A 118,381-nucleotide genomic window follows, 5' to 3' on the forward strand; every position below is an offset into this window, starting at 1 on the left:
GAAGCCTGCAGGTTCTGACATGCTCAGTGGGTCATGTTATGCAACTAGAGAGAGCCTGTGGTACCAAGGATTCGCAGGACATTTTGGAGAAATGCTTAACACACTCTTGCTGCTGCCTCCTTGTTCTTCCTTTACATTCCCAAGCATGATCAGCACACTCACATACTGAAATCAGAGTTAGGCAACCTATTTGTGTTGACCATTCCTACATTTTAAGGCCTTCCCCACGTCCCGGTTACCCTGGCATGGTGGTTTTAAGCAAGCAGGCACATAATCAGCAGATACAGAAGAAACAAATTCCTCTCATCCCTAAGTAGTGCTTAGGAACAAAACAGACAGGACAGGGTTTTCAGAGAAACTCAGGAGCTGACCTCCTAAGTCTCATTAAAATTGTCCAAGTGACTTCATCTTTTTTAAAAATACTAGCTGTAATTATTTAAAGAATGCACCAGTTAATATATTTGGATGTCATGACACTGGTTTATAAAAATAGGAGCCTCAACCAGGCTCCTAGACCCATACTGAGGCACTGAGGTAAGCATCCTGGTTTGCTGAAGTGCTGAATACCAGCCACTCCCACTGACTCATAGCATGTGCTCAGCACCTTGCTAGAAAAGCAGGCTCAAATTAGAGCAGTGAGATGAAACTATTAATCAGCAGAGCCTCAAACCAAAAACAGTTCATCAGGGAAAGCAATGAACAGAGAAACATTAAGACAACAGGGAAGAGTAGAAAGATTGCTTTGCAAAGACAGCTTTGGTTTGCTTCAGGAGACTTTCCTTCAGAAGTTTGACATCATTAGCATATGTAACATAAAACAGTTTCACAAAAAAGCAGCCCTTTGCTTGAGTCTGCTAGGACAACAGTAACACCAGTTTCACATAATGCACAAGGCATCCCCAGAGACTAAATCATGCACTAAATCACGTTGACAAGAAAATCAAGACAGAAACCATGCAGGAGAGCTTTGGGAAATAAATCAAAAAGACTAGGTTGATTCTGCAATGCAGATCAGTGGTTATATAAACCAGTTTCCTCCAAAGTCATTTCAGATTGCTGCTATGGCATGTAAAAATGTAGAAAGGAAGGACAGAGGCAACGTGTCATATATGGCTATGAAAAATAAATAATCCTTGCTTAACAGCTTGGCAATTCTGTCCTGACTATGTCACCCCACTACTATTGCTTCAGCAATGGGTGCCTGTTGAATATAGCATGTTTTTCAAAAATGTTTGAACTACCACATGCATTCCTAGCTTGCCTTTATATAGCTTATAAAAGGGTGAATGCTTGGCCTCTTTACAGAGACACATGGTAGCCATAAAGGTTTTCCAACTAGTTTCATGAGAATTCTCCAAGTCAGACGAGGCACAGGACAGGTCTACCAGAAACATCTGTTACCCAAGCCCCGTTTTCTGCCACTGTGCTGGGGGTTGAGCCACACGTCCCAAAAAGCTCTGCTCAGCCCTGGGAGCCAACTGCACCCTGAGAGCAATGAAAAGCAAGAAAATACATCAAAGCCACAAGGCTACCCTCAGTCAGGTGGAGGTTTGTCAAGCTTTGATGGTACAAGAGGCCTCCATGATCCTTCCAGTCTTTAGCATGATCAGCGATTCTGGCCTACATAGCTTGGTAGATTTGTTCTCCTCTATAATTATATTTGATACAATCTTGTTTTGACAAGTATCTACTCCAAACATACTATTATTTCTCAATATATTTTTCACAAAGCCCTACTTCATCTATTTTGCACCTCATATTCATTGCTTTAGGCAGTTCCCACCCCATTGTCCTTGCACTCCGTGTTCCCAAGACAAGACATTCAGGGAGTAAGGGAAAAATGCGTGAAAAAGGTGGCATGAATAACAACAAAGATGGGTGTGCTTCCATAAATCAGTAGTCACTATGGTCACAGATGGCCTCCAGCTTCAAGACTATCAGGTGACAGTGATTTGTGGGCAGTGCAGCAGAGAAGAGCCTTGGGGAGGCTTGAAGGACAGCTGGGGGTGGCTGAAGTGCAGCAGCATTACAATAGAAGGTGCCTGAGTGGAAAAAAGCAATCAAACAAGGAGATACTTATTGATGGTACAAAGCAGAGGCATGGAAAATTGGGGGCAATTGCTTAAAGAAATAAAAATAAAATAAGGGTGAGGCCTTAGCTATTGAAAAAGAAACTGCTTCTATAGCTTTGCTTATGCACCAAAGCTGATATTCTTCTAGTGAAATAAGATTTTTGGCTTGGTTTTGGATATCTAGCTTAACTAATGTCAACAAAATTTTTCTTTTCTTTCATAGAGAAATGAACATCCACATTCTGAAAACCATAACTTTCACCAGGACAGCAGAGAGCTGAGTATATTAGTATATTAAGAAACAAGGTACACAAGAAATTAATCTGGTTCAATATGATTTAATAATTGGTATCCTTACTTAAACATAGCATCTTTCACTATTACCATGTTTTGGTTTTGGTAGTTCTTACTGAATCCCAGCTGACAGTTGTGCTACTAGCAAAATACTTTGGAGCAAGCTTTGTAGACAAAGATAGCATCTCTTCCTAAATCAAGTAATACAATTGACAAAAAACAGACACATTTCTGGTGATGTCTGCTTCCTAAGTCTTTGAAAGAAACACTCCATCATTCCCAGTGCATTTACTCTCTCTGACCCTTTGACACAAACCTGTGACTATGCCATTCAGCTTGCTGGTAATACAACTACAGAGAATAATGACATCCTGGATGAGACACAGGCATGTACAGACTTCTTAGGCTATGTTGTCTGCTTATGTGACTGCTTACCTCTATAACAAAGATGTTCTTTGAAGAAGTTTGTTCCAAAGGACCTACCATCTAAGAAGCCAATATCTGATGTTTCCAATAAGCACTGTTCTTGGGTGAATCTCCAAGCCCGAGCCCCAGCACACTCAAGGCCTGCCAGAGACATTTCAGTTGCCTCTGGGAGTGATCAAGAGAAGGGAGCCCCATTCAACTATCACTGAAGAGCTAGCAAACTGTTACCTAGCTTTTCTCTGCATCCACAAACAAAGAAGTGGCAAAATCCTGTTTGCTGATTACCTTGCATTTCTAGGAAGATGGAGAGTAATTTCACACCTTTCTTACTACCAGGTACTGAGGATAAGCATTAAAGCATAAGATGCTATGGCTTTAGGAGGCACACACTGGCTCACCTCTGCATTACGCTCACCTACAGCACCTGCTCTGTTTTTCCAAGACCAAAATTCTGCTTCTGGGCATGTACCAGAAAGTGACAGCCCAAGTGGAGTGCTGCTGTTCAAAGAGAAACTTCAAACGAGCTTACTGTACTTGAAATACAGACACTGCACACCGTTACCTTGAAAAATAAAAAAGAAAGGAGAGAAGGAGCACCTCGTTGTTACTGACGTGGTGGGACAGTCTCTTCCAGCAGCAGGTATCTGCTATTGTTACTTAATGACCAACTCTGACTTTAGCACTTGTAATGAGGAGGTAAGTGGGAGGCAGCAGGAGGCTTTCCCAAACCAAAAGTTTTTGTGTGCAAACAAGCTGGAACAAGGCCAGAACTGGTAATGCAATCTACGCACACATGAATAAATCTAAATGCTAGCTGCTATTTTCCCTCCCTCAGCTATTTTGAGTTTGTGTCACAGGGGAGTTCGTACATGGCTCATACTTTTTCCAGTTGTAGACTACAAAGTGCTGCAAAATCCAGGAATCATTTGAGGACAAATTTCTCCGGTGTCAAAAAGCAACTACAGTTGCAAGTCACAGGGCCTACAAAATCCCAATCCAAATCCAACATCCAAGTGCTGCTTTCTTGCTCTACATCTGAGAGAAGAGAGGAAACCAAAGGCACCCAAAGCAACATTAAGTCTTAGTAAGCCAGTCAGTCCGGTCAACCTGTGAAAAGGTGATCTAAGGGAATACTGAGATTCTTTTGGGACCCCATCTAGTAATCAGAACAACCAATGTCTCTTTGGAGCCACAAGTGCAAGTTGTTGGAGCACACATGATGTGCATACATTATATTTTCCCTTCCTGTTCCACAGAGAGAAGATCTTGGTGCCTAAAAGTACAAGTTTCTTTATTTTCCCTGCCCTGTTTGTCAGCACTCATGATATTCGTGAACCTATGTAATACAACCTCACAAATCCCAAGAGAAAAGTTCTAGCAGCAGCAGCAAGTGCTTACCTCCTTACAGGAGAAATGGATGTAGAATTGTCAAGTAACTGATAGGGTCTTAATTGCTTTTATATAAATGCCATATTCTGCCTGTTTTCTTTCCCCTTTCTTTTTTTTTTCCTAGTTTCTTTCTGTACTACAAGGTATGTTTGCTCTCCTTCACTGTTTGACTTCCTTAAATTTCTTTTTCACATAGCTTCTCTACACAACCAAACTCCCTTTATTCTGACAGAAAGTATTTTCTATCCACCTGCAAACTCTCCTAAATGAAACAGCCTTGCTCTTTGCCCTATGTGATTATCATTCCCATAAAAATGAGTAATATTTTGTACATACTCTTCCTATTTTATCCAGACACCTGCAAAGCACTCAGCACAGAGGGGTGGTTTTGCCTTTTCTACAGCAACAAACAGCCTTTCCGCTTTAGAAGCAGCAGGTAATAGGTTTCACACAGTGCAGGGTCAAACACATGAGGTGTGAGTGATCTATCACACATAGGCTTCTTTTTATGCTCTGTTATCAGATGTACCTCTTTCAGAAGATGTCTGTGTAGATCCCTATTATTCAAATATAAACACAGAAGCACTTCGTTCTGAACCTCAAGACTCAAAGTTCCTACAATATTCCAATTTCCAAATGACTTCATCTAGTCCCAGGTAACCTAAGAATCTATTAATTATTCCTGTTGACAAATGAGGAAGCCCTTGAAGAGACAGGCGAAACCTGCCCAAGGCCAGCTAGCACACAGCAGAGCTACAACCATTATTTTTTTTCACCTCATCAGGAGTCTCAAACCATGCAGGCATTTGTGAGCCTGAACAAAAGCTCAGCATATGCAGGCAGAGGGCAAACTATAACCAAACATAATTAGTTTTATTTTGCAAAAAGCATTGCACTTAGTGGGCTCTTTTTCTACTGCTGGGTATCAGGATAATTCAATGGTCACAGTTCCCAAAAACAGTGCTGGTGCAAGTTGTAACACTCACAGCCTTCTACAAAGTACCAAAATCAGAAATGTTTATTTAAAACTGACACTCCAAATGCACAAATCACATATCTCAGCGATATAATCAAATAAATTAAGTGTGGTGAGAGAGAAAAATGTTTTTTTTTAATTATTATTATTTTATTTTATTTGCATGGCATTAGGAATGCAGTAGCACAGAGCTAAGAACACAGCCGCACTGGGGAAGGAGAAGAAATAAAAGAACAACAGCAACTGCAAAGAATAAAAACTGAGTGTTTGCGATTGCAGATGCCTAACGTGAATATTCTTGAGCCTACGTGACTTTTCTCACAAGTACTGAGTGCCCACAATATATAGAATTTTTGAAAATGGCTCTTAAATGTACATGGATATCAATTTCAATACATCAGGGGTGACAATTTGTCCAAAAGTTGCTTCCCCCCATCCCATTCAACTCTAGCATCAGTGGCATCAGCAATTTCTCTTTTTTGCTTAGTTTCCCCAACGAAAAGGAATGACTTTCCTGTATCTTAACATTTTGGCCTCCCTGGTTGTGTAACAAGAGAGATTTAAAACAAGCCAAGGATGGGCCCTGTGTAGGTACCATGGAATGGGAAAATGAAGTCAATCTACCACTGCCTTTTTGATGACAAAGGAAAAGGGCCTTCTCTGACTCTACTTCCCCCTTTGCATAATGCTGGAAAGATTTACCCCTCCACTGTAATATTGGGGGCGATGCTTTTTCTTCCTTCCCCTCACTTCTCCACAGATAGAAGCAGATCTCATACAGATTCTTCTTTTTAAAATTGCTGCTAGAAAGCGCTTCAGAAAATAATTTGTTTCTTAGCACTTCTGCTGAAGGCAGCACCAAGAGCCCAGGCTGGTGGTTCCAGGGAGCAGGGTCTCCTTACCACAGCTTTCAGGTCACATCACACAAAGCTGGAGCACAAGGAGAACACTGAAGCTTCCCCAGGGACATTATCTGATGGGAAAGCAGAGTGTATGCCTCTCAATGCCATATCTCAATTTATGGCCAGAACTGAGGAAGAGCTATAGAGCTCCAGTACAAACTTGTTTCCACTTTGTGTTCTAAATTAAACTTAAGTTAAATATCAAAGTCCCCCAGCAACCTATCACCACGCACCCCACCTCCCACATGCACACCCTGTTTTCTTTAAGATAATTTAATTCCTACATAAAGACTGCAAGTCTTTCAAATATAATGGGAATAGGAAGGGTAAATATAGTCTTGTTTCAGAGGAAGAGGGTTGTTAAGTACATGCTTTTATATTCCACCTAAAGATTGGACCATACAGATTAAAGTTTATGCTCTGTCATATCTCAAACATGGCTTTTCAAAATAAGCACAAGCCTTTTAAAGCAACAGCAATAAAGAGCAGATCAAGTATCAATCTGTTTGCTCCCTGCTAATCCATACTTAGTACAGTACCTAGTACAGAAACCTTGTTCTCCAGCCGCTGGTTGCACATTGCAAATTTGCATTTGTTACCACTTTCTGCAAGTTTCACAAACTGAATGAGTGCAACAGTATTTGAATGTGCACTGGCACAAGAAAGGAACTTCATCACTGAAGTGGTGCTCCAGCCTCAGCTTTTGAGGGGGGTGTGAAGGTCATAGTGGTCAGTACTGGTCTGGCAAATACAGGGCTTCTCCTCAGCAAGAGCTTCTTACAGCTATGCAAGGGACTTTCTAGGACTTTCACTGACTCCAGCCAATGCAGCTGCCACAGAGACTTTTTTTTTTTTTTTTTGACAGAAGCTTCACAGCCCACAGTCTTCCAGACAAAAGATACCAAAGCCTCAGGGACTGTAAGCCAGCTCTAGCCAATTGACAGCTGTGCTATTTATCAACCCCTCTGAGAATCTGTCCCCGCATGAGCTATGACTGTCATTTCAGCTGAAGTTGCATAGATGGCATGAACTTTGCTGCTACATACTGCTATATCTTCTATAACTTTGCCAATGAGCATATCCAATCTCAGTTTAAATTCATTGGAGGTTTTCAATGCAGTAAATCACTGCAGCATGAGACCGCTAGCTCTGACAAAGAGGCATCAGCCTAGTTTCTTCTATGGGAGTTCCAGAGATCAAATCTCTTCCTCCTGCAGCACATCCCAAGAGGCCTCAGTGAATGGCTTTCCCCAGAAGAGATGACCCTGGATCTGCTCAACAGTGATAAGAGTTCACTCAGGGACAGCCTTTCCCTTGTTGTCCTAAGCAACGCTGATATCAAAATCAGGCTTGATACCATAAGAACACCTGGAATCCTAGATAGGCTGTTTTAAAAGAGGAACATGCCTTTGTTTCATTAGCACTGATACAGCCCCAAAAAATTCTTCAACAACAACCTGCCTTCTTTCAAATGGTTTGTGCTGGCAGCTTGTTCCTATGCACCTCTGCAGCTCTATAAGCCAAATGTTACCTCATTCTGTGCCTGTCGCTCTCTGGTTTGGGCAACGGGGCAGGAATTGTTTTGAAGCAATCCCTCCTGCTCCCTTCCCCCTTCCAGTAATGAAGGGTCTCAGAGATAAGGTAGGAGGAGATGTGATACACTGCAATCCTCCCACCACCATGTATTATAGCTCCCTGTAAGTTACACACTGGCAGTTCAGCTCAGGGCAAGTCCCTTTGACCCATGCCCATTTCTCTTGCAGTTCACAGAACAAAAGGTGGGATGACACTTACTGGCCTGAAGATCCTGGAGTTGGACCAGACATGGCACACCATCTCTCCAATGAAGTCACTAGAAATACTGCCCACCACAGTTCCCACTAATGCCCGGTGCAGCTGTCAGCTCCATGCACTGTGGGCTTTACATAACCACACATATTGTCACAGCATTAAGCCTGTTTGGAAACCTCTGATCTGGCATGTGTTGATTTACATTATAAAGCATTTAATATCAGAAGTCTACAGGAATTAAATCCTAGAAAATGTGGGCATCATACTGCTGTTTGCTACCACAGTAATTACGTGGCTTGCACTGTGGTTTTACAGCTGCCTTCCAAACAAACAATCAGGAAACATGAAGGAATTTTCTACGCTTAAATACTGTTCATGGAACAAGATCACCTCTAGCAGTAGTGGGAACTACTGCGGTTCTAGCTGGAATAAATGCCACAGTATTTTTTTTTTTTTTTAAAGAGGAACAGAAACGGGTTGATAAAAATTCTAATCCACATGATCTGCATTCAAGGACTCCGTAAAAGACTCACTGTTCAAAACATGACAAAATTACAATACTTAGTCATGCCATTTCCATTGTTCTCACCACTCTTCTGGAATCTGCAGATGTTCAAACATTTTGCAATACAGACAAACCCTCCCATCACTGTAGTTTACTCATCATACTATCAAGCCATCGCTAAGCTTTTCTGATCCCAAAGATTCATATCCAAGGAGCAAGAATGTAGAGGCACTGCTGGGGGCTCCTCATGTCCCAGAAGCCAGAAGGACCACTTGAACAAACAGTAACTGTTTCTGCCAGTAATCTCTCCAATTCTTTGTGAAAACAACTCAGTCAATGTTGTTCATTTTTACTAAAGAAGAGATCACTGGGACTGATGGAAGAAGAATCTAAGGTGAAATTCTCAAGTGATACATTTGGTTAGCTACCAATGACACTGCTAGGAATAAGATGGCCATAGAAGATGTGAGGAGGCAAAGACAGTACATAAGTTATGAAAAGGGACTGTTTAGTTAGATAAGAAGCTTGAAAAAGGATAAAAAAGGATACAGTTTCATATCATACTCCCAATCAGAAAGACAAATCCTTTTTTTTTTTTTTTTTTTTTGAGGACAGCAGAGCATTACTGTGAAGAGATAGTACTGATCATAAGGCCCTGAAACCTTTATAGATTAACTGTGCTAATTATAGTCAATTGCAAGCCACATACTTAAGTCCCAATGGGATGCACAGGGACTATATGCTGAAATCTACAGAAGAGGAATATCCATAAAGGTATTCTAACACCACTTCTCAGAAAACAGCTGTTTTATACCTTCTTTGGAAGATCCAATTCTGAAGCTATTAGGTCTGCTTGACATCTGATGCTCAGTTCTCAGCAGATTTAAAAGTCCACTCAGCCTGGGAGTTCTCCCCTGAAAGGGAATCCTCCTGAATCCTTCTTTCTTCTCCAGCTCTTCCAGCAGGAAGCACAGCTGGGAAAGCTAGCAAAGACATAACAGCTCCTCTGTTCCCAGCTTTGGAAATAATGGGTCAGCAACACTCTATAGAATTCTCTGAGAAAGGTGCTCCAATACATTTTTTTCCGGGACAACTTCAGCACAGTTTGCCACAAAGCTGGGAACCACTGTGTTCCCTGCAATCCCATCTTTCTTCTCAGCCCTAGTCCCATCTGCATTCAGCATTTAATTACATTTGAGAACAGTCTCACGGGATACGGGTCTTTAAGGGTGCTGGTGTTTCCAATTAATTCAGAATCCCACTAGATAACATCTGCTCACAGACACACAGTGGCTGGTACAGAGCACGAGGCTCGACTATCATTTCATACACACATGCCAAGACCTCCTGCAGATGGAAAGCAGAACTTTGTTAAAACTTATGAAGTTCTTCCCCATAATTTAAAGATCTATTTTGAACACTGTAGCCAAACATTTGTAGATATACCTATACAAAGAGAAGCCCTCTTAGTTTACACTGGATGACAATCACTCCAAATAAAAAGGGCTGCCCTATTTTTATTGATTGCTCAAAGTGATTAATTGGGAATTTTGGTAATATTTTCAGAGATGCTTTTCTAGTAATAGGAAAGCCTATTACTAGATAGTCTAGAGAGTCTATTTTAGACTCTGCACTGCGTCCTCCTTATCTTCTGCCCATCACTCCATTCTAAGTATTCAACACTCTCCCTTAGCCAGGGCATGCTGTGAGGCTTTGCTCAACTTGAGTTTACTTATCTCTCTTAGCTTGGATCCAATTTTTGGGAAAGTCTTAGGAAAAAGGCACTCAAACCCTGTTGAAAGTCTGTAGAAGTAGGCATCTGGGCTGTTGCAGCCTTCCTCACCAGCATTCATTCAAGGAACTATAGGAGCAAGGCATTAGGTATAGCAGAGTTTCTGGTCCAGCCTAGAGCTGAGCTCCTGAAGCAAACAACTGGGATTCAAGCAAAATAATAGATCTCAGACAGCTAAATTAGATTATTCTGAACTACATGACTGCAAATTAGGGTTGCTGGTACCCAATCTAGCTTAGATAGGTCTCCTTAGTAGTAATTTTCTCTCTACCTTCCTCTTGGTCATTGCCAGCACTGCAAAAAAAGAAAGAAAAGGGCAAGCGCAGGATTCTGACAAGAGCACAAACAAAACATGGGGCAAGAGACATAAGAACAAGAAAATTCAAGCACTTTATTTTCTTTTGAGAAAGTGCTTTCAGCTACAGCATCAATCCCTTCTTCCCTGGCTACAGTAGTCACGTACCAGCAAATATAAGGGAATGCAATGGGGAAAAAAGAGAGGACAAATCCACTTGTAAGGGAACTCCACTAGCCCATGGTATTTGAGGTGTGAATTAGCCTAAGTAGTTTATCCCCAAGTCATTTCCATTTTCAAACTCCTATGCTAGCTAATTCTTTTCCAGAGGCAGAAAGCCAATCGCCAAATCTTATCTTAGTAGTTAGTTAAGCACAATGCTACACCTTGAAAACACATTTTGGGTGAAGAATTGGGCTTAGAAAGTGATAAACAGGATAGGAGAGTTCAATGCTATGTAACCACTCCTCAAGCTCCTTACAAAAATAAACCACTACACCCCTAAAGCAAAACCTTGACCATGCAAGATACCAGAGCTCTTAGCTTGAGCACTCTTTATACACAGCAGGAGGAGATGTTATCAGGAGCAGGTCAGCCAACAGAAACAGCTGCTAACACAAAACACTTTTGTGTCTGATCCATTGTTTCTGAACACCCAGTGAGAACCAGAGGGTGTCCCTCACTGGAACAGAACGACCCCATGTAACAGCAAGAAGCTTTGCAAATATCATTAACTACTATTGAAATCAGCAAGACAGTGAAAAAACAATGTGAAAGCATACGTATGCTTTATCACAGCTCTGCCACTGCTCCTCCCTACAGGCAAGCACTGTCCCAAACAATAAGAGGGAAGGAAGCTGCTGTCCAGTGCACTGCAAACTGATGCAAAATGCACAGCAGGAGCCTGCATCAGACTGAGGTGCTAGACACAGCAAGATCTGGTGAACAAGGGTACATGGGGACAGGTATCATGCCTCACACAGACAATCCACATTTGGAGTAACACTGTTTCCATACACACCCTGACAAGCTGTGGCCCACACAGGTGGGTTTCTGTAGTGTGGAAAGTCACCTATGCCAATGGAAGATGACTAAGTGTTTCATCAGAATAAGATAAAAAGATATCAGATTTGGTGATGGCCTTCGGCACACCAAGAGCCATGCAAGAGCCTGCAGAAAAGTCACCCAGAGGACAAGAAGGAATTATGTTGCTGTAGGTCATGTGGCCAGAATAAGTAGAGGTATAAAATAGGGAAAGTAGATCGTAGAGGAGAATGTAAGAAGATATGAGATGGAGCGGTCCCACCCAAGGATGTGCTGCCAATATTTTAAAATAACATCTCCCAGAAGCACCACCTTGTCACGTGAGGGAGCCCACGCAGCAGGAGCGGCTGTGCTGCAGAGAAGCACTGGGTGGGTTGAGGAATGTTTGCTCTTCCCTTGTTTTTTCCCCATTTAAACAGCATTTTCATGAACACTACCAAGGAGGGAGGTGACTCCTCTTGGCAGACAGGTTCCTCCTAGTTAAATTGGCTGGGAGCATGTATTCTCTGCTCCTGAAAGCCAGAGTGAGAATGCTTGATTGCCGTGTGCAGTGCTCAGCAGGCACAACCCAAAGAAGCGCTGGAGCTCTATGCAGGAAGAGTGTGATCCTTCCCCTGCAGTTCTCCTTCCCCTCCCCAGTTACCTGCTCTTCCAGGGTAAAGAGATGCATTTTAAAAGCAACATAGTTTTACATTACAAAATTCTGTGCATAAACCTCAGATAACTGAGCAATAACCAGAAAATGCAGCGTGGCCTCTCTGACCTTTGCTGGTTCCTGACATTTCAGGGACTACCCTGCTAAGGCACCATTGCCCCCAAACTCACAGATTGACACAGACTTACAGGGTGCAATAAGAAGGCCTGAGACTTGCCCCACAGCCCCATAGCCCCTCCTGTTGGGCTTTCAGTTGTTTCTTGAACTCCGTAAGTCTTCAGAAACAGAAGAGATCCTAATCATTGGTCCCAGACCAGGTTCTGGGAAAAAAAAAAGAAATAAATCAGGACTCATCAGCTCATTTTATGCTTGGTAAGAAGGGGATAGATTAATCTATCTGGTATCCTTCTGCCTTTCATAATTCATAGCCAGGTGCTGAGTTGTCCTCTAGGGAAGGATCCTTCAGGGCTGAGATACTGAGGTATTACAAAGCAGCTTATGTTGAGGCTTCTTGTGATTTATGCGCTGTATGATCAGTCAGAATCAGTCTCTAGGGTTAAGCTTGAAGATACTAGTTTGCCATAGACAGAAATAGTAAGTGATCTAAGCAAGTATTTTGCTGTTTAATATATAACCTAATTAAGAGATTATAATGTATTTAGGAAGCAACATCCATGCCCTGTAAGACATTTCTTCTAATAAGGAAAAATCACTTTTGTATAGGTTTAGAATGATTAATGAAAGGAAACCAGCGTTAGAAAAATAAATAAGAACCAAAACATGCAGGAATTTTGGCAAAGAAATAAAGAGACCCATTAGCAAATGAAAACAGCACTGTGATCTGGGCTGAAAATAGTTCCTCAAGGAAATGTATCATCTTTGGTATATTAGTAAATCCATGTGCACAGCATTTGGGAAATGTCACACAGTGCTGAAGATGCTGAAAGAACTGATAAGGGAAAGTCAGTGTTACCATCAGGTATTCAAAAGGGTCAGGTTCTTCACCCTGGAGTGAAACAAAGGTAATCTTATTTCAAAGAAAGCATGATGAGAAGAGATTTGTGCTGACTGCAGTGTAGGACTGCTCTTTGTGGCACAGAAAATAGTGACAGCAGGCAAAGCCTGGCAGCTTAAACATAATCTGCACTAATAGGCTGAACTTGTCTAAAGGGCCTGAGGGAGGGGTCAGAGCCAGAACCCACAGTCCGAAAGGGCTAAAAGTCAGCTTTGGCATCCTTATCAGAATCCAACCAGATCCCATCAGAGCCAGGAAGAGGAAACCTATCTGTAACAAACTGCTTTCTATCCAGAACACACACAAGCTGAGCTGCTTTGCCTAGCCAGCTTCCCCAGCAGACAACAGCATTCCTTGCTTCATGATGCTGAACACCCTACTCTGCATTTTGGAAGCAAATCATTATTGGTAACTGGAAGCCAAGACTTCTAGCATGCAAATAAATCATACCAAAGCACTAGGCAGTCAAAAAGCTGTATTGAGTTTCTACTCTTCCAACTGCAGAGCATTTGTTTCTATAGGCGGCAGGCTAGATGGCAAAGGACAAAGCACAAAGCAGAATAACACTAATATGCAGTTTCCCATGGCTTGCATCAAGTTCAGCAATGAGCTATGCCACTGCTGCCTTGAGCCAACCCTGATGCATCACTCAGCTCTCCAGAGCCACCTTCCTCTTAACCCTGCTAACAACAGCACCTGCCAGGGGTCATGCTCTGCAACTGCAACTCAAGAAAGCCACACACCTTCAGTTCAGGAGGAGGAAGACACCAACCCTGACAGCTGAGGACTTCAGAGGGAGAGTTTGTTTTGATATAAAAGCATGAGATAAAGCTCACTTCGTTCACTTCTTGCAGTTGTTCATTTAACCACAGTATTTATAGTTCATACATCATTTCCAGTTTAAATGTGCTGACTTCTGCTTGCCACTGCCGTTTTTGAACAGCAGTTACTAGGATCCTCAACAGATAGCTGAAGAGCAACTTGTTTTTTTTTTCCCCCCTCCTCTCATCAAGAAGGAAATCTGGCTGCATGAACCAGACAGAAGGCAGGTTCTGGCCTATTTCAGAGGCTCCACCTCAAGAACTCCCCTGCAGGATGAGGCCTGGCTGCTGACAGGATTGAGTCTGTGTCTGATAACAGCACTGGATTAGAAAACACTGACTGTGTATCCACATGCATAAAGCAGTATTGCAGTTGTAAGGCCTTTTTTTGTTTAAGTACAGCAACCTTGTCTAGTTATCACCCACCTTTCAAACTTTCTCCTTAAGCTTTTCAGTCTCAACTGCTTCTTCATCACACCAGGAGGAGGTTTTTCCATTAGCTTGCATTGTATTCTCTTTTTTTTAAATTCAGTTTGTCACTACAGCCAGCTTAGAAGCTTTATCTTAAGTGTACTTTAACACAATTTCACATCAGCTGCCAGGTCTTACTAACACAAAGAGGGCAAAACATTTAATACAATTTTGTTCCTGCGACACAGCTCTATACTATGTGACAGTTATCACAGCTTGCCAGCATAAAGCAACCTGATGATCTCAGGTGCTTCCTCAGATTTTGAGTCATTTGTTCAATGTTTCAAGTTAGTGGGCAAAGGAATTGCTACATGAAGGATTTCAGAAGAGAAAAAAAATTCAGCCATTACGCGGCATAATTGAATATTCACATCAAAGGCAGTGATCAAACACCTTTTGCAAGGAGGGTAACATGAAATGACCAATATTTTACTTTACACAGATAGTGATGCAGTGAATGTCACTGCTGAGCCCATTTAAGCAGCATATTGTAGATAACAAGGCCAACCTCACTGTTTCCTCACATCAGAAGTGAGGAGTTGATAAGCATATTGATGTAGTCATTTTTAAAACATACATTTTAAGTGTTCCCTGAGTCTAGCAAGCCTTAAGGAAGCAATCCCTATAGAGAAAATTCAAATAGTTATTTTGTGCAGTGTTACTAGGCAACATTTGGATCATCTTAAGCAGCTGCCCACACTTCCACAGGATCAAGCAAAGGACAACAGCACACAGCTATGGGCAAAGCTGGACCCCCACAGTGCAGACAACAGAGAAGGCAGCAACATAACTGTAGGAGTGTTGCATAACTCCCACTTTGTGCAGATTAGGTGGTACTATAGGAAGCCTATGGTCTTTTAAGTCTCCAATATGCTTTTCATCTCACAAAGTTTTGTCCTACTTGTACAAGAAAGTGACTGATTTCTCATTGGTTATCTCTCATGAAATCATTTTCATGTCTCCAACTGAGGACAATATAGCTATCTATTTAGGTTTCCTCTCCAGATCTGCAAAAAGATGTGAGCTAGTCAGACTCTGGTAATCTCAATGAATCAGTAACGATTTTTTCCTAGAGCTTTTGCATCATTCTTGGGCGCAGACATTTTATGACCAGGTAAAGTAAGAGGTCCATCTTCCTTCAGATTTAGCTTTGGAAAAAATGTAAGCTCAGTTCTTAAAGTCAGGAAGCAGTGGAAGATGACAGAGTACCAGCAGGTTTGTCATGTTACTGTTACAAGTGCTCTATGGAAGGAGTATGAACAGCACAAAAATATTTTATAGCAAATAGGTGTAGGAGGATCCAATTAGCAAACCCATATCCCTTTATTTTGCAAAACACAACTGATTGACACATCTACAACTACCTTACTAAAGTCTCTACATGACACTGTACTTACTCTGTATTTGATTCTGTTTAATTCAATGGAACTATTCCTGAAAAGTTGTCAACTGCATTGGGAAGTATATAGAATATAAATGGATTCACAAAAGTTGTTGTGGTTCAGATTTGAGTGTGCTCAAAGTCATGGTTCTAATTAATTTCGCAAAATATGCTTGAAATCTCACACTAAAAATTGCTTGTGACAACAGAATTCCTCAGTGATCTTTTTTTTCCTAGAATTTCTGCTTAAAAGATATACTAGACTTTGAATTTAGAAGTGAGCTTTTCCACTATTTGAACTTCTGGAAGCGTGAGTTAATTGACAATTTTAAGGCAGCCAATTCAGTCATCAACCACTTCATGTCCATCCTCCCAACCTATACAGTATCCACCTGTGGCTCACTGCACGGTTTGAATCACACATGAGTACACAAAATAATGTGCAAGTACTCATGCAAACAATTTACAGAGATTTCAGTCTTCTCTTCCCAGAAATATTCCTGTAAGAAGAAAGCTGCATGGTTAAATACTAATAAATGGCAAGTAAGATTCAAGGATTGTTTGCTTTGCAGGTTGGTTTGGGTTTTTTGTGCCATCTTTTATTCTTGCAGAAAAGAAACTGGGGCACGTTCTTATTTCTACCATGCACAAATCCAATACAGCTGAGCTGTTACCAGCTTATGGCCTGAAACCGTGGCAGCTCTTTTGACCCAGGTACTGGGATGACTAACACCAACCAGGGATCCAACCCTTTACACTCTGTCAAAAGGGGAAGATTGTGAAAAGTGATTCCCACGTTACCAGGTTGTGTACTTTTCTTTCTATTCTTTGTCCACATTTTTCTATTGGTCTACTTCATAATTTAGTAATTGGAGTGACATTTTACATTTGTTTCTACTGTTATGCAAGTCCCCAACACCTCCCCCCAAATTTCTTTAGATTCAAGTTTAGAAACAGTACTCTGCCTACTAGACTCCACAGAATCATACCACCTTCTGTGGCATAGTAACTGATGAGGTTGTCATCTGAACAGATCAGGGGAAAAAAATAAACAAGAGAAAACCAACTCAGACAAATAAAAGGCTCCAAATCTTTGCCTCCTGTTAACACATAGCTGTCTCAACAGAAGGCTTGCTGGATCCAATAGCACTGGATGCATAATACCCACTCTAACTGCTGTGATTATCAGTTTCATGAAAACAGTAGGATGCAATATACTGAATGAATATCTGTATTTGTCACAATCATTTAATACAATAAAAAGTCAACATTCCTATCCTGCAAACTGCAGGTTGTCTGCAGGCCACCATGAAGAATCAAAGACTCAATTGCATCAATTGTTTCTATAGTAGAATCTACTATTTTCTTGAGTCCATGTTCAAGGTGGAGCAATGGCCTCATAAAATACCACTACTCTTACCATATCCATTAATTACAGTTTTAATGATTTGTTATTACTTAAAAAAAAAAAAACAAAAAAAAAAAACAAGGTTATTAAAGGCTGTTGCTATAGCTTTATTCAGTCTGCTTGCACAGCTCCCAGACAGGTGACTCTTTATAATGTAGTATTTTGCATTTACCATAAAAAACAATCCTAAACTCACAGATGTCTGTTCAGGAAGTGCCTAAAAGAGGACATAATCTTCAGCTGAGATTTCTGAACTAATCTGAGCCACAAACACATCCACAACCCTAGCTAAGGTACCACATATTAAAGTTTCACTTCCTGAATGAGAGTCCTTAGCATTTGACCCCCTCACGCAAGCTATTTTTCAAATCTTCTGACCTAGCCTGCCAACTCTTTTAATCCACCAGCCTTAGAGAAACAAAGGAAATACAACTCACAGAGTCAAGACAGGGAGTCCCACATGATAACCTGAAGGGCTACAAAACAAAATTCTAGATCAACGAGAACTGGCAATGACTTCATGCCAAATATTTCACTAGCATAAACAGATGCAGTTTCCAAAGCTATGCCAAGTTGTGGCCACTTAACTGAGAACATGACCTTTTTCACTCCAGCTATTCCTACTCCCCCCCTGCCCACAGTCTCTTCTTTGTTTTGGCACACAACCCAGGAGCACATGAACCAGTTATGGTGTTATAATACTCCAGTCTTAGTTTCCTGTAACTGGTAAAAAAAAAAAAAGTCAAAAGACACATCATGGAGGCCTTATAAAGAGTTAAAATCTAAACAGCACTCCTAGAAAAAGAACAGGTTGAAAATAGCAGCAAGGGGCTAGATCTTACAAGACATAAAATGCTGAAAACTGAGGATTCAAGCTCAGTTTGACTGTAGAAACAGTACAGGAGACAGTACAGTTTCAAACATGCTTCAGCACTGAACAACAGTAACGAGTTCAAAACCGCATTACATTTTGGTCAAGCACAAAGTGCTCAGCACGCAGGGATGTTTGTTAGACATCAGACTAAAGCTTAAAAAGGGATTCAGTTAACTGTTGCTACACAGGGACTTTGTTAATCCAAGGATGCCTCATCCAAATATCCACATACTCAAGGACTTTAAGTCTAAACAAGCCAATAGGTCAGAAATGTAGGCTTTTCTCTTAATCTAATAGGGGGGGTTAAATGTTATCTAGATTAGTCACCATTTAAGGATTTTGCTGTCTCTTTTCAGGCCGTGTCTTCGATTTCTCCAGGAAAACACTTAAAATAGCAACTTTGAACAAACTTTGAATAAAGCATCCTTACAGCTAAGACTATTCCTTGACTTGCAAGTCCATTTATGGTCTGAATCAAGACTCCTGTCTTACATCCCTCTTCCAGTTGAACAAGGATTTGACAGTCTCTCTTGCAGAATGTCACTTGATTTTAGTTTTACAACCCAGCAGTTCAAAAAGATCTTAATGTCAAGCTGCATTAGTACAAGACTTATTGGATTAACAGCTCTGACAATAGACCCAGCCACAGAGAGCACCCCACAGAGCAGTAGCAGAGCAAACTTCCACTCCCCTAGCCAGGACCCAGCTGGCAGGTATAAGTATGCTTCAACAACACATCTCTCTGCATACTATAACAGCTATCTCTCTAGAAAGCTGCAGATATGGGATTTATGCACACAGAGCCAAACAAACATAGAGATAACAGCAATAAGACACCAAGATATAAAAGCAGTCCTCAAAATGAGAGGTCCACATGTTGGCGTCCACCACTGAATCAGCTATTTTTCCACTGCACAGAAGGTCACTCTGCTAAGTTGCAGAGCTGGTAAATTCAGTTATACGTAGCTTTTAAAGAGTAAATAATACATGTATAACTAGGTATATGTGCATTCTTGAAGCTGGCTTGTGACTGCCAAGGCCATTTGGATGAAAATGCTAACTTCATAATGGCAGTCTGTTGTTCTCTACATCATACCTGCAATATCAGGCCTGTAGAACAGAGGAACCCTGAGCAGCTTGAACACTGGCAGAATTAACCATAAATAACATTTCCAATGGAAATGGAAGTTAGATAATCAAAGAAAACTCACATCACAAATTTATTACAAACAGCTACCATACACATATGAAGGCTTAGGGCTAACAAGACATCATGGGCTGTGTTTTGTTGGTTTCAGATCTAAATTCAGAATAAGTTTCTATGGCAACAGGATTGCTAACCCATGTGAGTTCTATTCCAATTCATGCTGAAGATCACATTTGGCAAACCTAATACGCTATCAGTTTACGTGCAGTTGTTTCTCCATTGGAGGATATAAGTACCTTTCACATGGGTTGCAGGGATTACATGGCTTTTACCTTTCCACATGCTGCTTCTTTTAATTATAAAGATCTAAAGCCAAATATTTAAAAAAAAATTAGTGGGGCATTAAAATTCAATTTAAAAAAAGTAAAGGAGGTTAGTAGTTGCGCTATTCAGTGGCTACAGAGTCCCTTCTGTTATTACTCTTCCTACTCATATCTTCTCAAACTGGCACGCAGAGGAATGAAGTATCTTCACTTTCCAGCTGCTGGAGCTCTGGTGTAGAGGAAAATGTTCACAGTGCTCCCAAAACCTGGCTCCGTAGAGGGCAGCACTGGTCACCAGCACCTCTTCTAAATCAGAATTATTTCTTCACAGTTAAAAAAAAAAAAAAGTTAGCAATCCTCTTTTAAAAGGGATATTTTACAGCAAGCACACTCCCCTTAAGGAATGATGGCTGTTTTCAAGAGTTTTACTGGCTTCAAATTATGAATTATTTTAAACTATTAAAACTTGGCAGTTGTATTCCAAATGCAATCAATTTTATAAGGCTGCTTAAATTAAAAAATGAAGTTAAAACTGGAAAAACAAACAAAAAATATTTAGCAGTCCTAAAATGGGAACTTTACATCTTTCCAAAAATCACTAGTTGTAGCATAATTAAAACTTGCCTACCATTTCAGTAATCCTTTGAAGAAAACTTAAGTGAAGATAGAGAGCCCTTATCTGACACACAAGGATGTTTCTGACTGAGGAAAACACTCTAAGTCCCTTCAGTCTCAGAGTTTAGCACTAGATGCTGGAAGAGCAGGGATGATGAAGACACTTCCAAGTATTTAAAGCTTGCAAAGTGAAATATAATTTGAGCTCGTAGTCAGATGTTGTCAGAGAGGCTCTATCATTCAGAAGCTATTTGAGTCAGTAAACAGTCAGTACATTCATCACTGCAAAACTTCTATGAATTCTGACTGTTCTCAAAGCCTCTCAGGAAGGGATTCTATGTTCCAAGTTCTATCACTTCATGCCTAAGCTCATCCTCAGGCTGCTCACCATCAGCCAGTCCCCAAGAGGTAAAGGTTCCAGGACCCAGAGGCCCCCATTGAAACCCTGGCCCAGTCTGAGGAGTTCTTGCAAAACCATTTCTCCACCAAGCCCTGCCCTGGACATGGTATCAGCAGAGCAATTTAAGACAAATCATTGTCCACCTGCTGTTTACATATTAAAGAGTCTTTTCAGATGTTTGTACATGATATGCCGTTTCCTTATCTGGGTTGTAAGTACAAAACATGTTACTCTGGCCTTTTAATTTCAGCAGAGAATTCTCAGACATTTGTGATTCATTATTCCCCACCCTAATTTCTACTGCTTTTAAGTGTTGTCTTCAGACAACATAAGATGACACTAAGTTGGTATTATATATTAGTTTTAATACCACAGTTATTTTTTCTTCAGGCTGATATCCCCACTGAGAAGAGGTTGTATTCAGTAGCTGTATTTCTCAGTATTTTTCTGCCCAAGTTTGAGTGACTGAACAGCTAACTCATTTAGCACATGAATAAGATTATTTTATATATATATATATATATTTAAAATACAAGGCTTTGCACACAAGCCAATTTGAAGCTGTAGGGATCCATCATGAAGTCTGTTCAGAACAGTAGTTTCTGAGACAACTTTATTTTCACAGAGTGGAAACTCCAGTAATAAATCCAAGGTTCAGTAATTTTCTTCCTTTACTGTCTGCTGTGCCTCTTTTAGTTCAGTGACTCTCCACTTTCAACTACACAGCCTTCCAAAAGCAACACTTTCCTCCTCAGATTATTAGCATGTGGCATCTCTCCCTTAAATACAAAAAAAAAAAAAAAACAACCTTAAATCACACTGCAAGATGGAAAAAAAAAGTACCACAGAACTTGGGGGAGGGGAAGATTCTTCATAAAGCTTTTCAGCAGAGCTATGCAATTTGCAAATCAGTTTTGTTGTGCCAACCACTAATTTGTGCTTTCATACTGTGATATTATTCTGCAGTTGCCAGTGTATTTAGCAAGACAATGCTTTAACCACATGATCAATTGCTTTAGAAAGATAATAGCATTGATCTTTTTAAAGACAGATTATGTAGATTAGTCTTCATATGATTTTGGATGTTTAATACAACACAAACATTTTCAGCTGACATTGCCCTACATCCCATCTTTCACTTCCTTTTCTACATACAGCTACAAACACTTGAGTCTTGAATGAAAAAAAAAAAAAGTCGGCAGTTTAGGGCAAAAAACCTGCAAAAAGATATTTGAGAGCCTGGTAACAGTACAAACAGAAATCATCTCTCTGCTATGGAAGAACCAAGCAATTTCACCCTTGCAAAAAGTCAGAATTCATGCTCTGTGATGACCTGGCAAGTGTCATTCCTGGGAACAGGAGGTGGTTTTGGATATTGGTAACCAGCTGGAGAAAGCATTCTTGGTAGATCCAGCTACTTTTTCCTTCTGAAAATAGGAAGGAGGGACCAAAAAAATTCCAACAAGTAGTACAAATTCTTCTAACAGAATTCAACACATTTGCAGGAAAGCATTAAACAAAAATAAACAAAACAAGAAAAAACAGGATTCTTTTAGCTCATAAGAACAGTTGTGACTCTATGGGAGTTTCCTTAAACTGCAGCACATGGATAATGGTGCATTATGCATTACGTATCACATTACGTAAAGCATGACACTGAAAAGCAGCACAAAGCACAGCAGCTCCCCATACTGCACATTATGTTATGCAAGCATAGATAACAGCATGGTGATGCTATTCAGCATTCAGTGCTTAGCCTTCAGTTTTGTGTTTTTTTCCCCATTCCTTTCCAGCTTTCACCTTGCAATAACGCTGGTGAGGAATCTTAAGAATGAAGAAAATCATAAGAATGAACAAGAACAAAATACAACTTAGGCTACTTCTCAAATATGTCTTTTGACAAGTTTGCTCAATTTGGGCAAATCAAGATCCCTCTTAACTCATGCCGCTATCAATTAACCCACATATAACCACCTCCTTCCCACTGCTTCTACAGAAGGGCAGATAAGATATGTATTGTTGCCAGCCTGGCTACAAGCTCATTTCAGGCAGCATATACACTGGATCAGCCTCCAGGAAGGCGTTCAAACATCTGCCAACAACTTAGTATCTTCACTACACGTGGTACTGCTCTAAGTTTGCTGTGATGCATCCTGAAGTCTCTTGCAAAAGCCTTTACCCTCAGCACTTCCATAAAGAAAGCTCTCTCCAACATACACATACAGCTTCTTCCAGAAGAGGTTGAAGTCTTATCCTCTGCAATGGTGCTACATTACAGCTCCATAGTGGGGACACAGATCCCACCCCCTACAGCTTAAAAAAAAAAAAAAAAAAAACAACCCAGCAATTGCCTTTAATACACCACCGGGGCTTCTTTGCAGTCCCAGGAAAACCCAGTCAAGCAGCTTGGCCAGAGCCAACACTAGCACTAGCTGATACAACTAGCCAAACCACAACATTCACAGAGCATTCTCTCAACTGCCTGCAGGGTTATATCTTCTGGCAGAATGCAAATGAGCTAACAGTCTAGAAAAGAACAAATCAAACAGTGTAAATTTCATAGCATGGGCTATCAGGTTTCCAGGAGGCAGCAAGAAACCTATGGTTTTGTACCCTGCAAACCACTGTGCTACCAGAACAAACCAGTTACTGAACAAGAAAAGCAAAACAACATAGATGGAACCATGTGACAAAACCACATCTTTCACTTCCATTCAGCCTGGGCGGTTTCCTATACTGCCCCCTGCATAATGTGAATGACAGAGTGACACCAACACTGCCTTCACTACTGAGAAATATTTGTTGTAAATGGTGAAGTGATCCTGGGACTTCAAACTTGTTCGTTTTTATTGATTTGTTAAGTGCTTGTTTGGGAAAAATCTTTGGTATTTAATTCACAGAACTTGTTTGAGGTTACATAGCACACCCACCACTCTTCTGACATTAAGTAGTTGTCAGTTTATACAGCAAGCATGGATTGTGTCAGCCAAGCCAGAACGATTCTCCATTTACACGTGGTAGGAACTTCTGGAGCCAGTTAGTTTTTTTGTAAATAGGTGAATATTATTGCCATCATTTAATATTACTTACCAGCTATCAAGAGAAAGGATATATTTACAAATTGGCTATAACCTACATTACATGGTAGTTAATGGGCACCAGATATACAAGATACAAAGCAAGGAAGTATGCATTTGAATCAATACCTATGTCATGCCGAGTCTCACATGTCCCATAGGTGCAAGACCAAATTGACAAGGACTAACAAGCAGGACACAGAAATAAACTGAATGTAGCTAACTGGAGAATCCTCTTATCTGTTGTCTTCTACCAACAGCAAAGCTTCCCTTGTTTTCTGAAAGTCACCACTCCCTGTTCCCTTGAGCGTATGATTTAAAAGACTAAAACATGTAAACCATCTTCTTCCTGCTTGTAGGCCATCTCTAACAAAGTAATATATATGTAAAAGACAAAAGAAATAGAATTACTTTCTCATCAGTTTAATTCTCTAAAGAATGAGATTATTCTCTTCAAGAAAGAATAAGGAGTTGCATCTCAAAGCAACTTAAAACTAGATACTTTAAATCTGAACCCTTACTAAGCATGGAGTCAACTCAGAAAGTTCTTGAGTAGGAATTCACTGGCTTCTGCCTACTTCAGAAAATGTTCCCCACTGCAAAAGGAAAATGTTAATCCCCAGAGCCCACAAACTGCATTATACTATTAAATAGTAATATCTCTCACATGCCTATCGCAAACCACCTTCTCTATTATTCAGATGACCTCTGTTTGCTGATCAAATATTTGAGTATTTTAACAAATTTAGGACTCATGACTTTATCTGAATTTTGCTAGTGCTCACCCTGACGGAAGATTAAATGAAGAATAAAGGGAAGGACTAGATGCTAAGTTCAGGTACTTCCATGTCTTCTATAGCATTCTTATTTAGTAATTTCTCACTTGGTGGCTATTGCTTTGATTTTCTGAAGAACTTGATGCTCAGCAGAACAAGCCTGTGTAGTTCCTGTCAGCACTCCCAACCAGCTTTGCAGTGACTTCTGCTGTTCATACCAAAGATCTCATATTGTATTAGAACTGATTCAGATCTCTTCAGGAGGTATCATGGTGAAAGGGAACTATATAAATACACATACATACAGTTTCTCTCCAGCCAGTTGTTTAACAATTGCCAGAAAGCCCAGACACACAAGAGTCTAATACTGAATCTCCAATGTAGAGCTTTATTGTTTATATTCTATTAATATCTGATTATTTTGCAAATATGATGCTGAACTGCTTCTTGGAGAACTCCTATGAATAAATTTTGAACCAGCAGACACTGAGAACCAACAAGCCAAACTGCTTTCTCAATCATGTTTTAAACTCTAACAGGATCCAAAACTCCAAACTAGACTCCAACTTTAAAAAACAACTTGGTCCAAAAGACAAATCCAAACGTCAAGAGCTATTCTGTTAAAACTTTTTTCAGCTGGGGATGGTGTTGAACTGCTTTAATTATATCTTTTAGATATATCTTTTAGATAAGTGCTAGATATACGCAATGTCAAAACAGAACTGTATATTCCATGTAATCTTTAGTTATTTTTTTGGAAGCTCTCAGTCCATGCCAGTAGAAACCGCACTTCCAGGACAGTAAACTTAAACTGGACAGAAGAGGATGATTACTTTTTTCCCCTCACTTGCTAATGCAACAGAGTGCACAATGAAGAAATACACATTAGAGAAAACAAGCTTTTCCCCACCCTCCAAAATATGTCTGGCTGCAAAAAAAGAAAAACAAAAACACCCCACAACAACAAACCAATGTAATAGCATTTAGCTGATGTCACAAAAAGAAAGAGTGCTTTGCTTTACACAGTTCAATTAGGATACACTCCCTGCAAGTGTTGAATCTGACTGTGCTCCACAGCTTGAATATTGAGCCAATGGCCAAAATCTTTAGATCATTTAATTGGTGACAACATTAATACTGTGCTTAAGGGTCACAAGAGCCCTCTTAGCCTTATGAACCAAAACATCACTATCCTAAAGAGTTTGTAACTGCATGTAAGACAGAAGAAAAAAAGTATTTATCATACCTATAGATAGGAAAATAGACACATAGAAAATACAGACAATATTTAGAACACGATTAAAAGTAGTTTGATGTTAGACCCAGGTATTTAAACCACCACAATTGTTCACTTGATTTTGCCAGACCCTTCCCTTCTTCAGTGTAACAGAAACTGAGCATCCTGTCTAGAGAATAAAAAGCAAAATCAACAGGAACAAGTAGTAGACAAAGCCAGCTTCTACAACCATGATTTGGAGGACTGGGAAGGTTACAAGCCTTTTTCTTGCAAGCCTAACATTAAAACTAAAGGAAATCAGGGACTGGTTTACAAGTCAGCAGGTAAGCCAAGGTAATTCTTTGCAGAACTGTAAACACAATGCTTTCCTGAACATAGGTAGTTTCATAGAGCTTTTTTGAGAAGCAGCAGGAATTCAGTAGAGGAATTAGCAAGTAGATATGCTAAAGACCAACTCCATATTTCTAGCTCTGTCAAGGATTCTAGCACACTGTCTTGTAGTTTTGTATGTTCCTTCTTCACAAATCCTCTCTCTTACTGTTAAAAAGATTCCTAGCAGCAATGGAAACCTGACCTTGCTGCTCATCCAGAGTCTCAGAGACACAAGCAGTACTGGTTGTTCTTTCTTCTTTTCCTTGACTCCTGAATCTCTACTAGAACCAAGACAAAAGCTTTCTCACCCGATATACACAATTTTTTTTTATAGACAAATCCCCAGAATGCTTCAGCTTTGATGTCTTCACATTAGTAGCACCATCATTAAATCATTACCCATTAGACCGGATATATGAAATCAAATTCCAGGTTTGTTCTGAGGCTCTCAAGGAAACACTTTAGTCCTACTTCATCTCAAGAGGAGGGACAACCTACTACAGAATAAAACTACAGTACATATCTTCACATATATAGTAACATACATGCAGAATTTACAGACCACAAAATGCTACCTTCCTACAGTCACGTTTTCCACTTAAATACCCTCAAGTATTGATTTTCTTTAGTATCGAATACCATCCCAACTAAACTGAGAACCTCTGAGCTAGCTGCTGGCATCAAATATCTGGTGACATTTTGAAGATTTATCCTAAAAACCAATATGTGCATAAACAACAGTCTTGCATACAGAAAGCACAGCTCAGGATGCTCTACAAACATTGCAGACTCTCAGCAACTCTGGCTCGCTATTTTGTTTGCCGGCCCTGCCTTATGGCTATTTCCTGCAAGCATCCCTTCTTGTGGGATCTCAACAGTGCCACCCACCATGGTGTCCCATATAGCTTTGCACAATCATTTAGATGGCACTCCTCTTGACCTCTCCAAAATGTAGATGAGGCAGCCAGAGTTCAGAGTAGAGGAAAAGGTTGGTCTCCTGAGCAAGCTGGAAACATCAAGATCACCTATGGGAAATGTTTTGAATGCCTGGATGATCAAGTTGCATAACAAGTTGGGGAGTGCCCTCCTGGAATTGGTTCCCTCCCACTGAGCCACCCAGAGATGTTTGGATTGAGGGTGGATCTATCAATTTTTGAGATGTTCACAAGGCCAGTCATTAAGCTGCATTTCTTCATTTGAAATGGCAACAGACATTGCCATTGGATGACACACAAAGGAACTTGTACACCAAAACTAATATGAAATAACTTTTTTATCCTTTTAGGAGAAGAACTTCATGGCATAGAATATCTTATAATTTCTTCTAGGCCATTGCAAAGAATGGTATGTATTAATACAGGCAAGGGTGCTGGCCTGGAAACCCAAACTGACTGAATGTGGTAGTTCCTATTCACTTGCTATACATTTACAGCTGTAGAGACAAGACAGACCTACAAAGAAGGTCACTTCCCCAAATAAAATCTTCAGAATACAATATAAAGCCATCAACTTCGATCTATTCAGACTTTGTCATATGAACAGGCAACTGGAGAACTGATATACAGCAATCTTTTGTCTCCTCCTGCAACTCAACTGCGACCTCAGGTCCAATCACTTAAGCATATTTGCTTACACCATGAAGACGTATCAACTCATCAAGTTATCCACATGGTACAGAAATACCACTGAGTCCATCAGCAAAACTTAAAGCAGAAAGTGTCAGACAAAATGGAAGATGCAACATGAACAATCCTATTAAAAAAAGACAAAACCTTCAAGTTCATTCTAATTAAGAAAAAGCTTTTGAATTCAATACTGACTTACCCTCATGTTGTATTCTGATAGCCAGGTGGAGTTATGATAGCTCTCACAATTTTTCTAGAGAGAACACTTGTACATTTCTCACTAAATTAGCACTTAAGTAACATGTAGAGCAGCCTGATCAATGCTTTAGAAGACTCAGAAGAGCAAGTACAAGATGAAAAAAATCTTACATGCAACAGGATACTTCAGAAATAATGTTCTGGAGACCTCCAAATGCAACTGATTTAATTAATAGAGAAAGTCTTGGATCAAATCAAGAATATCTGAAATTCCATTATTAGCTGGATCAAGATCAGCTGCCAGAGCACTAAGGCCTTCATTAACCTAAAATGCATCCTATTCATAAAGAAATTTCCAAGTTATATATATATATCTATAATCTCTTATATCCACTTACAGACAAATTATATAAAGATGGTCAAGAAAAAGGTCCATTTGTTATTATCTTCTTTAATTGAAGAAGAAATTACTTTCATTTGTGTCCTACTAGATTTTTGTAAGCATACTCTGATTTGCCAGGAGAAGCAAGAGCAAAGCAATCCTTATGCTTCTTACTGTGTCTTCACTCTCCTCATTCCCAACCCACACAACAGTAACAGAGCACAGGAGAGGATCACAGATCTCTAATATAAGAACACATCTCAGTGATGTTACTGCTATGTGTGTAGCATCTCTAGTTGCCAGTGCATTTACTTGTGCTGAAGTTTGAACTGATTTCAGGATGGAGAAAACTGAGAGACCCAAGAACATCTTCAGGTAAGATCATATTCTTGGCATAGAAAACACTGTTAGAGCTGGAGTACAGGCATGATTTAAGCAACAACAAGCAAGCTCCAAAGGGTTGACATCTATGGATTTAGCAGAGAAAAGACACAAGATTTTATATTTTATCTTTGGACAACACAACACACCTCATAGTTCTATGAATGTATAATACTTCTGTTTGGTCAGTTGCTAGAACATCACACTGCAGACAGAACCTCTCTCATAGATGTGGTCAAAAATTAAAAAAAATTTTTTTTCCTCATGCTCTGTCTACATGCTGTTTCTTTGTCTCACCTGACTAGCATAGTAGTCTGGCCACACACTCACCAGGACTAGAGAAAGCAAAAGCTTTTTGGCTTCCTTTCCAAGGGAACATGGAACCCAAAGAACTCAAGACAAACTACAAACTCTCTAGGTTCCTAACATCCCTCCTCCAAAAGCAGAAGGACTTGGCTAGAGATTTCAGAGCATTGTATCCTGTTCAGCTGTTCTGTGTTGCTCAATACCTCATTGTGTAATGTGCAAACAGGTGATTTCAATCAGTAACTGCAATTTCCAAGGGGGGGGGTATGTAAAACTTTCTGATTTACAGATTACTGCCAGCAGTGGTTCTATTCTGAGCTTGCATACAAATGAACTAAGATTTCCTATGTGCCAGGAATGCTGCAAGTTCACAGTGCTCAAGAATAAATAGTGCTTGTATACTGGTTTTGTACAGTATCAGTAAATGCTTTGAATCTTGCAAATGTCAAATTAATGGTAGCCCTCAAAAAAACCCTAAAAGCCACCAAAGAAGTTATCCTCAGCAATTTAGGTTTTGTTGAATTGAGATGTTTCACAAGGTAAGAAATGGAGAGGAAAAAATGGTGCTAAATGGCAGCAGTGTCATTTGAAACACAGTGCCCTGAGCTTATAGATCACCAGTTACAATAACACAAGGAAGAATAAAGTCTGAGGTCAAACCTCAGACTAAGAAAAAAAATTATCCCCTCACAGAAAATAATATGCCTACTCCTTTAACTATCATTTTCTTTTCAGTGCATTTCCTATCAATAAGCAGCATTTCTTTCTTGTTGCCTAAGCTTACAGAGATGGCTGGTCTCATATTAATGCTTAGTCTTTTTCCAAAGGCAAAGTCCCCTCAGAGGAACCACATCTAGCTTCTGCTAGATGAAAGCTTGATGGCTTATTTATGTCCAAGACTTCTTGCTGTTAAGTGCAGAGCCTCAGCCCAACTTAAAATCAAGTATCATTTTTATTCTTCCTTCCATAGAAGCTAAACAGTTGTTACATGTAGCCTATGCATTGCTGCATCCTGTGACACGTTGCTATGGTTTCATTAACTCAAAGCTGAAACCAATACACAAGCTTTTACCACAAACCACTACAGCTTTTTTTTTAAATGACAAAAAGCCTCTTCTTCTACCAGACCCCACAAGTTCTAGAGCAAATCAAACATCCCCCAACAGCATCTGTAGCCAAGCCACACAAACCAAGCAGTTTGCAGTGCAACAATCTTGTTCAGCATGGGCCCAAAGCAACTCCCAGGAAAGAGTGGGAATGAGGTTTTTCTGGCAGTGTACTTTCCTGAGCACACTCTTGAAACCTAACACTGCTACATATTTAGTACAGTCAGATTTCTAGGGAGTACCAGATGCTCTTAAACTGAGCTTTTCAATGTTTTCCCCTGAATCCCACCTTCCCAAGAACTTCTCTTGCTACCGCCATGTCTACACTAACCTCATTAGAATTACATCAGGATAATAATTCAACAGAATAACTATAAACCCAACCCAGTGTTTCTGAAACCTGAAGTTCAGATAGTAGAAATAACAGTTACGGAATGAGATTACCTGTTACTTGGATTCAGAGATGCTGGAGATATACAAAGGAGCATGAATCACACTGCGCTATTTCTGTGGGCACAGGCTATGCAGGAGCAAATAAAGCAAAGCTCCTTCTGAATTTTGCCTGAAGAAGAGGCTCAGTGTCAAAGCTAGTCTAAATAAATAGAGCCACACATACAAACACTTGCTTCGTCAAATTAAGAGATTTTTAACATCACCACTTGCTCTTCTTTCCTCACCATTCCTCTCCCCCTCAAACTAGAACATTTTATTTCATAAGACAGCCTGGTATCTGTTATACCAGACAGAAGGCCTCTTCCAGGCATGCACCAAAGTTACTGAGATAAGAATCTGCTCCAGCCTCTCTTGCAGCAAAAGAACCACTAGAATATATTTAGCTTTTGCCTTGAGCACTGACACTTGGTATTTCTTAACTTGAACAAAGCTATCTAGACTGACTGCCTGTTTCCAGAAGAGCAGCAGTTGCTGTCTATGTTCTGGTAAGATCTGTGATGAGAGTCTGACTTAAAAACACAGGCCTTCAGTTCTGGTTACAGGACAAGCATGTCTGTACCCCAAGAAAGCTTTCTAGATTATCTGTCCTCACCTCCCCTCACTGTCAGGATATGAAAAAATGAGAAGTACTTAAGCCATAGTTTCACAGAAATTGTCCTAGAACAGCACAGTCAGGTGCTTTCACAACAGCCAGAACTGCCCAGCACTGCAGTCCAGCTCTGCCTTTGCCTCAGAGTCCCAGACCTCATGTCTACATCAGCAGAAAACGCACCAAGAAGTCTATTCGGTCTCTCACCAGATCCGAGATTAACAACAGCCCTGTATGAGGACAAAGTAGGCCAGAACTGGCAAGGTGGAAGGAAGGAGAACTTTAGCCAATTAATCTCAGTCAGAGGAGCACAGCTTTCACAGTTCTTAAATCTTACTAGCATCTGATTATTATTTTTTATTTTTTTCAAGCTGCAATACTAGATGTGCTATGGAAAGTGTGATTGGACCAACACAACAAAGCTTCTTGATCAAAAGGATTTCCACTATTCACATTAAATAGAATCCTTTATGAGAGGATGGCATTCAGCTCCACACCTGTTCTGAAGAGGTCTATTGCTGACAACAGCAGTACATACAGCGAGAACTGAATTAACTCTGGAAGGTGAGGTAGTAGACTGTCTGCTGGGACTTCTAGCTGGCAGAGCAATAGGACAGAAGGCATGCAGCTTATCCACCCAACAAATCAGAGCTAGTGAGCTGCCCATCCCATTCTTTCAACAGTGTTATTAGCCATGCTGTCTAGTGCTTTCTAGGCTAAGCATCTGCTGGAGCTTATTTTGGCTCAGCTTCAGGTCTCAGCCTTGTTCTTTGGAAAGTATTTTGCCAAATGAAACAGCAACCTTTTGGCTCCAGAGCTTGTGAGCAGATATTTAAAATATTGTTTTTGTCAAGGACAACTTCTTTTGATGGGCTGCAAAAGAGCCAAATTCAACTCAAGACCTTATTACAATCCCTGGAAACCTCAGTTTGATTTTGATTAAAGGACAGTGGAAAACAAATATTTCACCCTAAATGGAATTGTCTTGAGCCTCTTCAAAAGTTCTACCCCAACCCTAGACAATCATCTCCTGCGGTAACAGCATCTGGACGTACTGCCCAAAACAATTAAGTGCCATGTTCTGTTTGCATAGCATGAGTCTTGTTCTGTGCGTTTGTTTTGTCAGCTGAAGGCAAATTACAACAATTAAGGATGCACTCAAATCAGTGGTGTTATAAACCTGTGAACAGAATTATGTTTTCAAAAACTTTTACGCAGGAAATACAGTTGCCGTTCCCATGCTGAACAAAGATGATAAAGACTGAAAAACAACACCTTAAGTAAACCCTGTTGAAAACTGGACTGCACTATGAGTCACTGCAGGCGGTCATATTTGCTCTGAGTTACCTCAGATGCAACAGTTCTCAGTGGAAGGGATATTTTTCAACACTGGCACAAAATATAACAGGCAGTTTCTATGAGCAAGCAGACTGAAAAAGGCACATCAAAACTTGTGTTTTGAAGGAAAAGGCAAAGAGTCAACAAGGACTTCTGCAGTGCTCTGGCTAGCATGTAGTCTCACCCAATTTGAAGAGTTCTGTCCTAGGATTCACAGGCACCCAAGGCTAACAGGTGCGTCAGGGGAAAGCTATAGCACCTTATAGAGACAGAAATACGTAAGTTGTTGGTAAGTGAGAACTAACATACCTGCAAAAAAGTACAGAAATGAGAGTGCTCCATGCAGCACCTTTTCACCCACAGACCCAGACTCACTGTGGGTAGTGGTGGGACTGATCACTTGACTACCATCTGCCCAAATCTGCTTTTTGGGACACATCCATCCACCCTCCCCTAAATCTAATAAGCCAGATCTACACTACAACTATTCAGAATGAACACTCTGTCTATTGACATTATCACATGCTATTCCCTTGAAAATAGAAATTTTCAAGGGAGTAGCACACTAATCAGAACCTGGGATTCTCTGCTGTTTATTGGTTCCCAGGTGCTTGCCCTTTCGTGCAGTTACATGCCAGCACTACAAACACTGCCGTCCAGCAGTAGTTATGCTGTCTGACTAAGTTAGCTTGGGCATAGTAAATGACAAAGCTGCCTGAGCACAGAAATTAAGTGGCCCCAGTGAGAATTATGCATTAGTCCAGAGAAGCTGCTGTACTAACATGGCCTCAGGGCTTCTTGCACTTCTACGTATTAGCCACTGTAGTGGTCTTACCATGTGTGTATGTTTACATGTTAATTGTCATTTTCCTCTTGACAGCAGTGTTTGATTGCCATCAGCTTTCAACACTCAAACATCCTAACTATAACTCTCAAAAATGTGCAAGGGATTTTAAAATTCAAAAGGAGAATTGAGTGAATGCATATTGACTGTATTACAGAGAAGAGTATTACACTGTATCAAATATTAATAATTAAAAGCATTTTAAAACTCAAAGCTAATACCATCACTTACCTCAGGACTCCAGCAGCATTTAAAAAAAGAAAGCAACAAACAAACTCAAAACCCAAAAACAGAAAAACAGCAAATAAGGCAAGCCTCACAACAAAGCCACATGTTTGACATCACAGTTCTGGTGGCAATACTGTAGAAACAAAGAGTTTAGGCTTGAGAACACCCAAGGCCAAAGCTGCTCACACTTCAGCAGTTTTCATTCCCAGAGCTTGCTACAAACTGCATTTAGGAATCCCCTCCTGAAAGCCCAAAGGCACAAATGCACCCAACCAAACCACTGATTATTCCCAATTCATATCTGGACTGTAAATCCTTTGGAGCTGTATGTCCTTTGGTGGGCTATTGAATGATTAAGCTTCCACAACACAATTCTGTTTGCACAAGTTTCTTGCAAACTTCCTCTAGACTCATAAACACTGTTCTGTTTCTATTTAAAGATGTTTTCTGCATTAGAAGTATAATCCTTTGATAACTCTAGGAATATTTGGAAGAGATTAGAAAAAAAGATTAAAATAGTCAAGAAAGCAGTTGGGCATCCCTGAAGTTGATTGTTTAGATGAAAAAAATGTGGAACAAATAAAAGGCCAGAGTGACCGTGGTAATAACTCCCAATGTTGATTCAAATAAATTAAAAGCAGTCCAGGAAGCTTAAAAATCTAAATGTGTTTTCAATTGATCTTTGTTCTTTACTGTGTTTAATGGTCAGCTGTTTGAGAAACCCTCTGGGGGTTGATTTCAAACTGAGAAATGGCAATGTACTGGAGAGAGAGATGCTTTTCTTTTCAAGAGAATGAATTTAAATCTGCTGAAAGGCTGCAGACTGCCAGTCTCCAAAACGCTTTACAGAAGAAATGTGCAGAAGTTTTTTCTCCAATCCCTCAATTTATCTGCAGTACTCATACATCTCCCAGGACTGAATATTTAAGCATCTAACAAACTAACAATTATTTCCATAATTCTCCTGCAAAGGAAGGTGCTACTAGCATCCATATCTTTTGCTCCTGCAAGACTATATTCCCGTGACCAGTACTTCATTCGGTCCTCTGAGCTTCCAGGAACTAGAGGTGTGATGACCGAGGCAAAAATCTGACTTAGTTTCACTGGGCATTACTATTATATATCCAATATCCACTGTGATGTTTCTTAGTCCAATGTTCTAGACTTTCATTTTGCTTCAAAGATGCTGTGCTATCCCCCAAACTTCTCTGTAGCTCCTGTTCTTCCATTTCTAAACACTTATTCAGCTGTTGAAAATATATATTTTTAAAGTAGATAACTTTTTTGTGCTATACGGAAAACATATTTGAAACTGCAGGAACAGGCATGCTAAGAACAACACAGAGCCCATGAATGAACTGGAACATGGTGATCAGAGTACAGAAGCAAGAACAGAAAGGCAAGCTGTCAGCACAACTCCCCACACATTCCCAAATACTCAGAATACAGCTGCCCTGCTGCTGGTCAGCACTGTCACACCTTCACCTCCCAGTCCTTTGCTTTGTGCTGCATCCCTGTTTTCACAGGTTAGAGGTGCACTCTGATGGTTTGTATTAAGCAGGTCAATTGAATGCTTACATTGGACATCAACACTCAGCAAACTCTTCTTGCAATCAATAAGGAAAAAAACTCTGCAGAAGACAATTAAGGGCATCTACATTGCACTGCATAGTGGTGCCAGAATTGCCTTCTGCAGGCATTTACTTTAGCACCAACCACAGAGCAAGCATCCAGAGTCCAGGCTCCAGGCACAGATCCAAGACAGAAGATAAAGTACAGAAATATTCCAACTCCATTTTCCTTAGCCTAACATTATTAGAAAAGCATCGCCCAATGACTTTTCAGCTACCTAATTTTTAAAGTGTCAAGTGAGATATAAGAAAAACAAATTCAAAGTAGTATTTATCAAGGCTGCAAAACTCATACCTTTGACAGATATCTTGAGGAACTTCTCACAAGAAAGTCAAAACAAAGGCTTTTTCCAGGTAAGCATCTCCTACCATTCAAAAATATTTCGTTTCAGAAAAGAAGGGATTTATTTCTCATATTTGCTAAAAAGGGTCAACCAACAGTAAGAAACCAAGTGCAGAAATGCAAAAGATAGTGATTTTTTTCTGTCTTTAAGATAACATGTACTTAATAACCCTGACCTGTCTGTTGAAAGGCTCTGCATAATATTACAAGACATATACAGCTGAAAAGTATGACACTGGCACCTATGTTTTAAAATAAGGCAATTTATTCATATTTGGCATAGGAAATTGCTAACATTGGGAGAGGAATTTTACAGTATTTTCAGAGAGACAGATGATTGTAGACTTGAGAGGGTGCAGAATGAAAGACAAATTTCTAGACAGTGCTGGCTGAGAGATGACTGGGCCTGGTGAAGGATGTGTCACAAATTCTGGCTCTGGCAGAAGGCAGCCTTGCTGGCAACTATGGAAACAAATGACCGGGATGGTATTTCAGTGATGGATCAGCTCTCATTATTTGTTCCAGTGCAAAAAAAGATATGCAAAGGGTTGTCATCCAGAATAGTACGTGGCAAATTCCCAGTGTTTGAGAGAATTAGGACAGAAAATCCCCAGAACATCTAAAATCCACTCTGGAAATGTTGAACTTCTCAGGTCAAATTACACTGGGCATAAGAAATCACTTGGGAAGTCGCATCTGTAAACAAAGTTCAGCTTTCCATAATGGGACTGAAATTCTTACCAGAACAGCCTAAGTACTGTTTGTGTAGTCCCCTATCTGACACAGTAACTAATGCTGAACAGAGCAGTAGAGGCTTGCAATTCTGCTGGAGCGCTGGGCAGCTTAGAACTGTGCAGATCAGTCAGACCAGTCTCCAGCAGATCACTCAGCCGACAATGATCAAGGCAGACCGATTTGGCAAACATATAGAAGGTGAATCTATATGTCAGTGCTTGGGGTATTTCAAATCTAGAGACAGACTGACTAAGACAGCATTTAGCAAAAAGCACCCCTTGCAAATACTATAGCACAGTCCTAGCTTTTCTGATATAAACTGATAAAACGCAATCATATTTTGCTGCTATGTCTCAGGTCTCAGCAGCATGAACTCACCTCAGCTAAAGAATTATTTATGCTTATTATGAGAAAACACTACAGATAGCTACGTTCTCCCTCCTAAGTAGTCTAAAATTCAGTCTGTAGGTCAGGAAATGCACTCTCCAGATTCCTCTCAAAGCTGTTTCCTTAAAGAGCAAAGACTTTCCTGTCTTCCCTTACCAGATTGTCTGTGGATGTCCTATACACAAACCTAGCCAATCAAACAGCAGTCAGATCTGACACCTGTGGAAAACTGAAATACAAATGTTAAATGACTTCCCAAAGTCAGTGGCAGAGATAGAGTGAAATAACATTATCTAATTGCTATGAAACACTACATTGGAAAAGCAAAGATACTACCCAAAGCATGTCTCTGCTACTTGCTCAGTTATACAAATGACTTGTCCAACATAACCCAAGATGCTAGCAACAAAAGCATAGTGGGCACTCAGGTCTTCCAAGCCCCAGTACAGAAACCATCCCTTAAGTTTTGTTACTCAAGTTCCTCTTCAGCTCCCATTACTGCAAACAAATGAAAATCTTTACTTTCTCCCTCACTGTCCTTATATTCATCACAATGTAGCTGCTAGAAAAAAAATGGAACGCAGAGCTGTGAACAGTCAACGCTATCTGACTCTAATGGCATCAAAAATGACATCAGCATTCACAAATAAACACCCTGGAGTCCACAAAATAGCAACATTTTTGCCATTCTCTCTCTAGGCAGCTTCCCTACACTACTTAGATGAAATATGTACTTCCCGATCTAGTCACTTCCCTTCTGCATGCAGGTCCCATCTCAAGACACAGCAAAAGCAAATGTTTGTGCCGGCAGACTCAGCTAACAGCTCCAGTCCTAAAGGTCTGCTAGGGTTGGATGTAATTCTGGTCTAGGCTCCAGTGGATGGGAAGTGCTGATGTTGACCCAAGAAACACTGAGGAAAGGACACACTCATCCACGAGAAGCAAAGCTGGAAGATTATTTTGTAAAAACAAAGGGCTGGGACAAATGGCACATTAGCTGTTACACATGTTGCAGCTTTTTAATATTCGAAATCTGCCTACACAACGTCTTCCGCTTTTATCTGCAATCAGTGACATTAAGCTTCATTTTATTCAGATGCCAGTGGGTTTGCAAGGACACAGCACCGCCACATTACAAGTGCTCCCACATCGAGCGCAGCAACAGCCAGGTACGGCCAGAAAAAAAAAAAATAATAATGAAAGAAAAGCCAGGAGGCATAGCTAAGCCGCCCTTGCTTTGCACGGCCGAACGGCACTCCGCACAGCCCACCGCCTGCACTCAGGGCCGCCTCCATCCCGGCTCGCACCGACCGCCGGGAGCCGCAGCCGCGCCCCGCAGCGCCCAGCCCTGCGCGGGGCCGCGCCGCCACCTGGTGGGGACGTGCGGGGCTGCCTCTGCAAGCACGGCGGGGGGCGAGGGAACGGAGAAACGCCGCCCAGGGGGAGTTTGAGTTTTAGTACGAGATGCAGCACAGTCATTCAAGACAGACTGTACCTGATGAAGTTCGAGAGCTCTTCTCTAAGCCTTTCGAAGAATACATTTGATTGTGTAAAGTTACAAAGTAGAGATACAGTTAACAGTATGAAAGCATTACATACAGTTCTAAAAGATAAAAAACGAGGCAGAATCCCCCAAAACCTTTAAAACCTCACATCAGATCTACTGGGCAAGCGATTGTCTTGAGACAAAAAAAAAAGCTCATGGTTTACATTTTCCATTTAACAACTTTTCCCTCATTGAATCATGCAATCATGGAGGTGGGAAAGCGCAATAAGATTATTCAGTCCAACCATCAACCCATGCGACCATTTCAGATCATGCCACTCAGTACCACATCCACCTTTTTCTTCAATACCCCCAGGGGCAATGGTTTCACCAATTCAGCAGTCTGCTCCAGCGCATTACCACTCTTTTTGTGAATAGGTTTTTCTAATAGCCAACTTGAATCTCCCCCAGTGCAACTTGAGGACATTCCCTCTCTTCCACAATTTAAGAATTTCCACATCAGTCTGAGCCAATTATATTGTACAGTTGGGAGTTTTCCTACAGTGTTTTTTACCTGTATCTGGCCTTTGTTCAGTAGATATCTCTGTCATACTATAATGTGATGGAAAGTACAGCAGTAATAGCAGATGGGAACAATTCCACCTGCAGCAAATGAGAACAAGCCCAAATGCTACAGGCATGGATGCAAAAACAAAGGAAGAAAAACTGCTTACCTTTGGAAAGTCTCCATTAGATAGAGATCTCTAGAGATATACCTTCACCTCCTCTGCCAACCCTTAGATAAGGTCTGTAAGGGGTGGATCATAGTTCCACCCCTTCCCATCACTCAGATGCACTGCATGCACCTGAGCTCCCCTAGGCTGGTCCTGCCTTCCACCAGGTGCTCAATCACCACTTCAGGCCACGACTCAGCATTTCTACTACACTCTATTTTCTCATCTTCAGTGATTTCAAAGTCCTGGCACTGAAGTCTCTGTGTACATTTCTCTATATTAAGTTTTTACTATAAGTTTTTCTGCGAAGTTACTTGTTTTCAAGCTTGGATTTCTGTATTTCTACATAGCAGCTAACAAGCACAGAATAGTCACCGCCATGCAGTTCTCTGAACACCTGATGAAAACTTTCATTACAAGTAACTTTAGAGAAAGTAAGTATATGCAACTAGCACCATACCTTGTCATTTTTCTGTAGTACTGTGATTTCCATACTAGCATCAACCTCAGTAGTTCCTCACATCAGTACAGGCTCTCTGATAATTAAAGTAGCCCCATAAAACATTACAGAAAAGCAAAATAAGGTTTGAATTCCTTTTGCTAATATGAAGGCAAAAAACACACTAGAAATTAGGCTGCCAACAGTAGCCTTTAATCTACTGGCAATCACAAATACACAGGAAGCAGAGGAGTATCTAAGACACTCCCCTAAGGCTGAATAAGAAACTACTAATTTTTTTACTTAAAATCAAGCAAACTAACTAGATTAAAAACAAACAAGAAATAACAGAAGACACTATCCGTAACTACTTCACACTAGAGCCCCTGGAGAAAAGGTAGACCACACAAATCCTTGTAGAAATTAGACAGACCAATATATTGGGAAAGGCAATACAACAGAAATGCAATGATGGAAGGACCAGCACAACGTAAAGGCACTATAAAGGAAGGGAAGACAATTACTCACCTGTAACAGAGGATTCCAGGTTCAGATTCCAGGTTCATAGGAGAAAGCTTCACCAAGAAGAGATCTCCAGAAAGAGATCCTTCCCCCTGGCAATCACCCTTAAATGGGGGGGGTCTAAGAGAGGTGCAGCCAGGCTCCACCCCTTCTGGTCACACAACTGAATTGCCTTCACCTGTGCTCCCAGGGCTGACCCAGTCCTTTCCCCAGGTGCTCAATCAGTGGTTCAGGCCATGACCCAACAGTTACCATACAGTCCTGAAAAACACAGATAACCAACAGACAACTAAAGTGCTGGCAACATGACCATGAGAAATGGCAAAGGAGGGGTTCAATGAACACAGTGAAAGCTGGAGACACAGACCTGATGTTCCAAGCAGGAAAAGAGACTTCCATCCTTTGATCCCAAGAGATTCAGAAAATCAGTCTTGCTATTCTCTTTTTCCTAATTAAGATTGACTACATGAAACGCACATCAAATTCAGTGACTGACTTTTCCCTTGGTAAAAATAAATGAAAGGCTGTCCTAATTTCTTAGGCTCAACAGAAAAATATTCTTTCAATAATGGAAGAAAAAAAAATCAGTTCTAATTCCATGAAAGAAATCAGATAAAATTATATCCTGAAATGAGAAATCAAATAAATTCTAAATATTTTATTTAACCTGTAATGCAATGCAAGATTTTTAATGCAATGGAAGTTTTTTTTTGCCTTTCAACAAGAAATGATGTTTTTTTCCAGTAACACAACCAAGATGAGATGATAGCTACTGATATAGAAATATATATCACTGTGAAAATGCAGCTGACATAACAGCACATGCAAAAATAATGATTCAGTCACATGTAAGAACTGTAAAGAGAAATCATACAGAAGCAGGGCTAGAAGGTCAATTACATTGATTGTCAAAATCAGATATGGGGAAGCCAAGCAAGAGAAAGTGGAAAATCAGAAGGTATCACATTGATCCACATTCAAGTGACATTGCATCCTTTGTTTCTTCTGCAGGCAGGCAGATCTCACTGTGATGGGGTGATACACAAACATCTTATGGCTGTGCAGAGATGAACACCAAGTTTTCAGCAACGGGCACTTTCAGTATGTGCCACCGATAACCATTCTCCCCTAACAGTAAACTAATCGTTTGTGAAAGAATATTAATTATGAAGATCACTACTTTTCAGTAGTCACAGCAAGGAAAAAGAAGAAAAAGTAGCTTGGACACCTTTGCGCGATGCCCAATGGATTTTTTTTACTCCTCAGATGACAAGATTTACACAGTTTTTGCATCAGGAGGTCTCTGCACTGATCTCTGACTCCTGAGGTAGAGCCATCCTGCCTCATGACGTGCACTCACCAGCATGGTGCTCAGCAGCCTGTTATCAGTTTATTAAAAGAAGGGTGTCATAGCTGCCAGTTTCAGAGCACAACTGCAGCTCCATATTAAGCTGCCCAGTTTTACAGGTGGAAACGCAAACAAATGCCTTGCTCAGTGTGCAGCTGACCATGCCACGTCAAGCAGCAAAGCTACTTGATGCAAACAAAAGTAAGATGGAGCGTCTACTTTCTAACAAGCACTCCTCACACATTAGACTTCACAATGACACATCAAAGCTCCAGGAGCAGAAACATCCTAAAGCCTTATGCAGTTTAACCCAGACACACCCCTAGGAAAGGAAGGAGGGATGGTGAAAGCCTACAAGCAGGAGAGCCGGTTTTTACTGGTAAGCACACCAGGAAATGCTTTTATGAACAGATAAAGCCAGCCCATGTTGCTATGCACTCTCCAGTGTAGCTCTGACACGTTCCCCAGTTAGATAAGAAAGGAAATGGGGCACATGGGGAGAGAGCATTTTTGTTTTATTGTGCTGCTCCCAATAGGCTCAAGAGCTGATTGCCAGAGATTGACCTGGAAGTCCTTCCCTGACTGATGACATTAACCCATCAGCTAATGAAGTGGACAGGACTCTAAAGCCCTGCAAACTTTTGTGTTGTATAGCACAGGGCTTAGCTGCTGTAAAAGAGCCGGAAACCAAAAGGCAAACACTTCAAAGACGCTTGAAGCTCTCACTGTTTATCGGACATTAAAAACTGCAGTGAAAAAGTTCTGAACGGAGACAGTCACACATTTGTTATTTGTGATACAAGGGCGGAGGCAAGATAAGGGGAGTGCCAGAGCAGCCCCAACTCCCGACCGCATGCCGAGTACGAGCGCGCAAGGCAGACCCCGCCCAAACGGCGCAGCCCCGAGGCCGCCTCCCACCACACCGCCCGCCAGCACGGCTCTCGTTCTGACAGACAGGAGTTAAGAGCGGCGCCAGCCAATGAGAGAGCGGACGGGCACGGAGGCGGAGCGTGCGAGGACCCAATGGAAGAACTGTCCGGCCCCGAGAGGGTGGGAACAAAGTTAAGCTGCAGTCACCGGCGGCGTGCTCTACCCCAATCGGAGCGTCGGCCCAGATCGCTCTGTCCGGATTGGTCAACGGATGGCAGGCGGGCCTTAGCGCCTTCTTTTCCCCAATAGGAAGGCGGCGGAGCGTGACAGGCGTACCGATTAGCCAATTGTCGTGGGCTAGATCTCGTACCCCTTTCTCTTCGCAAAATGGCGGCTCCGGCTCCGGCTGTGGCCGCGGCCCCTCCCGCGGCCGCCCCGGCTCCCAGCCCGACCGCCGCTCCCTCTACACCGACGACGGGCGCGCCCCCCTCTGCCGCGCCCCCTCCGCCCGCCGCCCCAGCGGCACCGCCACCCTCCGCGCCGCTGTCCGCCGCGCTCTCGGGTCCCTTCCCCGGCGGCCGCGTGGTGCGGCTGCACCCGGTCGTGCTCGCCTCCATCGTAGACAGCTTCGAGCGGCGCAACGAGGGCGCGGCGCGGGTCATCGGGACGCTGTTGGGTAAGAGCCGCGGAGCCGGGAGCGAGCAGCACGCCGCCCCCACGCCGCCCCGCTAACCGCTGTCGTCCCCGCAGGCACTGTGGACAAGCACTCGGTGGAGGTCACTAACTGCTTCTCTGTCCCGCACAACGAGTCCGAGGATGAGGTACGGCCACGCGGCTCGGCGAGGTGGGGGCCGGGGCTCTGGAGGAGGCTGTCCCGGCGGGGCTTCGTCCTGCGTTGCCCTCCGCCCGGGTGTCGGCGCTCCTGCACCCTCTGACTCTGCTCTATCCCCTTTCCCAGGTGGCTGTTGATATGGAGTTTGCCAAAAACATGTACGAGTTGCACAAAAAGGTGTCTCCCAGCGAGATCATCTTGGGCTGGTAAGTTCTCCATCTACAAAAAAGTTCGGGCAGTCGTGTAGGTCCCTCAATATACCTGAGCTACATGGCTGTTGTCACAGGCTGAGAAATGGAATCAGCAGTGAGGTCTTGCAGCTCTTGTTACAGTTCTAAAAGTGCTGTCATTCAGGATAGGAAGAGATGCTACTGCAGATTTAAGAGCAGTTTTGGTTTTCTAGAAGAGCTATCACAGACAACAGGGTTAGGGAATGCTTACACGGATCTGTTTGAATGTAGCTTGTTTGAATGTTTCAATCTGTTTGAATGTATTTTACAATCTGTAAAGTAACTGACCTAAGGGAGAAGACAAAAGTACCAAAGGCCTGGTGGGAAATCAGTCATGTTAGCCTGAGCACGCAGGTATTCTCTGAGGAAAGATGGAAGACTTGTGCTGGGGTATTATAGGAAAAGAACTCATCTGTGCATGGATAGCTGGCTTTGTATGTCTTTTGGCATCCTCTCCAACCCTTTTCTGTGGAACAAAATCCTGCAAGCACAGAACTCTTTGCTTCCTTGACAGACTCTAATGGCATAGCAAAGTGCAGTTCTCATGACAGTCACTTTCCTATGCATGCAGGAAGTTAATTGCAGAGCAATTGAAGGAGCTAGATGAACAAGCCCTGCTTCCTGCACAGAGGTGTTTCATTTGTTTCTATTTGTTTTCTACATCTACTTTGCTGGTCCAAATTTGGTTGGCATGCTTTTATTTACAAGGAAATAAAGATTTGGTCCAGATCATAGTGACAAAAAAACTGACTGTTGGGTGTCTGATGGCAACTGTCCTTTGTGACTGTAGTATAACACTGGCCCTATGCATGTTTTGGACATGTGTGTTCTCAGCCTATGATTTTAGGAGAGCCATAAGACTACGTATGCCCTAGTCAAAATACTAGTCTTTACTATGCATCTGCAGCTCAGTGCTTAGACATTAGGGTTTTAGAATACAAACCTGTATCAACAAATGCTGGGCATTTGAACATTAGAAGAATGCTCTTTCAACATTTGCTTTATTCAAGGTATGCAACAGGTCACGACATCACAGAACATTCTGTCCTGATCCACGAGTATTACAGCCGGGAAGCCCACAATCCAATCCACCTCACTGTGGACACAAGTCTCCAGAATTCACGCATGAGCATTAAAGCCTACGTCAGGTACTCTGGGACAGGGACTGTCTGAATTACTAACAGACATCGTATTAGGATAACAAGGAACATAGCAGACTGTAGTTTTGGACAGTATTGTGCAATAGCTGAACCACAACTGTGAGCCAGAGATCAGAGCATTCTTCCTACCAGAATGTCTTGACCATTGCACATAAGTTGAAAGCCTTAACCTTTCATAAGTTGGTTTCTCACTGGGAGTGAGGAACTGGCTTAGTTAACCTCAGCAGTGTTCAGAACATCTTTGCAATGCTTCATGGGAATAGCATAACTAGCATCAGTGTTATATTAACTTCCATTATACTGTCTGAATGCTAGTCTTTACTCACTGCATCTTAGTGCTCAGCAATTTACTTAATCAAGTCGTACTATTAGCACACTCAGAACTTAATTGAAAGAGTGTCTTCTTGGTCAGTCTTTCTTCCCCTCCTCCACTTCCATTTTTATTAATTGATAATGGCGATAAAATGTAGAGAAATGAAACTACTCTGCTTCACCTCACTGTTCTTCCCAGTGGTTGCTGAATAGTTCTCCTCCTTCCAGGATAAAGCCCCAGTCTTTGTAGCAGAAATCATGCTGCTTTCTGACCGTGCATCTTCAAAATGGAAGCTGTTCTGTGACATCTTGTATGCTGAAAGCATAAATGAACTTCAGATAGAATCATTTGATTTACAGAGGACCTCAAGGTCCTCTTGGATGACCTCCTCAGGTCATCAAGTCCAGCTCCCTGGTAATGAACGGTGGCACATACAGCTTGACCGTGCTGCTCAGAGCCCTATCCAGCCTGACCTTGGATGTCCCCAGAGGTGGGGCATCCACCACGTCTCTGGGCAGTCTGCACCAGTGCCTCACCACCCTTATTTTAAAAAATGTCATCTTTTTGGCCAATCTAAATCTCCCCTCCTTTAGTTTGAAACCATTTCCCCTGCTCCTATCACAACAGATTCTACTAAAGAATCTGCCCCCTTTCCTCATATAGCTCTCCTTTACATATTGAAAGGCTGCTTTCAGGTCTCCCCAGAGCCTTCCCTTCTTCAGGCTGAACAACTGCAGCTCTCTCAGCCTGTCCTCATAGGAAAAGTGTTTCATCCCTTGGATCATTTTTGTGGCCCTGCTCTGGATGCATTCTAATAGGTCCATGTCTATCCTGTGCTGAGGACTCCAGGTTTGGATGCAGACTCCAGGTGAGGCCTCACCTGAGCAGAGGGGCAGGATCACTTCCCTCTCCCTGCTGGCCACACTTCTTTTGATGCAGCCCAGGATACGGTTGGCTCTCTGGACAGTGAGGCACATTGCCTGCTTGTGTCCAGCTTACCATCCACCAGTTCCTCCAGATCATTTTTGGCAGGACTGTGCTCCATCCTTACATCTCCCAGATTATAGTGATAGCAGGGGTTGTCACGACCTGGGTGTAAGACTTTACACTTGGATTTATTAAACCTCATGAAGTTTACCTGGGCCCACTGCTTGAGCCTGTCTAGGTCTCTATGAATGGCATTCCATCTCTCAGGCATGTCAGCCACACCAAGAAGACATTACTCAACTCATCATGCACTCATGCTGATAAATGTCAGACCAGCTAGGAATACTTCTGGATGAAAATTTGCAGTTAATAATATGCCTGTATTGATTTCCTATCCTTGGTTATACATGGTCTTAATATTGCTGATTTTAGTGAGAATGAGTAACCTACTCATGTTCACACTCTCATGCTAATAGAGATCATTGAGATGGAAAGAAATTATTTATTTCATTTCAGATATGTCCATGCTGAATTTATGTATTGTTTTCCTAGTGCCCCAATGGGAGTCCCTGGTAAAACTATGGGCGTGATGTTCACACCACTGACAGTGAAGTACGTTTATTACGACACAGAGCGGATAGGAGGTGAATGCTTTCTTCCTATTATGGTTCTAACTATTGTGACGCTGTTCAAATGCTGTTGTTTATTAATCCTGGTAAAATTACCACTTTGTGGGTGTCTCTCTGTCTCACTGAAACTAATGCTATCCTAAAAAGGCTTCAAGAAGTTGAAGTTTTAAGCTGCTTTCTGTGTCAGTCAGATTTCTCAGTGATCCTTGTTTTGCTTTCAGTGGATCTTATAATGAAGACCTGCTTTAGCCCTAATCGAGTGATTGGCTTGTCCAGTGACTTACAGCAGGTGGGGTCAGCCTCAGCCAGGATTCAGGACACCCTGGGTATGGTGCTACAGTATGCAGAGGATGTATTGGTACGGCAAACTTTTTATGAGACTGAAGTTTGATATAAGATTATGCATCTTGTTGTTACGGGGTTTTTTTTGCTGAGTTTTACTCATGCTGAAGTGTGTTTCTTGTGCATAGTCTGGCAAAGTGGCTGCTGACAACACCGTGGGGCGTTTTCTGATGGATCTTATTAACCAGGTGCCAAAGATTTCACCAGAGGACTTTGAGACCATGTTGAACAGCAATATTAATGTAAGTTAATTGTCTTCTTTCTAAGTGTATTACCAGCAGTTTTGAAAATGTCATACAGACACAATTTTGTTTACGAAAAAAACTACCTTTTCATACCAACACGGTCATAAAAAACACAGCCCATTCCTGTCTCTTGTTTTGTGTTTTAAGAGCTGAGGGTGGGTAAGAGAGCTCACCATAATTAAAAACAATGGAAAATAAGAGAATTACTTTAAAAGCACATACGAATTTTGCAAGTAATCTGAAAGGCAGCACAGATTCTTCTTTTAGAGTGCTGGGAAAATATGAATTACCACACTTCATGCAGTATAGGTTTTGATGATAACTAGTGACTTTCCCTGCTTTCTTTGCCTGACATGAAGTTCTGTCTCATGGCAAAATACATAAGAGCACGAGCAAGGTTTCATTGTGCTACCTTATTTCTGTAACAAATTTTTCGAGAGCTAGTTTTCTGAACCTGTTATTTGCCCATAGTCTGCAGGACCACAACTAATTTTTAATTTTGCTTACACCCTTTGACTCTCCTGGTTAATCCTGGTGGACTCGAAGTTAAAATTTCACAAGTGCTGTTTCATGTTCCAGGAATACCAACGTTTTCCCCTGTGAGGGAAGCATTCCTCAGGGTAGGACTTTCAGGACTAGCAATAGTTCCGGTAGCTGATTGTAAAATGCTTCACAGGCGTTAAAAATTCACATCTCCACAACAGGCTGTCATCTTTGGTAATATTTCTGATGACTGTTCTTTTTCTTTTTTTCTCTCAGGACCTTCTGATGGTAACCTACTTGGCAAACCTCACGCAGTCACAGATTGCTCTCAATGAAAAACTTCTGAGTTTGTAAAGAAACTTCTGCCACCTTACACTTCAAAGAGCCTCAAGAGTGAGCAGATACACACTTTTCATGGTGATGTTACAAATTCCCTTGGACCTTAACTTAATTACCTAAACAATTTGGTTTACATCTTCATTTCTGCAAAGAGCCTCAAGAGTGAGCAGATACACACTTTTCATGGTGATGTTACAAATTCCCTTGGACCTTAACTTAATTACCTAAACAATTTGGTTTACATCTTCATTTCTGCTTTCCTGGAAAATCCCTGACGTGGTTTAGGAAATGAATAGGAACTCCTGCAGTTTGGATGAGCCCGGTATTTTAAAATGGAATAAGTGAATCTTTTGTCTTCTGGATTTATCTGTTTGTGTAACAAAATACAGCTTTAATGTAAGAAATTATTTGAAATAAAGTTCAATTGTATTGGCAAGAATACCTTCTGTCCAGAAGAAGACTGTTCTTACTTATTGTATAAGGAATCCTCCTTTGAAAGAATCAGGAAAGAAAACTAGAGTGGATGCAAATAATCTCAAATTTGGCAGCTTTCTCTGCATTTTTCCCAAAAGTTTTAAAGCACACAGTTTGTGGCACCTTGCATTGCACATAGTACACTTTTCCATGGGGAACTACAGAATGGCCACTGGCCTATAACTGGTGCTGTGTATATGGCCTTCTCCGATGAGGTATGAGGCAGCAAATTCCATTTACACTGCGGTATTTGTTCTATGCATATCTGATCCTTTGGGAAAGGAAATAGAATGGAATTCCACCATTGTGAAGAGGGGGTTCAGAGTATTAAACTAGCAGCTAAATGTTCAGAGTATTAAACTAGCAGTTAAATGCGTGGTTGAAAGGGCTTGAAAAGCATTCCTCCTGAAGTTTTCATGTTTGCAAAAGAAGAAAAATTTCAGTGAATTTTTGAGATTAAAATTTAGATATTATCAAATAGGGATTTTCTGTTTCATAATGACTTTCAGCTGAAGGAAAGCCAGTTCAAATTGCAACTTTGTACAGTCTCAGCTAGTAATATTACCTTTGGAAGTCTGTTCAGCTGTAGTAAAGTTTTCCCTAATGCTAGCAGTATCACTCCTGCATCATTCATTCTTATGTTCTAATGACCATTTCTGACACTTTCACACACATCTGTTTCAGTAAATGAACTGAAAATGTCACAGAGAAGCCAGCAAAGTCAGCATTCCTCCTAAATACCTTTGTGCAAAATTTGCCAGATAATCCAAGAACGAGACACAGCTCACATCTCTTTAAATCCTGTCCTCGGGTTGCAATGCAGGGAATTCCATGAACCGTTCAGCGCTAAATTCTGAGTTCTGATCACAAGGGCAAGGTGCATAAAAACTGAAGGCACAGCAAAGACTTCATTTCTGAAAGCTATCTGTGAGCATTAAACATGTTTATGCTCAGCTCCTTTGTACTTCTCTAATGCTTTGTTTCCCCTTCTTTAAACTCAGTATTTGAGCTTTAGCTGGTTAACTTACATTTTCAGGTCACATTCTTTTTAAAATAAGCCTTGAAATAGGTGGAGGAAAAGAGTGAGCAGCAAAGCTAGATGAGCCTTTCTTAACCACTGCAATAAGCAGAGGGAAGAAAAGCTTTATATTCTTCCCCTCATTTCTTCATTTTGTAATAAATCCTTGCTAATCTCAGGAAATTAATATGTGAGAAGAAAGATCTGATGTAGAAAGATTAAAAGTTAAATAGTCTAGGAAGCTGCTTTGCACAAAATGCAGTGTTTGAGAACATCAATTTGTGATAATGATTACAAAAAATGTATTGTGCAGTTAATCAGTCCTGATAAATACTGAAGACTAACGATGAAGCACTAATGGAGGTTATGTCTTCCTGAGCAGAAAGATGTACTGCAAAGTAGAGGTATCAGAAAAGCCCACAGTCAATAGGCTGACTTGTATGGTAGACAGTACAGTAACAAACAGAACAAATTGGAGTAGAAAAATAAAGGCTGCCCTCAAAAACTGTGTTTGATTCCATCCATGCTGGCATTGGGTGAATGGTACATTGTAAACATTGGTCTGACACAAGAATTTTCAAGTTCCCATGACCACCCTTGTGAAGGACAATGTTGCAAGCAAATTGTAGCATAATGTATCATTTTGATTGGCTAAAAAGTAAAGCCTAGGCTGCATCATTATCAGGAGGCTGAAGAAAGAGGCATTTGGAGTTTGAAAATCTAGACAGGAAATCCTGAAGGCCTTCTATCTCTCCATTTCATTGGATCTCATATCTAAAAACTTGAAATTGCTTAGGAAATCTGTTGGGGAAAGCTTGGGAGTTGAGAAACATCACCAAGGATTTCAAGCTCTGATTTGCTGTTATTTGTACATCACTGAGGTCTTGGATCTATTAGGGGACTTTTTCCTTTTTTGTTTGTTTGTTTAGGGTTCAATACTCCAAACAGCTTTGACAAAGTTTAACTTTTAAGAGTCTGACTTAATCATTTTTCAAATAGTCCAGATAGTTCTCCAGGTATGCTTCTATATACAGCATGTATTGTATTTAATTATGTTAATGCCCTCATAGCTTAGACAGAGCTGGTCCTGAATTGTTACCTGAGCAGGAAGTTCTCCCTGAAAACATGTTTTCCTCAATATATATAACATTCAGAGCAGAGTTTACAGTTACAACCGATTCCCTTGTTCTCTTTGGGTATACTGTGTGCTTAGAAAAGTTAGAGAAATACATAAAATCAGCCCACCTTGCTGTGTCAGGCCTTCTCAGAGACAGAATCCAAGTCAGCTGCAACATAGGGATGGAGTTTCTCCAAAGCGTCTCTCGGCAGTATGATGAAGCAAGGCAACCTTGTGTTCACCTCATTTCTGATGAGCATGGATGGTAACCTGTGGCAACCTGCAGTTTAACAAGCACAATGACATTATGCTTTGCTCTGGCTGATTCCTAGTGTAATAAAACTGCTTGTTTGCCTCTTTGAGCAAGAGAGTATTAGCTCCACAAGCACATGAGAGTACTCTGTGTTGCTAATCAAAACCAGTACTTGCAGCATGAACTTCGTTAAATAGAAATACCTTCCTAAAAATTGAAGGAACATTTCTTCACTGATTACACTTTCAACAATAGGACCTCAGGCTGTGTACCACAATGAAAATTGGAGGTATGTGACTAATTAGCTTCCTTGTGTGCTCTGTTGTGCTGTAAAGCTTGCAAACAACATGAAGGTGATTCTTCAGGAGAAGCTTTTGGATAGGCGGTGTGCAACAGCCAGGTTTCTTATGACTCTGTAAAGTGCTTGGGACTGATGATGCACAACAGAACAATTCTGGTAATGATGGTGACTGTAGGATTAGATTAAGGTCCAAAGAGAGCCCTTGCAGACTGCATTGTGCTAGTGTTAATTCGCTGGCTAAGCTAAAAAGCAATTAAAATTAGACATTTTAAATTCATGTGACTGAACAAAACAGTTAATACTATGTGGTGTTTCTCTGGGTACTGAAAGAAGTTTGTCTTTCTTGTTTGGGTACACTTAACAGCCACTGTGTTGTTGCCATCTTCTCTGGTTCCCTGTATCCACTAACTTTACCTTAGGAGGAGCTTCCTGAAACACAATTCCAATTCTTTCCTATCTTGACAAACCACATCTTAAAATCTTTTTAAATACACCTAAATATATCTCCTTTGTCCTTACTGAAGTTTGTTTCATGTTCTTCCTGGTATTTATACACTGTTACAGATAGCATCATACAACAGCCTTCATTTTGCTACGCTAAACATAACACGCTATATCTTCTGCTGTGATCTATGATCACCTAGCTGCCCATTTTTAACTTAATTTCAGTCTTTCTACTTGATACAGACTTGTATCAGTGTGTAGATGAATGGATATAAGAATGCACTAATGCTTTTCCATTATAAATTCCTTGTTTGCCTCTTGGTGTCTGTCACTTACTGTGACTGAGCACTGTCCTAATCACCACTGTTGTCATTTGAACTCTTAAGTTACTACTGAAATGGTTAATTTCAATGCATGACCTGGTATTGCGACAGCTTTTAATTAGAAAATCTAGATGTTATGATCATCTCCCTGTTTCTCCTGGTTTGGATTGCTCTCAGTGCTGGTGACACTTCAGTTTCATCAGCAGGTATCATTAGCTTGTTCCCAACTTTCGTGCCATTCACAGTTAAGAAGAAATTTGGAACTAATCCAGGCCAACTTAGGTGAATTCTACAAACACCCTTTTCAACAAAGCTTTTGTGTTTACTTTCAAGTTCTTTAGCCTTGGCCATGCTAGTTTGCGTCTTCTCTATTTTAACCGTGGTTCTTGTCACATTCTCTGTGAATATCCAAGTGTCATCCTGATCCACTGTGTCCTGAAATTCACCTTTGACATGAGCAACATCTTTTTGTTTGGCTTAAGCCTTGGAAAATGGAAATAAGACTAAATTTTCAGTGTTGCTGAAAATGACAAAAAACATTTGCTGTTTGCAATTGGATACTTAAAATCCTTGCTGCTAGAATTACAATTTCATTCGCTGATTATTTCAGAATGCTGGGATGAAGGTCACTAAGTCTGCACTGTCAGCTGAGTCAATTAAGTTTCTTGGCAGAACACTTAAGTCTGCTGCAAAGAGGAAGTAATGTTTTAGTGTATGATTTTGTGAACATGCCATCTATTAGTAACAAATCTGGAATGGGCAGTTTTAATCTTCAGGATTTAAATGTCAGTGAAGAAAACTGTTGAAACTGCTCTTTCAAGTACTCCAGCAGAACAACCTGCTGCTCTCCTTGTGCACTCTGAGTAAGGATGAAGTGTATTTTTAGTGAGGTTCCACCCAGCAGAACAACAGACTCTGATGGCAGTCCTGAGGTTTGTGTGAAACCCTCACGACTGCACTACAGCGGGTGGAGTCCTAACATGACTCATGGGTTAGTAACTCTCATTTGAGCAGCTAACCAAACACATCTCTTTGTGAAGTGAACTGTGCTTGCTCTGCTCTCTGTTCTTAGGGAAGGTTTACTCAACAGCTAACTTTGACTATCTGCATTTCAATTAGTGCAGTCACAAGGCAGTGTAACAGGGCAAATATTGTTAGTCCCTAACAGACTTGGATCACTGCAGTATCCTGCTGGTTTGTTATACTTTGACCCACGGTTAAAAGCTGACCAGGTCTTGCTGCTTACTGAAAACTGTGGGAAAGTTGTGTTTTTTGTTGTTATTAGTTTTAAATTCTACTGACTGAAATACAAAATCCAAAGCAATGTTTCATATCATTTGTGACGCAGTATGCCAAGCAGGACATATAGCACAGACAAGCAGCAATGCGTTTAGTGTCCTACATCACCAATAATAAATTACCCAAGGAAGTTTTAGCTGCACTGACAGCACCCAGTATGATGAGGTAGGTGAGAGAAAGTCCCTCTGGAGCAGAATTCTGTCCAGAATCATGTCTGAGAAGATACAAAGATATTACAAAAAGAGGAGCATGAGTTTGTCTCCTATTTCACTGACCTTGAATTTACTAACAGTGGGAGGTTGTCTTGACTCTTTGGGATTTAACACACTTTCCTAAATGCACTAGTAGCTGTAGTAACAAACCAAGAAGATTCTTTGAATACAGGGAGTGAAGCTAGATGACAACAGTGGTTCCATTCCATTCTTTAGAAAAAGTCATTCCAGACAGTCTTGTTAACAAATATACATGCAACGCATTTAACATTGGTATGGATTCTTCAGATGTATGCCTTTTTAGGACTTTTCTCTTGTGTTTTTTTTTTTTTCTTTCCGTTTGGTTATGAATATAGATGATTCCTTTCCTAAATAGTTCAATCCCAAACAATCCACTAAAAGGAAGAGGAAGAATTCTGTTTTATACATGTATTTGGTTCCCATGGAAGCAGGAGTTTTAATATGTACCTGTCCTGAAAGAAATAAGCTTAACAGAGGTGAAGTATACTAGAGATACACTGAAAATATCTCTCGAAAAATGCTGTGAGGATTAAATTCTTAAAGCTGTTCCTGACAAGTTCTGGGCAAACAAGGCAGATATAAGCCCAATATTGCTGAAGATAGGTCATTTATTAGAATTTTTATACATTTCAGATGCTTTCCATTTGAAGTGGACTAGCATAGTAAATTATTACCGACCTATTTTCTGCTGCCTGCACTTACTGCTCTTTTACAGACACAGAGAGCAGTGGTTTTACTTGGCAATTGGCACTCAAGTGCCACAGCAGGTTACAGCAGAAGACTGCTTGCATTTGAGTGGTGTCTGAACCGCTAATGCATGCATTTCATAGCAAAGTATGCAGAAGTTTTGAATAAATGCAATTAACCACTGCATAATATCAGGGATGGATCCTTCAGGAAGTGTATCATGCTGGTTAGAACCTCTTACAAACACTTAGCTCTGGGGTAAAGAAAGAAATAAGTGTATCTGGTGTCTGTTCCAAATAGAATATGAATAAACATTACAGTAGATGTAAAAATAGAAACAAAACACCCAGTGTGCTTCCCAGAGCAGTTAGTTGCCATAATTTTTATTTCTTTCTAGGGAGAGGAGCGTGGTAGCCAGGACAGCCCTACCTTCATGCCCTCTGGGGACCTAGATCTTGTTCTCAAGTCAACCGATGCCTTTGATACACTTGGCCACTGCACTGGTCTGGTGGTCCAGACGACACGGCTCATCGCCTGCCAGCTCCTGGACTCCATCTAAAGCTTCATGCGCTTCTGAAAAATAGGTCTGACCTAAATCCACACGTGTTTGGGTTAATTTAATTGCACCGATGCCAAAGGGAAGCCGCGATGCGGACTTTCTACTTCACGGGCCCGGTGCCCTCCGTGTGGGATGGCGCCCCGAGGCAGGGCTGCGGGACTGCGCGCTGCCGTCCCTGAACGCAGCTCCTCGCCGTTCCGAGGCAGCGCAGGGAACATCGCGGCCCTCAGCGAACCGGGGCGGGCCGGACGGCTGGCAGAAGGGGCGCCGCGTTAGCGGGGCCGCCGCCGGCCCGGTCGACTCTCGGGCGCGGCGGTGGTGCCCGCGGGGAGCGGGGCCGGGCCGGGGCGGACCCGGGGGCGGGGCGGGTCCCTCCCGGCCACACGGCCTCCATTTTGCGGTGTAGCTGCTGCAGAGAGGCCGGAGGCTCCGTGCTTTTCCCTCAGGTGAGGCGCCTAGGGGCGGGCAGGGGGAAGAAAGGCGATCAGCCCGGCGCCGCGCGCGCGTCCCCCGCCCCGGGCCCGGCCGCTCCCCGCGGGAGGCTGCGATGGGGCACGGCGGGACTCGGCGGCCGGCAGGTGCCCCGCCGGGGGAGGGCGCGGTCCGCTGGGGAGCGGGAACCAGGTCCCTCGCCACCTCAGGGCAAGTACCGAGAGCGGTACCGCCTCCGCGCGGACGGCCGGCCAACAGAGCCACGGCCCTGCGGCGAGAGCCCGCGGCGCTGCGTGACCGCACCGAGACGGGCGGCGGCTCCGGCCGCGGGCGGGGTCCTCCAGCCGCCGCAGGGCGGGATGCTGCCCGCGCCGAACCCCGCGTTACATCGCCGGAGTCGATCCCGTCCCGAGTCCCCGAAGCAAATAAAAACCGTCCGAACCTGCGATTCCGTCGAGAAAGGCCTGCGAAGCCTCGGGATGGTGGCTCCCATTGCCCTCCGCTGGGGGACGCCGAGGGAGGGCCGGTATCGGTGCCGGGCAGAGCCCGCCCTCCTGTCGGCCGTACGGGCGGCTGCGGCCTCTGCCCCGCTCCGCGGCCCTCGGGCTGAGCTCGGAGCGGGAGCAGGCGGTCCGAAATCAGGTACTGCTGTTGTGAATACTTGTATCTGTAAGACGGGATATGAGGAGAGCTGCTTCGGTACGCGCTGCTGTCCGGTCGGTGCGTTCTGAAGGGACTTCGGGTCCTGCTGTCGGAGAAGCCCGTATCGCCATACGGCACTGTGCAGCCGGCTGCGGAGCGCCTGCAGGGACCGGGGCTGAAGTCCTTACCTGACCCCTTCACCACAGTACGTCTGACCAAGAAAACGCTGTCACTTTTCTGAGTTACAAACACAAGAAATAGGAACTGGGGTCTTGACAGAGCTGGTGATCACACGAAACGCTGCCAATCCCGGTGCCGGCCCCAAAACGCACCAGCAGTTACCCACGTCCCAGAAATGGAACCCACGCGGTGCCAGTAAGGAAAGAGTTAAGCACTGCAACAGTCCGTGTACGTCACAGGTGTGCACGGGTGGGTGATCTGCTCATCACAAATACCGCCTTCCTTGCAAAGGAGGTTTGGAAACCAGAATCCTAAAAAGCTTTTGTGTCAGAATTTGTTTGACAGCGAATGGGGAACATGGCTGAAAAAACTGACTTCATTCTACATTAAGTATCTCATCAATCAATTTAAACACTGGTATGTTTCAGTACAGATAAAATACTGCTGGGTCCCACTTGTATACTAATTACACTTTGTACAGCTGTTGGAACAGGTGACCTGCAGCCACCGGCTGCTTGCTGCCTTACAAAAAGCAGTGTGAGCACAGGAGATGTGATACTGTGCACACCTGCCCGTTTTACAGGCTTCACCTTATTGCCTGCTTAACAGCATGACTTTGATTGAATTACACGGAGCATGAGGCTGCAATAGAGTGGAGGTTTTTAACGGCCAGTTTTGCTGACACTCTGTTTTCCCACTGAGTGGAAAGAGTGACACTGAAACCCAAAGGAAGTGTTGGCAGTTGTCTTCTTCCTGAAGGGAGCTGCAGCCCATGGTTAAGTAACAGAAGTGGAAGAAATGTGTGGAAAGCCAGAATGAAAAGTCAATGCACATAGCTGTCAGTAGTAGATAATGCACAGGTATTGCCCGTGTGCTTCTTCTGAGGGAAACATATGGCAATTAGCAGTGTTTATGATTAAAGTGTTTACAGTTATGATTTCCAAGTACACCTCACACAGTTCGTCTCCCTTTCTTACAAAGAAAGCCCCCTGAAGCAGTTCTCCTGCTTTATCACTGTGAGACCACATAGCTGTACTTATCTACAAGATTGCTTTGGCTCTCATTTGAACTAACCTGCTCTAAGTTTTAATGTTTTTCACAGTAAGTCAGAGGCATTTAAGGCAGCATTTGTGGAATTAGTGGTACAACACAGCAAGAAGATGGCTTTCGTCCATTTGTTTGCCTGTGGAATACCTAGGAATGTGAATAGTCAGTAACTGTATTACAATTCATTTTTGTATTTCCCATTTTCTTTGATTTGTGGCAGCTAGGACACTGCCTCATAAACATGCAATGAGTAACTCCCAGTGCCTGTCTTCTTCTGTTTCTAATCCCCCAGTCCTTCTATTAAAAAAAGGATTGAAATAGTTATTAGCAGGAAACAGAAATCTCCTGCACAAATGAAGTAATGCAGGAGGAGTACAGTAAGATGTGGGGTACTGGGGAAGTAGCTGGGAGCTGAACTCCTGCCTGGATGCTTCCTCATTTTGGTGTTTTGTTTGAGCGTGAGGGCAGTAGTATTTTGAAATAACAGAAATAATTCCATTGGCATAAAGTATTTGTAGGGAGGCTAAGATTGCTCTTTCTGCTCACAAATTTTGAAACAGCAGTTTCACTTATTTTTAAAGGATTTAAAAAATGAAACAGATCCCCTCCCTTTCCAGCCAGCAGCTCTTGCACAAGAAACAACACGCCTGGAGCTGCTGTGGAGGTCGGTTCTGTGTGAGGCCCCCACCCAGCAGCTCCTCCACCTCTTTCCCTCTTCAGTTATGCAAGACAGGAATGCCTCACGGAGGCATTTTTTGGCAGAACAGTCACTTGAAGACTGAAAGGCCTGCAGGCTCAGAAAACAAGCACTTGCAAAACTTTTCTATGCCCTTTTCTTCAATTTATTGTATGTCACGTGTAAGTTTGTATTGTGCTAATATAAACCTTCATCTATAGTGTTATCTTCTTATGCTTAAATAAGCTCTTTGGATTAAAATTCAGATCTTTGCAAATCTTTTTCATGGTGCACTGACCAGCACTGGGCGCAGTTTAATTCTGCAGGATGCACCATGTTATTACCATCAGGAAAAGAAACACTGAGTCATTTCTTATGTTTTGGAGACAGACAAATGTGGGATCTTAATAGGGACTCAAAGGTCAAAGTAATAGACGTGTGGCTACTGAACCACCCTGGTCCTCCCACACTTGAGCTGTCCTGCTTACTTGTCATACTTGTTACAGCTAGCATCAATTCTGGCTTGTGTTATTCAAGAAGTTAGAACTTCTTAGTTTAAACCCCATTATTTGATCTTTGAAATCATTTTGGTGCATGCATCTATTTCATAAGAACAGCCAAAAGCAGGCAAAAGATACATTTCTATTAGATGGTTCTCTGTGGGATAGATCAAGTACTATTCTCCTCTCAGGAGCTATTCCTGTGAGTGAAGGGGTGCAGGCTGACAGGATACAAGCATGGAATTGAGCCTAACTCTTCTGTCTCTGTTCTGACACAGGCTCAGCCCCTTCCTGCTGAGACTTCAAGCTCTGTAGCCTGTATTCCAGAATTACTTTTGGAGGTTCAGCACTCTTACTGTGCTTCAACATCTATCTGACCTAATTAAGGTAGCAAGTAATTACAAAGTTGATGATGCTTCTCTTCTGAATTCTGCTTGCTGTACTGTGTAAAAAAATAAAAAATTAAAAAAAAAAAAAAGGAAAAGGTTTGTGGTTTTGTAGCTGATGAGTACTTTTAGCAACACTGAATGAATTAACTGAGTTGCTCAAGTAACGTCACAGTTACTAAACCAACAAGTGGCAGCTACACACTCATGTAGTGACTGACAGGGAATTTTTTTTTTTCTTCCAGAATGTCATACCCAGGTTATCCCCCTTCTGGCTACCCTGCTTTCCCTGGCTACCCTGTAAGTATGGCTTTTACCTGTGTTGCATTCCCAGTGTATTTAGAGCCAACATCCCTTCTCACTGTGTGCACGTAAATAGCAGCTGTTTTTATCTACATATCCATCTCTGAGTGTGACTTTGCATTTATCTCAAATGAACTCCAAGAAGGAAGTCCGATACATATTTTATAATATCACCCATTGTTCCAGAGGGTGGGTGGCTGCTTCTTGTTTAGGTTGTTACCTTGATGTTTTTAGTCTTTTTCATTCTGTTTTGTTTTCTCATGCATACAGCTAACTACCTCAGCAAAATGGTGCTTTATTTATTGATTTATTTTTAAAGCATTGGTAATTGTTAACAAATATGAGGATCTTTAGGAACAGGGTATTGTCTGAACCAGTGTCTCCCAAACCACCTGTATGCCCACATCCTGGCCATTTCGTTCAGGAGTAAAGCTGCTGAGCAATCCAAGCTCAAGAACCCAGCTTTCCCACAACACTGAGTAAATATTTTTCTGAGGATATTGGACACTTTAACTTGACTTTGACCCCCAGTCCTTCAGCCACAGTACTTTATTCCACCTTCAGTTCATGACTGAATGGACTGAAAACTCCAGTGAAACTGGAAGGCCTGGAATGTATCAGGCATGGTTGATGTTGCAGTGTTTTGTTTTGTTTTTTCAAAGCTCGACACAATTTCGTGCTTTAATTGGTAAGGCACCGAACATAACGTAATTGTGGCAATTCTATTTATGTAGTACTTGACTTAAAATGGAGCTCAGCCTATGTCCCATAAAATAGTGAAAAACTCAAAGTATATGCAGTAAATTCTTCAGTTATTTTGCTTTACAATTTACCCAGACTCCCTCTGAAACACCAAAGTCAGTCAGACTAAAGAGATAACTGTGTCAGAAGCCAGACTTTCTTAACTTTGGGATTTCTTTACCCTATTCAACGTTCTGCTGAACCCTCACAATTGTCTCTGTTCATTGCAAGGGAGTTGGACTACATGACATCTAAGTTCCCTTCTAACTCAAATGATACTATGATTATTTTTTAAGCTGGCATCTAAAATCTAGCAGCTTCGGTTCACAAATTTAAAAGACCATGTAGATGCCAGAGTAGCCATGCTAGGTTTTCTAGTCTGCAATAGTGCAAAAAGTCAATGTGAAATTATTTTCGGTAATATTGATAGTCATCCTAGCAGGCCTATGGGATCCAAACCTTGGATTTGCAAATCTAAATCCTATTAAAATCTTTTTGTTGAGTCTGGCTGAACAAAAGGAAGGGGATCTTCCTGGGCACAATGGTGTGGTGGTGGGCCTTTGAGCTAGATTTTACTGCTAGGGAGATGCATCAGAGGACCCAGCCAGAAGGCCCGTGTCTAGGTTTAGGGAATGCTGCTGCTGCTCCTAAGAGCTAAACCTAATCACATTATTACACATATATGGACATTTTAGTAGCTTGAGTTTTCACTCTGTAATAGAGTACAGACATCTCGTGGGTTCTTTGTATTTCAGCCCACAGGACAGGAGTCTGTCTATCCGCCCGCTGGGCAGTACACCTACCCTGCTGCTCCTGGAGGATATCCTCCAGCAGGAGGAGGGAGCTTTCCTGCAGCACCACCCAGTGCTGGGTATCCAGAGGCAGGAGGATATCCTGCCCCAGGGGGCTTCCCTGGAGCTCCCCAGGCTGGAGGAATGCCATCTTATCCTGGAGGTAAGATCCAGCCCTTGGGAGTTATTTCTGTTGTAACCAAGTCTTTGTGCTCGGGAAAGTAGTAAAGAAAAGCAAGCGATTGTTCAGTGATCAATTTAGGCAGCAGGGTCTAGACAGCCAGATTGCTACCTACCAATAAGTACCTGCATGCTAATAGCAGAGTTTTGATGGCTTTGGGTTGTGAGCCACTGCATAGATAGAGAGAAAAGAAACAATCTCTTGTGCAGCTCAATGCTGTGGCTCATGTTGTGCCAGAAACCAGAAATGCTGTGTGCTAAAATCTGTTATCTGCTCCTAACTCCCACAGGCCCTGGGTTTGGCGTGCCTCCCTCTGGCCCTGGCTTTGGTGGCTATCCCCAGCCTCCTGCCCAAAGCTATGGTGGAGGTGGACCAGCACAAATTCCTGGTATGTGGATGCTTCCGTGCCATATGTATGCTACATCAAGAATCCAAGGCTAAACCAAGAGATCCCAAGATAGATAGTAAGAAAAAAAAAATAGGCCCTTACCTTTGTTACTGTTAGCCATTGAGGTCTGAATGCTGTGCGTGTCCTTTCACCTTTCCTGACAAGTGAAGAGCAGGTGAGAATCACCTTTATGTGCTGCATTCAAAAGGGATGGCTGTCAGTGCTTAACGATCATTGGTTAGGTGCTTATCCTTCTTCAAACTGCACTTATCTGACCAGAAATGTTAAATTGGGAATCCACACTCAACAGATATCTGGTAGTTCTGCTCATCTCAGAGACATGGATATATTTTTCAGGAACCTGAGCAGATATGTGTTCACAGTGATCCCAGGAATTACGAGGGAGTGGAAAGGAGAATGCACACCGTTGCTTAAACCCAGTGCATTGTTCTTCATGCTTTGAGTAGTCAGTTACCATCAAAAACATTTTTGTCCTGGGATGTCAGTTGCGTCTGCAAGAAATTCAGAGCAGCAAACTTTCTTTTAATGATTGTTTCACTGACTTTAATAATTAAGCTGCCATTAAAACAACATTAACTGTGCATATGCACTATAGATAAAAATAAAATATCAGTTTTAAAAAGTGGTTGCATCTTTTGTATTCACAATGATTTTGAACATGAAATGAGATTTCTTCAGTTCTTGCACCAGTGAATTCTCAGCATTTGTTGTTAATATGTTGTAGACATTTTAACATAAATAAAATGACTCTGCCAGAGAGCATGGGACGTGCATTCCTCATTTGCATGGATCATCTTGGCTTTCATCAACGGCAGCCATATTTAATAAGGAGAGATTCTTCCAGCTCTCACAGCACCAGTAAATTTAGCATTTTTATTAGTGCCTCACTAAAGTATCTACCAGAATGCTTCGTGATTGCTTCTTCCCACTGTTCTCAATGGCAAGAGCTTCAGTTATAGGTATTGTTACTTAGCACATAGGTTATTGCTGTGGTAGACCTGTAACTTACCATGTCTATAAATGGTTTTACTTTCAGCTTAATTAGCATTTATATAATAAGAAGAAACATAATTAATCTGTTTATTTTGTTATTTCATTCATTTTCAGTAGGCTATCCTGGTGGACAAGCACCATCACCAACACCTGGTCCGGTATGTGCTGTGTGCTTTTTTTATCTTAATATAATAAGATCTTAATGTTGCTTCTCTATTTTTTTCACCTTGCTGTTAGTGGGAGATTGGGTGTATGGCAAATATTAGGGAGGAGGCCTGGATACGAGCTGGGGATGCGTCACAGACAAACAGGCACTGATGGCTGAAAATGTATTCTGATATTATTAATAAAGGTTGTTTAATAACAGTCCCTTATTTTGTCCCCAGTGCAAGGAAGAATTGCTATTAGAGGCAGTTCTGGGCAAAGGGGAACTCAGGTAATACAACCCTGAACGTCACTGCATCACTGCAGCACTCAGGTTGTCTATCATAGAATTTCAGAGGGGCTTTCTGCTAAAGGGAAAAAAGGAAAAAAACCCAAACAGAGTATGCATCTTGCCATGCAGAAAAGTAATTGATTTGTTGACATTGCTTTCAATAGGATCAACAGGATTCCGATTTACTCTATAATTTGAATAATTAATTGAAAGTAATAAAATTTAAGCTGTCATGTATTTGCCTACAGGCATTTTAATACAGCGTTTCTCAATGAGTTTGATATGAAAGGATATGAATTGGTCCTACATTATCAACTGTTTAACACTGACAAACTTTCCTTTGGTGTAAAAGCAGCAATGACGTCATTGCAGAGTTCCTGGCCACACTCAGAATACACCCCAAACAAAACCATCAGTCAGTATCTCTGTATGCTCACCATGCAGGCCTGCATAAAGGCATTGCTCTGGCAGTGGTGGTCGACCAAAGCTGTTCAACACAACTGTCACCCTGATTTTGTGTCAGAGAAAAATGGTGAGCCAGCAGAACAAGTGGAACAAACCATTCTGTGGCTCCTCCCTCTGAAGTACTCACTGCTAAGCAGTTATTTAAAGTTGAATTAGTATTGTGCAGGATTGCTAGTTATACATCGCTTTTGTTTTCAGCCTGCAGCAATGGCTCAGTATACTCAGGGCACAATTCAAGCTGCTCCAAACTTTGATGCTGGAAGGGATGCAGAAATTCTGCGCAAAGCTATGAAAGGTTTTGGTAAGTAAGCAACAGGCATTACATTTGTAACGTGTCAATGCCATTTGGTGCTTCAGTTTGTATCTAACCATAAAGGTATTCATTTTTCCAAAAGCTTATCAGAAGTCACACCAAAAGAGATTTAGTAGACTCTAAGTTACAAAGAAAATTTGGTAAACACACTTAAATGATATTCATGCACTTATTATATAACTATGCAAAAATGTGAGATTAAAAAATGCACTGCCTTAGATGGATTATTACAAGTTCTCCCATTGCTGTTCTGTTTCCAAGGGACTGATGAGAAGGCTATCATTGATGTTGTATCTAACCGCTCCAATGACCAAAGGCAAAAAATCAAGGCAGCTTTCAAGACGATGTATGGCAAGGTACGTTCAGTAAACAAAACCCATCATTTCAGCTGATGTGTAACTGCCTAATTGCATTTTAGTCCTGGAGAGTGGTTTGGGGCATTTATTAAATGCACCTCTTTGGGTTATATTTTTCACTGCATACCATGTAGACACCTGGTATTCAAGCGTTCTGATACCTGGTAGAAGTGAAGGCATACGGCAGTCTGGCAAGGTCCCTCAGCAAAGCAGAAACTTTTCTGAGTTGACAGTACTTAGAAGACAGAAATTAATTGAGATTAAACTGTCTTATTGTATGATGTTCCTGAGGTTTTGTGCACAAATATTAGTGCTGAAATAACTTTTTTTTTTCCCACTAAAAAGCCAACTGATAAATTGGTTGAGGATCACTGCTAAGGCACAGCACGCTGGAGTAACTCAGCTCCATGCCATTATTGCTGTAACTCTGCTCACCTGAAAATTGCAGACCGTCTACTCCTGTTGCCCCCTTTATGATACATAATGGAAGGTTCTTTTCCAAAGGAGTCTGTCTTGCAGACACCTGCTTTCAAATCATTTCTTTTCTGTGCTTTTTGCTGTGGTGAAATCTTACATTTTTATCTGCTTAGTAGCACTACTCTGAAAGAATCACAGAATCCTTAAAAGTTAGAAAAGACCTTGAAAATCAAGTCCAACCGTCAACACGTCACCACTGTGCCCACTGATCACATCCCTCAGTGCCACATCCCCACATCTCCTGCAGGGACAGCGACTCCACCACCTCCCTGGGCAGTCCATTCCTGTGCACTGCTGCTCCTTCAGAGAAGAAATTTTTTATAATATCCAACTTGAATCTCCCTGAAAAAATCAGCTCTTTCCCCACCGGGCTGAACTTGTTGGTTCGTATCTAAAATACGATAAGTAATTCTGCAAGTAACTGGAGTTGTAGGGTTGGAAATACTTGATGCAGGAAGGAACTGAACTCAGCACTCCTTCCTCAGTGAGCACTCCAGTCACTACAGAGTTATGGATGTGTGCTGCTATCTGTTTTACCAGTATTCTCAAAGAGGGGAGCGATGGCCGTGCTCTTGGTGGATATTAGGGATTCTCAGGAGATGGATAACAATGTAATGTACTGTAGCAAACAAAAGCAGAAGCTCATCAGCTGCTCTAATCTGGGCGTGTGTGTGAAAATTTGTGCCACTTGAACAATGTGTTAAGAGTAATTTGTAGCTCACATATTATATAACAATGGCCTTTTTGTGCTTCTAATTGGACAGGATTTAATTAAAGACCTGAAGTCTGAATTAAGTGGAAATGTGGAAGAACTGATCCTGGCACTCTTCATGCCTAGAACTTACTATGATGCCTGGAGTTTACGTCATGCAATGAAGGTATGGTTCTCCTGTGAACAAAATAATTCAAAACCATCTAAAAATGCTCATTCAAGAAAACAAAATACCTGATCTCTGCACTGTTGAAAAATCTTGCGGAAAACAAATTTAGGGACTGTTGAGGTTAGAATTCTTCTCTGCTGCATGTGCCAGTACTGCAGGATTGGTCAGTTTGCAGCAGCTGTCCAGCAGGGAATGAATGCTGCACGATTGAATTTTATTCTCTGCCCCTCTCTTGGTCATTCTTTTTGCTAGAACCTAATGAGAGCCAGAGTTCTTTTAACCAATAAGCACTGTTTACACTGAAGTTGCATACCTCTCCCTGCTGGAAACAAGCCATAGCTACTAACTGATAGTTTTAGATAACCTAATTTTTTTTTAACAGGACAAAAATGAAGGAGTATTTTCTTAAGGTCAGGGGATGCAAGTATCTCTTTGGGTGTTAAATCCACATTAGGGGTTAGGTGAGCAAGCTGATTTAACCTTCTAACTCAGGTAAACTGGTATGTCCAACTTACCTGAATTCCTTGCTCGAGTGGCAGCAGCTAGCAGGTGGCTGACTACTGGAAACAAGTCACTTAAATCAGATAGCAATGCAGATCTCTAAAGAATATGGAGCACAAATGAAGATCTAGCTTTAGTGGGGGCAAGACCTACACAACCATTTAAAAAAATTAACCATGTTACAGTACTACTCAGAAGGTTCATATAGATTTAAGCCTACGCAATCCTTGCCCGAATAGTGATGGTCATGCCAGCGGATGTGTCTGTACTCAGAACCCCCAGTTAAATTCTATCCTGAGCAGAGGAAACCAGCTATGAAAAGTTTCTGCTGGTCCTCCATGCAGAGGAACCAGTCACCTTTGGAATAAGAAACTCACCTTCAGAGTATTTATATGCATATGTCTGACTTTAAGGGCTATCAGAAGGCTCTGCCTTCCTCCAATATGTTCCCAGAATAAGGTTGCCAAATCATTTTTTCATTTTCTTCTTAAACCTACACTCTGTTACCTATGGCTGACATTGCCATAGTAGACAGGGTATTATTTTAAGCCAGTGCAGAACTGAGCATTTCAGAAATCTTCATTCCACGTTCAGCATTTGGTGAACTTGGTGCTTTCACACCAACTAGAACACTGTTCTTACAATAGGAATCGTATTCTCTTTTAAAATAACAGCTGGTTGCTTATTTTTACAGTCGAACAAAATGAAGTAGGTAGTGCTCTGTAGTTACGCCTTCTTTTGCTTTGCCTACAGGGAGCAGGCACGCAGGAGAGAGTGCTGATAGAGATCCTTTGCACAAGGACAAACCAGGAAATACGAGAAATAGTGAACTGCTATAAATCAGAATTTGGAAGGGACATCGAACAAGACATCAGAGCAGACACTTCTGGACACTTTGAACGGTTACTTGTATCTATGTGCCAAGTGAGACAATTTTTACTTTTAAGACATGCACGTGCATTCCTTGCATATATCCATAATTGTTCCATTAATGAATTGCCTGTGCCTGCTTAGCCAGAGACTGAAGCCAGCCCTAGACTAATTTCCTTTCTAACAAGATACAACACCTCAACTCCTCCTCAAGGAAGAATTCCTTCTTATCTATATGACATATTGAGCGACTTAATCGAGCACTCTGTATTCCCCACAGAAGATCTGTGTAAATACTTTGAGCAGATGCTCAAATAGCACATGCTACAAGCAGTGCTCCACGCTGCTGTTAAAGCCAGGTGCTTCTTTTTTTTTTGCGTAACATTATTTGGGTAATTTTGTTAGGATGACCTTTATAGCACGTAAAATATCTGTGAGAGTTCCCTCAAACAAAACATCACCTTCCAAATCACATTGTAACCCTCCCTTCAGATAACCAGCAGTACACGTGTGCTACCACTACACTCCTGTGAACACTGAAGGCTGCTTATCTCATGTTATTTACTGGGGCTCTTTTTGTACTGAAGAACAGTAACTTGCTGTTATCCATGTTTAGAAAGAAATACACAGCACGTGCAACTTCCCACATTTTTCTGATACACCTGCCTTGAATTTCTACGACTCTTCTCTACTCTGTTTGCTTCTACCTTTATGAGAGTTCAGCTATTCACCAGGCATTTGAGTTACAAAATCAAAGTCCACAAGAAAGCAAAGCTTGAAGCTCATGCTAATTTTTATTTTGATAAATCCAGTACAGTAACTGACAACCACATACTTTAAATATTATATTAACAGCTACAGACACAATAGTATTTAAGAGTGTGTATTTAGCCTACTCAGCCAATACATTTAGCAGCATCCATCCATGCACTGTGCAGCAAGAATGCAAATCCCAAAGCGCATAAAATGTCACATAAGCCCTACTTGACATATTACAACTATAATAAATATTTTCTGGATACATTCATAGTTGAAATTAGCAATTCTAAATATAATATAGGACCTGAGATATTTCAGGTGTGCATATTCAGAAAGGTAATTCATTAGTTCATTTAGGAAGATTCATTGCAACTTGAAGCCTAGAAACAAATCAAGAGAAAGCTTTCATTATTAAATAAAATAGAGAATTGAGTGCAGTTCCTGAAAAAGACCAGATGAAAATGTATTCATAGGTGAAGCAACATATGAGTGTGTATGTATATATATACAAATACACACGCAGTATATCCACAGTTTAAACCAAACCCTACTGACAAAGTTTTGGGCCACAATTATATTTTTTCTAAGAAATATTAATCCAAATAATAGTTTTAAAGCAATGTAATGTATTTCTCACTGGTATCACTCATCCTACTTCAAGCTTCGGAGATACACGCTTGGGGTCTGTACTCCAAGCAGTGAAAGCACAGCTTCTCTGTGCTACTTCATTTGACTTCTGCTAACCTTGCTTTTAGGGTAACCGGGATGAGAATCAAACCGTGGATTATCAAAAAGCTCAAGAAGATGCTCAGCGTCTTTACCAAGCAGGTGAAGGAAAACTCGGGACGGATGAATCTTGCTTTAATATGGTGCTGGCAAGCAGAAGTTTTCCCCAGTTGAGAGCAACAGCTGAGGCGTATTCCAGGGTAGGAATTCTTCACTGACTTCAAATGAGTTTGGTCAGCATATTTTGAACTAAGGTTCCAAATGTTGCTGCATTTCGTGATCCACAAGTTGATCTCATTTATTTGTAGATTGCTAATCGTGACTTAGCAAGCAGCATTGATCGAGAATTTTCTGGAAATGTGGAACGTGGCTTGAAGGCTATTTGTAAGTGATACTTTCTTCCTTACTCTTATCCCCTAAGAATTTAATTTTCTAAAAGTAATTGAGGAAGAATCCAATTCAGCACTGGCCATATGGCAAATGAATATACAATCTGAGACTCTATTACTACAAAAGTAACTTTAATTATTCAGATTACTCACTTTGCACTTGGAGGAAACAGACATCTAGCTGGTGGTTTGAAGCCAGAGAAGGTTACACAGAAACTACTTGTCTAGAAAGACATGTGACTACACAGAAGCAAGGGACACTGCTTAGCACTGGTGGTTCTGTGTTTCAGAGCCCTGCAAAATGAAGCCAGTGCCACTAACAGAGGCAGAGATAGCTGAACCACCCCACATGTGATCTCAGACCCACCATGAAGCTACTTTTAGGCATGGTTCACTCTACAATCCTCTGCCACCACCTACCCCTCAAAAGCTCAACATTTCTGAGGAAAGCATTACCAGAAGAGAAGACCTGTTCTGATTTCACTAATCCCTGCCAACTTCTAGAAAAGCATTTCAAATTTGTTATGACTTCTGACAGGATCAGTATGAGTTACTGAAGTGAAACCAGTACTCTGCACACCAGCTCTACCACTGTTTACCAAACTGACAGCATGTCTGCAACCATAGTGATTAAAAGCTATCATACTAAATAAGTTCTTCCCAGACTATATTCTACTCAAGTTCTGCAGGAAAAAATGATCCCTGAGGATCACATAGAAGAAAAAAACAGTAAAAAAAAAATCTAACAGATTTAGCAGATTCTGTAGCTATTTGTGAATGAAAACTATTTACTTTTGTACTTTTGTTACTGGGGCCTAGCAATGGAACACCAGTAAAAGTGCTCATATCCTGGTACCAGCTATGTAAGGAAAAGAACTGGAAACAACCTGTTTGAGAATTAAGGTTTCAGTCACCTGTAAAAAGCACTTTCAGAAAAATTAACTGGTAATATCTACAACTTTTCTTGTGAAGTAATAACTCATTTGTTCAGCTTCAAAATAAACCCACTTTAGCAAAACAGTTACTGTAATCCAGAATAACAGAATCTGTATTGACAGCTACCTGCAGCTGACTACAACATAAATCCTGAACTGATCCTGCCAGTATCACTGTACAATACTGGAACTAATCCTAAGAATATACCTTATTGCAGTGCAATGCGCCTTCGATCGCCCAGCCTTTTTTGCAGAAAGGCTTTATCATTCTATGAAAGGAGCTGGCACAGATGATTCTACCCTCATCAGAATTGTAGTCACTCGCAGTGAGGTAAGAAACCTTCTCCTCTGTAGCTTTCCACTCCTTGTGAGGTCTATCTTCTCTAACCACCTTTTTATGCAGTCCTTCTTTCACAGCTGTAGCAATCATGCATTGCAGTAAAGCTTCTATCCATTTCAGATTTAAATGAACAAAGTTTTGAAGTCAAGTTTCATAGAATAATTTAAGTCTCTGGCTAAATAGCAATGCTGCTTGTCTTCCTTTCTCATTGTGGTTGTTTGCCCATGTAGCAGAAAAGCATCTCAACTTCAACTCTATGAAGTCAGGATACTACCGTGCTACCAAAGCAAGGAACAAGCCAGCCTCTGCTTTGGGAGCAGCTGTAGAGGGACCAGTTGGCTTGTACAAATTACAGAACTGATCAGTTGCACACTGCACCCTTGACTTGTGTTCAGTGTGAGGAAAGAGATGCACAGTTATATCTAGGAGTTAGAATTATACTTTGTATTTAAGTCTCACACTTTCTTTTATCTTCTTTGCACAGATTGATCTGGTGCAAATTAAACAGAAGTTCACAGAAATGTATCAGAAGACTCTGGCTACAATGATAGCAAGTGATACAAGCGGCGATTACAGGCGTTTGCTACTGGCAATTGTTGGTCAATAGAAGACAGTTACCTGGCTGTTTGTTTTCTTTTTTAAAACAAACCGAAGGACATGTAACATGCTTCATGCAGACACCGACTACTCTTGTGCGTAAAAGAATAACATATAATCAAACACGCCTTCTTGGTGATTCATTAAGCTTTTTGCACTTACACTTGCCTTAATTTACAGCACCTATTACTCTTTATTGTATAATAAAAGATATATCTTGTCTACTAGCCCTAAGCCTTAGGTTTGTTTGTTTTACCCAGACAAAACCACCTCCCCTCTTACAAACTCCTGCATAATTACTTCCTTGAAATCTCTAAACTTAACTACAGAGCTAACTGCAGATGACAAAAAAAAAAAAAAATGTTCTCTAATAAGAATTATTTTCTGTCTTCCCCTCCTAACGTTGAAAAAAGCAGCAAGTGCTCAGTTTAAGTCACACTGTACAGTTTAAGCACCTTGGCAGAAGATGACTATGCCTTCTCTATGTAAGTTCTTTAATTAGTTATGATTAGGAGGTAGTTAGCATTGTGCTTAAGGCAGCAATAGAAAGGAGAAGCAATTTCAAATCTAATTTTGAAGTACTGCCTTGTAAAAAAGTGGGTTATATTGTTCTTTCATTGTTCCGTAATTTGCTGTAAGCAAATACTAACACTACAGAACATGTGTTAATCCAAGTTGAAAGTGACAGCGACACACAATACAAATGATGCAGCAATGGTTTCAGAGGATTAAGGAAAACAGAAAACCAGCTTTGAGTAGTGCATTTGTTTTTATAGAAAACCACGCTGTATCTGTCCCCAGCCATAAATTTAATGGAAGCATGAAGTCCAGCAGCTAACAATGAGTTTCCTAACATTTCTAAGCAATGCTTTAACTAGTGAATATCGTATATAGGCCTCACATACAAAACGCAAAGCTCTTTTTTTCTTACCCCTCTAACAAAACCAGTAGCAGCTGGTAGAATCCATTCTTATATGGCAAATCTTTCATTGTACACACGTAATAAAAGTATTTGTAAAACAGTAACAGATAAAAAAATCCACTATACAAAAATCTCTTCTATTAAACATTCAGCATTATGTCTGCCACTGAACTAAATGTGAGCAGACATTGTGAACTGGGCTGCCTTCCTGGCTCAGCTCAGCAGGTGGCAGCAAGTGTCTCAGCAGCACAAAGCTCTATTGAACAGGAGGCCAAAAAACCATCCTCAAACACGTTCTGTACTTTCAGGCCTGCTTTTCAGATTCGCTAAAATGCATTCACATTTCTCAGAACACCCAGAACACTTCCCCACCCCCACCACCTCCCAACCCTTCTCCCTGCAGACAGCAGCACTGCAGAAACCACAGCTCTTTGCTTTGCTGTTGCATCCGTGGGCTGGCAGAGCTATTGCCAAGCATTTCCCCCTCCCCACTGAGAACAGACTAACGCTAACGATATGCAGAACCTTCCTCCCACTTAAAATCCTGGAAGCGGAAAACAAAGCGAAACAACTTACAGTTTTCTGAGAGGCAGGATACCTTTTTTTCCTCTTCAACAATGCAAGAATTAGAGACAGCTCCAGACCTTTCAGAAACAGCAGCAAACAAGGAGGGATTACTTTCTAAACAGAAAAAGCTCACAGGCACAATTCTTTTACCTGATTACTTGCTTAAAGGCTGACAGAATGTACACTGTATGACAAACAGCTTGACAATAACTTGACTATAACATTTACTTCACCTCTACCCTCATATCTGGCAAACACTGCTATTGACAACAGCTGGAAGGGGATTCTCAGGGAGGTGAGCAGAGCTGTTGCACAGCAATGCCTGCCAGATGAGAGCCAGTTCTCTGTCACACAGCAAGGCCTTTTCTCACAAAGATTTGTATTTTCTCTGCGCATACAATTTGAGCTAACCAGAACACTGAGAATGAAGACTGCAGTATCAAACCGTGAATATGCGGTCTTGGGAAATGCTGTTGGTGCTTAGGAGGAAGGTCCCATCACAATGCTCACTATGTAAAACCTGGGCTGTACTGCACCACCAGCTGGCTGTTCTGCTCTGACACACTGCACACAGACTGCACAGCTCACGGCTGTGGGTTTCAGAAAAAAACCAACTTACCATTTGTTAACTTGAACTTCTGCGCACAGACTTTGAGAACAGTTCCCAGTTACAACGCATCTGCAATAAAGTAAAAGCAAACGTTAAAACTCCATTAGTGTCACATCAGTTGTGTTCTCATCTCGCTCAGCAGCTTGTCCTACTTACAGAGAACACACGAAAAGCCCTAAATCAGGTATCTGCCTCGACTGTCGAAACAGCCCCATCCCACCCCCAGTGCGCCCAAGGCTCCACCAGCACCATAGCCCTCAGCTCAAAGTGACACACGTGGGACATGGCCGTCCTCATGGCTGCACTACCCAGCAATGGAGACTGGCAGACAGAAGATGCTCAGATATTCAATACATGAGAAATAACGATTAAAAAAAATGAAATAGAATAGTATTTACGTTAAATGATTTCTCCGCAAGCTAAATCTCACCTCGTTGGCTATTCCTTCAATAGCTTAGATTTGGAAGAGCATTTCTAACCAATTTTCAGGGTCAGATGAGACCCCAGTATGCCAAATAAAACCAATACACAGGGATAGGAGCCGCAGCCCATGCACAAAATTTATTGTGTGCTACTGTTTATAAAATACTTGAATAGTTCAGAACATGCATAAAATTCCAACTCAGACGGGGTATGTACAGATCGTACTTCATGGCAAACAAAAAAAGGAGATGAACTCTAGTGACATAAGTTTCAAGTTGTGTTCCAGGGGATGAGAAGGACACGTAGCAAATGTCAAAATATTAACAAAGTACAGTGGCAATCAGTACAGTCCATTATTTGTGAACAAATTAGCACAGGGCTTCAATTTTTATTTTAACCAAGCAGTCCTGTAGATATCAAAATACATGCAGTCTCAAGTTTACACTTTCACTAATGCCTTAGCAGTTGAACAGAGCAATTGATTACGCGCTGCTTCGCCTAGAACAAAACCTATGTCCGATACAGTTTCAGTTTCCTTTACAGCTTAAAAAATAATGACAAGCTTGCAGCTATTCAGCCCAGTGATTACTAGCTACTTATGCAACCGCAGTACTCACGATAAACTAAAAGTACCCATAACATCTACGTAACCTATAGATGTACAGCATAGGTCTATATATTAAGTATTTGCAAAATGAAAACATGCATACACAAAATACAATGCCAAGCTTTACAGACTTGATATGAATCAAAATTTACTTAAACAATGTACAAAGTTCAATTAAAAGTACCTTAAAATTAACACTCCCATATTTTTCTTACTTTTAAAATTAGTATATATAATTTTTTTTTTCTTTTTTTTAAAGTTCAAGGTGGGGGAGAGTCTTGAAAAAGCTGGGCAAAAATGTTTCTAAATTAAATATTTTTTAAAATCTGTGTTCAAGTAATAAACATTCCTACATAGAAATCTTCCAATAAGCTGTAACTAAAAAATACAGTGAATACAATATAGAATCAGCAACATCTAAGGAGTAAACCTGAGGTCAGCTTTTTACAGAATGACCAACTGAGATTTTTTTTGGCATTTTTTTCTATTTAAAATACAGTTTTTTTTTTTGCAGCCTCAGAAATTTTAAGACCATTCTAATCTATTGTTTTAAAGACAATTCATGAAACCGATGTCCATTAATAAATAGTTAGCTCTTAGGGTCGTATCTGAAAGTCTGATTTAAAAAACAAACAAACAAACAAACAAGCTACCTCTACTGAAAGAAAAATCCCATTTGTAAACGTAAAGTGTTGACAACAACAAGCATAAGACGCTAGTCTAGGGGTGCTTTAGTGATAACAGCCCGCTGCCTTCCTCCCAGCTCTTCTGCAGACGCAGCAGCCTGAATACACAAAGGATGCTCCCAGGAGATCGGTCACCACGTGAAGAGAGGGGCTGTTGTCTCAAAGCACGATGCTGTTCTTCAGCAGGGTCAGGCAGATGGTGCTCCACCTCCTGGTAAGTAGTCACCTCGCTGACCCCCCTGGCTACTTCGTCTGTTGTCACATCAAAAAGCAGTAATCTAGGAATTCTCAGGCAAGACATAAGTGAGTAAACCAGAAGTTGACGTGGTCACTGTGCATTGTTGTTGCCAGTTCCATTGTTTCCATTGGCATTTGTTGTGTTTATAGTATTAATACCATCTTGCTGAAGAGCATCTTTTCTTGGTGGCATTCTCTCATTGATCCTATCCAAACCTTTTGCTTCTTCAAAACTGCAGATTTTATGTTGCGGAGAGAATCCTCGTATTGCTTAACAAAATGCAAATTTGATATGTCAGTAATGGAAAAAGAAGTCGAAAGCATATACTTTTTCTAATAAATGATGCTTAAACACAGGTAGGAAATCAGCCACGTAAATGTATGGCTCTGTATCTGTACTAGTAAAAGCTGCTCTAAGTTGCTCTCCTGATACACTCAATGGCTCTCGTGACCTGAGTTTATAACAAAAGGCACAGAGTATGGCAAATATTCAGCAAGGAGGAATCAAGGTGCTTAAGCCCACTTGATTGCTTCTGCATGTCTCTGGGGTGGCCGGCTCTGAACACCCTTTGCTCCCGCTGCCAAGCTCAGCTTGACATCCCTATGTCTCAGGGGAATGCCAGTGAGATGCAAGCAGCACAGCGAGTGCAGCGGAGGCAAAGAAGCAAAGGGTCACAAAAGTAATCAGAGGTTTACGTCCTGCATACACATTGATGGCCTGATCCTGCGGTTTTCATGCAGGCAAAACTGCAGGATATGGGTCACATTCTGTGCTAATCACACGGATGATGGAAATGGACACAACCACAGTCACTGGGTTAGCACTGTGTTTAACAATGGTGCCATCTAAATACATACGTATTTAAGATGCATATAGAAAACAAGTATTATTTTTCTACTGATTATTTTAGTGAACGAGGTCTGTAGTTTACTTCAGACCTGAAAACAGTTAACCACATGGTAAGACTGAGTTCTTTGGGATGGAATCATTCTTTGGAGACATGAGCACAGCTTTCACTCACAACAACGGAACATCTTACATGTGTGTGAGAGAACAGAATACGGCCCTTGTTTATAGTTTTGGAGATCTGACTTCCTTAATTAAAAAACAAATGATAAAGTTATTAATTAGTGCTTCACAACCAAATCTGAAAGCACACAAAGGCCACAAAGGCAGCTCTCCCAATTGCTATGCTGTTTGTCATTCACTTCAATGAATATTGAGCAAGAGGAAACTAAAGCATCTTTGAATAAAACTTCAACAGTCTGAAGTTGAGTACTTGAATACCAAATAACTGGATGGCATTTTACTCAACACAGCTAAAAAGGGTGCACAGATAACAGCTTATTTAGCACAGAAGCACCAATAATCCATGGAGTTTAATATGCCTTGTACTGGCAGGATGGCATATATACAAGAAATAAATTTGGTCATCAAATTATGTATAAAATCCATTGGAAAAAAACCACATTACATTTGTATGTCTTGCATTATCAGATGTGTTACGGAAATTTAAAAAATATATATATGTTCAAAGCCATTAAAAATAGATTTTATGAGAAAAGCATGCATAAATAACCCTCCTTCCACACGTAACCAGCCCCCCCAAACAAAATCTTGCAGTTGAATGCAGAAAAAAAACCACTAAACACTATCATCATAAGGACTTCAAGACAACACCACGTATCACAACATGCTGTTATACAAAAACCTACTGCATATTTTGTAAAAATAAACAAAAAAGACCAAAAAAACCCCAAGAACATCCCTAAAATATTAAAGATAATCATCATCCTGGAGCCAGAAATGAATGTTACATGTAAAAGGGATGAATCAATACAGTTGATTCATCTCTGCTTGTGCAAGTTGAAAGTAAAACACACCCACACAGTACTTTTGAATTCCCTCCCAGACACCACAGATCTCTGCCAATGGCAAAGACTCTGATCATACCTTTTTCAGCCTCAATTGCCTCTACAGTGGCTGTACAGAAGTGAGCAGATGCATGCAAAATGAATGAGAAAGATGAAGAGTGTAATATCGCACAGCAGAAAAGGCAATGATCAATTTAATATAGAACGCTACGCCAGATTAGATTAAAATTATTTAAAATTATAATTAAGGTTCTGGGGGTTGTTTTTAAGCTTAAGTGAAACTTCTCCTACATTTTAACTATTACAATTTATCAAGTCAAAGTATACCAAGAGAAACACTGATTACTGGAACTTCATTTATGTTTTAAACTGTACATTTCTATGAGATTATTTCTTTTTCTTTAAAGAAAGCAACATAAGATGTCAATTAATGTTAAAGTTGTGGTATGGTTAAAAAGAAAATCTATTTGAGATTAACTTTCTGAAGATTAAAATGTATTAGTGAGCTTCATTAAGTTACCAAGCAGGATGTTCTAATGTAATACTATCAGTGTTCTGCTAATAAGAAAATACTTTTCTTTTTACGGTTAACTCCCTGAAGTTAAACTTGTACGTCAATTTCTCACCATATTTTACGCTTAAATGAGCATCCCTGGGAACCAAAACGTGAAATTTAAACTACAAAAGACAAATCTAGCAAGTCATATTTACAAAGTCTCATAAATTGCTTGGTTGAACCAACAACAAAGCCTAGAGCATGAAGAGCTCTGCTTGTAACAGTCTTGGTGGATAACTTCACGTAACATGAAGAAAAATCTAGCTTACTGGTTCTACTGTAATAAGTAACCATGACTAACGTGGTAATTTCTGAGGTTTGAGATTTTTCTGTTGCTTATTGCTTTAGATCTAAAAGTCAAATCTATAACGCAAGGTTATGAGGATTTCAAATTCAAACTAACCTACTTGAGCAGACCAGTCAAGCAAAATACTTGTAATTAAGATCTAATCTGTAGCTGAGTTTCAACGTTGCTAACAGCTTACTGCCTCCTCTTCTATCTGCCATGCCTCTAGTCACCTATTCTAATAAATTCTAACACCCTGGGGGTGTTCAAGGAAAGACTGGATGTTGTATTGAGGGACATGGTTTAGTAGGAGCTATTGGGAATAGGTGAACGGTTGGACTGGATGATCTTTTAGGTCTTTTCCAACCTTGGTGATTCTATGATTCTATGATTCTAATTGAAAACAGTACCTAGCAGTAAACCGACTTGCGTAGTGCTAGATACTGATGAACAACAATGGATATGAAGCACTACGCAAGTAGGTTTACCTATATTGAAGTGAATGCTAGGAAAACTATCAATTTAGGAAAAGATGGTGTTAGAACAGAATTTGTCCAAGTGAATTAAGTTTAGTACTTCTCATTTCCTGGCCAACACAAACCAGACACAGCAGATGTATCAGTTGCCTACACTCTGCCTTAACGTTACATAAAACCTTCATTTCCAGAGATACTCTTTAAAAAAAATAGTTGCTTGAATTCCTATTAAAATACTGTGGAATAGATGAGAATAATGCAGCATTTTAACTTCTACATACTGCACATTCCCAGTTACAATAATAATAATAGTAATAGTAGTAGTAATAATAATAATAATAATAACAACCCTACACAACTCTAAAGGAGCAAGGGCAATCCTGGAGTTATACCAAAAATCCACTGGAATGGATGGCAATTTATGTTTACATTAGGGAAAATAAACTTTCTCAATTTGTAAAAACAAATTAGTTTAAGAATTGCTTTGGAATATCACTGAATACAAGATATAACCAATTTGCCATATAGGTACAAAACTATGTGATAAGAAACACCTCTTTCCACCATTTCCTGTTACCTGTGAAGTCTTTGTTTTCAATCTTTTCCTGAAAAGATCACGGATACTGATTTATCTCTGTAAATTATGTAGCTTGATCATAAATACAGATTTGAATATTTACACCTAAGTCATTCTACTAGTACTACTTTAGTTCCAAAAGTATCTTGGAATATACAATGCACTTAAGAAAAAGGTAACTTTCACCTTGACACAAAAGAACAAACTGACTGGAAAATGCAAGCATTTGAAAAAACACAATTTTCAATTTGGAAAGTAATTTTGTTGGATTCTTTTTTGCAGGTACCTCTAGATTAAAACTATAACCTTCATAAGTCCTGATTAACCTAGGATAAATGTTGTATTACACTAGTTGTATTACACTAACACATTAGTTAAACTAGAACTCTTTGTTCAGAAAATTCACTTTCACAGTAAATTTTAAGTGACAACGTTGAAGGAACCCAATGGCATTTCCATCCTCAATTCCAACCTTGCCCCTGCTTTACTTAAGGGACAGATCTGACCAAAATCCTTGCCAACATATGAAAAGAATTTAGAGATATACAAAGGCTGTCATTTCTCAAGGTCTATTTTTATCCTAGAACATTAAAGCTAACTGGAAATAACCTTTGATTCTTTTTAAAAATATATATCTGTACATTTAGGGGGAAAAAAAAAAAACCAGACTATTTCAATAGAATGTAGTTCATAGACGGGCATGGGTTGAAAAGGACTATAATGATCATCCAGTTTCAACCCCCCCGCTGCGAGCAAGGTTGCCAATTTTGCATTAATTTTTCAAAATTACCTTTTAAAAATGGATTTGTCTTTGTTTAACCCTTTTTACTGTAGTTCAAATTTCTCGTTTACCCTCAGATTCATCTGTTTTGTGGTAAGAATCTGTTCAACCATTTCCCACAGAGCAGCTCAGTTCAATGGACTACTACTTCTGGTGCCCCACGCAGCACCACGTCAATGCCTCCAACCTCCACGTCTATGGCCTGTTCCTTACGAAGCACAGGAGGCCTGGCTGAACGGATGCTTCCAAACAGCAGCAGTAGCTGCTAAGATTTGAGAGGAAGGTAAACACACACTCCCAATCCTGATAACTTCCACAGCTTTTTATAAATGTATTGGTAAACAGCCTGCTTAGATCTGAGCAAATTTTATCGTGAGTAAAATGGGGTAAGCAAAAATAGTACAGCAATGGATACTATTTGTTTTCTCAAATCTAGAGATTTGAGATAGTTATTGATAGCCTACTGATCAACACACGTGCAATATATTTCAAAAAGTAAGTAAAAATTTGTAGTAGGAAATCTTAGTATCAGTGACCATATTTCTGCTGCGAATATGAATTCACTGATGTGATGGTTACAGTAAAGCATCAATTAGTGAAGCTTTATTTTATTTTTGATTTACTTTCAGTTCTGCAACTAAGTGTAACGAATCCAAAAAGTTCTTTTTGAGAACTGAGTTAAATCCTTATCTGTAAAAACAAAGTTAGTGGAATTAAGGAGAACTGACAGTCAGCAGGAGATCTTTAGCACATCAGCATGATTGAACAAGTGATGTATATTAATGTAATGCATCAAGGAATATTGCCATCAGAAAATTCTAGTCAAGAAAAAAAAAACCACCCACAAAAATCCAAAATGCATTTTGCATACTTTCCAAACATCCCACATTTTCAGTAATGCTAGAAAGCCGTATGCTTTATGTTAAAAAAATTTTCTAGTCAGTTTGATCCTCTCTAATATTTGCAATGTAACATGGTTAAAAAACTGTTAAATGAGTGAGAGGAATACAAACTCATTTTTTTAAGCATAATAAAGTATCTTATTAAACAATGAAAATTAAAACTAGAACATATGCTTTTGGAATAGTTGGATGGATTAGGAAACGTACACCACTTCTTGTTATAGACATTCACAAAACAATCACATACATACACTGGACATATAAATTTACTTGTAGACATTATATGTCCACTGAGAAATGACTTAAAATGAGACATTCATGTTTCAAAGCTATAGAAGAACAGCTTTGATTGTTTAATAGTAAATGTAGTGAAAGGGTTTAAAAAAAAACAGCAACAAAAAATTCTAATAGAAAATTTAAAAATATTCAAATGAGCAGCCTAAATCACAAAACAAGAAAAGCAGCTACTCTTGCAAAACAGATTGTGTAAAAATGTAATTCAGTTAATCAATATATCACAATCTTTCAATAGGTATAAAATTCAGTGGTCAAACACAACCGTTTTATACTTTCTATTAAATCTTGAGGATAGCAAATAAAAAGTCTGAATATCTTATGTTGAGTGCTGCTGATATGAAGTCCACTTTCAGATGGATCTATTTTAGTTATCCATCACTGCAAACCTGGACTTCATTCTTGTAATACATTTGGTACAATCTCACAGCATTGTCTCTAAGCCTGGTTAATCATTTACGGGTCTTGTGAAAAATATGATCCAATAATTCAACAAACTAAAAAAAAAAAAAAAAAAGAAAAACTTTTACAAAATATTCAATGAGCCAGATTACAGGTGTATTTTGTATAGAGTTCTTTTTATTTTCATGCAAAAAATATATGCACACTTAGTAACACCCTTTTATTTTGATTTATTTACAAGTTTTAAATTCAATCCCTTTATTCTCAACTGATTTTATAACAATTACTGAATAATTTTCAAGTACATTATTGTTCAAAATGCACAGACAGTGTGCAGCAGCAAATGCAGCAAACCTCAAAAACAAGGTGCTACAACATTGCTTCTACATCAAGAGACAGACAAGTGTCTGGGATAGTGGTTTAATTTTAACACTTATACAGACATACATCTATACCTAGAGAGAGACAGACAGATCTAAGAAAGCAGCTACATCTGCAGAGGAAGGAAACAGCATGTTACAAGGACAATTCAGGGAGGTCAATTATACATAGAACATTTGACAAACAACATAGAGAACAAACTTTGGCATTAATTACCAGGGTACAAAACGAAGCACATTTCAATCTATCAATGGAGTGTAAAATGGAACTCTGCAGCCTGTAGTCGTTTGTTAGGATTGATACCAGTGAGAATTTGACACTGTCAATGAAAATACTAACAGATACATAGTAAAGTCATTTTCATGGAAAGCAGACAAGGATGCAAAATTACATTGCAATTTTTGTATCTGTTACGACCAAGTATCTTAACACCAGATCTAGTAGGGCACCCCATCCGCACCATCTGAAGAATTGTAAACTGAGGATGCTCAAAGCCTGAAAACTGTGGCCTGACACTGCTAAACTCGTTTGCTTTTAGTTTTATACCCTGGTTAAGTATCCATTTCACATTGCCTGATTAACACATAACATTCCGCCTGTATCAGCCGCTAAGACAAGAACTGAAAAGCATAAGAAATTCCCTGCATGCATTATGTGTAGTGTTAGCGAAAGAGTGAGATGTGCCCCAGTCCATCTGAGGCACAGCAAGTTGCATAACATCATTACCACTTTGCAGGGTCTGTCGTCCTCCAGCCAACACTCCACTAGGTAACATTCCAGTGGGAGTCAAACCCTTGAGTGTCAGCACACTTTCACTCTCCTCCCTGGTTTAAGAGAAAATAGTAATGAAAATGTAAGTATCTGCTCATGAAAACTGGTATTCTCTATTGGGGAGGAAGGCCTACTTTTACTGTGCTTTATGCATGTCAAGACTGATGCAAATTCAAATTCAATCAACTAGAAAGGGGAAAATATTTCTATGTCATATTCGTCTCTCTCTGGTATCTAGAAACTACAAATACTGATTACTTTTGAACCAACATAGGAGCAACTATTCACATGCAGACTTATTAGCTCTGAACATAGCAGTGAATGCCTCATGAGGTACTGAATGCAACTCAGCACCATAGAACAACCCACAGTTTCACTGAAAGCATCTGTGCTCCAGGAGAGACCAATTTCAAAAAATTAAGCCTGTTTGAATATTTATGCTCTGTGGAAAGACATAAATACGCTATGCAAGTACTATAACATACTGACATACTATAAGCATACTATATTTTAAGTAAATACAATTTCTGTCTAGCTTGGTACAAGAAAATGGGATCAAACAAACAGGACAGTTCAAAACAACAAAAGAAAAACAAACAAAACAAGTCCTCAACTTTCTGCTATGACAGACACTTTCCTAGCCAGCCCGGACCTTCACTTTCACGCTTCTCATTTCAGTATCTCTATTTTTGTATTGTCCTGCTCACTGTTGCAGTTAATCTATAGAATCATTACAGTTGGAAAAGATCTCTCAGATTATCATGTCCAACCACCCACCTACTACCAATATTACCCACTAAACCAAATGGCTGGACACATCTCAAAAAATAACAACAAAAAAATATTATTTAACCAAAAGCACCAACATCAGTGGGGTACATCAACATGCAAAATGAGATTCTAAGGCGTGATGACCTCCCTGAAAAAACGTGTGGTATCTATTATCCTGGAACAGAGATGTGTTTTCCTAGCATACACAGATTAAGAAGGATTTTAAGAAAGCAGAAACAACTCAAATACCTGAGAACAGAGAAGACTCTTGCCATCTTGCCAATTGCACGAATTTTGTTCCTGATTATTTCTTTCCGTGCAGCAGCTGTACCTACTTTCAATGGAATAAGAGAGAGTCTCAAGCTCATTGGTATTTACAAAGCTGCCCTTTTTGAGTGTATCAAATTCAACACAAGTATTGAAGTTCAGTACTCTTCCCAGGAGGTCAGTACCCAGCACTCGGGGACACAATATTACAAATACAAATTCAGAATACTACCAAAACCATAACAACTTCTGTGTCCACAAAACAAAAGTTCAGGATGTTCACAAAGATTTGATCAAGCTGGCAAGCATCCAAAGTAAAACCACCGTTACAGTGTAGTAACTACCGTAATTCCTTTCCTTAAGTTTTATAGAACCCTGGAATCCTCATAAGTTGGAAGGGACCTTTAGAGGTCATGTAGTCCAGCTCCCCTGCAACAAACAGGGACACGCACAGCTTGATCAGGATGCCCAGGGCTTGCCTTAAAGCCTTGCCTTAAAGGCCCCAGGGATGGGGCATCAACCACATCTCTGGGCAACCTGTTCCAGTGCCTCACCACCCTCACTGTGAAAGACTTTACTTCCAACCTAAACCTGCCCTCCTGAAGCTTGAAGCTCTTTCCCCTTGTTCTATAACCATACACCCTGTCAAAGAGTCTGTCCCCTTCTTTCCTGTAGCTCCCCTTTAGACATCGAAAGGCTAGAAATCACTTTCTGACATCTGTGTATCAAAATACAGGTATGTAACTTGACACAGAAGATAAAGAAAAAAATACATAATTGCTAATGCTTGCACAGCTGACTGAGAGAAAACATGCTGATTTGCTTGATTTTATGTCAACTCCCCAAAACATACACCTGCACTCACAAAAAACTTAACTAAAATGCCAAAGAACTGCAGTGTGACCTTCCTTACTGATTAATTCTATGTTCTATGTCACCTTAGGTTTGCATCATTTGCAGAAATTGCTAATACCAAGGGCATGGAATAAATACTGCATGTTCCACAGAGCAGAGAAATGTCATTTGTAATAGATAAAAGTGAAGATAAAACTCTGAAAGAGGCTTTGGATTCAAATGAGAGCTGCCTTTGCCTGCACTGATATAAAAACAGAGGTGCCTCTCTTCAACATTTATTTTTGTTCAATGAGAAAATGCCAGAGTCATCCTCCTTTCCTCCTGAGGACAACCCAGGTCCCCTAAGCAGTACAGGCAGATGTGGGGACACCAAAACAGCACAACTGTCAGATTTTTCAGACCGCCACTGCAAGAACACAAGGCTTTTTGTCACACAAGAGTGGATGGATTTCCCATCCTGAACACCAAACCAAAGAAAATACAAGAGAAAAAAAGGCAGGAAGAGAGCTCTGTGCAAACACAATGAAAGAACCCTGGGGTATGACAACTATATGTCAACTCACTGAAACGGAATGAAGAAACCCACAAACAACTAAGTAAAGCATTTTTAGACAAAGGAACAACACTGATGAAATACAGACACCAAAAAAAGTGGTGGCCCAAGGAAAAAAAATGCAGGAATAGGCCGAAAATTTTTATTTTTACTGGAAGTAACTTATCTGAATTTTTAATATTTGAGATGTTTTACTTTCTCTCTCTGAATATTATTAAAGAGCAGTATGAGATCCGGATTGAGAAGAGAGGTCTTTCAGAGTTTCTGAAAAAGGTGGAGCTAAATGAAGGTCCACACATTTTCCATGTTTTCTCTTTCCATCATTTCTCTCAGTTTTCCTCCTGCCTTCACCTGTTCACTCCTTGAAGGCCACTGCTGCAGGGCTGTAATGCACAAGCTGAGCCCATTACAGGCGCTGCTGGTGCCCATATCTCAAATCTGGTATCACTACGCCATTAAAGGAGAAATGCTGGTTTAGAGTATTGTTTTTAAATGATCCTATGCTGTTCCAGCCTTTCAGAGGGAGCACAGCCAAGAAAAAAGGCCAAATATATTACTCCAGGCAGCGGCACTATTAAACCCTTGTTTGTTCAGAGTTAAAACAGCAAAGTAGCATCTGCTTACAGGAGAGTGTTTTGATTACACCCTAAACTAGAGGGGATATGATAGAACTCTCCCACTGCCCATTCCTAATGCCCCCTCCATGGGAGTTCTATAATGCTCATACTGTTACGCTCCAAAGAATTCACATAAATGTTGCAACTAACCCTATGATCCAATGCACCAAATGAGAAATATTCTTTAAAGTGGCAGATGTATACAGAGAGCAAACAGACTAGAAGGTAAGTAACAGCCAGAAGAATTTTCCTGCACAGAAATATCCACCTTGGGATTTCTGAAAAGTGGGTGACAGACTCAGAATTTAAATGAGTAGATGACTTCTTACATTTTGCATCAAGTCATCTTCAAAACTGCATAGACAATCAGAAGTACCCTTTTGATATCTCAAATGAAGGAAGCTAAAGTAGTGTACACGCCAGGTTTTGGAGCACTATAAACACATTCCATGCACAATCTCAGAAAATGCTCACAATTAAATTTTTAAAAAAGCACAACAGAGGACTGAATGCTCCCTACACATGCAGGGCCAAAGATATAATTTTAGAAATAGGTAAAAGAATGAAATTCTACAAAAAGGGAAAAAAAACAACCAAAAAAAAAGGGAATGGAAGAAAGGAGGAAAGATTCATGCACAGAAAGACAGATGTCTTGGAATATGACTTCTGATTAACAAAATACATAAACCTTTATAAATGTCTCTTTAAAATGGGTAATAAAATAAAATACTGTACGTCTCTCAACAAAAATATATTTTCTGCATTAATACTTGTACCAGCAGGTTCTACGAAGTCATATTTCAAAACATTCCTACTGTCTGATCTGTACCTTTTTTATTGCCATACATGAGTCGCTCTTCAGATGGAGAGTCCAGAAAAAAAGGAAGTGAATGATGGAGAAAAAGATGAGTGAGACAAATCAAACAAAGGTATTTAACCTGGTAATGGTAATAAAGAAGGAATGGAGAAGAAATATGAAAAAAGAAAATGGAAAAATGCAACACTTAAAAATGCGTTATTTGAATAAGAAGTGGAATTGTTGAGTATAAGTTAAAATTTGATGATAAACAATTGAAACTTGAAAGTCAACAGTTAAAAAAAATTATTCACAGAGAAAGATAAAGCACAGACAGTACCTAGGAGGCATTAAGAGATATGCATCAAGCAAAGAAATTGTTAAAGGAGACAGAAGAATAAAATAAATCAAATAAGGAAACTGGAACTACTGTACTGAAGATAGGGCATATGCAACCAGGTGATGAGCGCGCTTTGGCTGGACCACCTAAATCCTAGCGTAGCAGAACACCATCAAGCCTCAGCCTGCAGATGTTTGGTGTAATTGCTTTATCTTCAGTTCAGTAGGATTACGTGCACAAGAAACATAAATTCACTGTCTGCAGGATCACATCTGAGACTATTCCTAATTTTCCATGTTTCTGTCTACAGCCTAAATGGCAACAAAGTTCAAGTGGCTCATAATTATTGCATTTCAACCTAAAACACACAGCTGCCTAAGCACAACACAAATCTGCTACTGAATTTTTACACAGTAATTGTCAAAGATTAAGAATTGGATGATGTCACTAACATCTCTTTTAATTTATTTTTAGTGTTACTCAAAGGCTGTCAAAATGTTCATTCCTTCCCCCCAGCCATCAGTCAATTCAGCAAATAATTCTGTTATTGGATAAAATGAGGGATGTCTGAAAAACTTTCAGATGTGACATAGAGCAGTACTGTAGGAAAAGAAAAGGACGATGTGCTAAGTCTTGATGTTACGTGCCTCTTCACCACCAGTCTAATGTTGCTTCTTTATCATCACATTACAAACACCTCCTTAACAACCCACTGTTATAACAGTTCACAAGATGTTATTTATTACATACGTCAGTGTTACACAATGTACACAAAGTTCATTAACTTTTATGCTTTAACTCTAACACCAAGATTTAAACCTTTATTTCATACTTTGTCTATAGTACTTTGCCATAAGAAATATTAGATCTGACTTTTGACTGCATCAACTCTTCCCCAAAGAGCAGACATTAAGAAATTAAAGAGCTTAAAAAATTCATAATAAATATAAAACACCAACAAATTCTGAAAAATTCTCAAAACATTTCAGCTTTAAATATGTCATATACGAATTCTTGCAAAGGATACAACTACTCCTTCTTGATGACAGACACGAAAATAAAATTCCCTTTCCTCCTCCAAAATACTCATCATCTAAGGAAAAATTTGTAGGCAATTTCCTTCTAATTTCAGGTAATATATTACATCACTTTAACTTAATTAGTACTTCAGAAGTTATTTCCATGAAAAAAAAAAACATATCTAATATTAAACCCTACCGTCAAATTGATCTTCTCCCTCTGTCATCAGTTCATCATCAGAACAAATGCTCAAAACATTCACCAACATTTCTGTTACTGTACGTGAAAAAAACAAACTTTAATTAATTGCCTCAAGAATTTTAAATATTTCCAAGCACATAAGATGAAACCAGTCACCAGCAACTGTAGTGAATGAGCTTCCCACATGATAAACTCTTCTCTGCAATCTGGTCTCTAAAACATATGCTGTCATAGAATTTAAAAAGCTCATAGAAATAAGCAGTCAAAAACCACACCACCTATCAAAGACATGGCATGGCTTTCTTTCCTATCTCACAAGGAATTACTTTAGATACGAATTATCTTCTTGTACATTAGTATTTTTTACATCATGGCAAGTCCATTTCAATTCAATTTTATGCAAAATTTACTGATATGTGAAAATATTGAGACTGCTCAAATTCACATAAAAAAGTGAAAGCCATTCCATTCCTGGCACCTGCAGGCACCAACCAGAAGCACCGAAGCAGACAAATATTATGATAAAAATACGATGTAAACTGCTTGTCAGTGTTTAAGGGGAGTTTGAAAAGACACAGTGGATACTCAAACTTGTCTCAATTTTGCTGTTTCTGGGAACCTCATTATTCTACCATAAAGCCTTTCACATATATGTCAGGCTTTTCTTTAAAATGGTCAAGGTTCTCCCACCTTCGGAAGCACTTAGAAACCCATTCCAGAAGTTCAATCAGATGTTTAAAAACTTTGTAGTTTCCTGCCTACATCTGTTCATGACTAATTCATATAACCCTTGTGTTATCCGCTATGCTATTCTCTGTTCTTGGTCAAGAGTTACTCTCTACTTTGCTGAAGAAGTAAAATGAATAATTCTGACTTTAACTGTGTAGACCAAACAATATTGACAACATGTCCTTCACTGGAAGTTGAAGTATGTGCATACCCAAAGGCCCGAGACAAATTACAAGGTACATTACTTCAGCAGTCTTAGGCATAACAGACTCATTATCAGCATTGTAGAGAAGTAAAATAAACAACATGAACATTTTTAATAGCAAAGGGTTATTTAATGCATCATCAGGTAAGACAAGGAGAAACAAAAGTCTCCTTCTAAATGTCCTTGGTTTAAAAACAACAAAGAAGTGCTGAATGGACTTCCTAAAGACAACATAATCAAATCTAGAATCCTAGGTCTGTATGACCATAAATACATAAATATCTAGAGTATTTTTCCAGGAAAGGTAGAGAGCTTTCCAGATCTCCTTCATGAAAAGAGCAGTTCCTATCACAGAAGCATTTTAAATAGACCCCAATAGCCTCTAACCTCATTGCTTACTAACTGGAGACTACTTGGAGTTCTATTATCCTAGATTTAAAGTTATTAACTCTAGAGGGGAAAAAAAGGACCTGTGCTAAATTATCTTTTCAAGAAAAAATATAGCAGAAATAAGTTATTTTAATGAAGGTCAATCTGTTATAACTACCTAATAAAGTTAAAATTTTACAGGAACATCTCAACATAGTTTACATCTATAGCCATACAAGTTTATTAATTATATATGACCTAGCCTTTTGTAGAATAAGAACAGTTTTCATGTCAACTTTATTTGATGCCCAGAAGTAATTCTTAACAACGCAGGTAAATATCTCCTTAGTGGAAATTATAGTTTCTATTAAGACCTTTGCTTTATTAGATCCAGTTTAACTACTTGCATTGAAACAGGTGAAGAAAACAACCAGAACTGTGCAGCAAGTTGTACACAACATATCTTCACATGCCAAACAAAACCCCCGAAATCAGTCTAAAAACTTCACCAAATCTCTCTAATCAAACATCCAAGTATTCCATCTAATAAAGACAAATGCAGATACAAATTTTCACAAAAATAACGAATTAATTAAAAAAAACCAAACAACCCAACCAAACAAAAAACCTTCCTGACAACAGAGAAATTGGAAAGAAATTCATTGGTGTGTGATTCTTGCCTACCTTTTTCTCCAACAAATGGCAAGGACCATGTAAAAACATCCATAAAATTTGGTAGCCAGTAAGGATGAGGAGAACAATTGAATTGACGAATATTCATCACATTGTTTTCATATTTTAAAACAGCAGCTAAAATAAAATTCAGACATTTTGGAAAGAATGTTTAAAACTTATGAAGTACTACAAATGTAAAGTCACAGGTTTGTTTTACTTCTATATTGTATTACAAAGTAATCCTAGAGATAACTATGCTTTCTTTTGCAATATTTAAATGATAGATATCTAATAGAGAACTTTAGACTGTATTTTATTCCAAGCATCACAGTTTAATGTACCCTTACATGTCAGACTGTGCCTCTACTATCCTATTAAAAGTCCATAATGAGCAATAATTTCAAAAGTTCCTGGAAAGGTATGATTTCAGCAACTTTAACAAAATGTGAACTCAGAATAGCAGCATATCCAGATTCAGGTTCTACACTTGCTGTGTGTCTTCCCATATTACAAGCCTGCATTCTGAGTCCCTGTTGTAGAGTGTAATATAACCACTGAAATTCAGAAAATCAAAGAGAAGAGGAAACACAGAGAAACACAGCACAAACAAACAAACAAACAAACAACCAGAAGCATTCTAAGGCTAAATAAGTCTTGGTTGTACATTTCCCTACTTAAGTTTGCATTACACTGGGAATAGGTGATGGGAAAAAGGATTCTTAAAAATATCTACAGAGATGGCAGAAAACCAGAAAGCCAGCACTGCTACTTCTCCTTTTCTTTACTCCTTTACCTTTGATACAAATAAAAGCAGCTCATCTTACTCTCTAGACAGTTAATCATCCTACATAAGTGGTTTGTGTTGGGTAGATAAGGGTTTCAGAAGCAGAAAGGAGAAAATTCAATGTACTGAATAGGCAAGAGGTGCTGGATTCAAATTAATGCTATTTGTGCTGGAAAGCACCCAGGCAAATTTTTAGTATCTCCAGCTAAGAGGACTCAAACAGTTTGGGCAGTACTCTAGGTGTGTACTCATCAGGGCAGACTAGAGAGGGAGAACATTCCTTGACCTGCTGTCTGCACTCATTTTAACTGCTCCACAATAACACTGGCCTTCTTGGCCGCAAGGGCACACCAAAAGGTGGCTTTAATCTGCTGCCCACCAGAACACATAGCTTCTTCTCTGCAGAGCTCCTTTCCAGCATACGTATACTGATCCAGGCGGTTATTCCTCCCCAGATGCAGTACCCTACACTTGCCCTTGTTGAACCACATTAGGTTCCTCTCCACCCAACTCTCAATGGTCTCAGTGAAGGCAGTACAGCCTTCTGGTGTGTCAGTCACTTCTTGCAGCTCTGCATCATCAGCAAACTTGCTGAGGGTGCACTCTATCCGTTCATCCAGGCCACTGATGAGTATGTCACACATTCTTCTTCATCACACAACTTTTATTCAGGATTTTCTGGTCTTTTACTAACTGGCAGAAAATTTTTGATATTAGATTGCTTCTTTAGTAAGACATTATAACAGCACATTTTCATTTTATGATTGCATAGTTATTAATTACAAGTTCTTACCTTTATTATTGTAGACATCCAGGTAATTAGGTGCTGAAAAAATTGTTATTAATGATGGAAACCCTGTAGTTTGACTTTTCCTGTACATTCTATAACTGTAAAATCAAACAGATTATTTTACATCTTACAGGAATAAGCAATTATCTTTCATTTCACATTGTGAATTATTTCTCAAAGGGACATACTTACCCTGCATCTTGTGCTTCATGTGCTCTAATGATTGACAACAAATTATTATTTTGCAAAAATTCACAAACTGCTGGATAGCTGTGAAATGAAAACAATCGTGAGTAAAATAAATCCTCTAAAGATACGTGGGAAGACTTAGTATTAAAATATTAAGTAGATTCTAGCATGCTCTCACCTATAAAAGTATGAGCATCCTCTGACTGTATTGTGACTGAAGTGCTCTGGTGAACTTTCATTTCCAAAATCTTCTGAAGGATCTGACCACAGTAAGTCACACATTGGTCCAAATGCTGGAGGTTCTTTGAATCTATCTAACTGTTTGAGAAAAAAGCAAAGCACAAAAATACTCTGAATATTAAATCTGTAAGTTTTACACATTTTTTAGGCTACATATCCATCAATACCAAGCACTTACAGAATGAAATCCAACCATATTATAGATAAATAGCTTTTTATATTTGTTCTCTCCTTGTCATGAAATAAAGCAGAGGCATGCCAAAAGAACCCAACCTGTTAAGAGCAATAAGGTTTATTAGTTGTAAGAAGAAGTGAGATAAATTCCAGACTGATGGATATGCATAATATAAAGTCAAGTTACAGGCAAGGAACAAGATGGTCCTTTTTCATGCACATGCCGCATCTACCAATCTGGAGACACTACCAGGAATTAGCCAGGAAGAGAAACAGTACAGAAAACAGGAATGATAAAAGAAAAGCATGAATAATTAGCACTGACTATAGCAAACTAAATACGTCATCCAAAAAAATCCAACCCCCAAACCAAATCCCTGAAGCAGTCATCTCCGTAATGGATCATTCACCAATGAAGAGATGACTAGCTCAGCCATCCTGGTTTTCTCTCATACAGACTCTATTTCTCAACTACAGCCCTGGTGCAATGGGCCATGTACATTCTGGAGGGTCTTTTTTGTTTGCTTTTTTTTCTTTTTTCTAGCTGCTTCTTAAAAGATTTTCACTTAGAAACACTTGTTTTAGCAGCCTATACCATTGCTGGTAACCACAGTGAAAAGGGCCAGTGATAAGGACAGTATCATTTGTTAACATAAAAGGAAAATGCCCTGTTTAAGTAATAACATTCAACGAATCTCTGATGCCCCAGAAATGAAATCAGTTTTCCCAGATTCAATGTAAAGTTTATTTGATCTTTATGTAGCTGGAGTTTGTTCACAAGATGATTTTATCCAAGAAATGTAGGAACGGTTCTTTGATGGACAGTGCATTTATCTCACTTTACCTCCCATACCAAAGAAGATGACTTTGATGGTACTAGAGAACACTTAACTCTTCATGACAGGTTCGAAGGGAGGTTTGGTGAGCACCTGGTGAATTTGAGTCTAACGGTCCATAGGAATCCATTCAAATATGGAACCAGCAGTAGTGCCAAGCTCTCTCATGCCCTGGAAAATCAGAGCTCCCGAGGCTGCCACCTGTAACATAAGTGGAAAGGTCCAGATCTTTACAAACTCCTGCCAGATAATGGCAAGGCAGGTATTAACTGAAGTTGTTGTTGGAATTTATTCAATATTAAAAATCCAGTGGTTTAACGTTTCCCACACTGGATGATAAACCCAGCATTGTATATTCCTTTGAGATTGAAGAAATCAGTCCATCAACATCTGCAAGTACCTGAATTTCTGTAGATTAAACCATCAAGTTTCTAAACCTCCAGCAAAAAAATTGGGTCTAGAAAGTAACAGAAGCATTCAAATAAGGAAGTTTCATTGTTTCTTGATCGATGTTTCCTGCAACATAGAAGGCTGAAAGTCTAGAAAGCATTTCTAAGAAATTTTTTCTTGAGATAGATAGTGTTCAAGAATTTTTCTTATGACTTTGGCCACATGGTTAGAAGAAGACATTATAAATGAAAAGGTTTTGCTGCTGCAAGCAATGCCATTCTTCCAAGCTTGTTTCTCATAGCATTTGGAACAACAATGTAGATATTTCTTGAAGTAAGGAAGTCAGCTTTAAAAAAAATTAATACACTTACATGCACATCAAATCAGTTTGTACTTCACTAGACAATCTACCAAGTGGCATATTTCTCAAGACATTTCAGAATTTAAGAAAATGTCACTTCTACTCAACCCAGATTGTATATATCAAATCAGTAAAATGAGCTTAAAGGTTTCTCTAAGTAGTGACAGCAATAAAAATTAATAAAGGACAAGTCAACTCAAAACAAGCATTAATGAATAACCATTTCCAAGCACGCTGTGACCATGACAAAGCAGAATCCCAATACAAATTAGGTTAATGTATTTCTAAGCAAGATTAAAGTAACTGAGAATTGAGACAATTTTTTTCAAGAATAAGAATCACTATGTCTGGTGTTAAAAGAGAAATGGGTATCGTATTTTCTAATGGACCACAAGATATTTAAATCTAATTAATTTCCAGGTACTGAGAAGTCAGGGCTGCTGCAGTGAGGTGTACCACACCTCCATACAGATGAGAAAACTGAGGAATAGCAAAACCTTGGGGGTAGATGAAGGTACAGCAAATTAAAACTACTATATCTCTGAAACAAAAGACCTTCACGAAAGTTTCAAATACTTGAAGACACAGACATCAATTTTAATTAACCTGTCCTAATTTTCTGAGAACTATTGTGTAGTAATATTCTAAAAACCACATGAAGGTCAGAGAAGTGCAGCAGTCAGATATTACTAAAGAAAAGGAAATTTCAGCATACCACAGAAAGAAAGTAAGGGATTATAAGGAGATTTCTTGGAGCGCCCCATACATTTCAAGGCTCTTTACTGATCAAGCCTACGTGTCACTGAGAACTCAATAGAAGAGTGATCATCCACCGTAAATCAGGAAAAAAATGTATATCTCTCTGTCTCTCTTCTTTAAGAGACAGTTCAATTTTTTGCAAACATTTCCATATCAATCACTAGGCATAGAATCAAGATTCCTAAAATACTGTTTCAGCAGAAGGCTTGGCAGTATAAATCAACAAAGCAGCATCTATAAATGGATGGTCACGTGTCTGAAAGAGACACTCTACCAAAACAACTGTAACATCAGGGTGAATGAACTTCACAGGACAAAAATTAGAGTATTACAAGTTTCACAAACTTGCAATTTCCCAGAAATAAGTAGCACTTGCAGCAATCTTGATAGTTAGGCTTTACTGTCACGGCTACTACGACATCTGTCCTCTACCAGAAATGAGTATGCCAAAAAAATAATTGTTTAGTTCATGTAGTTAAATAACTTTCCTGAAAGTCAGTAACACAGACAGAAGTTCATCCAGAAAAAAACTGCATCTACATAGAATTTTTCTTTATTTCTGAGTAATGACTAAACTGCTTTAAGCTGTGATTTCCCTTCATGTGCTGGATGCTGCTGCTGACCGATTTGCAGAAGAGAACTGTCTCCTTATAAGAACTTCTGCTAATCAACCAGAAGGCTCGCAATAGTATACAGTTGTCTTGATGTTTACAGAAGTTGCTTCACACACCACATTTGTATCACAAGTGCATGGTATTTTCCTAGATAGAAGAAGAGGATTTTACACCACCTATTTAATTTAAATACGTGTACAATATCAGTGTATGCCAAGCTCTAATGCAACTATCGAAGCCGCTGCCAACCCATGAAGACTGAATAAAGTTACCACATGATTATTCAAAAAACAAAAAAGGCAACATTTCTAACAACACTGTCTTATATTTATAAAGGTGCTTTTCATCAGCAGCCATATCCAGTGCAGATTTTTACATGTGTATATAAACACACGAGCTTATAACTCATCCTAATGTAGCCTTGAGCATTATAAAAGCAAATATAAAGACCAACATAACAGAATTACTTTTTAATTAAATTCACTTGACACTTTGAAACCTGATTAGCTCTAAGACTGAGACTAAAAGAAAAATAAATTGCAATCCTTTATAACAGACTGTTTTTGCACACAGTTTCCTTCATGCTACTTTCCAGAAAGCTCTGACAATCTTTCTTTGCATCTGTGATGCAGGAAGAGCTAAGGCCTCATCAGAACAGCACAGTTTACTAGCCTTTCCTTATCACTTCTCTCTCTCTTTCTCTTAACATACAGACATCCGCATGTTAAGACTGCCTTGAAAAATGCAAAATATCTCAATACAATTTCCCATTTCTACCACAGAACTTGTATATATGCTTCATATCTATTTCTACCATTTTATTCTTCTCTCTCATCATTCTCCTTGACTGCAATATTCAAAGTGAAATACAACGACATTCTCAGCCTCCAAAATGGTCCAATTCAGTACCAAAAACCCCACAAAAAACAAATGATTTAAAAGTGAAATAAACTGGACAGCAGCCTCTAATTCTGAGGAGAGGGAGAAGTAAAAATGGAGTGCAACCAACAGAGACAATTCTAAGAAACAATATACAAGAAAAGACGATACAAAAACAAAGGGGGCTATCAATATTTACAAATATTAGTACAAAGCAAAATTAGGAACATAGTTTTTCCATACCTCTGATATTTTGATATTTTTTGAAATAAGCTCCAACATACCCTTGTTCCACACGTATACAAACTTATTTTTTTCTCCTGTCTCACCTGTAATAATCCCAAAGTTTTCGTAGAAGCAACTATTTTTATTCTACGCTTCTATGAGCTGCTTTTCAGCTGTCACTAATCAGGACAGGAGAACATGAATGATTTCCAAACACATCAAGCAAAATACAAACGGTGCATTTATACCTCTGAATGAAGGAAGAAAGAGGAAAGCCAGAACACTGGTTCAAAATTACAAGTTGCTGTAACACTCAGATTCTGTTTTGTCTTTCAGCTTTTGAAAATTCCAATGGGATAACAACCCCACTAACAGCAGCATTGCTATTCGTAAGCTCTAAGTAGAAGTAATAGCAGCCAAGATGCCCAGCTGCACTAATAAATCAGCTACAATTAAACAATTTCTAAGAAAATAACTGCAGCACCAATCTTTACCTGTCATTTCAACTTCAAAAATTGTGCTTCATGTCCCATTCAAGTCTACAATAAGGCTGCTACCAACCACTGGAAACTTACACTTTTATTCAGCAATCTGAAACCTTCTTCCAAACTTATACGCTTCTGAATCCTTTCAGAAGAGATTTATAACTATTTCTATGTATTCTGAAAATACTGCAACAATGTCAGTTTTTAACTTCCACAATTGGTTAATGGGAGCACTTCTTCCTTAAGATCTGTAACTCAATTTGTAGGTGAAGTCTTCTAGGAGGCTCATCAAATTGTTTATAATTATTTCATTTTAATCTAAGTTCATTATGAATATAAAACATAATCTTAACAGTTGCCATAAAACTCAATCAATTCTATATCAAGTGTAGCAATTAGATTTCCTGCTAGAAAATAATATCAGAGTTTCAACTCCATTTTTTCTTTAATCATAGTCTCCATTTCTTGTACAAAATTCCTATAATGAAGTAAAAGAACTATAAATTCCCATCAACAGGATGAATCATTACAAGTAACAGAATGTTGAGTATTGTAATCTGGAAACACATTTCAAAGGGTTCGCAGCTCTAAAATCCGCTTTTGTAACCAAAATGCAATCAAACAGACTCGTTTTTCTCTGTATTTTCACAAATTGCAAAATATATTAAAAATAGAATTTCCTTTATTACATTGTAAAAGAAATTCCAACAGGAGGGGAAAAAAATCTTCTTACATAAATGCACTAGTTACCAAAGCCACTGTACTAGGGATATTACTCTAAATTTCTAAAAACTGGAGGATATCCACAAATGTTCTAAAACTAACATCACTACCACAAAAATAAATAAATAAATAAATAAAATAAATTAAAAAAATTATTGTTTTCTCTTTTTTGCATCTTTAATGAAGAAGGTACAATTTTCTTATTTCTTGTAGATTAGAGGAAAAGTACAGGAATGACTGCTGAGCCATGACAGATACTACAGCCTTCCATGACCAAGAAGTACTGGTGTATTTTGGCAAAGGCTCTCAACAATACAAGTGATAACAATTCCCAAGCAGATAGGCCTTTAGAGAAGGAACGTGCACCTTAAGTTACGTAAGATTCACCTGTCCAAAAAACTTTTCATAACAGAGAAAAAAATATATGTCTTTGGTCCCTTCAGAAGTAGAACTTATTTGGTATAACCAGTTCCTCCAAGGATTTCAGATACCAGAAAAGACACGACTACACGTACACAAGGAATTTTGGAAAACCACACAAAATGCACTCCAGCAGTTGATTCAATGCAAGGGAACACTCTTTCCTCCCATCTCTCGTCTCCTTTCCGTTGCCCCCCCAGTGAGACACTACCTGGAATGACCTAGGGAAGGCAGTAATTCTGCTCAATTCATTACTTCTAATCTTCAAACAACTGGTTATCTTTTTTAAAAATTTCCTACTGAATAACTCAAACGTTGAAAATAAGACCTAGCAATAAAACAACATTCATCCCAGGCTGTTTGCCAGTATTTCAAAACCTGAATAATCAGGACTCTTTCTTGGCAGAAGAGCCATGTCCTGTAGTGAGGATGTCAGCTGAATTAACTAAAATAAGTCAAAAAAGAGTATGCAAGAAGGAAAGCAACTGTGTTTGAAATTCTCAGATACAATCTTGACCTGACAGCAGCACTCTACAGAAGCTGAAACAAATGTATTAGAAAAAGACATCTTATGTCATCACAACCATCTTCCCTTTAAATTGCACACTATTAACCACTGAGTGTTTCAATACAGTCAGCACTTTTCCCACAGTGGGAAGCATTCTATAGCTGTTAAGCAAATACCTTCCATATCTGTCATTTTAAATAGCAACCCAACTTTGTAGTAAACATAGTTTCATGCTTTTTGAAAACAGAAAAAAAATCCACATGCTCAAGAGAGTAAAAATAATTTTTTTGAAGAAATATAAGAAGAACTGAAATATGCAATTTGATTTACCAAATGATTTCAAGACTGCAATTAACTTCTATTCCTGAAAGCCACAAGAATTTCAGTTCTTATCTAGTAAAAATCAAAAGCTCTATTTAGATTAGAGATGAAGCTCTTACATGTACTACACGTCTTAGGAAAGAAACTTTGAGGAGTTTTTGAGGAGTTTTTGTGTGGTCTGCAACAGTCCCAGCTGTCCCATTGTACTGAGATGTACAATGAAAAATGCACTAGCTGGGCCAAGCAGGAGCACACATAAAAGCCCTTGGTCTCAATTTCAGATCTTGATTTACACTTCCATAATGGACAAGAACAGAAAATAAAGTGACAACTTCACAAACATAAATTTGTTTATCATCACACAAATACCTGTACTTCCACTTAGTTTCAAATACACAAAATACTCACTCTCCTAATGTCATCTAGTGTATTAATTTCTGGTGAAAGTCCACCATGAACACAAAGAAACTGTTGATTTAAGAGAGCAGCAAGAGGGAGGCAATCAAAAGCTTCCATGCAAGCATCATAGACTCTTTCAGAGTATTTTATTTTACCTGCAAGAAAGAAAACACAAATTAAGAATTTTGTGTTCCACAGAGAGTGCAGTCTAGTGGATCATAAATGTAAGAGTGAAACTGACAAATTATATACTCAAAACAAATACTGTTGAGTTTAAATGAACATTTCCAAACACTACAATACCAAGAACATTTTTAAGAAATTCTCTTCCAGAACTAACAACTGTTTTCCATTTATTATGGTGTTTTTTTTTAAAGTGTGGAGAAACTATTTTTATTTAAAATAAATAAATACACATCACAGAACTATGGGAACTGCTCCAGAAGTAATGCCTTCTATTTTATTATGTTGATTCATGACAATGGAGGCAGATGTTATGAGGACAGCAGAGGGTGAACCTCCTACCAATATTCTGTTACACTACACTGTGATGTGACATATAGCAGCAGAGGCGCAGCCTGAAAAAGCAATGTCAAACATGGAAGTGCATTCGACACAAAGGTAACTGAATCCCTCCATGTGGAAAAAATGACACCCATTGACATCCATCAATGCAGAACATTTATGGAGACAGCAAACAGTGGATGTGAGCACAGTGAGGCAGTGGTGGAGCATTTCAGCAGTGGTTACAGTGGGCCGCCTCCACTGGTGCAGATGTTTACAAGTGCAGCATGCAGGTCTTCTTCATTGCTGGCAAAAACGCACAGCTAATGGAGATGAATGTGTTGAAAAACAATGTCTTGTACCTTGGAATTTGCTCTATCAAACAGTGTTACTGTGCTCTTTGTATCTGTTGTAGTTTCCATGGAAATCAATAGGAGGCATTACCTTCAGAGTGATCAACACATTTTGTGCTATACAAATATATAACACACCTTAAAAAGTACTGAGAAGTTTGTGACTTCTCATTTACAGTGAAATGCTAAGAAGTGACTATACATTATATCACATAACTTCTATCTTTGCTGAAGACAGTTTTATCAGGGTAAACATTCCATTTATTAGTGCATCAATACTAATATGGACTTTCAAAAGTAGGAGCAGCTTATGTCACCACGAGTTACCTTAGTAATATAGTTAAAATCAATACCCGAATGGAAATTTCTCAGCAGCAGAGTATTTTCTTGCTAGCTTCACAACTCTTGATTACAGCCAAGAAACCAAAATAACTTTCTTCTCTCCAGTATTTATGCATTAAAGTTTACTCCATAACATATCTTTACAAACAAAAGCCTTCTACATACTTGAACTCCACTGCCACACTTAACAGCAAGCAGTTTTACAGAAGTTAGCTGGGTTTACGAAAGTTTGCAGGAATTTCATTATACTAACAAACATCTCTCAAGCAAAATGAGAGACTGGAAATCATTAGGTGGAAAGTAAACTAATGTTATGTCCTTAGGCAATACTTACATTCTTGTTTAAAGGTAAAATACTCTGTTAGGTGTCTGCATTCATGGTTGCCTCTCAAAAGAAATAACGTGCTTGGATAGAGAATTTTCAGGACCCATAAATACAGCACACACTGTTGGAAAACAAAGACATTCAATAAATTACACTTTAAAACCTGTTACTACACAGACACTTTGAGTAAGAATGCCAACAGCTTCAAATATAAGAACAGCTCAATATGCCATTACATAAATACAACGCTACTTTTCCTGACCCAATACAACAGTTCTGGACCAGAGCAATGCAGCTTGTTCAGTTTCGTGTAGGCAAAGCATGTCTCAGTGCACAGAATCTGATTTCATAAGGAAAGCAGACATATGCTAATGGAAATAAATGATATACAAAATCCATGAAAAATCTGTTTAATTTAAAGACATCTTGTATTTTTTAGAGTGGTTTTTACACCAAGAATTGTCAGAATTTACCATTTCTGCCCCCCAAAAATGGAAACGCTGCTTGTCTATTCATTGTTCAAGCAGCAAATTTAAGGCAGTATAGTCAATTTTCATACGTGATCGTTACTGCAACATCAGTAGCAAAGACTGTCGGGGCAGAGCTGCAGAACATGCAGTTTTTGAAACTTAGAGCCTGTTACCATCCAGCATTCCTGAACACCCGAAGTGTATTTCTTAAGCTTCAAATATAATTTTTGTATTTTTAACTGAGCACAGAAAAAGTTAAATCCCAGTAGTTCTGGACCACCTTGAAGTCATCTGCAAGTCACTACTATTTTTTTCCAATCAATATAGGAACCCTGAAGCTATTCTTCAAAGTTACTTTGCATAGTACGGTAAGTGCATGAAGGAAGAAGGAAAACAAAGGAGACATACATTGAAAAAAAAAAACACCAAGGACTTTCATTGAGAAGTTCAACTAAACTCATTATTGGTTTTTCATCTTAGCAAAAATATACAAATTAATCATTTTTCTATGTTTTTGCAACTGCAAAATATCTTGAGGTCCTGCAAGGTCCCCAAGACTCTTTAAAACTACTTCCCAGCAGAGTACATTCAATTTGTGACAAAACTGCTAATCATCAGATAAATACGTGAATTCATTTGGCAAATTCTGTAATTGTGAAATATTTCAGCTTATTCAGTTTGTATGAAAAACTTACAGACACTGGCAATCTTAAAGATTTGCAACAGACAAGTGTAAAAGCAGTGCTTTTCTGCCAATAAACAAGTACTAAACAAAATTGCTGGGATTTTAAGCATGGCATCTATTAAGTCAAAAAGAACATTTATTGTATTGATCCTATACCAACATATACATTTTTTTATTATTATATACAAACTAGTTGTCTATGTCCTATTACTTTCAGTATAGACAAGAGGAACTTGTGTATATCTATGGGAAGAACTCCATCTTGATCCCAGTATCTGCTTTATACAAATATAGTACAGCATGTAGTGAATTTTCCCATTAGAAAAGATGGCATTTGTTTAATTGAAAATGGTTCACTACTGAAGTATCAATGCAATTAAAAATGTTTTAGCATAGACCGATTAAAGAATTTGTTAGAGAAAAATCAATTTTCACTCTTTGTGCTTTTAAAGATCTTATCTTCACTGTTCTGTGAACAGACAATTTTATCAAAACTATGTTACCTTTCCAGTCACTAAGAGAAACTCTGAAGTAACCATATATGAAAACTCCCAAATTCCACCTGGAGGTTAAGACACATTTCCTAAATATTAAGGATTAGCAAGCAAAAATTTATCTAGATTTTTTAATTTAATTTTTAAGGAAAATGTTGGAAGCAAAGGGCTAAATTTATTATTTTAACACACTATTTTTTCCTTTCTCAGGGAAAGGTGGGCACAAAGCACAGGCCCACCGCTGTGTACTTACAGCATTTCAACTTCATTCAGAAAATCTGCCACATACTTTACTGCTGTTCCTACAGCCACTTTGAGCAAAAAAAGACACAGATTACCTCAATGAAGAGAAGCATATTAAAAATCCTGGAGTGGTTTTCAAGAGTATATTTAGCATATCTTCACATGTTCCACAACTCTATTCCAAATATTATATTAAAAACTAAATTATAATAATATAAAATAAAACAAATGAACCTGTTCCAATCAAAATATTCAAGCACATCCACTGTCCACAAGGTTTTCTTAAGTGTAATGCTTGAAAAGTTGTTTTGTTGCTACAGTTCATCGTTGCTATGTAAAAGTCCTTGAAAAGAACAATTAAATTCTTTGTAATCACCAAGAACAGGCCACAAAGACCAAATGAATATACAGCACATTTACGTTGCAATTCTTCCTTACAAATGACTTTTTGAGGCAATCATTCTTGCTGCATCTCCTGTTTGTCTGCTGTCCCTGAAAATTCCTTAGTGCATGTCATTCACAGTACATACACATGCCCACACATACATTATTAGAAGAGTGTAATTTTAATACAAAACCTCATACACCAAACATTGAAAAATGCTATTTCAAATGGCATGCTACTCTATTAGATTTGGCATCTATGAAGAGATCCCCAGCTGGCTCAAGAAGAGTAGTTAATTGAAAAATCATACATCTGGAACACTGATATGAATCTGTGAATATCTCTGATGCGTAACACGTCTCATAGACATGCTGAAAATTAAAAAATTATTTGAATTCAAAATACCTGAAAAAATAATGGCAGATATACACACGTCATCCCTTGGGAATATCTGTAATCACCCTCAGAATTTTAGCGAAGAAAAATAATAATAATAATTCAATAACATTATATATATAAAAGGAGTCTTCTTTGTAGAGATAAATATCTTAACACATTGAGAGAAGGACCTCTCAGACACGAATTTTGGTCTCCAAAAACTTATAAATGCACCTTAATGCATATTCCCAGAGAAGCAACATTATACATAATAAAACTACAGAATTCAACTGTCATAAAACCCAACTGCAGAAAGAGGAGGAAAAACGAGTAAGTCTGGTGATTTCAACAGGACAGTCCAAACCGCTGGTCAATATCCTCCTGTAAGTAGGCCTTTGTAATAGAAGGAAGCAGAGCAAGGATGAACACATTCACATGTTACAGCAGACCTAAAATGTCATTTGCAAATCTCCATGAAAGCGTGCTTATAGAAAAATTTAGGACAAACAGATTAATATATTCAGTTACCTCTATACTAAAATAACCTCTGTCTACATAGTCACCGAGGAAGAGGTATCTTGTGTTAGCAGGTGATCCTCCCACTTCAAACAGCTTCATTAGATCAAAGAACTGGCCATGTATATCACCACACACTGCAAGCAAAAATTTTGTTCAAATTAATTTAAAAAAATCTAACAGAAAAGTTACTAAGTTATAGTTAAGTAAACAGCCACAAAGTACTTCTAATGAAAAGACATGCATAAAAAAGAAATAAGAGAAGTTTTTGAAGCTTCACCTTCTGCTGCTCACTAAGATACTGTTCTCACTACACGTAGCAATGCTCATAACAATCAGATTTGCATCTGGCAGACTGTGGAATATTTTTCAAAAATAGTTAAAACACAGAGCATTGAGGTCTTGAAGGCTGTCAGCAGCCCTTTCCTGTCTCCCCCAGCCCCTTATGTATCTTCACAGATCTGCCTTCGTATGCATTTTGAAAAGGTATTGCAACGCTGCTCTGCAACAATTTGCTGTTTCCACGAGGGACTGAAAAAAGCAGGGCGAGTATGTCTTTGTTTTCTGACTATCACACCTTTCAACATCATCATACCTTCTTTTCTACTCTTCTCCTTCAAATAACCATGTTCATTATTTCAACAGTGGATTTTTCTTGTGGTTGTAGAATATAAAACAGTACAAGATCAGTGGTCAGCACAACCTAAGGCACAAGTGCCAAAGATAACAGCTGGGAAGACTCTGAAGAGCACGCAGCAATGCCAGGTCATCTTGCAATTAAAAAAACAGACAAACAAACAAACAAAAAAACAACCAAAACCTAAACAACCTCAAATGGAAGAGACAACTGCTCCTAACTCCTAATTCCCACAAGAATTTCCAGTGCAATGGAACTCAGGAGTTGCTTTCCTGTTTCTGCAGGGAGGTGCTGCTGATAGCACTTGAGAGCCTACGCCTTCTATCGACACAAAATGTCACTGATCAGCAGATCAACAGTCTCTCGACTTCTTGGTGTGCATCAGTAAATTTGGGCTGGGGAAAACAAGTCCTTCTAATTTTGGAAAGAAGCATCAGATATGGCACTTGGCATATTGTTATTTCCTTGGAGTAAAACAACTGCCACAAAGACCTACAAAACATTAGACCAAATAAAATGCATCCTCTTGTCTGTCACTTCTGTGAAGATATTTACTCAAACTCTGCGAGAACATTCCTCTCTTTCAGATTCCAATATACCAGTAACACAGGGCAGCTACCCAAATGAAATGAAAGATAAAAATCCTAAACATATGGACATTAGTTTTGATCTAGAACTTGAAAATATTCTGAGTTCAGTCATTCAGTTATTTGTTCCCACCAGGTCAGTAGTTTAATTTTCTTTAAAATGCCAACACCCACATACTACTTCCATGTTTTCATTTGCCTGACATTAACAAATCACAGCAAGCCGATGCCCTGAAATAAGCATCTGGAAACACTTAGTTTTCCAAGGCCCATTTAAAAGAAAGCTTTCAAGTTAAAGACCACTTGACACACAAAAAAATAAAACCTACATTCATTATTTTAAATTATAGATATGCAATATAAAATATTTTCTATGAATCTGGATTTTTTGTAACAACAATAAAAAACAATACATTAAGGACACTAAGTCCATCTTTCTCCAGGTCAAATACAAACAGAACTAGTCCAAGTACGAAAATATCCCTAGAAACACTGCAGGTCAGTTTTGCATCACAGCAGATCACTCCCATTACATTAATGATGGCAAAACAGTCTTAGCTCCCCAGTACTACTACTCTCATAAGAACACCTTTTGCACTCAATCGTCAATTTCGCCTACAGAGGAACTATAAGGTGTATTTTTCACTCAGAAAACTAGGTCACAGTATTTGCTTCAAACAACAGCAATTAGCTTCTCTTCACATATTTAGATTTCAGAATAATTCTGAGCTCACTTATCTGTTCCGGGGAAACATCTCTGCTCCCACTTGCATCACAGGAATTAGAAATTCATAATTCACAAGCATTTAACTACTTTCTCTTTTGTCTGAGTTAAAACCCTGCTTACTCAGTTTTAATCCCCAGCAGGTTCAATGCCTCAGTTTTATACAGTAATGAGCAGTGTCTTTTTTCAGGCCATCTGAGTGCTGCTAAGCAAATGCTGTGTGAGATTATTCAAAAAGATTACACAAAAATTTTATTCTAGTGATCCTTAAGAAAAACTATACTAGTGAAAAAAAACCTGAATGTTTTCAAAATTTAATTATTAGTGAAATAATCTAGAAACATTACCTGTAATTGGAGCTTCAACTTCTATCATAGTTTTTTCTCTCCGTAATATTGCAGCACCCTCATTGATGATTCTAAGTGCAATTTCTTCATCCACTCGACCTTCCTTTATCAAGTGGTTCTTCAAAATGTCAACCCTGGGTTTTCCATCTGTGTCAAACACTTCTTCAGATGTCAAACGATGCGTTGGTGGAAAAGGGACAGCTAAAATTTAAAAGAAGAAACACTAGTCGCAACAGTGCTATTCTGAATATTTATTCCAACGGGAAGAAACAGAACTGGATCTATCATGGAACAGCTGTTTACCAAAGCAAATTTACATTCCAGTCAACAAACTCAATGACACCAACAAAAAATGGGATAGAATAGTGCTTCCTGCATATGTATTAAAAGAATTAACACCTATACATCTGAATAGAAACTACAAAATTACTGAAAGGCACAGCAGAACATACAACATTTTAAAGAGTTGAAACTGCCTTTGTTCAGGAACATATTTCTCAAATACACTAGCATTCTCCGAAGGAAAAAGTATTTGGGATGCAGGAGATCCATTTAATATCCACTCAGACTTGCAAAAGGCACTTTAAAATATGGCCATCATCAAAAACTCTTCAAAACAACAACAAAAAAACCCAACAACCCACAAAGGTAGTAACAAAAGGATAGAAAACTTTTTAAAGGCTTGTAAGAAGGAGGTGATGGCCAGCATGCGGAAAGGAAGGTCATGAGATCACCCCCCTAGGATCTGTGCTATTTAACATATTCATAAATTACAGTGAAAAGGAGGTCAGTCATAGAGGGGTGCAGTTTTCAAGAGACAACAAGTATTCTGAATAATGAAGAACTGTGCAGGTTATAATAAGCTCCAGTAGAAATACCGAATGGCTCAGCAAGAAAACACATTAAATATTAATAAATGTGAATTAATGAAGGAAATAAATTCTAACTTTACATATAAAAATCACAAATTATAAACTTACTACTACTATTCATTATCGAGGTCTTCCCTACTGCTCTAGAAAAATACCCAATTAAGAATTACTAGCCAGGGAATAGAAAACTAAGTACAACCATTATGCCACTGATAAATGTAGCAGGCAATTTGGGTTCACTCATGTTATTAAGGGAAAATAATAATTGAAAAAAAAAATAATTAAACAACAACAACAAAATTCCAATGTTTTCTGCTACAGGATTAACAAAGGTAAGCTAGAATCCTTCAGCCTAACATTTTGAAAACTAAGGGGGACTGTGACACAGACGTATGGCAGCATTAATGGACAAGGGGAAACAACTCTCCCTCAGCCTCCGTATAGGAGAAAGGCAGCAGGACGGAGTCCGACAGTTTCAAGTTCTGTCAGACTGCCGGGTAAGCAGCAGAACAACTTCATACTCTCAGAAAAAAATCTACAATTCTGGGAGCCTGTGGCATAGCCATCATGAATAGATGAAAACCTTTCATCAAGCCTGTGTTCCTTATTCTCCTGTTGTACTGTCTCCAAAAGATTTAACTGTGAATTGAGGCTGCCCACATACCTGACACAACTCTAGAAATGTCTATAAGTATCTGAAATCCGGATCCTGTTTTGTGGATCAAAAGAGATCCCATGTGATCCATATCTCAAAGAAGCAAAAGCACATGAGAGGTCTGAATTGGGAACCCAACCAGGCTTAGCAGCTGCCAAGACTGTGATTTGACTGCAGCCTACATAGGAGTGTAGAATATCCTGTTAGAAGGGACCCGCAGGGATCACTGAGTGCAACTCCTGGCTCCACACATCACCACCAAACATCCAAACCTGATGTCTGAGAGCAATGTCTTGAACTCCAGCACTCGGGCTGTGCTTGCTGCCCTGTGCAGCCCGTTCCATGCCCACCAACCCTCTGGTGCAGACCCTTTCCCTCACCCCCAGCTGCCCTCCCCTGACGCAGCTCCATGCCGTTCCCTCAGCCCTGTCGCTGTCACACACAGCAGAGCTCAGCGCTGCCCTCCGCTCCCTGTGAGGAGCTGCAGCCGCCATGAGGGCTGCCCTCAGCTCCTCTGCTCTGGGCTGAGCAAACACAGGGACCTCAGCCGCTCCTCACACACCTCACCCTCCAGACGCTTTGCCATCTTCGTAGCCATGCTTTGGATGCTCCCTAACAGCTTTCTGTCCTTCTCACGCAGTGGCACAGACCCGCAGCACTGCTGGAGCTGAGGCCGCACAGCACAGCAGGACACCCCTCCCCTCGCCCGGTGGCAGTGCTGGGCCTGGTGCACCCCGAGGTGCGGGGCCCTATGGCTGCCAGGGCACGCTGCTGGCTCAGTGAACTTGTCTGACAGCAGCAGTTCATTCCTGCACATGCAAAACGCATGTGGGGATCACGAGAGAGCAAAACATATCAAAACTCCCACTAAGCAGTGCACCCAAATATCATCTAGCTTGTGCAGGATTACAGGTGATAAAACTAATCTAAAAGATATGTAATATATATATGTGCACATATGCATTCAAAGAATGAAACAAAAGGAGCAACACTGTCCAATTCCCCCCATTTAAATATTATTTCAAATGCGATTTAAAAAAAATTAAAATAGGGAGAAACATTTCTACTGAATGGAGATCCAACTGTACGAACACACTTGCAGTTTGCAAATTTGCATTCTCTTTCCTTAGTTTTCAAAGCAAAACTTTACATTCTAAGTTGAATGAACATACAATCTAAGTTGAAATACTAAAACACTGTCTGGCTTCACTGAAGTTGACTTCTGGACTGCTAGCAATGTACTGCTACCTTCTGTTCTGTGCCTTAATAAAAATCTATCAGTAAAACAACTGACACATTTTGACTGAAATGCAATTATATTAGAAAATAAACTGCAGAATTGCCTGTTTTTTTCCTCTAATAACGTTCATAAGTAAAAAGATGCTGAAAATCTTGCTTTGACGTTACACAGCATAGAACAAATCTGGCATTTCAGTTTTGGACATAAATGCTTTACTAAGTAAACAGAATAGCTTTCCTTGCAGTCCCCTTTAGTAGCCATGTTCCACTTGCAAGTGTTAAAATGCTTTGTGATCCAAATCTAAGAAATCAAAAGGCATCCACTTCTATTGCATGTACAACAACTATTCAAAAACCTGAATCTGCCTCTCAAAAGAGAAACCCATCATTCCAACAAGATAAATTTAATTCACCTCTGGAAGCATTTTACCATGACCAACACCGCTTCAAACTCTTGCATTTGCTGTTTCTGAGCTTGACTTTCCATCCTCCATATTCTCTAAATGTTATTTTTGCTTTATTTGGTAATTCATATTAATCTCCATAATAACTTTCTAGACAATCCCCTCTCCTTTTTACACACTATTTGTGCCACAAAGAACAAACCAGCTCTACATAACATGAACTTCAGATTAATCAAATATTATCTAATAAAGTGGGTCTATTTCTCTTGAAATATTTTGCCAGATATGGTTTTGATGTCTGGATTTTGGCATAAGTGCTGTGGTACTAACATGACCCAATTGCTGTATTGCACCATCTAGAATTAATAAGTGATACTTCTGAAGGTTCACAAGAGGAAACCGAGGAGCAAAAAACATAAGAAACGAACTTGAAGGTCACAAGGCACAGATGCTAAGCTCGATGAAGAACTTATGCTTCTGAATCTAGGTCCATGTCAAATGTAGATGGTGCAGCTACACGAACATACACGCTGTGAATATCCACGAACGAATGCACACAAAGTGAGCTGGTAGGTGAGAAAGTCAGTTACTAAACAGGGAAGACACGTCTGTTTGCAGGTATCAAGTTCATGTAAGCTTACAAAAGCAGGTGGTTCCTTTGAGGAGAAGGGACCATGAATGCCTTCAGTACTGCCAAGTTGAGCTCATCCTTTTATGCGATATCAGACAATTCACCTGGTAGATTTCTCCTACACTAACTGTTGCAAAAGCATGAAAATCATGCCTTCACAGAACCACAGTCAATCAACACCGAGACGCAGTTTTGTAGAAACTGTGCTTCATTAGCTCTAGAATTACTCCTGGAAAATGACCTACTTTGGTGAAAGACAAACCTTTTTACTTTCTGGAGATTTTTTGAATAGATGCAGGACATGGCAGAGAACTGGATGTTGAGGTACCCAGTTTCACTCTCGCACAAATCATTACTGATGCACTGTGACAGCCAATGGCCTCACAATTCAGAAAGATGGTGCTGACCTCTTCTTTGTGACATTTGGAAATACTTCAAGGGTTCTAAGCATGTGGCAGGGAGAATTTTGCTTTCTTAACAAAGTTCCGGGTAATATTTCTTAGATTAGATTCTTAAAAAAAAAAAAAAAAATCTATTTCAACCAACTATTGAGTTCATCTAGAAAGCTGCATTTTCTGTGAGAATATAAAGACCTCTTCCGTCTGACCTTCTGTCCAACGTCTGGGAAGAATTGCACTAAATTATTTTAATCAATATCTGTACAGAAATTATACTTAAATGAAAAACTGAATATCCAAGGCTTGCCTTTAATATCCCAAAATCATGAATGTTAGTATCACAAGCCTTAAAATTATTTCCCTGGAGTTTAACACAAATCTTTTTTTTAACAATATACGTACTGCCCAAGAAGAATATCTTTTAGAATAATCTTCAAAGAAGGAAGAATAAAACACAGCTAGTGATTTAATCTGCATCACTCACCTAGAATAAATCAGCAATACTTCTTATAAAAATTGATTCTTTCCACTTCAGACCTTTTGTCTCAACAGTTAACACTATATTTGAGCTTATACCTTTGAAAAAAATACTAAAATAACATTTTAGTAGGTTAAGGATGACCATTTTTGAAGCATGCAGACCATTTCTGCAAACTAATGGGTTTAATTAAACCTTTGATGAAGTAGTAATGGATTGTCATAGCCTAAGGAAAAAGAATTGCAGCATGATGTGTTCCAAGACAGAAATACAATCTGTGTGTTTCAAAGTCTTTGTGCAGAACCTGTGCTCTTGGGACTGCAGCGGAACGGTAATTAACAGTAATTACCCTAAGGAAATAACATGGTGTTGGTCATTAAAGGATTCCCTTCCACTCCCTGCAAAGCTAAGCAACAGATAAGCACTGAGATGAATTGCTAAAGCAGTACACACTGTGCCACAAAATAACAGACTACATCCCATCAGTAAAAGTAGAGATGTTAGGAACAAAGATAACACACCATGACTTACAACAACATACAGGATTTTCTGAACTCAAACTGTTGCTTACTGGTAAAATGTAATCAATTTCACTTTTAAAATATGTACGGGTGGTACAGTTTTAAGAGCACTGATTCAAAGCTTTAAACATTAAAGCCAGGGAAAGAAACAAGGAGTAACTTGGTTTTGTCAGCAAAAGGCGATGATGTTTTCTATTCCTATTAGCGTTCATTTGCAGAGAAGAAAAGAAAATGGAGCTTTATATCGTAGTGCTACTTAAAATAGAGATCACAAATGAAAAAAAAAAATCAAACAAAAAACCCATCCCACTTCTAAACCTAATTCTATAGATGGACTTTTACAAATATCTGGATTCATTCATTTACACGTTACAAAAAAGCGTGCTATAGAGATCCAAAACTCGTCATCAATCCAAATGGATAAATTTGCAGCACGCTGTGAAGAGGTTCAGAAGCAGAAAAACTACATTAGTGTGGCACTTCACTCAGTGCAATAATCCCTGCAGAGAGGTGCAGTATGGCAACTAACACAAACATGCTACTTCCAGACCCAAAGCAGATCTCACATTGCCTAGTAACTGACTACAACAGTAGCTGCTAATAAAGTCTAACATGTAGATGCTGTAAATTTAAACCACACTAGTATATATGCCCATTTTACTAACTGTGGTTAAACCTGGCTTGTATCAGAGGCACCCTGTTGGAGAAGGTTAATGAAACAAGATGAGATCAAAGCTCCTAGACAAATGGTAGGAAAAAGTATAAGGGCTCAACAACGTACTCTCACAAGCAACTATGGAACTGCTCCTAAAACCTCCAAACTTAAATAATTCTTTTTTGTGTGTCTGACTTTGAAAGAAAAATGAGCCCTTTTTCCTCTATACTGAGGACTCCACATCACGTTCTATAAACTGGGCTTTGGCTTTATAAGCACACCCAACTCCCCAGTTTCCATTTTAAAGGTGTTTTTGGTTTCACAGATGAAGCCTCAGTTCACATTGCCAAGGTTACTAAACACAGACACTGGGTTTGTGTCACATCTCCCAGTTTAATACGAGGGAATAATACGATGCACTGGTGGTGGATACACGTGAAACATACGTTGCGTCTCCCACAAACTGGTAAAATGTCAGAATGGTTTCAGCTGGATGGGACCCTGAAGACCACGTAGTTTCAAGCCCTTGCCACACGTCTCTTTTCTTAAGAGGTGCTCCAACCTTCTGATCATTTTCATGGCTTTCCTCTGTACACACTAGAACAGCTCCACGTCCTTCATGTGCTGGGGGCTACAGGCTCAGATGCAGCACTCCAGGCGGGGCCCCATCAGAGCACAGCAGAGGGGAACAGTCATTTCCCTCGCCCTGCTGGTCAACTCTCCTTTGAAGCAGCCCAGATACTGCTGGCCTTCTGAGCTGCAAGTGCACACTCACTGCTGGCTCATAGAGGCATACAACTCATAAGTGAATACAACTATGGCGCTCTGTGAAGAAAAGCCAGCATTATTCACTTCGCCAGCATTGTTGTCTGTGTTTGTTGTTTGGCTGTGTTCTGTGGGCTTCTGGGAGCTTAGGTTTTACGAATGCATCGCTAACTATGAACTAGCATTCAGAAAAACAACAAACCCCAATTTCTAGTTTATCTTCTGGTCTGTCCCTGGAGTTTCCACCTCCATATACTAATATCTATATGAACCAAGAAGAACATCCACGACTACTGCTATAAGGACAAAATACATCCAATTATCCTTTCACTTGGTAGGACATCACGTGATGAAGAAATAGCACGAAGACATCACAGATGGTGGGGCTACAGACCTGCAACCTTGACAGTATTACTCAAACACTAACACACCACAGCATCTTCTTTAATCAGAAAGCTAGTATCAATAGCTGTCAAAAGATACAAGTTACCCCACTCATCCCAAACAATACAGTACATATTCTGTGAAGTCAGTTCCTTGTGGATTATAGCATTACTCTGAAATGCCACAAAAATTATCTCTTTATTCAAGTTTCTTTAAAGGCAATGTCTCTTGCTACAGTGTCAAGTGTTCTTAAAGCTAAGACAGATGACCCTGTCGACCTCGAAGCTTTGCGAAAGGACTGCAGGCATTATTTCTTTCATCTCTTGCAGTCTTAAAAACTCCACAAAATTATGAATCTCAGATGAAACCACGGTTATGCCTAACATGCCATGCTGCACTCACCTTCTATGCTGAGCTTTTTTTCTATTAATTTGGTGAACGCTTTTGAAAATTTTTCTCAGAAAAAAGTATTACTTGTCTGAAAACCACTAGAGGACCACCTTTAAAAATGACCACACTGCATTACAATAGGAGATCATTTAATGTTTAAACATGCTTCTTCTCCTGATACACAGGACTTTCCTTCACTTCGCTTCATGTTCCAAACAGGGTGGCTTAAGGATTTCCTCTAGCAAAGTAAGTTTCATTACTGCATGTAATTGCTATGAATTCCACAATTTAAATCATAAATTATGTGAAAAAGTATTCCATCTTCCCTCATACTCATTTCAGGAAAATGTTGTTCAGTACTGCTGTTCTCCTTTTCACTGGAAAACAGAAAATGCAGTTATTTCCTGCTAATCTTTTCTAGTGAGAACTGATGTAAGCAGCACCCGACAATCCCCCTTGCTCATATAACCCTTCTCCAAGTTACAGATTCATAATTTTCCATTCTACCTCACACAAAATCACTCTGTGCTGCTGAACATATCTCTACATAAAGAAGAAAACCAGGATGGGGGACCAAAAATTACATGCTGCCATTCCAGTTGAACATTTAACACAAGACATAGGAAATGGATGCTGCTGCTCTCTCTTTCTCTTTGTCCTAAACTGATCTTCTAACGATCCCTAAATTCCCATCAGTCTGTTCAACTGTCACCAAACTAGTATTTTCAGATACCACCCATACAGACCTAATGTTTATTTCCAGAGCTCACCGCAGCAAAGGATGTTCCTCCCCTGTAGTCTCTACTACTCGGCCTTTGTCACAGCTGTGTCTCCTGCAGCTTGGCAAACCACCCGCTCAGACTAACGGAGGCCTTCTGAAACAGCTCTGGAAGTTCACTACCATAAGTGAGCACTATTACTTTGCTATTCATTCTGCTTTCTAAATAATTTAAGAATATATATACTAAATATATCAGGGGGAAATTCTTTACCCAGAGAGTAGTGAGGTTCTGGAACAGGCTGCCCAGAGAGGTTGTGGATGCCCCGTCCTTGGAGGTGTTCAAGGCCAGGTTGGATGGGGCCCTGGGCAGCCTGGTTTAGCATTAAACATGGAGGTTGGTGGCCCTGCATGTGGCAGGGGGTTGGAGATTCATGATCCTTGAGGTCCCTTACAACCCTGTGATTCTGTGATATATAGACAGATGTTGATCTCCTTCAAGTATAGAGGTTTATTACCCATCAATGTATTTTCTTTCCTAACTAATTTTGATCCGAAAGAGGACATTTCCTCCTTTGTTTACTTTGAAGACTCTGATGAGGGAACGTGATCAATGGCGTTGCCTGGATCAATCACATTACTGGCTCCTCCAAATAAATGCTAAAAATTCCTCTGGATTTCCTTCTATGAAAACTGGACTGATTCCTATTTAATACCATATTTCTCCAAGGACTGAGTCAGTCTACTCTTTCACAAGTGCTGTGAGTCTGCTTAAATTAAACTCACTGATCTACAGCTCTTCAGTTCAATCTGGAGCTTGGTAAAAACGCTGCTGTGCTCCACTTCTCAGACTTAGAAGATGAGTTATGCCACAGGCTACAGAAAATAGATCAGCGATTTTGCACCTGAAAACCCCAAAGAAAAAAAAAATTCCATTAGAAAAAGAATACCACTAGAAAAATATCTTCTGGTCCCAGGATATACACTTTTTAAAATTCATACTGTTGGTATGTCCTGAAACCATTTACATTTCTGTGAGACTTCTTCAGTCCCATTCAGAAAAAAAAAATAAAAAATTGACACCTGGGAAAGAGTTCTTTGGCTCTTCCATCACAAACGTGGATGAAAGTAGTTGCCAGATTTCTGCTCTGGCCTTATCATCCCAAGCCTCACCCTACTAAGGGTGAAACTAAGGCACACGTGGGTTTCTTTGTTTGCTGCTCGTTCTTGTTGTTTACAGTTCATGCATTCTCATTACTCCCTCGAAAAATGAGAAAGAACACATACGGCTTTTCAAACATTAACTCATCAGAATTCTGTTCCATTCCACTTTCTCTCCCACATCATAACTATGATTTTTTTCCCCCAAAGTTTTAATATTCTCTTTAATAGCCTCCTCCTCTCCTCAATCAGTTTTGAATCAGGCTAGGCAGCAGTGTAAAGGCATTCTAAGGGTCTAACTGTATTTTCAAAACAGTTGTCAAGCTGCCTGTATACACCTATCCTTTCATCTGTGTGTTTTGTTCCTTTTTAATTTACATCAGACTCCCTATTTTGAAGTCAAATGTTACAATTCTTTTTCTCACACATGGACATCACTGCCAAAAAATAGCTATTAGTATCTTAAGTTAGGATCCCGCTCTAGGCTAAACCATGAGCTACTTCTCGTTGGGATTTGTGGAGTAGTTGAGTTGCTTCAATAAACATCATTTAATAGCTAAAAATGACCATCCACCTATCACACTTCATCATAGCTTTTATTCAAAATAAAGATATCCTGAAGTCTCCCATCACCAGGAAAGCAGACATCATCTTCACAGATGTTGACCGAAGGCAGTCACTCATTGCAAAAATAAAGTAAAATCAGAAGAACCAGACAGAATCATTAAATACAAACAGCAGTTCGAATGCTATCTTCCACAAGACAGCACAACACACTAAGTGTTCTTCAGAGACAAAGAGGGCATCTCAGAAAGCATCAAATCAAGAAGACAGGTACCTTTTCTCATCTCTGTCATATGCAGCAACAGAAGCCTGGCCATCCGATGGCCTGGGGAAACCAAACGCCACAAACAGAATCATACAATCACTGAGGTTGGAAAAGATCTTAAAGGTCATCAGGTCCAACCACAACCTAACCATACTACCCTAACTCCAACCACAACCTAACCATACTACCCTAACTCTGACAACCCTCTGCTAAATCACATCCCTGAGCACCACATCCAAATGTTTTTTAAACGCATCCAGGGATGGTGACTCAACCACCTCCCTGGGGAGCCTATTCCAGTGCTTAACAACCCTTTCTTAAAGAAGTGTTTCCTGATATCCAACCTAAGCATACCTTGGCACAACTTGAGGCCATTTTCCCTCATCCTCTCACCTGCCACCAGTGAATCTATGCATTTCAACCCTGCAGCTAACCATTCACTTAAAGGAGAAGCTGCAAGTACAAATTACTTAGATACAACTTAACTAAGAAGTGAAAAAAAAAAAAAAAAAGAGCTTTTAATATACTATAATACATGCAGACACCGATTCATAATTCTTATTTGGAAGGAATGCAAGGCCAATGCAGCCAGACGGCACACGGCGCATCTGAAGCCACGACTGTGTTATGTTTATGTCCAATATGAACATGCTACCTGATAGCATGTCAGGTATTTTTTAGACACGGGCATTTCTGACTTGTAGACAAATATACAGGTCAAAATATAAAGGAGGCCATATCCTAATTATTACCCTAGCTTTATTGATCAGTAAATTATTTGTATGTAATTAAACTAATAATTTGATTATTACATTATCATACCATTAGTAACTAATGTTTTTTTCTTGAGTATCTCTTGCCCACTTTTGCCAACATGTATTAGTAACAAATAATTTAATTTTCCACAGCATCTTATTTTTGATAGTTTCTGTTACATTTCCCCTTTTCCACCAACAGAGAAAGAAAAAGCTGAAATAAGAGCAACAGATAAAGCAATACAAACACCAGCAAACATTAAGTCCTGAATTCATCTTTCTCCCTCAGAAGATGTGCTGCATAGAGAGCATGAGAAAAATACAGCCCAATGCTCTACTGCACAGAGACACCAGGTAACAGCACTGCATTTTTCTTCCAAGTTCTGTGGCTGTTCTCAGGGAACTGAGATGTTATAAAAGAAATGCCTCAGCAATGAGAGGCAGAAAACCTGGATGCCTCAAACAGATTTCTTCTGGGAATGGAGCTGACAGCATCCAAGAACCCCTTATATGGTTTTCCAACCAATAGTGCTTTTGAATTTTGATGAAAAATGATTGCTTTAAGCAGATTCCTAGAAACGTATCCCAGTAAATAAATTCATTAATACCTATCAGTGACAGACTTGATACTTTGTTGAAAAGCTCTCAATTCCACAATGATTCTTCAGCGTTCAAGAATTAGAAAGTACAGGACATTATTTAACCATTCAACAGTTTCACAAGCACACCCGGTCCATGCATTTTCATCAGAATAAATTAATATTTTCTGTCCCCTGGCACACAGTGCTGTCTTGACAAAAGCAGAGGGCCCACCTATTTTCAACTAGCATCACCATCCCTGTAATTTGTTCATTGTGTCATAGGTAAGAATATGAGGAGCGCTCCCTGTATGTGAGAGGTAGCACGTCTATTTGTGAACAGAGATGTCACATTTTAGCATGCTTTCAACGAATGTATTTCTGTTGCACAGATGCACCCGCTATGCCCTGACACAACCTGCAATCCTGCTACACTGGGGTTGCTGTTGAAATATTTCAAGCTGCACAAGCACCTCACTGGGGCAGGGGGTGGTGGAGCCATCTGCCCTTCATGCTAAGAACACAGCTCAGCACAGCTGCCCGGCTCCCTCCAGAACCCCACAGTTCAGCACAGCAGGTATAGAGCAGGCAGGCTGACAGAAAGAAGAGAAAAATGCCACTGTATAAACGCTAAACTGGCTGTGATTCTTCCAGATGAAGGTACCAAGGCCTACTTACCTTTAACACGCCTCTATCCCACACAGCCAGGTTCAGAGAAACACCGTAGCCTCAGGCTGTGATCCTGCTAGAATGAAGCAAGCCCTAACTACCCCTTCTAGCAACCAGATTCACAGGCATCACCTAACAGAGCAGAGTTACAGAGTCTTTGGAAATCAGCAGGCTCTTCCACATCACCTGAAGAAATTATATTTGTTACAACAGACTGCAGTAGAGGTATAAGACCTCAGCAAGCCTAAACACCACTATAAGTTTAGCACCAACAGCCCTAATTAACACAAGTCCCTAATTTACCAGTTCTATCATTTTCTACTTTCACAATGCATTCAGACAAATCAACAGGTTAAGCAATCCCCAATGGGTAGCAACTCACTATGAGCAAAGGTTTCCAGCAAACTGGGAAATGTGCAAATTTCCAAAATGTTACAGGCTTCCAAGGGTTTAATTAGCACCTGCTGAAGAGAAAAGCATTCTCTTCATTTCCCAAGACAAACTGTTCAGCTAAATGATCAGGATCTCTCCTCTGAAATCAGTTGGATTGTGTGCTCTTAGGAATGTCAGCCTTGCAACCACACTGCTTTGTACACAGCCACAGATTTCCAGCTGCCCCAGTCTGCTGCCACAAAGCCACGCTCACAGTGCCACAGCCAAATGCAGCACCATGTCAGACCTCTGGGTGCTACCTGTCATCCAAGCAAAGAGCTGAAATGCTCATTGCTGATAGCATCATCCAAACAGAAAGGTTAAATCTAACGAGTACAGTGCTACAGTTGCAAAGGGTTACTCTCTTTGAAATACTAAGATGACATGGCCAGTGAGCTGCTTTTCATAGCACTGTGGTCGCCAGACAGCCTCAGTGTCACACAGAGCTATTTGCACGGCAACGTTTTACCTTTTCCTCCCAGCAGCATAACGTTTGGCTTGTAGAGGCTTCCAGTAAAACCCTGACACCCAGGAAAAAAACAGATCAAGGTGAGTCTGTCCATCAGAACCGACCGCCAATCGCAAAGGCTGAGGCTCTTCTTTCCCGGCATCACGACCCGGCATCAATGCGCAGACGGCAGAGAATCCCGCAGAGTTCCAAGGGCCCGACGCCCCGGGCGATCAGCCCCCGCGGGCCGGTGCCAGGCGCGGCCGGGCCGCACGCGGGGCCGCGGCACAGGCCTCGGGCTACATAAGGCCGCCCGCCCGGCTCAGCCCCACGCAGGGCCGGCCCCGCAGCGGCCGCCCGAGCCGAGCGGCGCCTTCCCTCGGCGGCGCCCAGCGCAGCGTCTCCCCGCGGAACGAAGCCGGCCCCGCTTTTCCTCGCCCCGCGCCCCCGTTCCCCACCTGCGGGCGCGGTCCCCGCCCAGGGCCACCCGTCCCTGCGCCCACCGCGGCCTCCCGCCGAAGGTCCGGCCGGCCGCCCCCGCGCTCCGCCGGGCCGGCCTCCCCCTCCCCCAGGGCGGCGCGGGGCCGCGGCTCGCTCACCCTTGACGGCGCGCTCGCTAGTGGCGTGGGGCGGCAGCAGCAGCACCTTGCTCCCCTCCTTGGCAGACATCGCTGAGCGCCGCCGGGCTCCGGCGGCGGCTGCTGGGCGCGGCGGCGCCTTCGTCCGCCTCCTCCGCCCGCGGGCTGGCGGGCGAGGGGCGCGGGGCGGCGGGCGAGGCGCGGGCGGCTAGAGGCCCCGGGCGGCGGCGGCCCGGCGGAACATGGCGGCAGGCGCGGCTCCCAGCTCCTCGCGCAGCGAAGGGACGGTCCGCCTCGGGCCCGGCATGCACCGCGCCGCCGCCCCACGAGGGGACTGCGGGAGCGTGGCGAAACTCCTGCCTCCGCCGAGCCGGCGGCGCGGCCGTAAGGGAGCGTGGCGAAACTCCGCTCCCCGCGGGGCGGCGCGGAGAGGAAGGGGCGGGGGC

General features: G+C 40.1%; 3 protein-coding genes and 2 long non-coding RNA genes across 16 annotated transcripts; 2 read left to right on the forward strand and 3 right to left on the reverse strand.

Moving 5' to 3' along the window:
- Positions 1–723: 723 nt before the first annotated feature.
- Positions 724–39,378, reverse strand: LOC128077906 (uncharacterized). Its single transcript, XR_008205212.1, has 3 exons — positions 39,285–39,378; positions 12,330–12,461; positions 724–2,042 (listed from the first exon to the last, which is right to left on the reverse strand). It is a non-coding gene; the product is annotated as an uncharacterized LOC128077906 (long non-coding RNA).
- Positions 39,379–42,375: 2,997 nt separating this feature from the next.
- Positions 42,376–47,942, forward strand: EIF3F (eukaryotic translation initiation factor 3 subunit F). Of its 3 annotated transcripts, none has more exons than XR_008205372.1 (9): positions 42,376–42,679; positions 42,754–42,824; positions 42,962–43,041; positions 44,076–44,213; positions 46,018–46,109; positions 46,316–46,452; positions 46,565–46,678; positions 47,441–47,605; positions 47,714–47,942. XR_008205372.1 is itself a non-coding variant. In XM_052678206.1 (8 exons), exons 1-8 carry the CDS (start codon positions 42,391–42,393, stop codon positions 47,516–47,518), a joined length of 999 nt encoding a protein of 332 aa, XP_052534166.1. In that variant the 5' UTR covers positions 42,376–42,390; the 3' UTR covers positions 47,519–47,610. The 3 variants fall into 3 exon arrangements, 1 of the variants encoding a protein (XP_052534166.1); XR_008205371.1 differs by having other exon boundaries at positions 47,441–47,586; positions 47,667–47,942; XM_052678206.1 differs by lacking the exon at positions 47,714–47,942 and having other exon boundaries at positions 47,441–47,610.
- Positions 44,207–54,509, reverse strand: LOC128078205 (uncharacterized). The gene is made up of 3 exons (XR_008205373.1): positions 54,082–54,509; positions 50,241–50,392; positions 44,207–44,853 (listed from the first exon to the last, which is right to left on the reverse strand). It is a non-coding gene; the product is annotated as an uncharacterized LOC128078205 (long non-coding RNA).
- Positions 54,510–54,546: 37 nt separating this feature from the next.
- Positions 54,547–69,764, forward strand: ANXA7 (annexin A7). Of its 3 annotated transcripts, none has more exons than XM_052678202.1 (13): positions 54,566–54,657; positions 58,320–58,374; positions 59,874–60,072; positions 60,380–60,478; positions 61,607–61,650; positions 62,592–62,694; positions 62,968–63,062; positions 64,304–64,417; positions 65,675–65,845; positions 67,306–67,476; positions 67,585–67,660; positions 68,819–68,931; positions 69,425–69,764. In XM_052678202.1, exons 2-13 carry the CDS (start codon positions 58,321–58,323, stop codon positions 69,545–69,547), a joined length of 1,362 nt encoding a protein of 453 aa, XP_052534162.1. In that variant the 5' UTR covers positions 54,566–54,657; position 58,320; the 3' UTR covers positions 69,548–69,764. The 3 variants fall into 3 exon arrangements, with proteins under 3 accessions (XP_052534164.1, XP_052534162.1, XP_052534163.1); XM_052678203.1 differs by having other exon boundaries at positions 61,610–61,650; XM_052678204.1 differs by lacking the exon at positions 59,874–60,072 and having other exon boundaries at positions 54,547–54,657.
- PPP3CB (protein phosphatase 3 catalytic subunit beta) lies at positions 62,967–118,107 on the reverse strand. 8 transcript variants are annotated; one of them, XR_008205370.1, is made up of 16 exons: positions 117,957–118,104; positions 104,376–104,576; positions 102,093–102,217; positions 98,919–99,030; positions 97,395–97,540; positions 90,230–90,369; positions 90,055–90,132; positions 89,866–89,960; positions 88,298–88,423; positions 86,308–86,385; positions 81,911–81,995; positions 80,846–80,943; positions 71,646–71,705; positions 71,036–71,103; positions 64,936–65,020; positions 62,967–63,662 (listed from the first exon to the last, which is right to left on the reverse strand). XR_008205370.1 is itself a non-coding variant. In XM_052678198.1 (14 exons), exons 1-14 carry the CDS (start codon positions 118,024–118,026, stop codon positions 73,681–73,683), a joined length of 1,560 nt encoding a protein of 519 aa, XP_052534158.1. In that variant the 5' UTR covers positions 118,027–118,107; the 3' UTR covers positions 72,172–73,680. The 8 variants fall into 8 exon arrangements, 5 of the variants coding, with proteins under 5 accessions (XP_052534158.1, XP_052534157.1, XP_052534161.1 ...); XR_008205369.1 differs by having other exon boundaries at positions 62,967–65,020; XR_008205368.1 differs by lacking the exons at positions 62,967–63,662; positions 64,936–65,020 and adding an exon at positions 66,566–66,930.
- Between the last annotated feature and the right edge of the window lie 274 nt (positions 118,108–118,381).

Source organism: Tympanuchus pallidicinctus, unplaced genomic scaffold, assembly GCF_026119805.1.
Source record: "Tympanuchus pallidicinctus isolate F22 unplaced genomic scaffold, pur_lepc_1.0 scaffold16, whole genome shotgun sequence".
Classification (NCBI taxonomy): domain Eukaryota; kingdom Metazoa; phylum Chordata; class Aves; order Galliformes; family Phasianidae; genus Tympanuchus; species Tympanuchus pallidicinctus.

Bases quoted from the DNA above. Each gene is read 5' to 3' on its own strand.
- ANXA7 (XM_052678202.1), top strand. From the start codon at position 58,321: ATGTCATACCCAGGTTATCCCCCTTCTGGCTACCCTGCTTTCCCTGGC. The intron at 60,479-61,606 runs GTATGTGGATGC...ATTCATTTTCAG, and splicing joins TGGACCAGCACAAATTCCTG to TAGGCTATCCTGGTGGACAA. The intron at 65,846-67,305 runs GTGAGACAATTT...CCTTGCTTTTAG, and splicing joins TACTTGTATCTATGTGCCAA to GGTAACCGGGATGAGAATCA.
- PPP3CB (XM_052678197.1), bottom strand. From the start codon at position 118,026: ATGTCTGCCAAGGAGGGGAGCAAGGTGCTGCTGCTGCCGCCCCACGCC. The intron at 99,031-102,092 runs GTAACTGAATAT...GTTTTCCAACAG, and splicing joins GAGGTTATTTTAGTATAGAG to TGTGTGCTGTATTTATGGGT. The intron at 88,424-89,865 runs GTAAGAACTTGT...ATTTTATTTTAG, and splicing joins GGATGTCTACAATAATAAAG to CTGCTGTTTTAAAATATGAA.
- EIF3F (XM_052678206.1), top strand. From the start codon at position 42,391: ATGGCGGCTCCGGCTCCGGCTGTGGCCGCGGCCCCTCCCGCGGCCGCC. The intron at 46,453-46,564 runs GTACGGCAAACT...TCTTGTGCATAG, and splicing joins AGTATGCAGAGGATGTATTG to TCTGGCAAAGTGGCTGCTGA. The intron at 46,679-47,440 runs GTAAGTTAATTG...TTTTTCTCTCAG, and splicing joins TGTTGAACAGCAATATTAAT to GACCTTCTGATGGTAACCTA.